This window comes from Globicephala melas, chromosome 2 (assembly GCF_963455315.2).
Source record: "Globicephala melas chromosome 2, mGloMel1.2, whole genome shotgun sequence".
Lineage (NCBI taxonomy): Eukaryota > Metazoa > Chordata > Mammalia > Artiodactyla > Delphinidae > Globicephala > Globicephala melas.
In genome coordinates this window covers 8,698,625-8,821,940 of record NC_083315.2, presented here as the reverse complement: position 1 = coordinate 8,821,940, position 123,316 = coordinate 8,698,625, and the positions used below count along the sequence as shown (strand labels likewise).

Sequence of the window (123,316 nt, the reverse complement as noted above, 5' to 3'; positions counted from 1 at the left end):
CAGTCTCAGATATGCACATCACCATCCATCCAACTATCTGAAATGCAAGTTTTCTTTAACTCTTTTTTTCACCACGGAACTCATTTGCTCACACAGTCCTATCAATTCTCCACTCAGATATCCTTCCGATTTATCAAATTCTCTTCATGTCCACAGGAAGTGTCACAGTTTGGGCCATTGTCTTGACTATTCCAATAGCATTCTGGTCTTTCTGATGTGTGCCTCCCCCGTCTCCTCAACATTGCTGTCATTTTTGTCTTTCTGAAACATAATATTGTTTACATCCTCTAATGGTTTTCTTAGAAGGAATTCAGGGCTGAAATATGCCCCAGATGTGATATTAAAGAGGAACTGGGACAATATGTCGCTCCATCCAGGTTGGCCAGGAGAGGGCTGTGTGTTGCTCTATCAAAACCAGCCAGACAGCTGTGTGTCTCTGTTCAAATCTGGCCAGGAGAAGGCTGTGTATCTCTCCATCAAATCAGCTGGGAGAAGGCTGTGTACCTCTTTACCAAAGCTGGCCAGGAGAGATGGTGTGTCGCTCCCTCCCAGCCAGCAGGCAGATGGCAGCATGTCTCCCTACATTTAAAAAGGCTGGGAGAGAGCTCTATATCTCTCCACCAAAACAGGCAGGGAAAGGGCTGTGCATCACTCTATAAAAACTGGCCTGGAGAGGGCTGTGTATGGGTCCATGAAAATGGACCAGGGGAGTGCACTCTGTTGCTCCAACCAGGCTGGACAGGAGAGGGCTGTGTGTTGCACTTTAAAAATTGGACGGTAGATGGTGGTATATCCCACCATCTCAGTGGTTAAGAATCCTCCTGCCAATGCAGGGGACACGGGTTCAATCCCTGGCCTGGGAAGATCCCACATGCTGTGGAGCAACTAACCCCATGTGCCACAACTACTAAGCCTGTGCTCTAGAGCCTGTGAGCCACAACTACTGAGCCCACGTGCCTAGAGCCCGTGCTCTGCAACAAGAGAAGACACTGCAATGAGAAGCCCGCACACCACAACGAAGAGTGGCCCCCGCTCGCCACAACTAGAGAAAGCCTGTGCGCAGCAACGAAGACCCAATGCAGCGAAAAATAATAAATAAATAAATAATTTCCATTTAAAAAAAAAAAAAAAAGACATGCCTTGAGAGGGGGCTGTCTATGTCTCCATTAAACCAGCTGGGAGAAGACTGTGTATCGCTCTATCAAAACAGGCCGGGAGAGGGCGGTGTGTCATTCTATCAAATACAGATGGGAAAGGATGGTGTGTCACTCTATTTTGGCTGGATGGGAATGGCAGACATGTCGCTCCATCCTGTTTGGCTGAGACGGGGCTATGTTTTGCTGTATCAACACCCGTCGAAGTGTATTGCTGTGTGTTGCTCTAGCAAAACCAGCCAGTAGATGAAGGTATGTCCCTCCATCCAGGCCAGCCAGGAGAGGGCTGAGTTCCCTCCATCCCAGCAAGCCGGGAGAGGGCTGTGTGTCACTATCACAGCAGACAAGGTGAGGGCTGTGTGTCACTCCATTAAAACAGGCCTGGCAAGGTTGTGTTTTGCTCCATCAGAACGTGACCTGAGAGGGCTGTGTATCTCTCCATCAAATTGGCAGGGAGAAGAGTGGGTATCCCTCTATCAAAACAGGCCAGGAGAAGGTGGTGTGTCACTCTAGTGTGGCAGGTAGGGAGAGGGCTGTGTATAGCTCCATCAAATCCAGATGGGAGAGGGTGATGTTTCACCCTATTTTGGCCAGACACAAGAAGCAGGCGTGTCCCTGCATCCCATTTGGCCAGGAGAGGGCTGTGTGTTGTTCTGTCAGAGCTGGCCAGGAGAGGGCTGTGTACCATCCATCAAAACCCTGCTGGGATACAGCTGTGTGTCTCTCCATCAAAACCAGCCTAAGGGGTCTGTTATGGCTCCATCAAAATGGGCCAGGAGAGGGTGGTGTGATGCTCCATTCCATCCACTTGTAAGAGGGCTGAGCGTCGTTCTCTTCCGGCTGGCCAGCCAGGGGCTATGTCAATACATCCAAAAGAGATCAGAGGAGAAATTAATGAAACAGAGACTCAAAAAAGGTCAATGAAACTAAAATCTGGTTCTTTGAAAAGATAAAACTGAGAAACCTTTAGCCAGACTCATCAAGAAAAAAGAGGAGAGGGCCCAAATCAATAAAATCAGAAATGAAAACACTACAACTGATGCTACAGAAATACGAAGGATCATAAGAGACTACTACGAGCAACTATAGGCCAATAAAATGGACAACCTAGAAGTGGACAAATTCTTAGAAAAATACAATCTCCCAATACTGAACCAGGAAGAAAAAGAAAATATGAACAGACCATTTACCAGTACTCTAATGAATCAGTAACACACGAAAGTCCAGCACCAGATGGCTTCACAGGTGAATTCTACCAAACATTTAGAGAAGAGTTAATACCTGTCCTTCTGAAGCTATTCCAAAACTTTGCAAAGGAAGGAATTCTTCTTACCTCATTCTGTAAGGCCACTATCACCATGATACCAAAACCAGACAAAGATATCACAGCAAAAAGAAATTTACAGGCTAGTATCACTGATGAACATAGATGCAAAAATCTTCAACAAAATACTAGCAAACCGAATGCAACAATTCATTGAAAGGATCATATACCATATCAAGTGGCATTTGTCCCAGGGATGCAAGGATTTTTCAATGTCCACAAGTCAATCAGTGTGATACACCACATTAACAAATTGAAGAATAAAAATCATATGATCATCTCAATAGATGCAGAAAAAGCTTTTGATAAAATTCAACATCCATTTATGATAAAAACTCTCTAGAGAGTGGGCATAGAGGGAACATACTTCAACATAATAAAGGTCGTATATGGCAAACCCACAGCTAACATCATACTCAACAGTGAAAAGCTGAAAGCATTTCCTCTAAGATCAGGAGCAAGACAAGGATGTCCACTCTCGCCACTTTTATTCAACATAGTTTTGGAAGTCCTATCCACAGCAGAGAAGAAAAAGAAATAAAAGGAATTCAAATTGGAAAAGAAGAAGTAAAACTGTCACTGTTTGCAGATGACATGATGCTATACATGGAAAATCATAAAGATGCTACCAGAAAACTACTAGAGCTCATTAATGAATTTGGTAAATTTGCTGGATACAAAATTGATATACAGAAAGCGGTTGCATTTCTATACACTAACAACAAAATGTCAGAAAGAGAAATTAAGGAAACAATCCCATTTACCATCACATCAAAAAAGAATAAAATATCTAGGAATAAACCTTCCTAAGGAGGCAAAAGACCTGTACTCTGAAAACTGTAAGACACTAATGAAAAAAATTGAAGATGACACAAACAGATGGAAAGATATACTGTGTTCTTTGATTGGAAGAATCAATATTGTTAAAATGACCATACTCCCCAAGGCAATCTACAGATTCAAAGCAATTCCTATCAAATTACAAATGGCATTTTTCACAGAACTAGAACAAAATTTTTTTAAATTTGTGTGAAAACGCAAAAGACCCTGAATAGCCAAAATACTCTTGAGAAAGAAGAATGGAGCTGGAGGAATCACACTCCCTGACTTCAGATTATACTACAAAGCTACAGTCATCAAAAGAGTATGGCACTGACATAAAAACATATTTAGCTCAATGGATAGAAAGGATAGAAAGCCCAGAAATAAACCCACACACTTATGGTAAATTAATCTTTGACAAAGGAGGCAAGAATATACAATGGAGAAAAGAGAGTCTCTTCAATAAGTGGTGCTGGAAAAACTGGACAGCTACAAGTAAATGAATGAAATTAGAGTTGGCTGAGAGAGGTCTGTGTATCGCTCCATCAAAACAGGCCTGGAGAGGGCTCAGTGTTGTGTTTTATGTTTTGGAAATACTGCTAAATTCAGTGACATCAACAGTTTAAAAGAGATCAAGCAGGATTCAATATTTTCCACCTTCTGCCTTTTTTTTTTCAGTTTTTGAAATAATTATTATAGTATTTTGTTTAATTAATTAATTTTAAATTGATATAGTTGATGTACAATCTTATATAATTTTTTCAAGTCTGCAACATAATGATTCACATTATTTAAAGTTTATACTCCATTTATAGTTATTATTAAATATTGGCTATATTCCCTGTGCTGTACAGTATAGCCTTCCAGCTTATTTATTTTATACATAGTAGTTTGTACCTCTTAATCCCTTACCCCTATATTGCCCCTCCCTACTTCCCTCTCCCCATTGGTAACTACTAGTTTGTTCTCTATATCTGTGAACCTGTTTCTTTTTTCTTGTATTTACTAGTTTGCTTTGTTTTTTAGATTCCACATATAAGTGATATTATACAGTGTTTGTCTTTCTCTGTCTGAGTTATTTCACTTAGCATAATACCCTCCAAGTCCATCCATGTTGTTGCAAATGGCAAAATTTTATTCATTTTTATAGCTGAGTAGTATTCCATTGGTATGCATGTGTGTGTGGGGTGTGTGTGTGTGTGTGTGTGTGTGTGTATATATATATATATATATATACACACACACACACATACCACAAGATATGTGTATGTGTATATATATATATGTGTGTGTGTATGTATATATACATACAACTTCTTGTTTATCCACTCATCTGTTGATGGACACTTAACTTGCTTCCATATCTTTCCAATTGTAAATAATGCTGCTATAAATTCGTGTGCATGTTTCTTTTCAAATTAGTGCTTTGGGTTTTTTGGAGATATACCCAGGAGTAGAATTGCTGGGTTATATGGTAGTCCTTTTTCTTATTACTACATACTGGTGGATGGCTACTTCCTAGTGGTATTAAATATTTTAGCCCCTTTTGCTTTCCTTCCTGGGGGAAAATTTTGTTTGTTGGTGTGTTTCTATTCAAGTTCATTTTCTGAAGTGTCTTCCCAAGTGGAGCCAGTTCCGGGGCACCTTAAGTCAAGCAATCATGAATTATGTATGCATGGTTACCATAAGACTTTGGTATCCTTTTCTTTTTAAATAATATATATTTTATTGAGATATAGTCAACATATTGTATTAGTTTCAGGTATACAACATAATGATTTGGTATATGTATTTATTGCAAGATGAGCACCACAATAAGTTTGGTTAACACACATCACCACACATAGTTACAAAAAATGTTTTATGAGGATGAGAACTTTTAAGATCTACTCTCTCAGCAACTGTCAGATACACAATTCACTATTGTTAACTAGAGTCACCATGCTGTACATTACCTCCCCAGGACTTATTTCCCTTAAACTGGAAGTTTGTACCTTTGGACCATCTTCATCCATTTCACCTACTCTTCTACCCACTGCCATTGGCAACCACCAAACTATTTTCTGTATCTATGAGTTCAGTTTTTGTTTTTTAGATTCCAGATATAAGTGACATCATACAGTATTTGTCTTTCTCTGACTTGTTGACCTAAAACAGGCAGTTATTTTACTAGCAAAATGGTTTATTCAGGAACAGCAAAGAATCGCAATTCAGGAGTTGCAATCTATGGTGAACCACTGGCAAGTCTGGAGAACAAAGGAGAGGAAACTTCTCTTCCAGAGGAAAATGGAGAGTTAGAAGGGGCTGTTATAAACAAAGAGCCCATTGAAGGGAACTGGGAGTTTGGTGAAGTGTAGTGGCTTTTTATTGGCTGATTTGTGACAGTTTATCATCGGCTGGGCGGTACCAGGCAAGGAGAAATTCTTCCTTTCTTTTGCTGTGTAGTAAATTAGTAACCTTCTTCCTGTTGGAGATGAAAATGTACCTCTCTTCTTGTTGGGTCTGCAACTGACATTGAATGGTTAAGTGTAACAGCTCCCCCTTCTGACCCCCAACTCCATTTTAAATGAGGTTTCTGTTTATCAATTTTCACAGACTTATTTCACTTAGCATAATTCCCTCAAGGTCCGTCTATGTTGTCCTGATGGCAGGACCTCCTTCTTTTTCATGGCCATATAATATTCCATTATATATTTATCACATTTTCTTTATCCATTCATCCATCAATGACGCTTATGTCGTTTTCGTATTTTTGCTATTGTAAATAATGCTACAGTGAACATGAGGGTGCAGATGTGTTTTCCAGATAGTGATTTTGTTTCCTCTGGATAAATACCCAGAAGGGGATTACTGAATCATATGGTAGTTCTATTTTTAATTCTTTGAGGAACCTCTTTTCACGGCAGCTGCACCAATTTATATTCCCACCAACAGTGCACAGCAGTTCCCTTTTCTCTACGTTTTCCCAGACACTTGTTGTTTCTAGTCTTTTTGATAATAGCCATTCTAACAGGTATGAGGTGATATTTCATTGTGCTTTTGATTTGCATTTCCCTGATTACTCGTGATGTTGAACACCTTTCCATGTACCTTTCAGCCATTTTGTATGTCTTTTTTTTTTTTTTTTTTTTTGCGGTACGCGGGCCTCTCACTGCTGTGGCCTCTCCCACTGCAGAGCACAGGCTCCAGACGCGCAGGCTCAGCGGCCATGGCTCATGGGCCCAGCCGCTCGGCAGCATGTGGGATCTTCCCGGACCGGGGAACGAACCCGTGTCCCCTGCATCGGCAGGCGGACTCTCAACCACTGCGCCACCAGGGAAGCCCTGTTGTCTAGTTTTGGTATCAAGGTAATGATGGCTTCATAAAATGAGTTTGGAAGAACCCACTTATCTTACATTTTTGGAAAAGTTTGAGAAGGATTGATATTCATTCTTCTTTAAATGTTTGGTAGAATTCACTCATGAAGCCATGTGGTCCTGGACTTTTTGTTGGAGAGTTTTCATTATTAATTCAATCTCTTTACTAGGAATTGATCTGTTCAGATATTCTATTTATTCATGATTCATTCTTTTTAAGTTGTATGTTCATAGGAACTTATCCATATCTGCTAGGTTACAGATTTTTTGGCTTATAATTATTCATAGCAGTCTCCTATGATCCTTTGCTTTTTGCATGATATCACTTGTCCTTCATTTATAATTTTATTTATTTCAGTCCTCTCTTTTTATTGATTAGTCTAGCTAAAGATTTGTCTATTTTGTTTATATTTTTAAAAAACAGCTCTTATTAGTTTCATTGATCTTTTATATTGTGTTTTAGTTTCTATTTCATTTATTTCTAGTCTGCTCTTTATTGCCTTCCTTGTACTAACTTTGGGCTTAGTTTGTTCTCATTTTTCTAGTTCCTTATTAGCTTGTTTATTTGAGATCTTTTTTTTTCTTAATGTAGATTTATTGCTATAAACTTCCCTCTAAGGACTGCCTTTGCTACATTCCATAAGTTTCCATATGTTGTGTTTCCATTTTCATTTGTCCTGAGGTATTTTTTTAATTCTCTTTTGACTTCTCATTTGACCCATTGGTTGTTCAGTCGTATGTTGTTTAATCTTCACATATTTGTGAGTTTCCCAGTTTTCTTCTTGTCACTGATTTGTAGTTTCATACCACTGTGGTCAGAAAAGATGCTTGATGTGATTTCAATCTCAATTTTATTAAGACTTTCTGTGGCTCAACCTGTTATCTCTCCTGGAGAATGTTCCATGTACGGTTGAGAAGAATGTATATTCTGTTGCTGTTTGATGGAATATTCTATAAATATCTCTTAAGTCCATCTGGTCTAAGGTGTCATTTAAGTCCAATGTTTCCTTATAGATTTTCTGTCTGGGTGATCTATCCATTGATGAAAGTGGGGTATTGAAGTGCTCTACCATTATTGTATTGCTGCCTATTTCTCCCTTTATGTCTGTTAATATCTGTTTTATATATTTAAGAACTCCTTGATATTCTTAACATTATTTTTAAAATGCCTTTGGATTCCTTAACATGAGTCAAACAATCAGAATATACTTGGTTCACTGGAATGTGTATAAACATGATATGTTTCCTACCCTTAACAATATCACAGGTCTAACCAAAAAGACAATGTGGAACTACAGGAAAATTGAAACTTTTTGAAGGGTCACATAGGATAGGAGATCTGTCTTGGCAAAATGTTTTTGAAGGATATTGCCACTCATTCCAGACCCATGTTGAGACTTGTCTTCCCTTGCTCTTGTCTTCTTTACCAGGTAGTGTTCATTAACTTTTTTTTTTTTTTTTTGGTTGCTAATAGCTATTGTTTAGCTGCTGAGCTACAAAACCTATCACAGCAGTCATGCCAAAAGGTGAGGGTTTCTTTGGTCTGGCTTTTAGGAAGTTAGTAGAAAAAACTAATGTAGGACGTACTGGAGCAAAACAGGAGCAAAGAGCACTGAAGCCAGGCAGAGGCCACTTATACCTAGTCCCCATATGTAAGATTGCCACCCAGAACTATAGAGAGCAGTGGTGCGCTCTTCTTGAGAAATCCTGAAATCATACCAGAACTGAGTTTTGTAGTGATTTCCTTCAGTCCCTCCAATTTTAACCCAAATGGACAGGTTGAAACTGTTTCCTGAGGCTGTATCAGAACAGCTTTCCTCATGTCACAGAAATTTCCAGAAGTTTGAGATTTAGAAGTAGAACGTGTGGTGGGGCAGTGGTATCAGAGCCCGCTGCAGGAGCACAGGGGAGAGGCTGGCATCCCATCAGCAACCACCTTCATCCTTGATGACACACCGCACACCTTGTTTAGTTGTTGAACAGGTTTCTCTAAATCAGCGGGAAACTCCACACACTATTAGATTATGCAGTGATCCAATCAGTCTCTGCTGAGAGCTGACGATATGGCCACCACTTTGCAGGGTGCAGTGATGTGGGAAGGACTGGGCCCCCATGCTTCCTGTCCTTGTGTCATTTAAGGCCCAGCAGTGTCTGGAGTAATACCTTTCTTGTAAAGGGGCAGAAGCGTGGTTTCGGTGGATTGGACTATCAGAATGGGAGACAGTGCCCTCTGGATTTTTCTGCCCTCTGTTTTCTATATCTGTGTTTTTGCATCAATTTGTCCTGCTAGGACTCCAACTCAGACCAGTTATTTAGTGCACGGGGCCAAGAATCCAGCAGTAGTCTACAAATTCACTGCAGTGTCCATTTTTGTGGGTGAAATAGTATAATCCACTAAATCCCTACAGTTTTGATTCCACTGTGTCATCTGTGGGTGCTCTGTGAACTGAGAATTGAGTACTCACATTAGAAAAAAATGAATTTGAAATCCCAGTGAGGTTGTGCAAGTGTCTGGGTGGTGTGGGTCACATGTGTTCCAAATCCTGTTCTGAGCTATTCCGCTGACTTATTGACATTGAGCCACTGTGTCTTACATCAGCCTGGCCATTGTTAAACCAAGGGGTCCTGGCCAAACGTGTGGTAAACATTCCACTGCAGAATCATGATAGCTCCCTAAGAGGAATGTTAACTTTGGTTTCCATTACTAATTGAGAAGAAAGAATACCAGGTTAAAATGCTGCCTCCAGCATTTACTAGCTGTATGACCCTGAGAACTTGGGCAAGTTAATATAACCTCTCTGAACTATTGCTTTAGTTCATTATGAGTAAAATGGGGCTAATAATATTTACCTTGTAGTGCTGTAGTGGTTAAATGATAAAGTCCCCAGTAGAGTGTTGACATGTACTGTGGGCAGGTGATGGCTGCTCCACGGATGGTAGCTGTGAATGACTTAACGGTTAGTGTTTTAGCGCAGTGAGGAGTCAGAGAGAAAGGGGACCAAGGGGAAGACTTCATATTACTATGGAATGCGAAGGAATTCCTGATAAGGCAGGACAAATGGGAACCATTTCTGAAGGAAGCCATTGAATCTCTTTCTCATTAGATTCTTTAAAATAAGACAATATCCATCCATTGAAAGAATTCACTACAGAGTGGATAACCCTCTGAGGTATACTTTGGGTTCTGGGAAATGTCTGTTAACAGAGGGATTGCTGTTGAAATTTACCCATGAACCCAGACCCTGACCCTTGTTATAAGCTCATCCCTAATCCTTCCCGCTTGGTGATAGACCAACTCACTGGCCTTCCGCAGTTTTGTTTTCAAGTTCGAGGGAAGCAGAGCTGATACTGAAGAGCATTTATAGGTCCTTTTTTTTAAAAAAAAAAAAAAAAAAAAAGCAAAACAAGATTGCCGTGGAAACTGAAGGCAAAATGATAAAACTCCAAGGGGGGCTATCCTTTGTTAATTGCTTATGAAAATATGAGAAGGGAACAGAAAGTTCAAGCCTGGTAAAATGATGGATCTGTTCCAGAGGAGGAAATGAAAGAATAGGTAACAACACCCTTGGGGAGGCCCCAGACAGCACTGTGGAAGCATTTGATTAGAGAGTTTCAGTTACATTGCCTCTCAGATTCATGCTGAGGTTAAAAAAAAAAGCTTGAGTTACATTGACTACTATATGATTAAACTGAGACTCTCTGGGAAGGAAAACAAAATGGTCAGCATACATGCTTCTTGGCTGGATTTTAAATCCCTTTTTAAAAATTACCTGTCATTTCTTCAAGGATTAAATAAGAAGGTAGAGTGTTTCCTAAGTTTCAGTGAATTCAAACACTTGAGGTTTTTTTCTATCTATCTGTAAAAAAGACATAGCCCAGGTATTAAAAGCTAAGTGTAGACTGCACAGCATTATAAAACATAAAGTACTCTTATTCTTTACAGCTTCCTTTAAAACTTAAATGTGTATCAGAGAACGAAATTAAACCTCTATTTAAAAAGTACACCTTTGTTCAAAATGTTCTTTATAAGACTATAGGCCTTTCAGAACTAATTTTTGTAGAACTCTCATACTAAAGCAGTTTGTAAGAGCGGTAGGTTATTAAGGCTTCACAAGGAAAGTACTATTGTATGTAATTTCAAGCCACACCTAGGAATCAGTGCCTAGTTAGAAACTGGTGGAAAAGTGACTATTTAATTCTTCTTTATGAGTAAAGTAAGAAAAGATATGTCAGGATGAGGGGTGATGTTTTGGTGCTATTAGGATGGTGTTATTTCTATGGACCAGCATCACCCAAATTCTGTTTTGGGACTAACAAAAGTATCCTCTGCAAAGTATTCTTGACCTGAGAGTGAGACTGAAAGAATAAAAACTAAACAGGAAACAAAACACAGGATTCTTTATATCTAAGGATAACTAATATTAGAAAAAGGTCACTCAAATGGAACCCACTTAAAGTTAGGACCAAAAACATCATAGTAGACAACATAAAACCTAGAGATTATCATATTAAGTGAAGTAGGTCAGACAAAGACAAATATGTGATATCACTTATATGTGAAATCTTTACAAATGATATAAATGAACTTATTTACAAAACAGAAATAGATTCACAGACATAGTAAACAAAATTATGGTTACCAGAGGGAATAACGGGGGCAGGGGTGAAAGGTAAATTAGGAGTTTCAGATTAACATACACACCCTACTATATTTAAAATAGATAATCAATAAGGACCTACTGTATAGCACAGGAAACTCTAGTCAATATTCTGTAATAACCTAAATGGGAAAAGAATCTGAAAAAGAATAGATATAAGTATACGTAAAACTGAATCACTTTGCTGTACACCTGAAACTAACACAACATTGTAAACCAACTATACTCCAATATAAAATAATATTTTTTAAATAAAAATAATAAAAAAACAGGTTTGATAGGTATGATTTTTGACAAATAAAATGAAAATTTATAAAAATGAGTTTATTTTGTTTTATAATTAACAAAATGATCTTATAATGACAATTGTGCACTAAATCATTTGGCTCAACCAAAAATAAATGGAGTGTTGATTTGAAGGATGTGATGGACTGTCACTTTGGTGGCCCTCAATGAACCATGCTTCTTTTTATCTGTACCCCTGTGAGTTGCTTCACACATTGATTCTGGTCTTGGCCACATGACTAGCTTTGACCAATGGAACATTAGTGATGAAAGAAGTGAAAGACTGGTAAATCCTTGGACCTTGTCTTCTTAGAATGCTTCTTCTTGGAACCCATCCACCACGCTATGAGAAAGCATAAGCAACCATATGGAGAAGCCCACCTGGAGGAGAATCGAGACCCCTAGCCAAGTCCAACTGGGCTCCCAGACTGTAGCCAGTACCAATTTCCATCCCTGCATGAGTCCATTTCTAAAATGAGTCCATTTTAGATCTTCTAGACATCCCGTCTCCAAGCCAACAACATGTGAAGCCCAGTAACCTCCTGGTCAACCCACAGAGTTGTATGAGGTAATAATAAATTGTTAGAAGCCATTAAATTTGGGGTGGTGTGTTATGCTGCAATAGATTAACTAAAGCAGAAACTATTACCTCCAAGTGGGGTCCTGCCATCACTTGTGGCATTGATTTTGAGTCTGGGAGAGGAATGGAGAAATTTGGAGGAATGATGAAGAGACTGTTTGGTGGAGGCCGAAAGATAGTGAGGAATATCTTATTGGAAGCTGAAGGAAAGAGAACTTTCAGCTTCCAATAGGATATAGGCAGAAAAATTAGCAAAACTATTGCAGTATTGCAGAAAAACTAGCAAAACTATTAGCCTGTGGACATATGGGAAATAGAAAGGGTACCTCATGACCTTGTGGATATGGCTAAGGAGAGTTCTGGACAGAATGTTGAAGGTGCCATCTGGCTTCTTTTAGATGCCTACGGTAAAGTCCAGGAGGAGCCTGTTGAGGCAAAGAGGGGACTATTTAGATTTCAAGCAGAATTTAGAAGAACTAAAAAAGCACTAGAACTTGTGGGCTTGATAACAAAATTGCATTCAACCCTAGTCTCTCCAAGAAAACATTTCTCAACGTAAGAAATGGCCTTGGTTTGCAGATGAAATACAGGGTGCTGTTAGTAAAATATGACCTCAGGGTCAACGTCTCTGTTAAGGCATCAGAAAGATTTAAGGAGTATCTCAATCATCCTCTCAGCTACACAAGAGGACGTCTAAGAATCTTAAAGGTGTTTTCCCATAGCTTCCTGATTTGCAGCTCCAAACAGAGAAAGGGTTGTCTTGAAGAGATTTGTGAGTGTGATGATTTATCTAATAGAGTGGATTATAATTTGATACATAGAAAACTACAAAGTTTGTAATGTAATGTAAGCTACAGTAATCAAAACAGTATGGTACTGGCACAAAAACAGAAATATAGATCAATGGAACAGGATAGAAAGCCCGGAAATAAACCCACGCACCTATGATCAATGAATCTATGACAAAGGAGGCAAAAATATACAATGGAGAAAAGATAGTCTCTTCAATAAGTGGTTCTGGGAAAGCTGGACAACTACATGTAAAAGAATAAAATTAGAACATTCTCTAACACCATATACAAAAATAAACTCAAGATGGATGAAAGACCTAAATTTAAGGCCGGACACTATTAATAGCTCATTTTTTAAATTGCTGAATAATACTTCATTTTATATCAGTTTGTTTATCTGTATACTTGTGGATGGACTTTTGGGTTGTTTCCTGTTTGGGGCTATTACAAATAAAGCTGTAATGACATTCATATTCAAGTCTTTGTACGGAATATGTGTTAATTCTCTTGGGTAAATACCTAAGTGAAATGGCTGTATTGTATGTTTTCCTTTTTAAGGAACCATCACATTGTTTTCCAAAGTGGTTGTACAATTTCCCTTCCCACCAGCAGTGTATACGCGTTCCAGTTCCTCCACATTCTCAACAACACTTGATATGATCGGTCTCTTTAACCTTTGCCATTCTAGTAGATGTTTAGGGGTAGCTCACAATGGTTTTAATTTGCATTTCTCTAACGACTAATGATGCACTTAGTTGCCATCCTGATATCTTTTTTGGTGAAGTGTCTGTTCAAGTATTCTGCCCGTTTTTATGTTGGGTTTTTTGTCTTCTTACTGGGTTTTGAGAGTTCTTTGAGTATTCTGGATATACATCCTTTATCAGATATACGCTTTGCAAACATTTCCTTCAAGTCTATGGCTTGACGTTTTATTCTCTTAACAGTGTCTTTTATAGACGGAAGTTTTAAATTTTGATAAAGTGCTATTTTTGTCTAACCCAAGTAAGCAGAGGTTTTCTCCTAAAAGTTTCATGTTTTGTATTTTGAGTTAATTTTTGCCTATGGTGCAAGTTATGGATTGAAGATCTTTTTTTTTTCTTTTGCATATGAATATCAAATTGTTCTATCACCATTTGTTCAAAAAACAATCCATTCTTCAATGAATCGACTCTGCATCTTTATAGAAAAACACTTTATTTATTTACTTCTGCACTCTCTATTCTATTCCATCGGCTCATGTATCTGTGTTTACACCAAAGCACACTATATTGATTACTATAACTTTACAGTAAGTCTTGAAACCAGGTAATGTTAGTCTTCTAAATTTGGTCTTTATTTTTTAAGTTGGTTTGGCTAAGTTCTTTGCATTCCATATGAAATCTGGAATCTGCTTGTCAATTTCTACCAAAAAGTCCACTGAGATTTTGATTGAGATTGCATTAAATTTGTAGATTAGTTTGGTTAACATTGACACCTTAACAACATTCAGTCTCCTGACTGTTAGCAAACTATGTGTGTCCATTTTTCACAGACTTCTTCCGTTTCTCTCAGTAATATTTATAATTTTCAGTGTATAGTCTTTTCAGCTTTATTCCTAAGTATTTTATATATTTTGATACTACTGTGAATGGTATTGCTTTTTAAATTTCAATTACCAAACTTTTGCTGTTATATATAGAATACAATTGATTTTTGTATGTTGATCTTGTATTCCATACTTTGTTAAACTTGCTTATTAGTTCTAGTAGCGTTTTTTTGTGGATTGTATCAGATTTTCTACATAGATGATTATGTCAGCTATAAATAAATAGAATTTGTTTACTAAATGAGTTAAAACATTTCATAATATCACTGTCTTAGTCTGCTCAGGTAAATGGTTTATTTATTAAACCATTTTTATTGAAGTATAGTTAATTTATAATGTGTTAGTTCCAAGTGTACAGCAAAGTGATTCAGTTATATATATGTGTGTGTGCGTATATATGCACACACACATATATATACACGTATATATGCAGATTCTTTTGCATTATATGTTATTACAAAATATTGAATATAGTTCCCTGTGCTATATAGCAGGTCCTTGTTGGTTATCTATTTTATATATAGTAGTATGTATCTGTTAATCCCAAATTCCTAATTTATACCCTCGACTTTCCCTTTTGGTAACCATAAGTTTTCTCGCTCTGCCTGTGTGGACTCTGGAATCTGATGCTGGGGTTTGAATCCTTGCTCAGTCACTTTCTAGCTCTGTGATCTTGGGTAAGTCAATTAACCTCTCTGTACCTAAGTACCTTATCTCTAAAATGAGGACGATACTAATACCTACTTTGAAGTGTGGTTTGGAGAATTACTTAAGATAACATATGCAAAGTCCTTACAACAGTGCTTGGCCTGTAGTATGCAATGTATAAGTGTTAGCAGTTGTTAATATTATAATTTGACAATGCTTGCTCGCTCTACGTCGGCTTGCCAGGAGTATAAACCGTTTCATATCCTCTCTCTTTTTTTCTAGCAACCCTGCAAAACACCTGCTAAATAACTGTTATGGACTGAATTGTGTCGCCCTCCCCCCACTCCCCACCCCCTACCCCCGTCCCGCCACCTTCTCCCTGTCCAAATTCATATATTAAAGCCCTAACCCCCAAGGAGGCTATATTTGGAGACAGGACCTTTAGAGAAGTAATTAAGGTTAAATGAGGTCACAAGGTTGGGTCTTAATCATCTTTATAAGAAGACACACCAGAGAGTTCCCTCTCTCGCTACATATACACAGAAAAAGGCCAAGTGAGGACACAGTAGGAAGGCGGCCATATAGGAGAGAGGAAGAGAGACCACACCAGAAAGCAATCCTGCTGGCACCTTGATCTTGGACTTCCAGCCTCTCACTCTGTGGTATTTTGTTACGACAGCCTGAGCAGACTAAGACAGTGATACTATGAAATGTTTTAACTCATATCTTCCATGAGAGGCAAATAAGCAGTCCTGACATACAACGTCTGATGCCAACCTCGGGTACCATTTCCCCATTGTGGGACAGTCTGGCATCTACCATGGCTGAGGTGGGGGAGTGCTGCAGAGTCATATACCATTGGGACTACTGCCCACTTGCTTCCCTCAGTATAGCTATTTTTCCTACAAAATTTGTTGAAGCCCCAGGCTGACTACTAGCTATACAGGGGTTAGTTATTAACTGCGAGAGCTGTTACTCTTATTTCTTTCTTCTTTCAGGCCCATCACAGAGTCCACTAAGTCGCTGATCAGATTCTGGACTAGTGTGACCTCATGCAGGCTATAGCCTTCCATTCCCTCCCGAGCTGGGCAGGGCTGCGCTGGCTGGAGTCCTGGTCATTCCACTTGTTGGGATTCCCAAAGGCCTCCCGATTTGGGGGTCATGGGAGGTGAGGCCCAGCCTTGGAATTTTCTCTCCTGCTTCTCTATCCTCTTTTCTCTTACCTTTCCTTCCAGAATTCCCTAAGAACTCTTTTCCCTTCAGTACAGAGAAGAATTCAGCTGGGTTCCAGGGCTTAAACTTGCAGACACCCTGGTTAATAAGATGTTTGCAGAACAAAGAGCCTGCCATTTTAAGGCAGTTTTGCTTGTACATTTATTATAAATATATATTATATATAACATGTATGATATATGTACGATGGTATGTATATTATATGCATGATATTATGTATATGTGTGCTATATTGAATATATAAAAGATACATATTTCTAAGTAATATCCTTTATTTTCTTCTTCTTACTACATTAGGAACAATTAAAGAAAACTGGACATAAAAGCAACCTCTGAGTTTAGAAATATAGAACTGTGAGTTCGGGTCTCCTCAGGTTCACTCACTGACTTGTGAAAAGCTGTTTGCAATTTACCTCTGAATTTATTTCTCAGGTGTAGGGTGTTCAGAATACGAAAGCAGTAATTATGTAAATCATGAAGTCAGGTGGCTGTAGGAAAATCAGAGCACTATGGCTTTGGCTTTTCAAATCTTTTATTAAGACTTTCCAAAGACCATCATTAAAAAATAAGCAGAGAGAGAGAGGAGGTCCAGAAAAGTTTATTAGATCACACTTAATTTCCTAGTTAACCTCTGCGAAGGTCAAGTCAGATTGCTATATATTTGACTCCAAATGAACTACATAGAAAATGCAAAAACATATACAGAGTAATCGTGGCAGTTGACAGCGCTTGTTTTAAAGAGGTCGCGGGTCTGCAACAGGCTTTGCGCCTGGAAAGCTTTGACTCAGTCATCTGCGCGCAGGAAGAGGGCTGGGCCGCCGCTCCCAGCACTGGCTTTCTCGCGCGCTGCCCCCAGATACCGCGCCCGCCCCGGGGCGACGCATCCAGCGCAGAGCGTCTGCGGAGCGTCGCGAGCCCCCCACCACCGGCCGGCGTCCCGGCTCCGCCCCTCCCGCCGCGGCCCACGCCCCTGCCCCGGGGGGCGTGAGGAGGCGGCGGCCCGTCCTCCCCGCGCCGCTGTGGGGCGTCACGGGCTGGGACGGGCCGAGTGCGCCTGGCGGCGGAGAGAGCGGCGCGCGGAGCTGAGCGCCCAGGGCTGCGCTTCTCTGGCCGGCGGGGCGGCGCCGTGGGCCGGACGCTCCGGGCTCCCCGACGCCGCCGGCGGCCCAGCTCCGCCCCGGGCCTCCCCGCCCAGCGCCCCGGTAGTGCGCGCCGGGCGCAGCGCCCACCCGGCCGGTCGTAGCCGGCACGCTGCCCTCGGGGCTGCTCGCCGCGCTCTGCCTGGCCGAGCGGCTCGGGGCCGCCTGCGGCTGCCAGCTGCCTTCGAGTGGAGACCCCTGAACGAGGGCTGCGGCGCCCAGTTGACCGAGAGCGTCTCGTACGCCAAGGTGCTGGCGCTGCACCAGGAGGTGCATGGCCTATACAGCTCCTGCCCTGGCAGTACGAGGCTGGCAAGGCGGGGCGCCTCTACCGGGCCGAGGTCAAGCTGCTGTGGACCAGGCGTGGGGCAGCGTGCTCGAGGTGCCCGCGGGCTCCAGGCTCCACCTCAGCGGCCTGGGCTACTTCTCCTGTCACTCCCACACCGTGGTCTAGGATTACGCCTGTTTCTTCTTCCTCAGGTGAGCCTGCCACCTCCCGCCCATACCACCCCCTCGGCCCATTTGCGTGACCAACTGAGGTCGCCTTTATCCGGAGCCGGATCAGGAACTCGCAGGGAGTCCTGTCCGTGCGATGTTAGATGATGCCTTGGGCTCCTTCCCGTGCTCTTCGTTCTTTCCTGCTCCTCCCGTCGTGTCTACAACATCCTGGGTACCTCTGGCCAAGACTGTTGGAAAAACAGGGAGGATTCCTGTGCTTTAAGGACAGAAGAGTGTTTCAGGCAAAAGCTCCAGGTGCTTTCCAGCAACAAGTAGCCAGCCCATTCCAGATAGCAAAGGTTTATGCGCGGGGCTCCGCGGGGAGACCCTGGTCGCAGTGCTTTGAGGAATATAAAGGTAAATCAGGCAGGACCCTCTCTGATTGAGTTCATGCAAGTTGGTCTGTGGTCCAGATGAAACGCTTGTGTGTAAGAATTCAGGTGACGGGTTAGACTAAGGTTTGAAATAACAGCAGGTGGAATCCTAGTATACTTGGAACTCTGTGTTTTAAACTGGATTTGGTGGGAGTAGTTTGGGATGGGTGGTGGTCACACCAAAGCAGAATCCCTTTGAAATCAATTGTTGGAATTCTGGCTCCTCTTTTCCTGTGGGTTTGAGCAAGTTACTGACCTTGTCCAGAATCTCAATAGCCTCACCTTCATAATGTGAGAAACAAGGTTGCTTGAGACTAAAACCCAGTCACTCACACAAAACACCTGGTGCAGGTTAGATGCGGACCAGTCACTATTCTGCACACCTGCTTAAATGCCAAGATGGCGCTGGTGTGGAATGCAGCCCAGCTGGCCTCCCGTTTCACCCGCGTTAGCTCCCATCGGCTGCCGGCAGATCTCAATGCCAGGCTCTAACAAACAAATTTATGGAGGAGGGGCGGGGGGTGGGGTGCTGGGTGGGGTCAGGGCCTTGCGGGGGTCACAGGGCTTTGAAGAATATAGAAGTGAATTAGGCAGGAGGCCCTGTCTGATTGGAGACTCCTGGAATCTTGGGCAGTTTCGTGAAAGTTGGGCTGTGGTCAAGACGAAACACATGTGGATAAGAATTTAGGCAATGGGTTTGACTGAAGTTTAAAGTAAAAAAACTGCAGGTGGAACCCTAAATGCATTGGTTGTCTCCAGTTGAAGGAGGAGACTGAGAGGAACCTCAGAATGGAATCGAATGCATCTATCGAGATAGCGATTGAATCTACAGCTGTGATGGGCGACAGATCCAGTCTTCCCAGTCTGTGGAGTAGGATTAAAGATATTTGGAATGACCATGACCTTGGTCTGCAGACTCACTCTTAGCTCTTTAGATTTCATGTCACTGAGAAACAAGAGTGAGTTCCGCAGAGGGCTGTCCGTAAGCTCATGGCAACATATTTTCCATGCTGAAGCCAGAATATCTAAGATTAGACTATGTGGCGTGCCTTGTGTTGGCTTGGGTGGCTTAGCTAGATTCAGTTGAATTTATTTTTAATTGCTGAACAAGTACAGTTTCTAAATAAACTCGTCAAGGAGTGAGACAGTACCTTCTTGATACAGAGAAAAACTAGACTTTTCATGTCTTTATTTAAGGAAAACACTGGGGACCCAACTACAAAACTATTCAACAATGAAACTTCATTTTCCAAAGAAAAAAACCAGAGTACTTGAGAAGACGTTGTTTTCTTTTCCTATTGTATGATGGATACTGTTTTGTCCACTGGTCTGTGGTCAACCAACTCTTTCATCTTCTCTCTGACATGTTTATAGAACGTTAGGGCAGAAATAGAGTCAAATGGTAGTCTGATAGATTTCTATTTCACAGAGTTATGTTGCGCTGATGTGTGTTAACAGCTGCATACAAAGCATTCCTCCTCTGTTATTCTGGGACCCATTGAGAAGAGAACAGATTCTGGTCAGCGTCACAGGAGAAGGTGGCGCTGGAGACTCCCTGGTGAGCCCCGCATGCCCCCCATGGGCTGGAGAGTAACTCGTGTCTCTCCTTTTCCTTTTGTTTACTTCTTCATCTTGACAACAGGCATTTTTTGCGAGGCTCAATAGAAATGTTAACTAACTTTTATACTGCAGTTACTCTAGCCAGAGACTTTTTTTTTTAATGTAATCCTTATATCACCATCAAAAAGTAAGGTGCTTTTGTCATCCTCTTTTTATAGATTGTAATACTGAAGCTTAGGGAATTTAAGAAATTCGTTTCCTGTCAGACAGAAGTAGTAGTGGTAGGACTTGAACCTCGGTCATTGCAACTGGCCTCCCTTTCACCAAGAAACAAGGAACACACTGTCTATGAGAAGGAAGGCCACCTGGGAGATAACACAGATAGACAAACGCAGACACATGCACACACTCCCTCTGCCCCCAAACTCACCTTTTTCAGAAGCTTAAGGATAGACTCATGAAGTAGGAGGCAGAGAAACAATTAGAAATAATGAGAGCCGATGGAGACTGTCACAGTCTTCTGTTGACTCAAGATTCAAGATGGCGCACCCCATGGCTGTCCAATCTACAGCTCTGCTTTCTTCCTCTTTCTTGTTAGGATGGATGAAAATTATAACCTCTTGCCTCATGGAGTCAGTTTCCAACATGCCATCTTTCCAGACACTCAAGAGAACAGAAGGATGTTTTCCCAGTGGCAGCAATGGTGACTTTTTCCAGTGACCGGGAGATCCAAGAAGACAATTGGTAAGAATTGGTACCCTGTGCCAGAGCAAAATAATAGAATAGCTGCATTTTGACCCAGAGAGTCAAGAGTGCTCTTCCAGAAGCTCAGACCAAAGAGTATTTTCCTCCGTGCCCCCGACCGCCCCTCCCAGCAGTTAACAAACCCTGCTCATAAACCTTCGACTCCTGAGGCTTTACTATTGGGCGTGGAGTTCCTCACAGTCAGGGAACAAGGTGGGATGAAGGTTGGCACGCTGTGCCTCAATTGCCTCTTCTGTAAAATGGAAACAATAGTAGCATCTACGCTATAGGGCTGATGCCATAGGTTTTAACTCTGTAGGAAATGTAGATATGTAAAGCCCTTAGCATAGCGCTTGACAGAGAAAGTACTCAGTACATGTGAGCTGTTATGACTACTACCATTATTATTATTATAATTGATAGCATAAGGCTACTCTGATTGATAGCATAGGGCTCCGAGGAATTTTCCAAGAGGAAAGAAAAGTCCTCAAGAAAATGAAATGAGAGAATTATAGTAGCTAACACTTCTATGATTCTTATCTATAGCTATTAAGACGTAGAGGTACAGGGTGACCAAGGTAGTCGTGGAACGTAAGGGTCAGGATGATTTGGGGCATGAACATATAAAAGGGGTATTCCAGTCTGAGGCATTAGCCAGAGTTGTGGGGACAGTCTGAGGACTGTCACTTTGCCAAAGCAGTGGCATTGACACAGTTGAGCTGGGACGATTGTGGGACCAGGTCAGGAGAGGTGGTGGCCCATGGCTCGCAGTCTCCCATCTGAGATGTTTTTAGGACCACATGACAGACTACTGGAGAGAGTTCTGATGTGGGTGTCCCCCAGGACAAGGACTTTTTTGTGGGTCAAGGAACCAATCTGAACATGTTGGGTGGCTTCCTTCTTTCCACCCGTCTGTGCTGGCCTTGCAAAGAGTGTCTTTCTCTCGTCTGGTGGGTTGGCCTAGGGGGACGGCCTTGTTCTTCCAAACCTCCTTATCTTCTGCCCTAGGCTCCCTGGCACCTGGAGGCCTTCTGCATGTTCTTTGCACAGAACCTGTTCTCACGATGGGCAGGGGTGTCCAGCTAAGGAAAAATGTTGATTCTTGCTTCCTAGACATTATCAAGGGTCCCTTCCTCAGGCGTACCCTACTGACAGATCTAGACTGCTCTGACCCCTCCTCCATGGTTTGCCAGAATTTTCTGAACTCTGCTCCCAGCATGGTTCCAAGCACCTGTTTGTTTTTCTGCTCTTAATCTGTACTGGTACCCACTCCACATTGAGCTGGACCTACCAGGTGTCAGCCTGAGTATCCCTGGCTTGAGTCAGAACTTCGCATGTTCCAAATGAAATCTTTTTGGTCTCCGTCCTTTGCTTCTCCATTTTTATGGGAGTTTGCTTATTTTACTAAATCTTTGGTAACGATAGATTTGTATCAAAAGATAAGATGTTGTTCCAAAAACACCTTATAGCTTAGCCCCCAAACTCTTCAGGTGCATCACTAATTAGCCCTGTGGTCACATAATGAAGCTATTAATATTTCCCTGGAATTAGATATTCCATCATTAGAAAAAAATAGAACAACAGGACCATGGAGAATTGTTTCAAGGTGAAGGCAGTTCTATTTCGGGTGGTCAGATGTTGATCTTGGGGAGAATCTCTTTTCCCTTTCATCACCCTGGTCTCTTAGATAACAAGGGGTGGGTGTGTGCATTGCCCTGAGAGTCAAAAGCTTTGGGGGAAGAAAATTAATTCTTCCAGATTGCTGAGCTGCTGTGTAGCTGAATTTACACGTTGGAACCAATGGACCTTGCACTTTTCAACACCTTAGCTCCCTCCATTTTTATCCCTTGTCCTCTTTGAAAGGTACCACATCAGACCTCAGTTAGCTTGTTAGTTTCAGAATTTAAATTTAAACTAAAAATAAATTGGCTTTTTGGTAAATTTTAGCATTTACATTTTATGATACTCAAGAAATTTTTACTTCCTCTGCAGTGAGTAAAGTAGTTGTAAATGGAAGATCTCAGAGTTAGATGAAGAATTGACAATTACTTGCTCTTTTCTTCCCAAAAAACCCACTAAAACTTCTCTGCCTTTTCCTTTTGAAGGTGAACGTCTTATTTTCTCTCCTACCCAGAATAAATACATCACGTTACATCAGAAGCAGTCTGTTTTTCCTATGGTGGTGGGTCCTCAGTCTTAGGAGGGATCAGAGGAGCTGTTCAGGTCACCTTTTGTTTAAAAATTTATTTTATTGAAGTATAGTTGATTTACAATATTGTGCTATTTTCTGCATAGTAGAGTGATTTCATTATACATATATATACATTCTTTTTCATATTCTTTTCCATTATGGTTTATCACAGGATACTGAATATAGTTCCCTGTGCTATACAGTTGGACCTTGTTGTTTATCCATCCTATAGATAATAGTTTGCCTCTGCTGACCCCAGCCTCCCAACCCACCCCTCCCCCTTCACCCCTCCCCGCCTTGACAACCACAAGTCTGTTCTCTATGTCTGTGAGTCTGTTTAGTAGATAAGTTCATTTGTGTCATATTTTAGATTCCACATATAAGTGATACGGTATTTGTCTCTTTCTGACTTGCTTCACTTAGTGTGATAATCTCTAGGTCCATCTGTGTTGCTGCAAGCAGCGTTATTTCATTCTTTTTTATGGCTGAGTAGTGTTCCATTGTATATATGTACCACATCTTCTTTATCCGTTCATCTGTCAATGGACATTTAGGTTGTTTCCGTGTCTTGCCTGTAGTGAAGAGCGCTGCTGTGAACGTAGGGGCGTGTATATCTTTTTTGTTTTTGCCACTGTTGTTTTGGGCTGCACCGTGCAGCCTGTGGGATCTCAGTTCCCCGACCAGGAGTCAAACCCCTGCCCCCTGCAGTGGAAGCATGGAGTCTTAACCACTGGACACCAGGGAAATCCTAGGAGCGCATGTATCTTTTTGAATTAGAGTTTTGTCTGGATACATGCCCAGGAGTGGGACTGCTGGATCATATGGCAACTCTATTTTTAGTTTTTTGAGGAACCTCCATACTGTTTTCCAGTTTACATTCCCACCAACAGGAGGGAGGGTAGGAGGGTTCCCTTTTCTCCACACCCTCTCCAGCATTTGTTATTTGTAAACTTAATGATGGCCATTCTGCAGGTCAGCTTTTTGTTCCAGTTAGACGTTTGCTAATCAGAGCACGTGAACCTTCCGCATGCTCTGAGGCCTTTATGAATGGCCCTGGACGTTGCACGTTACGCGGCTTCCCTGTATTCCAATCTGTATCGTAGAGGATGATAAATCCTGGAGGAACACTGCCGAGCTCTTGTCCTTTTCACTGCTGCTGCTCTCTAGTCCCCCAGTCAGCCTGATCGGTGGATCTGGGCCTTGGTTGTCAAGAGCGCATTTCATTCTTTTCCCTCAGACGTCTCACTCTCTCAGAGCATCACGTGAATCTGGGACTGCAGTATCAATCCAGAGGTTAAGAAATGGAACCAGAGGACGATCTTATGTAGGGAAGCTTTTTGTGATGCACACCCAGGGTGACATGCAGCTTCGTCCTCAGCAGGCAAATAAATCCTCCCATTCTCTAGTTCCATCCTCAAACATCCCACCCACGCCTCAGTCAGTGGAAACACATTCTTGCTTTCAAAAGTTGCCGGGAAGTCAGCATCATCGTTACTAAGTATTCAGCGTCTCTGGTGCAGTATCGTGGTGTTACTGGGACCTCAGGGGACGTCTGTGGCAGGTCAGAGCATCCATCCCATTTACTGGCAGGGTTCTCTCCACACCAGCCAAGAACGTTTTCCTTCCTCTTCTCTTCTCTGCTGGGTGAGTGTAACACAGAACAGAAGTTGGCTGTTCTCCCCTCTCTGCAAGTCCTGTCCGCTAGGACCAAAACCCAGACTCACCCACACTTACATCAGTCTGTCCTAGAATGTCATGGGGTTGAAACAAAATCTGTGAAAGACCTGCTGCCATTTTTCTTTTCCTCTTTTGGAATCTGGAAGGGTGGTGGGGAAGTTGTCATCCTCCGAACTGCATGGGAAGGAATGTCGACTTTTCATCAGAAGATCGAAATTGACTGTGACATTTCCAGAGGCGTGACCTTGGGAAGGACCCTTTATTTCTCACAACTTCAGTTTTCTCATCCATAAAATGGGGCTAAAACCATGTAAACTGTCTCAGGTTGTTGTAAGGACCTAATTAGAGAATATGTTTGAAAGCACTTAGTAAACCATACAAAGTGATGCAAGGGTTTACGACTAAATTGATGATTAGAGAGTATGGCTTTAAATGTTAAAGAATACGTAGCTTTTGAAAAGCTGCTTCTTCCCAGGACGGTGGCAGAGTGGCGGCAGCAGTGCTGAGGGGGGATGTGTGTTAGAGACGGGAACAGTGATGGCGAAGCTGTCCTGTGAGCTGTAATTCATTCAACAGTTCATTGGGTTCTGGCCAGGGAGCACGTCTTTAAAAATTCATCTGTTCAGTTATAAACATATAACACATTCAGGGGGGTTCCCAAATCTAAGTATAAAATGATAGTAGAGGTTTTTTCCCCCACCTCTGACACCCGTCTACCCAGTTAGTTACACCTACCCTCTAAACAAGTAGCCACTGTTAAGTTTCTCAAACATTCCATGAGTATTTTCACCCAATAAGTAATTCAAATGTGATTTACTGTTGTCTCTGACACCAGCGGTACTTCACTATGCACATGCGCTTTGCTATGCCCTGCTTTATTCACAAGTAGAGCTTGAAGATCTTTCCATATCAGTGCATGTAAATTGCTCTAGATAGTATTCCATTGTATGAATGTCTCACAGTATATTTAATCAAGTCCCCTGTTGATGGGTCGTTACGTTGTTTCCAATCCATTGCTATTATTAAAGAGTGCAGATATGTATGACATTGTACATACCTCATTTTGTGGGATTGTTGATTCCAATCTTTAGCAAATATTGAGTGCCTACCTTGAGGCAGCTACTGTGTTAGATACTAGAGTTTCAGCGTTGGGCAAAATACAAAGTCCCTGATCATGGAGTTTATAGTCCTAGTGTTGGTGGTTGACATGATCAAAAGACCACATTAATGACTTCATAATTTTATTTTTTAATTAATTTTTATTGGAATATAGTTGATTTACAAGGTTTCTGCTGTGCAGCAAAGTGAATCAATTATACATATACATATATCCACTCTTTTTTAGATTCTTTTCCCATATAGGTCATTACAGAGTATTGAGTAGAGTTCTCTGTGCTGTACAGTAGGTCCTTAATAGTATAATTTTAAGTGGAAATAAATACTCCAAGGAAAAGAAAGGAAATCAGGAAGTCTGGTGTAAACTTCAGGGTAAAGAAAACGTTTTCTGCTGAATTGATTCTGGGGCTAAAATCTGATGGAAGAGAGGTATCCTAGTTAATTTTGGGGTAATGGGGTCATGAGAGCAATCCAGAGAAGGAGAAGAATCTGTGCAAAGGCCCTGTGGTAGCAGGGTCCATGGTACCTTTGAGGGAACCAAAGAAAGCCCCTGTAGCTGGAGGAAAGGGAGTGAGTGCGAAGGATGAGGCCAGAGCACAGGGTGGGGCCAGACCATGCAGGGATTGATAGATCCTGGTGAGGATCTGGGCTTTGTTCTAACGGTAACGGGAAACCTTTGATGTTTGGAAAGCAGAGGGTGATGGGACCAAATTCACATTTATAGAAAGACAAAGTGACAAGAGTGGAGAACTGGATTGGAGGGGATCCGGGTGATATAGTAATAAGTAGTGGTGGTTAGAAAGCTACCAGATAGATGTTGGTCTAGGATGGAGGCAGGGAGCATGGAGCGATGTAAGCAAATTTGAGAGATATTTAGGAAATTAAATCAGTAGATGTTAATGACAGGTTGAATTTGGGTGGTAAAGGAGGTGGGAGGGTCAAAGATACGTCCTGTGTTCCTGGCCGATGGCATGCCAGGACCAACACTGATAAATGGGAATAGGACAGGTTTGGTAGGAGATTCATGAGCCCAGTGTTGGACATCTTGAGTTGAGGTGCCCTTGAGCCGTCCATGTGAGATCTTGACTAGGTGGCTGCATCTATAACTTTGCAGCTTTGAGAAGAGCTCTGAGTAGAACTTACACCTTTGGGTCTGAGCCATAACTAGGTGTCAGCTGAAATGGGAAATGGGTGACATTTCCAAGGGAGAGGGCTTAGAGTAAGAGTAGAAGCCCTAAGGTAGGACCGAGTGGTGTAGAACGCTAACACTGGTGGAGAAGGAACAGTCAGACAGATACGAGGAAAACTATGAAAGTCAATGGCACAGAATATCTCTGAAAGGATGAGTGACCGACAGAACCAAAAGCTGTTGAGAAGTAAAGATGAGGACTAAAAAGTAACCAGTCGACTTCGGCAGAGGTGAGGACAGTTCCATGGAGTGAGGGAGTAGAGTCTAGGCTGTGGAGGTGGGAGGAGGGAGTGGGACAGGAGGATATGGAGATGGTGGGGGTGGACGACTCCTTCAGGATGTTTGGCTGTGGAGGGTTGAATACAGGAGGCTGCAGGTACAGGGCGCAGAACAGTTGAGGGAGGGGGTTTTGTTGTATTTAAAGATGGCAGCCATCCTGGTCAAACCATCTTGGTCCCTGTTTTCCTACTTATCAGATGCTGTCTTCCCAAGTAGACTAAACTACTCAAGGGCAGGGATATCTATTTTATTCACTGTTGAATACTGTTGTGCATTTTTATGGTGTCTTACACATTTATTGAATAAATTATCTCTCATCCAGAGAGCTCTGAGGCCTTAGGAAGCAGGGGTCTTCTCTCTCTCCCTCTCTATTTCTGTTTTCTAAATTAATATTCAAAATCCACATACAGTAAAAAATTTTTTAAATATTTATTTATTTATTTATATTTTGGCTGCGTTGGGCCTTCGTTGCTGCACGGATTTCTCTAGCTGCTGTGAGCGGGAGCTACTCTTTGTTGCGGTGTGTGGGCTTCTCATTGCAGTGGCTTCTCTTGTTGCGGCGCATGGGCTCTAGGCGTGCGGACTTCAGTAGTTGCAGCACGTGGGCTCAGTAGTTGTGGCTCTCGGGCTCTAGAGCACAGATTCAGTAGTTGTGGCGCACGGGCTTAGTTGCTCTGCGGCATGTGGGATATTCCCAGACCAGGGATTGAACCTGTGTCCCCTGCATTGGCAGGTGGATTCTTAACCACTGTGCCACCAGGGAAGTCCGTATACAGTAAAATTTGCTTTTTTCACGTATAGTTATGTTTTGGCAAATACACATGGTTGTATAATCACAATTACAGCCACAATATAGAAAAGTTCCATCATTGCCAAAACCCTCCCCTGTGCTGTCGCTATATAGCCAGACCCTTCCCCAACCTCAACTCCTGGGAACCACTGATTGGGAACCTCAGTGTGGACTGTCATCCATAATGACTGTACCAATTTACATTCCCACCAACAGTGTACAAGGGTTCCCTTTTCACCATATCCTCAATAACACATCTTTCAAATTTTGGATAATAGCCATCCTAACATCCCATTATGGTTTTGGTTTGCATTCGGCCATTTGCATGTCTTCTTTGGAGAAATGTCTGTTCGGGTCCTTTGCCCCTTTTAAAATCAGGTTTTGTTGTTTTGCTATTTACTTGTATGCATTCCTTATATATTTTGGATGAGATAGATGGCTTTCAAATATTTTCCCCCTATCCATATGTTGCCCTTTCATTTTAATTGATTGTTTCCTTTGCTGTACAGAAGCTTTTTATTTTGACAGAACTTTTGCTTTTGTTCCTGTGCTTTGCGGGTCATATCTAGAATATTATTGCCCACACCAATGTCAAGAAGCTTTTTTCCTATTTTCTAGTAGTTTTATAGTTTTGGGTCTTACATTTAAGTCTTTATTTTGAGTTAATTTTTGTATATGTGTGTGAGATAAGGGTCCAGTTTCATTCGTCTGCACGTGAATCCAGCTTTCCCAACACAATTTATTAAAGAAACTATTCTTCCCCATTTGTGTTCTTGGCATCTTTACTGAAGCTCAGTTGACTGTAAATCTGTGAATTTGTTTCCGGGCTCTTGATTCTATTCCGTTGGTCTATCTGTTTTTAATGCTTGTACCATACTGTTTTGATTACTGTAGCTCTGTAATATAATTTGAAATCATGAAGTGTGTTGCCTCCAGCTTTGTTCTTTTCACAAAATTGCTTTGGCTATTCAGGAGATTTTGTAGTTCCACACAAATTTTAGAATTGTTTTTTTCCACTTCTGTGAAAAATGCCATTGCAATTTTGATAGTGATTGCTTTGGGTACTATGAACATTTTAACAGTATTCTTCCAATCCATGAACATGGGATATATCTCCATTGATTTTTGTCTTTCTCTCATCAGTGTTTTAAACTTTTCAGTGCATAGGTCTTTCACCTCCTCCATTAAATTTATCCCTAGCTCTTTTGTTCTTTTTGGTGCTATCATAAATGGGATTGTTTTCTTCATTTCCTTTTCAGATAGATTGTTGCTGGTGTGAAGAAATACGACTGGTTTTTTTTGATATGTTGATTTTGTATCCTGCAAATATACTGGATTCATTCATTCTAACCTTTTGTGGTGTCTTCAGGGTTTTCTACATATAGAATTGTGACATCTGCAGACAGAGAATTTTACTACCTTTGTTCTAATTTAGATGCCTTTTATGTCTTTTTCTTGCTAGTACTTCCAGTATTATGTTTAATAGAACTGGGAAGAGGGGGAAAAACTTTCAGTTTTACCAATTGATTATTATGTTAGCTGTGGGCTTTTCATAAATGGCCTCTATTGTTTTGAGGAAGTTCCTTTTATATCTATTTTATTGAGCATCTTTTAGCATGAATGGATGTTGAACTTTGTCAAGTGCTTTTTCTTCATATTGAGATGATCACATCATTCAGATCTTTCATTTTGTTAATGTGCTGTATCACATTGATTGATTTGCATATGTTAAACCAACCTTCCATCCCAAGGGTAAATACCATTTATTCATGGTGTATAATCTTTTTGATGTGTTTTAGTGTGCTAGGATTTTATTGAGGATTTTTGCATCTATGTTTATCAGAGACATTCGTCTGTAGTTTTGTCTAGCTTTGATATCCAGTGAGGCTGGTGTCATAAAATGAGTCTGGAAGTAATCCCTCTACATCTATTTTTTGGAAGAGTTTAAGAAGGATTGGTATTAATTTTTGTTTGAATGTTGGTAGAATTCAACTGTGAATCCATTTGGTCCTAGGCTTTTTGCTTTTGGGAGTTTTTTGATTACTATTTGAATCTCCTTATTTGTTATTGGTGTGTTCAGTTTTACTGTTTCCTCTTGATTCAGTCTTGACAGGTTGTATATTTCTCAGAATTTTTCTATTTCTCCTAGGTTACCAATTTGTTCACATAATTGTTCATAAATAGTCCCTTATGATCCTTTTTACTCCTGATGTATCTATTGTAATGTCTCTTTCGTTTCTGTATTTATTTATTTCAGTCTTTTTTCTTCTCAGTTTAAGTAAGGGTTTATTGATTTTGTTTCTTTCAAAAATTCAACTTAGTTTTTTTCTGTTATTTTCTAGTCTCTATTTATTTCTGCTCTGATCTTTATTTTTTCCCTTCCTGCTGCTAACTTTGGGTTTGTTCTTTTGTAGTTCATTGAGGTGTGTAAAGTTTGGTTGTTTACTAGAGATCTTCTTTTATAATGTAGTCATTTATCACTGTAAACTTTTCTCTTAGTACTGCTTTTACTGTGTCCCATAAGTTTTGGTATGTTGTGTTTTCATTTTCATTTGTTTCAACGTTTTTAAAAATTCCCTTTTAATTTCCTCCTTAACCCATTGGTTATTCAAGAGTGTGTTGTTTAATTTCTGTGTATTTGTGAATTTTCCTCTTTTCCTTCTATTATTGATTATTCCATTGTGTTCAGAAAAAAAATGCTTGGTATAATTTCATTCCTTTTAAACTTGTTAAGACTTGTTTTGTAACCTAACATGTGATATATCCTGGAGAATATCTGTGTGTGCTTGAGAAGAATGTATACTCTTCTGCTGTTGGGTGAAAAGTTTTCTGTATGTCTGTTAGGTTCATTTGGTCTATACTGTTGTTCAAGTCTACTCTTTTATTTTAAATTTATTTATTTATTTGGCTGTGCCAAGTCTTAGTTGTGGCACACAGATCTTCGTTGCAGCGTGCAGGATCTTTAGTTGCGGTGTGTGGGATCTTTTAGTTGCGACATGTGGGCTCTTAGTTGCGGCCCATGAGATCTAGTTCCCTGACCAGGGATCGAACCCAGGCCCTCTGCATTGGGAGCCTGGAGCCTTAACCACTGGACCACCAGGGAAATCCCCTGTTTAAGTCCACTCTTAATTGATTTTCTGTCTAAGTGTTATCTCCATTATGAAAGTGGGATACTGAAGTCTGCTACTATTACTGTATTGCTATCAATTTCTCCTTCAGATCTGTCAATATTTGTTTTATATACTTAGGTGCTCTGATATTGGGTACATATATATTTATAATTATTATATCTTTCTATTGAACTGACCCCTTTATGATTATGTAATGACCTTCTTTATCTCTGGAGACAGTTTTTAAAACCTACTTTGTCTGATATTAGGATAGTCACTCCTGCTTTCTTTTGGTTACCATTCACATGGAATATCCTTTTCCATTCCTTCACTTTCAGTCTCTGTGTCTTTGAATCTAAAGTGAGTTTCTTATAGATATCATACAACTGTATCTTAATTTTTTTGTATCTCTCCAGCTACTCTGTATCTTTTTATTGGGGAGATTAGTCCATTTATGTTTAAAGTGATTATTGATGCAGAAGGATTTACTATTGTCATTTTGTAACTGGTTTTTGTTTGTCTTATAATTCCGTTGTCTGTGTTCTTCTGTCTTGCTATCTTCAACACTTTGTGCTATGGGGTTTTTTTTTTTTTTGATAGGTTTTGATTTCTTTGTGTTTTTTTCTTTTGTGTAACTTCTGTAGGTATTTTCTTTGCGGTTACCAAGGGGCTTACATAATATACTGTATAGTTATAACATTCTGTTTTAGGCTGACAACTACTTAACTTCACTTGCATACAAGAAGTCTTGTCTTTTACCTCTCCTCCTCACTGCATTATATGTTCCTGATGTCACAGTTTACTTTGAGTTTCACATATTCATTAACATTTAGTTGTTTCTAATGCTTTTGTCTTTTATAGTCTAAAGTAATACAGTATGATCTTTGTTTATATATTTACCAACTAGTTTCATGCTTTCTTATGCTCTCATATTTCTGATCAGTGTCTTTCATTTCAACTTGAACTGCCTTTAGCATTTCTTGTAAGGCATGTGATAGACTTTCTTAGGCTTTGTTTGTCTGAGGAAATCTTTATCTACCCTTTGTTTTTGAAGGACAAGTTTGACAGAATTGTGTTCTTGGTTGGCAGTTCTTTTCCTTTTTTTTTTTGACTGTATTGGGTCTTAGTTGTGGCACGCAGGATCTTCATTGAGGCATGCGGGATCTTTCCTTGTGCCGCGCGGGCTTCTCTCTAGTTGTGGCAAGCAGGGGTTTTTTCCCTCTCTAGTTGTGGCATGCAGGGTTTTTTTCCCTCTCTAGTTGTGGCATGCGGGCTTAGTTACCCCACAGCATGTGGGATCTTAGTTCCCCGACCAGGGATCAAAACCGTGTCCCCTGCATTGGAAAGTGGATTCTTTACCACTGGACCATCAGGGAAGTCCCTTCTTTCAGTATTTTAAATACATCATTCCACTCCTTTTGACTGGCAAGAATTCTGTGAAAAATCCTCCGATAGTCTTATTGGAGGGGGTGCAGAGTTCCCGTCTACGTAACAAGTTGCTTTTCTCTTGCTCCTTTCAAAATTCATTCCTTGCCTCTAACTTTTGACGATTTGAATGTAGTGTCTTGGTGTGGGTCTCTTTAGATTCATCTTATTGGTGTTCTCTAGGCATCCTGGATCAGGATGTCTATTTCTTTCCCCAGATTTAGGAAGTTTTCAGCCATTATTTCTTTCAACAAGCTTTTTGCCCCTTTCTCTCTCTTCTCTTTCTGAGTCCCCCATAATGCGTACGTTGGTCCACTTGGTGGTTCCCCATAAGTCTCTTACGGGATCTTCACTCTTTTTCACCTTTTTTTTGCTCCTCTGCTTAGATGATTTCCACTGATCTGTCTTTAAGGGTGTTGGTGCTTTCTCTCGTTTTATCTGGGATGCTGTTGAACTTCTCTGTTGATTTTTTCAGTTCAGTTATTGTATTCTTCGGCTCTATGATTCCTCTCTGGTACATTTTTTATATTTATGTTTTGAGCATACAGATCCTGCCCATATGTTGCTAGATTTATACTTCATTATTTATTTGTATTCTACAATCAATGATACTGCTTTTAATGTTTTTATTTCTAATTATTGATTGCTTGTCTGTGGAAATACAAGATTTTTTTATATTTACTTTGTAACCCGCAATCTTGCTAAACTCACTTATTAGTTCTAAGAGCTTTTCTAGATTCCATGGCTTTTTTTTTTTTCTTTCTTTTTAATGTGGTACGCGGGCCTCTCACTGTTGTGGCCTCTCCCGTTGTGGAGCACAGGCTCCGGACGCGCAGGCTTAGCGGCCATGGCTCACGGGCCCAGCCATTCCACGGCACGTGGGATCTTCCCAGACCAGGGCAGGAACCCGTGTTCCCTGCATTGGCAGATGGACTCTCAACCACTGCGCCACCAGGGAAGCCCTCCATGGCATTTTGTATTAAGTTATTATGTCTTCAATGAAGAGAGAGAGTTTTATTTCTCCCTTTCAAGTCTGTATGCCTTTTTTTCCTATTGCATTGGCTAGGACTTCCTGTATGAGGTTGCATAGGAGTGATGAGCGTGGACAGCCTATTTTAAGTATGCTATTTTTAGTTTTTGGTGTTCATGCCTTTTATCAGGTTAAGGACGTTTTCTTCTATTCCTAGCTTGGTAAGAATTTTAACCATGAATTGAAGTTGAATTTTGTGAGATGCTGTTTCTGCATCTGAGATGATCATGACATCTTTCTTCTTCAGTTTGTGATAAAGTGAACTACATTCATTGTCAAATGATGAACCACCCTTGTATTCTCAGGATAAATCGCATTTTTTATATATTGATGGACTTAATCTGCTAATATTTTGAGAATTTTTTACATTTATGTTCATGAGGAATATTGGTCTGTAGTTTTCTTATAATAAAATAATCAAAAAGTGGGCATCAGGATAATATTGGCCTCACAAAATGAGTTGGGAAGTGTTCTTTCCTCTCCTTTTTTTTTAGATGAGATTGTGTAGAATTGGTATTTTTTTCCACTAAATGTTGGTGTATTAGTCTTCTGTGGAAAACAAAATACCACATAATGGGTGGCTTAAACGAGAGAAATTTATCCTCTGTCAGTTCTGGAGGCCAGCAGTCCCAGATCAGGGTGCTGGCAGGGTTGGGTTCCTCTGGGTCCCTGTCTGCGGCTGGCACAAGGCCACCCTCTTGCTGCCTCTTCACAGGGTCATCCCTCTGTGCGTGAGCATCTTTAGCGTCTCTCCCTTTGTCTTCAGCTCCCCTTCTTATAAGGACACCAGTCTGGTTGGATCAGAGTTATACAGATCTTGAAAATGTTGAGATTTTTATTGTACAATATTAAAAAAAGTCCTTTTCATCAATATCACTGCTGATCTCATCAGGAAAGTCTCAAAGTAATGGAAAAACGTCGAGCACAAAGTTTTCTAAAATTCTAATTTTTGCTTGAAAGCTCACATTTTATCCCTGGCAACAAATACTGCTTGTTTTCCTTGAAATGACAGACTTACTTTATTCATTTTCAAGAAAATGTCTATCACAAAGCGAGAGAGAGGCATGGACATATATACACTACAAAACGTAAGGTAGTTAGTGGGAAGCAGCCGCATAGCACAGGGAGATCAGCTCGGTGCTTTGTGACCGCCTGGAGGGGTGGGATAGGGAGGGTGGGAGGGAGGAAGATGCAAGAGGGAAGAGATATGGGAACATTATGTATATGTATAACTGATTCACTTTGTTATAAATCAGAAACTAACACACCGTTGTAAAGCAATTATACCCCAATAAAGATGTTAAAAAAAAAGAAAATGTCTATCAAACATTCAAATCTATAGTTTGTCATTCATTGTTTCAAGGAAAAATAGTCTTTCACAAGGAAAGCTACTAGTTCAGCTCAGAACGCCATCACCTAAGTGCTTTTCCTTGAGACACGACCATTGTACCTTGATAAGCAGCAGAAGTGCTTTGTGTCAGCTTCTGATTTCTTCACACAGAGTATTAAAAACATGTGTCCTCCAGGGTCAGGATTTAATTAATGATTTTTCACTGATTCATCAAGGACATTCTTAAATTAAACTGCCGCCTTCTTTTCTGCCCACACAAGGCACTGAAAATCGGTCATTCATTTGGCCAGACAGGGCCAGAATATGAAGTAGGTAGGGTTAGGATGGTGGTCTTTTTCATTTATTCAGACCTTCATAGTACACATATTTATTGAATACCTGCTATATGTCAGGCACTGAGAATACAAAAGAAAACAAGCTCCTCCTGCCCTCCTGGAGCTTATACTGTAGTGGGATGAGGGAGAGATAGTCAACACATCAGTCAATACATCAGCCCATTAAAAATGGCAGGTAATGACGTGTTTGGTCAAGAATTGAAAGAGGGTGGTAATTGACAAAGAGGAACTAGTAACTCCTTTAGGTTGAGGAGGTAACCCCTACACTGAAGTCTGAATGACACAGTTCCAGCTGTGCGAAGATCAGGCAGCAAAGCGTTCCAGGGAGAAGAAAAAGCCGGTGCCGTTGTGCAAGACAGACCACGCTTGGCATGCTTGGGGGGTGCAAAGGTTGAAGGGGAGCGATGTTGGGGAAGAACAGAATGAGATGAGTTTGGAGAGGTGAGCAGCAGCTGGACCATCTCGAGCTTTCTAAGCAAGGGTAAGGAGTTTAGATCTTTGTGCTTCGGGGAGCCGTTGAGGGGAGTGATGTGCCCTGAGTGACGGAGTCTGGGCCTAGGGGTGGGCAGGTGCTGGACAGGAATGGCTAAGTTCAGGGGACACTTGGAAGTGGGGTTCCTCCAGTGTTCCCTGATCACAGTCTACTCTTCTATTCCCACTTTTTAGGGCTTTTCCTCTTGTTCCTCTTCCTAAAGAGCCTTGGCCACCCCCAAGGTGTTGGCCTAGTACCCTATTTTGTGCTGCACAATTTACACTTTGTTTTGGGAATATGTGCATCTTAATTTACTAGTAATTTGACTCTTTACAAACAGAGTTTTAAAGTGGCAGTTTGCCTCTCCATAGGGTTTTAGGATGAGCCTTGGGTTCTAACATTGATTCAGTACCAATTGTGACTTTGCATATCACTTAACCACTCTGAACCAAGGTTCCTTACCTGTAACATGGGTCAGATTATACCTCCTATGCTTTATTCATAGCACTGTATAAAAAACAACTGAAACGACATATTTAAAAGTACACAGTCGTGATTACGTGTGAGACGTTGTGTCTTGGCTTTCATGCCCCATGTGTACCCATTCTCCATCACGTAGCTCACAAGAGTGAGAATAAAAGATCTTGAGGCAGGCATGCCTTTATTCCATCAGTAGAGATTTTTGATACTTCCTACATTCCCAGCATTGTGTCGTGTATTATGGAGGATGTGGTACAGGAAGACAACCTGGTGTCTGAACTCAAGCATCTAGTTAGAGAGATACGGTTAACCCACGTGGAAAGATGGATACTGCTGCTGGGCCTAATGACCCAGTGGGAAGGATTTGGATAAGTGGCGAGAAGATGGAGTCAGACAGGGGAGAGCATGGAGGGAAGCCTACAGGTGAGGATGCGTTAGGACAGCAGAGCTGCATTCGGGGGGTTGGAGGGCAAGTGAGGACACTTGTTAGCAGGTCCCCGCTGGGAGTTCTTGATTTGTTATCAAGTATGTGCAGTTCATCTGAAAGGAGGATTCCCTCCAGCATGTTGTAGAGGTGATGGCTTGTGGCTGTACTGCGCGGTCTGTCATTTCCTCTTGACTTCTGCCTTCAACTCTGAGCTTTATTGAAATACTTCCATTACTTTGAAACATTGGCTAATGCTCTGACTGTATAGTTAAAAATTTAAAAAAAGCTCACAAACTTCTTGTTTTGGAATAAATATAGATTCACAGGCAGTTGCAAAGAAATGGAGAGAAGTCTTTGGTACCCCTTGCCCATTCTCTCCAGCTGAACATCTTGTGTAACTAGCGCAACAGCAAAACTCGGTAATGACATTGGAAAATGCACAGAGCTGATTCAGATGCTACCAGTTATACACGCACTTGTTTGTGTGTGTAGCTTCCTGTCACGACCAACAGAGTCAAGATACAGAACCGTCCCATCATCCCAGGCTCCCTCGTGCTACTCCTCACAGCTACACCTTCTCCACTGCCCATCCCCAAACCCTGGCGGCCACTCATCTGTTCTCTATCTCCAGAATTCTATTTCAGGTGTTACATGAGTAGAACCATATAGTTTATGGAACTTTCTGAGATTATCTTCCTTCACTCAGTATAATGTCCCTGAGGTTAATCCAAGTTGTTGTATTTCTTTTTATTTACTGAGTAATAGTCCATGTTATGGATGGACCATTGTTTGGATAACCATACACCCCTCAAGGACATTGGGGAGTTCCCAGTTATGAGCTATAATGAAAAAAAGCTACTCTGAACATTCATGCATAGGATTTTGTGTGGACAGAAGTTTTTATTTCTCTACAGTAAATGCCTAAGAGTGTTGTATGCTGGGTCTTCTGATAAACCCATTTGTCATTTTAAAAGAAACTTGCAAAATATGTTCCAAAGTGGCTGAATCATTTACAATCCCACCAATAACGTATGAGTGGTCCAATTTTTTACATCGTTGCCAGCATTTGCTATTGTCATATTTTTGTTTTAGTCATTCTGATAGGTATGTTCTCACTGTGTTTAAATTTTTTTCAGATATAATTCACATACCATAAAACTCACCCTTTTAAAGTATATCATTTGATGGTTTTTAGTATATTCTCAGATATATGCAACCATCATCATTGTCTGTATTTCCAAAGCATTTTCATCCCTCCAAAAAGAACCCAGTACCCATTACCAGTCACTCCCAATTCAGCCCTCTTCCCAGCCCCCGGCAGCCACTATCCTCTGTCTCTATGGATTTGCCTGTTACAGACAGTTCTTATAAATGAAACCTTATACTATATGGCCCTTTGTGAACGGCTTCTTTCACTTAGCATAATGTTTCCAGGGTTCATCCACGTTGTAATATGAATCTGTACTTCCTTTATATAGCTGGGTAATACTCTATTGTATGAATACACCACATTTTCTTTCCATCAGTTGATGGACATTTGGGTTGTTTCCACATTTGCCTGTTGTGAATAATGTTTCTAACAACATTTATGTACAAGTTCTTGTGCATCTGTGTGTTTTCATTTCTTTGGGGTATTTTCCTAGGAGTTGAATTGCTGGGTCGTAGGGTACTTACATGTTTAGCCTTTGGAGGAGCTGCCAAACTGATTTCCGAAGCAGCTGCACCATTTTCCATTCCCACCAGCAGTGTGTGAGGGTTCCAGTTTCTCTACATCTTTTTCAACACTTGTTATTATCTGTCTGATTGATTCTAGCCATCCTACTGGAAGTGAAGTGGTCTTTCATTGTAATTTTGTTTTTTCATTTCCCTGATGACTGATGATTTGAGCATCTTCTCATGTGCTTACTGGCATTTGTGTAGCTTCTTTGGAGAAATGGCTATTCGTCTTTTGCCCAGTTTTGAATTGGGTTGTCTTTTTATTGTTGTGTTGTCACAGTTCCTTACATATTTTAGAGACTAGACCCTTATCAGATATATGGTTTGCCAGTATTTTCTCTCATTCTGTGGGCTGTCTTTTCACTGTGGTTCCAATTTGTGTTTCCCTGATGACTGGTGACGTTGGTTATCTTTTCACCTGCATGCTTTACCATCTGTATGGCCTCTTTGATGAAATGTGTTCATATCTTTTGCCCATGTTGGTCATTTCTTCCTACTAGAGCTGTGGCTGTAGACATTTTCCTTTAGAGTATATACGTCTTCAAACTCATCTCTGCAGCAGCACTAAGATGGATCAGAGACACAACTGTTAAGCTACGCATCGCTATAGATTTTTTAAATTGTGATTAAAAAAACACGTAACATGGAATCTACCCTCAACAGTTAGGTATACAGTACAAATGTTAACTATATGCGTGTCGTTGTACAGCAGATTTCTAAGACTTCTCCATTTTGCACAAACTGAAACTCTAGACCCGCTGAATAGTAACTCCCCATTCCCCCCACCTCCCGGCTCCTGGCAGCCACCAGTCTGCCTTTTGCCTCTGAGTTTGACTACGTTAGGTGCCGTAAACCAGTGGAATCATGCGTCATTTGTCACTCTGTGAATGCTTTGTTTCACTTCACACAGTGTCCTCCAGGTTCATCCATGCTGTAGCCGGTGACCGTGCTATAGATTTGGATCCATGCGAGGCCAGTTCTCATTTTTAACTCATTAATAATCACGTTCTCTCACCATGACTCAGTTTCTCCATCACGGAAAACTTGGCCGTAACTAAACTCAGAGCTTTGTGAATAATCCGTACTCTCGTCCTGTGGACCGCCTCACAGATGGCAGTTACGCGCGCCTTTGCCAAAGAATCAGAGGTCAGCAGGAGAAAGTTCTCATCCTGGTTTGTTGAAGAGGCTTCACTGAGTGGCCTCATTTCTTCATTAATTTTTCATTTATTGCATAAGGAAGCTCACCCTTTAATCCCCAATCCATTCCAGAGTACCTCAGCACATATATCCTGAAATGCAGAGGGGAGGGCCAACAAGGGGTCTGGTTCTCAGTAAAGGGTCTTCTATGGCCCCAAAGGGAGGATGCTCAAGCTGGCCTCCATCTGGCCCCTTGAGGCACCCGGTTCTCGGGGAGTTGCCATGGAAATGTGCTCCAGTACTAGGAGGAAAGGGAATGAAGCATTCCGAGAGTCTCGCAGGCTAGGCAATGGACGTTCTGACGTCTGTTCCCCAAGTCTCCTGCAGTTGCTTTCTTTGTTGAGTTCTTCATGTTTCACCGTTCGCATGTGGTCACAGAGGCTGAATGTGTTGACTGTCCTTGTAGAGGCTTTACAACGCAGCATGAGAGATGTATAAGATCTCTGCCCATCAAGCTGTGGATTGAAATGAGAAAGGATGAGCGTTTATTGCCATTATCTTGGAAGCTAAAAATCTGCCACCATCTGAGCTCTCCTGTACGCATCTTAGCTCATGCAACCTGGAAAACGTATCTTTGTCTTTATGCTTTTTTCTTCCCCAAACCCCCTCCACCCTGTAGGCCCTTTGCTTCTGCATCATCCCATCCCGGGAGGTGATCAGCAGCTTCAACTCTCCCCCGTCTCAGCACACACTGTGGTTTTGCGCACAGGCGGGGGCCCCTGGGGATGGATCTCGGTGGTCAGAACAAACACCACCTGTGAATTTTGAGCCAGAGGAGATTCCTCCAGTCTCCTCCATACTGCCAGACCCTCAGGGATGCTGTCAGGCTTCAGTTCCCATGGCTGGTTGAAATCAGCTGTGACCCCTGCAAGAGCCACACTTCCCCTGGGGGCCTAGGCAAACCCGGATGCTGCCAGCATGTTCTGGGGTCGGTGTCCCTGGAGCACACTCAAGGCCAGTCCATTTACTCTGCACAGATGCAGAGAGAAGAATGTCGGTGCTAGAAGGGAGCCGAAAAGTCTTCTAGTCAACCCCTTAATGCACCATCACGGAAGAATTTTATAGGAAAACAAAGACCTGCCCCAGAGCTACAGCTCTTAGCAGGTAGCCAAGTGATGCTGTTTTGTTTGTTTGTTTTTTTTGTTTTTTCCGGTACGCGGGCCTCTCACTGTTGTGGCCTCTCCCGTTGCGGATCACAGGCTCCGGACGCACAGGCTCAGCGGCCATGGCTCACGGGCCCAGCCGCTCTGCGGCATGTGGGATCTTCCCGGACCGGGGCACAAACCCGTGTCCTCTGCATCGGCAGGCGGACTCCCAACCACTGCGCCACCAGGGAAGCCCAGTGATGCTGTTTTGACTTTAAATACAATAATCATAATTTCAGTGATAAAACTATTAAAATATTAGTAGAAGCTAGCATAGGGTTCCAAAAGTGTGAAGCCTCTGTCGCAGCTTTGTAGTAAAGCAAATAGTCATAATACAGATCAAAGGAAGTAAACCAATGCATGTGTGCATACGTACATACAGTACATTCATACATACAGTACATTCATACATACGTAAAAAGGAAGGACATTCTTGCACAGTGTCAGCTGGTAACGCTGCAGGTGCTTTCTAAATTATTTCTGTTTATTTATTTGCCCTGAGAAGAGGGTCATTTTTCAATCTCCTTATTCTGTGGCCAGGGAGAAGGGTTGATTTCTCAGTGTTCTGGGAAGTGGTTGTAGTTGTGTCTGGAGACCAGGGTTAGTCTCTGTGCTGTTTGTCTTTTTGTTTCCATCTCTAGGTTCTCCCTGCAGACCCGGGTTGGGCACCTGCCCGGTGCCCTCGGTTCCCACCTTTCTCTTTCTCAGAGTCCCATTCTCTAGGCCCCAGAGATTTCTTCTGCCCCACCTGTCCTTTGCTGATCTGTGTTGTATAGCCACGAGGCTCTGCTAGACAGGTGAAGCTGATCCCATACACTAATTCCAGGTGAAGTGGTAAAGGAGATTAGTGGCATTATTGCCTTTCCATAAACATTTACATTTTAAAGCGTTAGATCCTTTAATTCTAAAAAAAAAGAAAAAAGAGTAGGAGGGGAGAGGGCAGGGACATGATAGGGGAAGGGGATTAAGAGGTATAAATTACTAGGTATAAAATAAGATACAGGGACTTCCCTGGCAGTCCAGTAAAACACTTCGCCTTCCAATGCAGGGGGTGCGGGTTTGATCCCTGGTCAGGGAGCTAAGATCCCACATGCCCTGCGGCCAAAAAACCAAAACAGAAGCAATATTGTAACAAATTCAATAAAGACTTTAAAAATGGTCCACTTAAAAAAAATCTTAAAAAAAAATAAGATACAAGGATGTAATATACAGCACAGGGAATATAGCCAATATTTTATAACTTTAAATGGAATATAATCTATAAAAGTATTGAATCACTGTATTGTAAACCTGAAACTAATATAGTATTGTAAGTCAACTACAACTGAAAAACAGTGAGTGGAACAGGCCACTCAAGCAACAGTGGGAACGCAGCTTTTCTTTTCTGGGCAATGCCTTGGGTCACTCAAACCACATAGTTGATACCACCCAGACACCATCCGTGCACAAGCCCAGGCCCAAGTTTGTTCCTCTGTCCAGTTCTTCCTAAGGAAGATTAAACCTGCTTTACTCCAGGTGTGTCTTTTATGAGTATTTATCTGTCTCTAATCTGGTCCTAAGCTACTAATGAAGAGGGATCCTCTCCTTTGAATCCAATGTATTCCTTAGGATTAGGTTCAGGCCAAGGATCAGAAAACCCAAGAGGCTTAGGTAGAAGTTTGTTTCTCACTCTTGTGAAAGTCAGGTAGGCAGGCCAGGCTTGAAAGGAACACCCTGGGGTCTGGCCCTTCCATCTGGTTACTCCACTGTGCATGGTCTCCATGACTAACTCGACTCATGGCCTAAGATGTCCATTCCAGCTCCAGCCATCACGTCTGCATTCTTGCCAGTAGGAAGGAGAAAATGTTAAGAGAAGGACATGCCTTTTCCCTTCATGAAGCACTTCCCAGAAGTTGTACATTATACTATTCTACCTACCACTTCTACCCACATCCCGTGGTCAGAACTTGTTCACATGGCCACACTTGGCTCAAGGCAGCCGGGATACGTGGGTTCTCACCTGGGCAGTTACAGTTAGTTACAGCCAGTTCTCACAGGACTCTGTTACCGAGGAAAAGAGAGAACCAATATAGAGGGGCCACTGGCAGTGGTGTTTGGCTCTTCTGCTATTTAAATAACCAAATGAGTCTTCCCTCCCAGGGACCCTGAAAATCAAATGTGATGTTGCAGTCCATTCACAGCCCCACTGCTTCCCAGGTGTCCTCATAATGTCGCAAGAGATAAATGAACTGGCCTAAGGACAAGGACTTGAGCTCTGACCAGACTTGTTGGTCGTCAGTTGGTCACCAGGTGTTTATTTAGTGCTCCCAGACTTAGGGCATATAAGGGCAAACACTGTCTGATAATGACCTTCATTCCCATCATTAAGATTAAAGAGAGAGACCAGCTGCTCTAGGAAGAGTCCTGCAAGTACAGAGAGAGAGGGAAGGGGTCTGAGGTGAAGGGGGCCCCTCCCCTCATCGTGTATGTGTGCTGCCTTCCTTCAGCACATCGGATTCTCATCCCCGCCATCCCTTTGACGAGGGAACCACCCTGACCCTAAGGTGACTTCTGCAGACATCTAAGCTCATTCATAACATGGATCTTATTAGCGTAACTCTCCAGGGATCATGTGATTCTGAAGTCCTTGCAGACCATTTCATCGCAGTCTGCTGTGAACCAGTAACATGTGAAATGTAGCAGTTTTCCAAACTGTAAAGTCTTATTCCCAGGAGAAACAGTGTACTGGGGCTTGGCTTGGGGGGGAAAAACTCAGTCACTCTTTTTCCAGATGCCTTGTTTCTCTCTGTGGGTGTTGCTTCTGTAACTGAGATAGTCTGGTGTATTTATGCAATTTTCTTTTCTCTGTAAAACACAGCTGCCAGCAGGGTCCTGTGCTTTGCCAAAAAATCAGCCTGTTTTTAGTTAAGTCTGCTGTGTTTACACAGAAGTAAAACTGGAGATAGGGAAGGTCCTGGAATGGGCACTTAACCCATCCGAGCCAGGTCTATCCTCTCCAAATTTAAAGGCCTCCAGTCTTACTTTGATGAACTGTGCTGGTACATAACAGTCTTTATTTTCAGGAAATGGGGAGTTAGCCAGTTAAGATTTTTACTAAGTCACTGGCTATAAAGTTATTGATTTTGGTCACTCTAGATTGCTCAGGCTTTGATTTCATCATTCTTTTAGGTAATTATCATGATTTGGTTGGAATCTCTAGTGTGTCTCTGTGTGGCCCCGTGTGAGAGAGCTGACCTTCCCAGAGTGTCTAATTTATTCTTTTTATTTTATTTATTTTTTAAAATTTTTATTGGAGTATAGTTGATTTATAATGTTGGGTTAGTTTCTGCTGTACAGCAAAGTGAATCAGTTATACATATATCCACTCTTTTTTAGATTCTTTTCCCATATAGGTCCTTACAGAGTATCGAGTAGAGTTCCCTGTGCTATACAGGAGGTCCTTATTAGTTATCTATTTTATATATAGTAGTGTGTATATGTCAGTCCCAATCTCCCAATCTAATTTATTCTTAGAGACCAGCTGATATCTGGACAGAATCAATCCATTTCTACTGTTTATCACATACTGGTAGTCTGCATTATAAAATATAAAGCTTCCTTCTCCGGCAGCTTAAAAGCTGCAGTTGGATGGGTTGGATGGAAGTTGAGCGCTCGAGTAGGCATTTAGCTTACTCCAAAGAAGGGCAGCTTTTCTGTTGGAATGGGGAGATCAGAAGATGCAGATATGTTTAAGGAATGAGGAAGAAAGTTGAGGAGACTATTCTGCCCCCCCCATCTCTCTCTCTCTCACACACACACACACACACACACACACACACACACACATACATGGAAGTGTTTATTTCTCTATAAAGCAGGAAGCAAAGTCATCTGCCAGGAGTGAAGAAAGGGGCGGTAGGAGAAGGGTTTGCGCAGAGTGCTGAAGGCTGGCATCACAGTTGTGAGCGACAGGAAAGAGTTGACTTGAGACCATAAAGGAAGGGCTGGGCAGGGTTGAAGTTGGAGACGCTGAGTTTGTAGCGGAAGCAGTCAGCATCTGGGAGTAGAAGGAGAGAAGGTAGGTCTTTGGTTAGATCTGGAGCTGCTGTACTGTTGGGGTTTTTATTAAAAGGACAAGAAGGCAGAGGGGTTGCAGGTATGAGAACATAGTTGAAGTTATGGGTCATTGATTCATTCATCCATTAAGCAAATATTTATGAAGCAGCCGTGGGAGACAGGGTGGCTGGCTAGGGAAGGAGGTGAAGTCAGGAGTAAACGGAGAGGTGAGGAGGTAAGAAGCCTCAGGAAGTCAAGGACCAACAGAGGAAGTGAGGGCGTGAGCAATCTGGAAGGATGACAGTGGAAGCCGGTGTGTAAAGAGCTCAGCATGTGTGCCAAGCGTTATTATAGATTTTGGGGTAAATTAACTCATTTAACTCTCACAGTAACTGTATGAGAAAGGACTATTCTTCTTCTTATTTTACAAGCATGGGAAGGTTAAGTAACTTGTCCAAAGTCTCCCCACTATTACAGGGCTGGAATTTGAACCCAGATAGTCTGGCATCAGAAAGCCCAGGCTTTCACACACTGTACTTACACTGCCTCTAGGAAGGTGTGGTCAGAATGGGTGCAGAATGTTAAAGGTGGAGTGGTTCCACGCGATTACCCCATACTGAAGACATCCATAGGAGAAAGGGGCTAAAGCCCGGTATAGACAAACATCCCTGAAGGCAAGATCAAGGTGCGTTATCCGTGTGATTCCTGTGGGGACAGAAGAATGGGCTAAAAGCATTCACGGGTGTAGGCTGGTGATTAGAAGGCCAGTGGATGACAAGTGAAGAAGTGGAGATGGTCATACAATCAGATGGCCTGAGTCTGAAAGAAATCGCCAGGGTTCGCATATGTGAGTAGAGGAGGAATAGTTTGGAAATGCCATTGTCGGGGAAAGAAAAAGCGAATCCCTTCTCCCAGCCCTGCAGCCTGAGGGACTGGGAAGCTGTGTTCTTAGGGACAAGCCAGGCTTCAGCGAAGCAGGCAGATGGAAGGAGGATTGTCCCTGTGAGATGAAGGTGCTTGAGGATTGATTTTCTATACTGCAGAGTTCCAGGGATTTGGGACGGAGGAGGGTGTGGGGAGCCTGGATCAAAGCAAGAGAACACAGAGAAAATTAGAGTGGGAGCAGGGCCAAGGATGGGAGACGGAAGGGGCCAACATTTGGGGTGATGACAGACCTGGACAGATTGTTTGCCTTCAAGGGTCCAGGTAGGGCCCTGGTGTGAAGTTGCATGGGCCTCCATGCAGGCCATGGCCCAGGTCATGATCGTCGTCCAAAGGGCTCGGGTTGGCCTTCCATCTGAGCCAGGCCAGTGAACATGCTTTCCGCAGACCATCAGCTTTCCTTTAGCCGTGGCAACAAGCTGTGAATGGGCTTATTCTGAGGGACACTCTATCCCTGTCCAGCATAGAGCTCCGTGACAGTCTGGTGAAATGTAAGGAGCCCTTTTCAGAGTAATAGTTTAAATGCATAAAATAAGATGCCCAGGGTTACAAAGGCAACCAATTTTATGTACATAGGTGATCAGAATATGAAAAACGAATTTGTGATATAGAAATATACATGCTCTATTATTGACACATTCTAAAATAAGAACTAGCTACAGGTCTAATAAAAATTTCAAAGTAATGATGAGCAAAAGGAATGAAATTGGGTCATTTATAGAGACATGGATGGACCTACAGACTGTCCTACAGAGTGAAGTAAGTCAGAGAAAAACCAATATTGTATATTAATGCATATATGTGGAATCTTAAAAAAATGGTATAGATAATCTTATTTGTAAAGCAGAAATAGAGACACAGATGTAGAGAACAAATGTATGGATACCAAGCGGGGAAGGATGGGGTGGGATGAATTGGGAGATGGGGATTGACATATATACACTATTGATACTATGTATAAAATACATAACTAATGAGAACCCGCTGTAAAGCACAGGGAACTCTACTCAATGCTCTGTGGTGACCTAAATGGGAAGGAAATCCAAAAAAGAGGGGATATACATATAGCTGATTCACTTTGCTGAACAGTAGAAACTAACACAACATTGTAAAGCAACTCTACTCCAATAAAATTTTTTTTAAAAGACATCAAATAAAATATGTAACAATAAAATAAACTGAATTAAAAATAAATGATGAGCATAAATAATTTATTGAGATATAAGGTAAAATGAAGATATCTGTAATTTCTACCAGTGACATAAATGCCAGGTACTGCTAATGCTGCTGTGGCTCGTTGAATGAATGTGTAACAGGGTGAAATGTGATATTTCAGTTAGTGAAAATAAATACGTGATATCTTCCCACCCAAATCCACAGTCTGTGAATTCTACTTACAGACCCTTTGGGGCATGAGGACCCCAGAGTAAGAACCCCATAGAGGAAGCACACACATAGGACCTAATTCTTGATATGCAGACAGTTTAGGACTTCTGGCTTTTCCCATTCTCCTATAGATGCCTAAAAAGTTGAGAACTGTTGCTTTTATGGGTGGACCTCATTCATAAAGGTTTGTGAATACAGTGTACTTGTCAGATCTGTAAATCAGATCTTCAAATCAATTTGTGCCCCCCACTATGTAGAGTCAAGTCTGGACCAGAGCCTGGGACAGACACATGTCATTGGAGTTCCACCGATGCCCCGTCCTTACAAGCCCCTCCTTTACTCTGTGCTCCAGATCTTCTGGAACGGGCTTTCTCAACCTTAGCACTGTTGGCATTTGGGGATGGATACTTCCGTGTTGTGGGGCCTGGCCTGTGCATTGAGAGATGTTTGGCAGCATCCCTGGCCTCTGTCCACTGACGGCAGTAGCATTATCCCTTAAGTCATGACAAAAATGTCTCCAAACACTGTCAAATATCCCCGGGAGGTAAAATCACCCCCAATTTGAGAACTATCCTCCAGAACACGGTTTCAGCTGTTAACCCAATAGTAGTAGCCACTCTCTGCTATGGCCATTGTCAACTGCAGAGGAAGACAGTTCTACTGCACGTGTCAGAACGGCATCCCGTCCCCTTAATGTCACATTAACCTCTTACTAATCATACAGAGCAACGTTCACACATTGAAGGGACTTCTCATTCCAGTCATGGAAAGAGAACCTTTTATTTTCTTAACCATTTTTAAATTGAAGTACAGTTAATTGACAGTATTGTGTTTCAGATTACAGCAAAGTGATTCAGTTATATATAAATATTTTTCAGATATTTTTCCATTATAGGTTATGATATTGAAATGTAGTTAAGATATATTATATCTTATATCTTAATATAAAGATATTGAAATATAGTTCCCTGTACTATATAGTAGGTCCTTGTTTAACTTATATAGTAGTGTACAGATGTTAATCCCAAGCTCCTAATCTGTCTCTCTCCCCATCCCTTTTGGTAACCATATGTTTGTTTTCTATGTCTGTGAGTCTTTCTGTTTTGTAAATATGTTCATTTGTTTCATTTTTTTAGATTCCACATATAAGTGACATCATAGGATATTTGCTTTCTCTGACTTAACTTCACTTACTATGATAATATCTACATCATCAATGTTGCTACAAATGGCATTATTTCATTTGTTTTTATGGCTGAGTAATAATTCCATTGTGTATATATATATCACATCTTCTTTATCCACTCATCTGTCGATGGACGTTTAAGTTGCTTGCATGTCTTGGCTGTTGTGAATAGTGCTGCTATGAACACTGGGGTACATGTATCTTTTTGAATTAGAGTTTTGTCCAGATATATGACCAGGACTGGGATTGCAGGATCATATGGTAACTATTATTAGTTTTTTAAGGAATCTCCATACTGTTTTGCACAGTGCCTGCACCAATTTTCATTCCCACCAACAGTGTAGGAGGGTTCCCTTTTCTCCACACCCTCTGCAGCGCTTATTATTTGTAGACTTTTTGATGATGGACATTCTGACTGGTGTGAGGTGAGACCTTATTGTAGTTTTGATTTGCATTTCTCTAGTAATTAATGATGTTGAGCATTTTCTCATGTGCCTGTTGGCCATCTGTATGTCTTCTTTGGAGAAATGTCTGTTTAGGTCTTCTGCCCATTTTTTCATTGGGTTGTTTATTTTTTGGATATTGAGCTATATGAGCTGTTTGTACATTTGTAAATAAAGCTGTTATCAGTTGCATCATTTGCAAGTATTTTCGGCCAGTCCATAGGTTGTCTTTTCATTTTGTTGATGGTTTCCTTTGCTGTACAAAAGGTCCCATTTGTTTATTTTTGTTTTTATTTCCGTTACTCGAGATGGATCCAAAAAAATATTGCTACAATTTATGTGAAAGAGTGTTCTGCTTATGTTTTTCTCTAGGAGTTTTATAGTGTTCAGTCTTACATTTAGGTCTTTAATCCATTTTGAGTTTATTTTGTATATGGTGTTAGATAATGTTCTAATTTTATTCTTTCACATTAAGCTGTCCAGTTTTCCCAGCACAACTTATTGAAAAGACTGTCTTTTCTGCATTGTATATTCTTGCCTCCTTTGTCAGAGATTAATTGACCATAAGTGCTTTGGTTTATTTCTGGGCTTTCTATCCTGTTCCATTGATCTATATTTCTGTTTTTGTGCCAGTACCATACTGTTTTATTTTAACTATTATTTATTTATTTATTTTACAGTAGGTCCTTGCTAGTTATCTGTCTTAAATATAGCAGTGTGTACATGTCAATCCTAAACTCCCAATCTGTCCTTCCCCGCTGGTAACCATAAGTTCATTCTCTAAGTCTGTGAGTCTGCTTCTGTTTTGTAAATAAGTTCATTTGTATCATTTGGTTTTTTAGAGTCTGCATATGAGTAATATCATATGGTATTTGTCTTTGTCTGACTTACTTCACTTAGTACGATAATCTTCTGGTCCATCCATGTTGCTGCAAGTGGCATTATTTCATTCTTTTTAATGGCTGAGTAATACTCCATTGTATACACGTACCACATCTTTATCCATTCCTGTCAATGGACAGGTTGCTGTCCATTGTCCTTTAGGTTGCTTCCATGTCTTGGCTATACTGTAAATAGTGCTGCAGTGAACATTGGGGTGCATGTATCCTTTCAAACCATGTTTTTCTCTAGATATATGCCCAGGAGTGGGATTGCTGGATCATATGGTACCTCTGTTTTTAGTTTATTAAGGAACGTCCATACTGTTTTCCATAGTGGCTGTATCCATTTACATTCCTACCAGCAGTGTAGGAGGGTTCCCTTTTCTCCACACCCTCTCCAGCATTTGTTCTTTGTAGACTTTTTGATGATGGCCATTCTGACTGGTGTGAGGTGATATCTCATTATAGTTTTGATTTGCATTTCTCTAATAATTGGCGATGTTGAGCATCTTTTCATGTTCCTCTTGGCCATCTGTATGTCTTCTTTAAGTCTTTTGCCCATTTTTTGATTGGGTTATTTGTTTCTTGGATATTGAGTTGCAAGAGCTGTTTGTAAATTATGGAGACTAATTCCTTGTCAGTTGCATTGTTTGCAAATATTTTCTCCCATCCTGTGGGTTGTCTTTTCGTTTTCTTTGTGGTTTCCTTTGTTGTGCAAAAGCTTTTGAGTTTAATTAGGTCTCATTTGTTTATTTTTGTTTTTATTTCCATGACTCTGGGAGATGAATCGAAAAAGGTATTTATTTCTGCAATTTATGTCAAAGAGTGTTCTGCCTGTGTTTTCCTCTAAGAGTTTTATAGTATCCAGTCTTACATCTAGGTCTTTAAATTTTTTTTTAATTTTTTAAAAAATTTATTTATTTTTGGCTGTTTTGGGTCTTTGTTGCTGTGTGTGGGCTTTCTCTATTTGTGGCGAGTGGGGGCTACTCTTTGTTGCGCTGTGCGGGCTTCTCATTGTGGTGACTTCTCTTGTTGAGGAGCACAGGCTCTAGGCACGTGGACTTCAGTAGTTATGGCACATGGGCTCAGTAGTTGTGGCTCAGGGGCTCTAGAGCACAGGCTCAGTAGTTGTGGCACATGGGCTTAGTTGCTCTGAGGCATATGGGATCTTCCTGGACCAGGGCTCGAACCTGTGTCCCCTGCATTGGCAGGTGGATTCTTAACCACTGTGCCACCAGGGAAGCCCACATTTAGTTCTTTAATCCCTTTTTGAGTTTATTTTTGTATATGGGGTTAAGGAATGTTCTAATTTCATTGTTTTACATGTAGCTGTCCAGTTTTTCCAGCACCATTTATTGAAGAGACTGTCTTTTCTCCACTGAATAGTCTTGCCTCCTTTGTTGTAGATAAATTGACCATAAGTGTGTGGGTTTGTTTCTGGGCTTTCTATCCTGCTCCATTTATTTCTATTTCTGTTTTTGTGCCAGTGCCATATGGGTTTGATGACTGTAGCCTTGTAGTGTAGTCTGAAGTCAGGGAGCATGATCCTCCAGCTCCATTCTTTTTCCTCGTTTGTTTTTGCTATTCAGGGTCTTCTGTGTTTTCATACAAGTTAAAAAATTTTTTGTTCTAGTTCTGTGAAAAATGCCATTGGTAATTTGATAGGGATTGCATTGAATCCATACATTGCCTTGGGTAGTATGGTCATTTTAGCAATATTGAGTCTTCCAATCCAAGAATACAGTATATCTTTCCATCTCTTGGTGTTATCTTCAATTTCTTTCATCAGTGTCCTGTATTTTTCAGAGTACAGGTCTCTTGCCTCCTCAGGTAGGTTTATTCCTAGATATCTTCTTATTTTTGATGCAGTGGTTGCATTTGATAGATTGTTAATTTCTCTTTCTGATAGTTTATTGTTAGCATGTAGAAATGCAGTAGATTTCTGTATATTAATTTTGTGTCCATTCATGAGCTGTAGTAGCTTTCTGGTAGTGTTTTTGGGATTTTCTATGTATAGTGTCATGTCATCTGCAGACAGTGACAGTTTTACTTCTTTTCTGATTTAGATTCTTCTTACTACTTTTTCTTCTCTGATTCCTTGGCTAGGACTTCCAAAACTATGTTGAATAAAAGTGGCAAGAGTGGCACCCTTGTCTTGTTCCTGATCTTAGAGGAAATGCTTTCAGCTTTTCACTGTTGAGTGTGATGTTAGCTGTGGGTTTGTCATAAATGGCCTTTATTATGTTGAGGTAGGTTTCCTCTATGCCCACTTTCTGGAGAGTTTTTATTATAAATGGATGTTGAATTTTATCAAAGGCTTTTTCTGCATCTGTTGAAATGGTCATACAGTTTTTATTCTTTAATTTGTTAATCTAGTGCATCACACTGATATGCAGATATTGAAAAATCCTTGCATTCCTGGGATAAATCCCACTTGATCATGGTGTATGATCTTTTTAATGTGCTGTTGGATTCTGTTTGCTGGCATTTTGTTGAGGATTTTTGCATCTATATTCATCAGAGATATTGGCCTGTAGTTTTCTTTTTATGTGACATCTTTGTCTGGTTTTGGTATCAGGGCGATGATGGTCTCATAGAATGAGTCTGGAAGTGTTCCTTCCTCTGCAATTTTTTGGAATAGCTTCAGAAGGATAGGTGTTAAATCTTCTCTGAGTTTGTTAGAATTCACCTGTGAAGCCATCTGGTCCTGGACTTTTGTTTGTTGGGAGTTTTAAATTCACAGTTTCAATTTCAGTACTTGTGATTGGTGTGTTCATATTCTCTATTCTTTCCTGGTTCCATCTTGGGAGATTGTACCTTTCTAAGAATTTTTCCATTCCTTTTCGGTTGTCCATTTTATTGGCATATAGTTGCTCATAGTAGCATCTTAGGATCCTTTGTATTTCTGTGGTCCAAATTGTAACTTCTTTTTCTGATACTGATTTGGGCCCTCTCCCTTTATTTCTTGGTGGGTCTGGCTAAAGGCTTATCAGTTCTGTTTATTTTTTCAAGGAACCAACTTTTGGTTTCATTGATCTTTTTCTATCTTCTTAGTCTCCATTTATTTCTTCTCTGATATTTATGATTTCTTTCTACTAACTCTGGGTTTTGTTTGTTCTTTCTCTAGTTGCTTTAAGTGTAAGGTTAGGTTGTTTCTTTGAGATTTTTCTTGTTTCTTGAGGTAATCTTATATTGCTATAAACTTCCCTCTTAGAACTGCTTTTGCTGCATCCCATAGGTTTTGGATCATCATGTTTTCGTGTTCATTTGTCTCTAGGTCTTTTTTTATTTCCTCTTTGATTTCTTCGGTGATCCATTGGTTGTTTAGTAGCATATTGTTTAGCCTCCACGTGTTTGTATTTTTTGGCAGTTTTTTTTTCTTGTAGTTGATTTCTAGCCTCATAGCATTGTGGTTGGAAAAGAATCTTGATATGATTTCAATTTTTAAAAATTTACTGAGGCTTCCTTTGTGGCCCAGCATGTGATCTATCTTGGAGAATGTTCCATTTTCTCTTGAAAAGAACACATATTCTGTTGCTTTCAGATGGAACACTCTATAAATATCAATTATGTCCATTTGGTCTAATGTGTCATTTAAGCATGTGTTTCCTTATGGATTTTCTGTTGGGATGACCTGTGCATTGATGTAAGTGGGGTGTTAAAGTCCTGCCTACGATTGTGTTACTGTCAGTTTCTCCTATTGTGTCTGTTAACATTTGTCTTATATGCTGAGGTGCTCCTATATTGGGTGCATATACATTTAAAACTGTTGTATCATCTTCTTGGATTGAGCCCTTGGTCCTTGTCTATTGTAACAGTCTTTATTTTAAAGTCCATTTTTTCTGATATGAGAGTATTGCTATTCAGGCTTTCTTTTAATTTCCATTTTCATGGAATACCTTTTTCCATCCCCTCACTTTCAGTCTGTGTGTGTTCCTAGATCTGAAGTGGATCTGTTTTACACAGCATATATATGGGTCTTGTTTTTGTTTCTATTCAGCCAGTCTGTGACTTTCAGTTGGAGCATTTAATCCATTTACATTTGAGGTAATTATCAAAACGTAAATCTTATTGCCATTTTGTTAATCGTTTGGGATTTGCTTTTCTAGGTCTTTTTAGCCCTTCTTTTGTTCTTTTCTCTTCTGAAATGATGACTATCTTTAGTATTATGTTTGGATTCTTTTTCTTTTCTGTGTGTATATCTATTATGGATTTTTGTTTTGTGATTACCATGGGGTTTTGGTATAGCAGTCATGTATACATGATTACTTTAAGCTGCTGATCTCTCAGTTTGAAATGCACTGTAAATACCCTGCATTTATACTCTCCTTCCCTCATTATTACTGGTTTTGTTATCATATTTTATATCTAATTGTTTTGTGCATCCCTTAACTGCTTCTTGTGGATACAGATGATGTTACTACTTTTTTTGGATTCAGGAGAAACATTTATTTGCTGAGGCAGCCTAGTTGTAAAAATAATATATAAAGTACTTAACTACTTGATAAGCTAACTTTTACATTAGAAATTTAAAGTAGTAATGATTCTACAGTATGCTCGGAACATCAGTAATAATTATAAATGATATTCAAACTACATCATCTACACTGGATATACATTTTCTCTAAAAATTGGTACAGCAATTTTCAGCTTGGACAGCTCTTAAAAATAAGTTGGATAATCATTTGCCTCTATAATGTAAAGTAGCACTAAAAGACCACCCTTATCTTTTCCCCAAAGATCTCCCCTGTTTAACAGTCAGTTACCTGGAATTCTATCACTAACGATTTAGTCTTGTTGAAATAGATTGCTAGGCCCAAGATGGAGTCACTCCTGCTCAGGGTGATGCGTCAGTGAACGAAAACTTAGGTATCTTTTGCATCCCTGTAAATACTCCTCCACTTGGCCAGAAATGCAGTATATCCACTCAGCCAGTCACCAAACACCAAGCCAACAATGGCCTCTGTACTTATCTGCTATTCCTTCTTACCCTAATCAAGGACTCAGCCAACATGTTTTCTATGCTTTCTATTTCTGTTTTTCTCTGCCTTGTTCTTTATTCTTTTTTTTAACATCTTTATTGGAGTATAATTGCCTTACAATGGTGTGTTAGTTTCACCTTTATAACAAAGTGAATCAGCTCTACATATACATATATGCCCATATCTCCTCCCTCTTGCGTCTCCCTCCCACCCTCCCTATGCCACCCCTCTAGGTGGTCACAAAGCACAGAGCTGATCTCCCTGTGCTATGCGGCTGCTTCCCACTAGCTATATTACATTTCGTAGTATATATAAGTCCATGCCACTCTGCTTCGTCCCAGCTTATCCTTCCCCTTCCCTGTGTCCGCAAGTCCATTCTCTACATCTACGTCTTTATTCCTGTCTTGCCTCTATGTTCTTCAGAACCGTTTTTTTTTAGATTCCATATATGTGTTAGCATATGGCATTTGCTTTTCTCTTTCTGACTTACTTCACTCTGTATGACAGACTCTAGGTCCATCCACTTCACTACAAATAACTCAATTTCGTTTCTTTTTATGGCTGAGTAATATTCCATTGTATATATGTGCCACATCTTCTTTATCCATTCATCTGTCGATGGTCACTTAGGTTGCTTCCAATACGTCCTGGCTATTGTAACTAAAGCTGCAATAAACATTTTCGTACATGACTCTTTTTGAATTATGGTTTTCTCAGGGTATATGCCCAGCAGTGGGATTGCTGGGGCGTATGGTAGTTCTATTTTTAGTTTATTAAGGAACCTCCATACTGTTCTCCATAGTGGCTGTATCAATTTACATTCCCACCAACAGTGCAAGAGGGTTCCCTTTTCTCCACACCCTCTCCAGCATTTATTGTTTGTAGATTTTTTGATGATGGCCATTCTGACTGGTGTGAGGTGATACCTCATTGTAGTTTTGATTTGCATTTCTCTAATTATTGGTGATGTTGAGCATTCTTTCATGTGTTTGTTGGCCATTTGTATGTCTTTTTTGCAGAAATGACTATTGAGGTCTTCAGCCCATTTTTGGATTGGGTTGTGTATTTTGTTCATATTGAGCTGCATGAGCTGCTTGTTAATTTTGGAGATTAATCCTTTGTCAGTTGCTTCATTTGCAAATATTTTCTCTGATTCTGAGGGTTGTCTTTTTGTCTTGTTTATGTTTTCCTTTGCTGTGCAAGTTTCATTAGGTCCCATTTCTTTATTTTTGTTTTTATTTCCATTTCTCTAGGAGGTGGGTCAAAAATGTTCTTGCTGTGATTTATGTCAAACAGTATTCTGTTTGACATAAACAGAAACAGTGTTCTGCCTATGTTTTCCTCCAAGAGTTTTATAGTGTCTGGCCTTACATTTAGGTCTTTAATCCATTTTGAGTTTATTTTTGTGTATGGTGTTAGGGAGTGTTGTAATTTCCTTCTTTTATATGTAGCTGTTCAGTTTTCCGAGCACCACTTTTCTCCATTGTATATTCTCGCCTCCTTTATCAAAAATAAGGTGACCATATGTGTGTGGGTTTATATCTCGGCTTTCTGTCCTGTTCCATTGATCTATATTTCTGTTTTTGTGCCAGTACCATACTATCTTGATTACTGTAGCTTTGTAGTATAGTCTGAAGTCCAGGAGCCTGATTCCTCCAGCTCCAGTTTTCTTTCTCAAGATTGCTTTGGCTATTTGGGGTCTTTTATGTTTCCATACAAATTGTGAAATATTTTGTTCTAGTTCTGTTGAAAAATGCCATTGGTAGATTGATAGGGATTGCATTGAATCTGTAGATTGCTTTAGGTAGTATAGTCATTTTCACAATGTTGATTCTTTCAATCCAAGAACAGAGTATATCTCTCCCTTTGTTTGTATCATCTTTAATTTCTTTCATCAGTGTCTTATAGTGTTCTGCATACAAGTCTTTTGTCTCCCTAGGTAGGTTTATTCCTAGGTATTTTATTCTTTTTGTTGCAATGGTAAATGGGAATGTTTCCTTAATTTCCCTTTCAGACTTTTCATCATTAGTGTATAGGAATGCAAGAGATTTCTGTGCATGAATATTGTATCCTGCTACTTTACCAGATTCATTGATTAGCTCTAATAGTTTCTGGTAGCATCTTTAGGATTCTCTGTGTATAGTATCATGTCATCTGCAAACAGTGACAGCTTTACTTCTTCTTTTCTGATTTGGATTCCTTTTATTTCTTTTTCTTCTCTGATTGCTGTGGCTAAAACTTCCAAAACTATGTTGAATAATAGTGGTGAGAGTGGGCAACCTTGTCTTGTTCCTGATCTTAGTGGAAATGGTTTCAGTTTTTCACCATTGAGAACGATGTTGGCTGTGGGTCTGTCTTATATGGCCTTTATTATGTTGAGGTAATTTCCCTCTATGCCTACTTTCTGGAGGGTTTTTATCATAAATCGGTGTTGAATTTTGTCAAAAGCTTTTTCTGCATCTATTGAGTTGATCATATGGTTTTTCTCCTTCAATTTGTTAATATGGTGTATCACATTGATTGATTTGCATATATTGAAGAATCCTTGCATTCCTGGGATAAACCCCACTCGATCATGGTGTATGATCCTTTTAATGTGCTGTTGCATTCTGTTTGCTAGTATTTTGTTGAGGATTTTTGCTTCTGTGTTCATCAGTGATATTGGCCTGTAGTTTTCTTTCTTTATGACATACTTGTCTGGTTTTGCTCTCAGGGAGATGGTGCCCTCGTAGAATGAGTTTGGGAGTGTTCCTCCCTCTGCTATATTTTGGAAGAGTTTGAGAAGGATAGGTGTTAGCTCTTCTCTAAATGTTTGATAGAATTCGCCTGTGAAGCCATCTGGTCCTGGGCTTTTGTTTGTTGGAAGATTTTTAATCACAGTCTCAATTTCAGTACTTGTGATTGGTCTGTTTATATTTTCTGCTTCTTCCTGGTTCAGTCTCGGAAGGTTGTGCTTTTCTAAGAATTTGTTCATTTCTTCCAGGTTGTCCGTTTTATTGGCATAGAGTTGCTTGTAGTAGTCTCTTAGGATGCTTTGTATTTCTGCAGTGTCAGTTGTTACTTCTCCTTTTTCATTTCTAATTCTATTGATTTGAGTCTTCTTTTTTGCTTGATGAGTCTGGCTAATGGTTTATCAAATTTGTTTATCTTCTCAAAGAACCAGCTTTTAGTTTTACTGATCTTTGGTACTGTTTCCTTCATTTATTTTTCATTTATTTCTGATCTGATCTTTACGATTTCTTTCCTTCTGCTAACTTTGGGTTTTTTTGTTCTCTCTCTCTTATTGCTTTAGGTGAAAGATTAGGTTGTTTATTTGCGATGCTTCTTGTTTCTTGAGGTAGTATTGTATTGCTATAAACTTCCTGCTTAGAACTGCTTTTGGCATCCCATAGGTTTTGGGTTGTGGTGTTTTCATTGTCATTTGTTTCTAGGTATTTTTTGATTTCCTCTTTGATTTCTTCAGTGATCTCTTGGTTATTAAGTACTGTATTCTTTAGCCTCCACGTGTTTGTATTTTGTAAGATTTTTTCTTGTAATTGATATCTAGTCTCATAGTGTTGTGGTCAGAAAGGATACTTGATACGATTTCAGTTTTCTTAAATTTACCAAGGCTTGATTCATGACCCAAGATATGATCTGTCCTGGATAATCTTCCATGAGCACTTGAGAAGAAAGTTTATTCTGTTGTTTTTGGATGGAATGTCCTATAAATATTAATTAAGTCCATCTTGTTTAATGTATCATTTAAAGCTTGTGTTTCCTTCTTTATTTTCATTTTGGATGATCTGTCCATTGGTGAAAGTGGGGTGTTAAAGTCCCCTACTATGATTGTGTTACCGTCAATTTCCCCTTTTATGGCTGTTAGCATTATGTTTTGAGGTGCTCCTATGTTGGGTGCATAAATGTTTACAATTGTTATATCTTCTTCTTGGATTGATCCCTTGATCATTATGTAGTGTCCTTCCTTGTCTCTTGTAACATTCTTTATTGTAAAGTCTATATTATCGGATATGAGTAGTTACTCCAGCTTTTTTTGATTTCCATTTGCATGGAATATCTTTTTCTGTCCCCTCACTTTCAGTCTGTATGTGTCCCTAGGTCTGAAGTGGGTCTCTTGTAGACAGCCTTTGTATGGGTCTTGTTTTTGTATCCATTCAGCATGTCTGTGTCTTTTGGTTGGAGCATTTAATCCATTTACATTTATGATAATTATTAATATGTATGCTCGTATTACTATTTTCTTAATTGTTTTGGGTTTGTTATTGTAGGTCTTTTCCTTATCTTGTGTTTCCTGCCTAGAGAAGTTCCTTTAGCATTTGTTTTAAAGCTGGTTTGGTAGTGCTGAATTCTCTTAGCTTTTGCTTGTCAGTAAAGGTTTTAATTTCTCCGTCGAATCTGAATGAGATCCTTGCTGGGTAGAGTAATCTTGGTTGTAGGTTCTTCCCTTTCATCACTTTAAATATGTCCTGCCACTGCCTTCTGGCTTGCAGAGTTTCTGCTGAAAGATCAGCTGTTAACCTTATGGGAATTCCCTTGTATTTTATTTGTTCCTTTTCCCTTGCTGCTTTTAATATTTTTTCTTTGTAATTAATTTTTAAGAGTTTGATATGTGTCTTGGCCTGTTTCTCCTTAGATTTATCCTGTATGGGACTCTCTGCACTTCCTGGACTTGATTAACTATTTCTTTTCCCATAGTAGGGAAGTTTTCAACTATAATCTCTTCAAATATTTTCTCAGTCCCTTTCTTTTTCTCTTCTTCTGGGACCCCTATAATTCGAATGTTGGTGTGTTTAATGTTGTCTCAGAGGTCTCTGAGACTGTCCTCAATTCTTTTCATTCTTTTTTCTTTATTCTTTTCTACAGTAGGTATTTCCACTATTTTATGCTCCAGGTCATTTATCCGTTCTTCTTCCTCAGTTATTCTGCTATTGATTCCTTCTAGAGAATTTTTTTTTTTTTTTTTTTTGCGGTACGCGGGTTTCTCACTGCTGTGGCCTCTCCCGTTGCGGAGTACAGGCTTCGGACGCGCAGGCTCAACTGCCATGGCTCACGGGCCCAGCTGCTCCGTGGCACGTGGGATTTTCCCGGGCCGGGGCATGAACCTGTGTCCCCTGCATCGGCAGGCGGACTCTCAACCACTGCACCACCAGGGAAGCCCTAAAGAATTTTTAATTTCGTTTATTGTGTTGTTTATCATTGGTTGCTCTTTAGTTCTTCTAGGTCCTTGTTAAATGTTTCTTGTATTTTCTCCATTCTATTTCCAAGATTTTGGATCATCTTTACTATCATTATTCTGAATTCTTTTTCAGGTAGACTGCCTATTTCCTCTTCATTTGTTTTGTCTGGTGGGTTTTTACCTTGCTCCTTCATCTGCTGTGTATTTCTTTGTCTTCTCATTTTGCTTAACTTACTGTGTTTGGGGTCTCCTTTTCACAGGCTGCAGGTTCGTAGATCCCGTTGTTTTTGGTGTCTGCCCCCAGTGGCTAAGGTTGGTTCAGTGGGTTGTGTAGGCTTCTTGGTGGAGGGGACTAGTGCCTGTGTTCTGGTGGATGAGGCTGGATCTTGTCTTTCTGGTGGGCAAGACCGTGTCTGATGGTGTGTTTGAGGGTGTCTGTGACCTTATTATGATTTTAGGCAGCCTGTCTCCTAATGGGTGGGGTTGTTTTCCTGTCTTGCTAGTTGTTTAGCATAGCATGTCCAGCACTATAGTTTGCTCATCGTTGAGTGGATCTGGGTCTTAGCGTTCAGATGGAGATTTCCGGGAGAGCTTTCATTGTTTGATATTATGTGGAACCAGGAGGTCTCTGGTGGACCAATGTCCTGAACTCAGCTCTCCCACCTCAGAGGCACAGGGCTGACACCCAGCTGGAGCACCAAGACACTGTCAGCCACACAGCTCAGAAGAAAAGGGAGAAAAAAAGAAAGAAAGAAAAAATAAAATAAGGTTATTGAAATAAAAAATAACTAGTAAAAATTTTAAAAAAGTAATAAAAAAGAAAAGAAAGAAAGAAGAGAGCAATGAAACCAAAAAACAAATGCACCAATGCCAACAAGCACTAAAAACTATACTGAAAAACTGACAGAACCCTAGGACAAATAGTAAAAGCAAAGCTATTCAGACAAAATCATACAAAGAAGTATACACACTCACAAAAAGAGAAAAAGGAAATATATATATATAACTATATATGGGAAAAAAAGGAAGAGAGTAACCAAAAATCAACAAATCTACCAATGATAACACCCTAAATACTAAACTAAGATAAACATAAAACCAGAAACAAGTTAGACGTTTGGAGAAAGCAAAACCCAAGTCTACAGTAGCTCCCAAAGTCCACTGCCTCAATTTTGGGATGATGCGCTGTCTTTTCAGGTATTCCACAGATGCAGGTACATCAAGTTGATTGTGGAGATTTAATCCGCTGCTCCTGAGGCCTCTGGGAGAGCTTTCCCTTTCTCTTCTTTGTTCGCACAGCTCCCAAGGCTCAGCTTTGGAGTTGGCCCCGCCTCTGCGTGTAGGTCGCCGGAGGGCGTCTGTTCCCCACCCAGACAGGACGGGGTTAAAGGAGCAGCTGATTAGGGGGCTCTGGCTCACTCAGGCTGGGGGGAGGGAGGGTTACCGAATTAGGGGGCGAGCCTGTGGTGGCAGAGGCCAGCGTGACGTTGCACCAGCCTGAGGTGCACCATGTATTCTCCCGGGGAAGTTGTCACTGGATCCCGGGACCCTGGCAGTGGCGGGCTGCACAGGCTCCCGGGAGGCAGGTGTGGATAGTGACCTGTGCTCGCACACAGGCTTCTTGGTGGCGGCAGCAGCAGCCTTAGCGTTTCATGCCCTTCTCTGTTTTCCGCGCTGATAGCTGTGGCTCGCGCCCGTCTCTGGAGCTTGTTTAGTCCGTGCTCTGAATCCCCTCTCCTCACACACCCCGAAACAATGGTCTCTTGCCTCTTAGGCAGGTCCAGACTCTTTCCTGGACTCCCTCCCAGCTAGCTCTGGCGCACTAGCCCCCTGCAGGCTGTGTTCACGCCGCCAACCCCAGTCCTCTCCCTGGGATCCGACCGAAGTCCGAGCCTCAGCTCCCAGCCCCAACCCGCCTCGGCGGGTGAGCAGACAAGCCTCTCGGGCTGGTGAGTGCTGGTCGGCACCGATCCTCTGTGCGGGAATCTCTCCGCTTTGCCCTCCGCACCCCTGTGGCTGCGCTCTCCTCCGTGGCTCCAAAGCTTCCCCCCTCCGCCACCCCCGTCCCTGCCAGTGAAGGGTCTTCCTTGTGTGTGGAAACCTTTCCTCCTTCACAGCTCCCTCCCACTGGTGCAGGTCCCGTCCCTATTCTTTTGTCTCTGTTTATCCTTTTTTCTTTTGCACTACCCAGGTACGTGGGGAGTTCTTGCCTTTTGGGAGGTCTGAGGTCTTCTGCCAGCATTCAGTAGGTGTTCTGTAGGAGCTGTTCCACATGTAGCTGTATTTCTGATGTATTTGTGGGGAGGAAGGTGATCTCCATGTCTTACTCCTCCACCAATCTTGAAGGTCCCCTGATGTTACCAGTTTCGTCTTTTAACTTCCCTATTAGTTTACGTGTTGGTGATTTCCTACCTTTACTGTATATTAGCCTTTACTGGTGAGCCTTTCTATTTCATAATTTTCTTGTTTCTAGATGTGGCCTTTTTTTCCCACCTAAAGAAGTTGCTTTAGTATTTGTTGTAAAGGTTGTTTGGTGGTGCTGAACTCTTTTAGCTTTTGCTTATCTGTAAAGCTTCTGATGTCTCTATCAAATCTGAATGAGAGTCTTGCTGGGTAGAGTATTCTTGGTTGTAGGTGTTTTCCTTTCATCATTTTAAATATGTCCTGCCACTCCCTTCTGGCCTGCAGAGTTTCTGCTGAAAAAGCAGCTGATAACTTTATTGGAATTCCCTTGTATGTTTTGCTTTTAATACTTTCTCTTTGTCTTTAATTTTTGTCAATTTGATTACTGTGTGCCTGTGTGTGTTCCTCTTTGGGTTAATCCTGTATGGCAGGGGTCCCCAACCCCCAGGCTGCAGACCAGTATCGGTCCGCAGCCTGTTAGGAACCGGGCCACAAGGCAGGAGGTGAGCAGCAGGGGAGTGAGCGGAGCTTCATCTGCTGCTCCCCATCGCTCTCATTACTGCCTGACCATCCCCCACCCTCCCAATCCCATCCGTGGAAAAATTGTCTTCCTCGAAACTGATTCCTGGTGCCAAAAAGGTTGGGAACCGCTGTTGTATGGGACTGTCTGCATCTCCTGGACTTGGGTGACTGTTTCCCTTCCCAGGCTAGGGAAGTTTTCAGCTAGTATCTCTTCAAATATTTTCTCAGGCCCTTTCTCTCTCTCTTCTCCTTCTGGGACCCCTCTAATGTGAATATTAGTGCACTTAATGTCATCCCAGAGGTCTCTTAAACTGACCTCATTTGTTTCATTCTTTTTTCTTTGTTCTGTGGCAGTGATTTCCACTACTCTTTCAGCTCACTGATCCATCTTTCTGCCTCACTTATTCTACTGTTGATTCCTTCTAGCATTCCATTTCAGTTATTATATTCTTCAAGTCTGGTTTTTGTTTATATTTTCTAACTCTTTTAAAAACTTCTGACTTCTTGCTCTGTGCATCCATTCTTCTCCCGAGTTCTTGGATCATCTTTATGATCATTACTCTGAACTCTTTCTCAGGTAGATCACCTATGTCCACATTACTTAGTTCTTCTGTGGTTTTATGTTGTTCCTTCATCTGAAACATATTCCTCTGCTACCTCATTTTGTCTAAATCTCTATTTGTATTTTATGTATGTGGTGGGTTAGTTATGTTTCTCGACCTTGGCGAAGTGGCCTTCTGTAGGGGATGTCCTACGTGTCCCCTCTTGTTACCCAAGGGCCAGGGGCCAGCTGGTCCCAGGGTAGGGTCTGGCCTGTGTTTGCGGACTCCATTCCGTAGGCTTCAGGACTGTAATTTCCTTGCTTCTGGTGTCTGTCCCCTGGTGGGTGAGGCTGCTCTAGAGGCTTGTGCAGGCTTCCTGGTGTGAGGGGCTGGCGCCTGCCCACTGGGGGATGGAGCTGCATCTTGGCCCTCTTGTGGGCAGGGCTGCAGCTAGGGGCATGTCTAGAAGTGGCTGTGGTCTCAGGAAGTCTTTAGGCAGCCTTTCTACTGCTGGGTGGGGCTGTGTTCCTGCCCAGTTAGTTGTTTGGCGTGAGGTGTCCCAGCACTGGAGCCTACAGGTTGTCGGGTGGGGCCAGGTCTTGGTGCTGATGACCCAAGCAAGGTATCATCCTACAGGAGAGCGCATGCACATGAATACTCCCCAGTATGTCTGCCACCAGCTTTTATGTCCCCAGAGAGAGCCATAGCCACCCCCTTCCTCCCCTGGAGACCCTCCAAGACCAGCAGGTATGTCTGTCCCAGGCTCCTATGAAGTTACTGCTTTTGCTTTTGGTCCCATTGAGTGTGACATTTTTGTACACCTTTAACAGTGAAACCTCTGTTTCCCCCAGTCCTGTGGAGCTCCTGAAATTAAGCCCCACTGGTCTTCAAAGCCAAATGCTCTGGGGGCTCCTCTTCCCAGTACCAGACCCCCAGTCTGGGGAGCTGACATGAAGCTCAGAACTCTCACTCCTGTGGGGGAGCCTCTGCACTATATTATTCTCCAGTTTGTGGGTCACCCACCTGGGGGGTATGGCATTTGATAATATCACCAGTGCTATTTTATTGTGGTTTCTCCTTAATGTCTTTAGTTGTAGAAGATTTTCTTTTTCCCGGTAGGTTCCAGTCTTTTTAATGATGGTTGTTTAGCAGTCAGTTGTGATTTTGGTGTGTTCGTGAGAGGAGGTGAACCCAAGGTTCTTCTACTCTGCCATCTTGGTCTAATCCCACTATTGTCGTTTTAGTCTCTATTTCATTTATTCTGCTCCAATCTTTGTTATTTCCTTCCTTCTACTAACTTTGGGCTTCATTTTTTTTCTTTTTCTAGTTCCTTGAGGTGTCAAATTAGGTTTATTCATGATCTTTCTTGTTTCATCATGTAGGCATTTATCACTATGAACTTCCCTCTTACAACAGATTCTATTGCATGCCATAAGTTATGGTATATATTATTTCTTTTTTAATATTTATTTATTTATTACTTATTTTGGCTATGCCGGGTCTTAGTTGCAGCACTTGGGATCTTCGTTGCAGCATGCGGGCTTCTTAGTTGCGGCATGCATGCGGGATCAAGTTCCCCAACCAGGGATTGAACCCAGGCCCCCTGCATTGGGAGTGTGGAGTCTTACCCACTGGACCACCAGGGAAGTCCCTGGTATGCATTACTCCTTGATTTCTCTTTTGACTCCTTGGTTGTTCAGGAGCATATTTATTCTCCATATATGTGTGAATTTTCCAGTTTTCTTCTGTAATTGATTTCTACTTTTATACCATTGTAGTCAGAAAACCTGCTTGACAAGATTTCAGTCTTCTAATTTATTAAGACTTGTTTTGTGACCCAACATATTACCTGTCCTGGAGAATGTTTCCTGTACATTTGAGAGGAATCTATGTTCTGTTGCTTTCAGATGGAATGTTCTATAAATGTTAAACTACATGTTAGACCAGATAGACTTAAGCCCAGTGTTTCCTTATTTTTCTGTCTGTATGATCTCTTCATTGTGGATGGGGGAGTACTGAAATCCCGTAATATTACTGTATTGCTCCCTATTTCTCCCGTCTGTTAATATTTGCTTTAAATATTTAGATGTTCCTATGTTAGGTGCATAAATATTTACAAATGTTATATCCTCTTGATGAATTGATTCTTTATCATTATATAATGACATTTGTTTCTTAAGGTATAAATACAGCTACTCCAGCTTGCTTTTGTTTTCCATTTGTGTGGAATATCTTTTTCCATACCTTGACTTTTAGTCTCTATGCGTCCTTAAAGCTGAAGTGAGTCTCTTATATTTTATATTTTATTCATTTATTTGCCCATGCTGCTTGGCTTGCTTGATCTTAGTTCCCCAACCAGGGATCAAACCCAGGCCCTGGCAGTGAAAGTGCTGAGTCCTAACCACTGGACCATCAGGGAATTCCCCTGAAGTGAATCTCTTTTAGGCAGCATATAGATGGGTCATTTTTTATATCCATTCAGCCAGTCTGTCTTTTAATTGGAAACTTTAGTCCATTTACATTTAATGTAATTACTTATAGGTATGTACTTATTGCCATTTTGTTAGTTTCTTTCTGGTTGTCTTGTAATCCCTCTGTTCCTTTCTTCTCTTGCTCTCTTTACTGTCTGATGATTTTCTGTAGTGGTATGCTTAGTCTTTTCTCTTTATATTTTGTGTATCTACTATAGGTTTTTGCTTTGTAGTTAGCAAAGCCAAACTACTCATTTTATATAAATGAGATATACATAAAACAACTTACAACAGTCCATTTTAAGTTGATAACTTATTTTCCAATGCTTTTGATGTCACAGATACATCTTTTATGTATCCATTAACAAATTATATAGTTATATTTTTACTACTTTTAACCTTCTTACTGGCTTAATAAGTGCTTAACCACCCACTGCCTTTATGAAATTATTCTGAATTTTACTGTATACTTACCTTTACCAGTGAGATTCATAATTTCATGTTTTCTTATTACTAATTATTACGTTTTCTTTTCAGCTTGAATAACTCCCTCTTAACGTTTCTTGTAAGGCTGGTCCAGTGGTGATGAACTTCTTTTGCTTTTGCTTGTCTAGAAAACTCTCTCTCTCTCCTTCAGTTCTGAAGGACAGTTTTCCTGGGTAGAGTATTGTCAGTTGGCAGTTTTTTTCTTTTAGCTCTTTATATATCATGCCACACCCTCTGGGCTGCGAAATTTCTGCTGAAAAATCTGCTCATAGTCCTGTAGGATTCCCTTGTCTATAACAAATTGTATGTTTCTTGTTGCTTTTAAGATTCTCTCCTTGCCTTTAACTTTTGATACTTGAATTGCAATGTATCTTCCTTTGGGTTCATCTTATTTAATAGTCTCTGGGCTTCCTGGATCTGGATCTAGCTTAGGGAAGTTTTCAGCCATTATTTCGTCAAATGAGTTTTCTGCCCCTTTCTTCCTCTTCTGGAATCCCTTTGCTTGATGTTGTTTCATAAGCTGCCTTCATTCACTCTTTTCATTCTTTTTTCTTTTTGCTGTTCTGATTGGATGAGTTCCATTGCCCTGGCTTTGAGTTCAGTGATCCTTTTTTCTGCTTCATCTCGTCTTCTGAACCACCTCTATTGTATAATTTTTCAGATCACTTATTATATTCTTCAGCTCTGTCACTTTTATTTGGTACTTCCTTATATTTTCAGTCTCTGTTGAAATTCTCATTCATGGATTGTTCTCCTGAGATCAGTGAGCATCTTTATCACCATCTTTTGAGCTCTTTATCAGAAAAATTACTTATCTCCATTTCATTAAGGCCTTTGTCTGGGGTTTTATCTTGGTCTTTCCATTGGAACATATTCCTCTGTTTCTTCATTTTCCTTGACTCTCTGTGTTGGTTTATGTACATTAGATAAAACAACTACCTCTCCCAGTCTTGAAGGAGTGGCTTTGTGTAGGAGATTAATCTTATTGTTCAACTCTGCCCTAGCTCTTGGTTGTCTCTCAAACCTTCGGGATTGTCCAAGAAGCCTACTTTATTCTTAACCGGTAGTTGAGTGTGTTCTGACCTGCCAGGGGGAGGATTTCGGTCAGCCCTTAGATTCAGGCTGATTGGAAACCAGACCCACAGGCAGCAGCTTTTATAGCTTTCAAATACATCTCTTTCAGGAGAAGACTGGGAGATGGGCATTTCTGTCTGCTCCTTCTGCTTTTGAACCCTATGATGATAGCCAGTTAAGAACTATTTCTTTGTTTGACACCATCCTGATGAACCCATGAAGACAAGCCCCATTGGCCACAAGAGCCACACCATCAAAGGATGTGCTCTCTGGGTGGCGGACACAAAAGCTAGGGTGTCAGGTATACACCTAAGCCCCTTTCTTGGAGACACCGCGACCTGGAGTGAGCAGAGGGAAAGCACAATGGTGGCACCTGCTGGCCATCGTCTTTGGAGAGCATTGCAGTTGGCCTTTATTTGTGTGTTCAGCTAGAAGTCTGCTCCTCAGGCCAAAGCTTTAAGATAAACAAATTGGGTGCTTTTCAGCTGGCCGCCTCTGCACGGGGCTGTGGTGGTGGGTAGCCAGATGCGTCTGTGTGAGCCCTTTAGGAACTGTTTTTCAGCTCACCCATAGCCTCTGGATCTCATGTACCCAAGCCCTGGTGGCTTTCAAACTTGGAAATTTCAGGGCTCACCTCTCAGGTGCAGGTCTTGAAAGTTAGGGTGCTTGATGTGGGGTTGAACCCCTTTGCTCATCGGGGATGAGCTCCGAGTTGTCAGTTCCCTCTTGATAGCAGGTTGTTGCATTAGGTTTATGATGAGATTGTCTCAGCTTCTCCTACCTCCTACGATGTGGGTTTTTTCTCTGTTGCCTCATATGTAGAAGTCAGCTAGTTTTGGGGTTTCTTTCAGGGGAAGAAGTTCTGTATGTAGCTGTAGATTCGGTGTGTCCATGGCAGGAGGTGAGCTCAGGATCCTCTTAGGTCACCGTCTTGAACTGGGACCCTATCTCTTTATTTTTTTGATGAGAATCATCGTGACAGGTGTGATATCGCATTATGGTTTTTGATTTGTATTTTCCTGATTATTAGTGATGATTAGCACCTTTTCATATATCTGTTGGCCATCTGTATATCTACTTTGGAGAAATACCTGTTGAGGTCCTTTGCCTGAGAGGGGCTGGAGGCAGCTCACAGACCACTGCAGGGTCCACAGCCAGGACTGATGTCTGTCGACATCAATACATGGGTGGGCAAGGCTCCTCTGGGTCCCTTGGTAGACCCCACAGTTCTCTCAAAGTCACTTTCGTTCATGGATAAATGCCAACTTTTTGTTGGTGGACAGGGGCGTGAGGGATATTTTATATGGCCATGATGCTAATGTCATTCCTCAACCTTCTTATTACAGTGTTAGCTGTAATACACACACACACACGCTCACGTGGGAGTATATATATCAGATGAAGTCCCAGAATGACTAGATCAAAGGGTATATGCAGTTTTCATTTTGATACAGTCAAATTTCTCTTTATCAAAGTTTACACTCTACCCCGCAGTATATGCGAATGCCTATTTCCCCAAATCCTAACTCTGATTTTACCAAAGAGTAAAATCAAAATTTGATTTTGTGAAAAGAAAAAAAATTCATTGTGGATCTACTTTGCAATTATTAAGAGTAGGCCTAAGCTTTTCCTCCATTTAAGAGAGATTTACATTCCCCTGCCTGTGGACTCTCCATATTCCCTGTGCATTTTTCTATTTGGGGTTTTGGTCATTTGCTGATTGGGTCACTGGAGCTCTGTCCTTTTGGATAGGGGTGACAAATAGTTAGACTATCTTTTATTTTCTGTTAGAAACCAAGGTGGCTTAGGTAAGAAACAAAAAACTCAATTTTTCAAAAGAGACAGTCACTTCCATCCCATCTCGTGATGACTAGAAAAGGTTCCAGAATCCGGGTATTTGCACCTCAGTGCAGGCAAAGCCCTTTCGTGGAAAGATGCTGAAGGCCCTCTGTGGATCCTGTTTCCCTTCCAGCTGGCTGATCCTCAAGCTTTGGCTTTACTGGAAAATGATTTGGACCCAGATTACAACCTAATAGGCAAAATTGCTAACTGAAAGCAGAAAGTGAAGAGTGACCTGCCCCAACAGGGAATCAACAGTATACAAACGGATAAGCATGTAGGAAGATAAACCATGGAGCATATTTTTTTATTTAATTTTTATTTTACATAGGAGTATAGTTGATTTACAGTTTTGTTAGTTTCAGGTATAGAGCATAGTGGTTTTTATATATAGTAGTGTGTATAGGTTAATCCCAAACTCCTAGTTTATCCCTGCCCCCCCACTACCTTTCCCCTTTGGTAACCGTAAGTTTGTTTTCAAAGTCCCTGAGTCTATTTGTTTTCTAAATAAGTTCATTTGTATCATTTTTTTAGATTCCACTTATAGTGATAGCTTGTGATACTTGTTTTTCTCTGTGAGACTTACTTCACTTAGGATGATAATCTGTAGGTCCACCCATATTGCTGCATTAAATGGGCATTATTTCATTCTTTTTATGGCTGAGTAATACCACATCTTCTTTATCCATTCCTCTGTCGATGGACATTTAGGTTCTTGGCTGTTGTAAATAGTGCTGCCAGGAACATTGGGGTGCATGTATCTTATCGAGTTATGATTCTCTCCAGACAGATGCCCAGAAGTGGGGTTGCTGGACCATATGGTAGTTTTAGTTTTTTAAGGAACCTCCATACTGTTCATAGTGGCTGCACCAATTTACATTCCCATGAACAGTGTAGGAGGGTTCCCTTTTCTGCACATCCTCTCCAGCATTTACTGTTTGTAGACTTTTTGATGATGGCCATTCTGAGTGGTGATACCTCACTGTAGTTTTGCTTTTCATTTCTCTAATAATTAGTGATGTTGAGCATCTTTTCATGTGCTTTTTGGCCATCTGTATGTCTTCTTTGGAGAAATGTCTATTTAGATCTTCTGCCCATTTTTGATTGGGCTGTTTGTTTTGATATTGAGCTACATGAGCTGTTTGTATATTTTGGAGATTAACCCCTTGTTGGTCACTTAGTTTGCAAATATATTTTCCCATTCTGTGGGTTGTCTTTTTGTTTTGTTTATGGCTTCCTTTGCTGTGCAAAAGGTTTTAAGTTTAATTAGGTCCCATTTTTTTACTTTTGTTTTTATTTTCATTACTCTAGGAGGTGGATGCAAAAAGATACTGCTGCAGTTTATGTCAAAGAGTGTTCTGCCTATGTGTTCCTCCAGTATCCAGTAAGTATCCAGTCTTACATTTAAGTCTTTAATCCATCTTGAGTTTATTTTTGTATGTGGTGTTAGATTTACATGTAGTTGTCCAGCTTTCCCAGCACCACTTATTGAAGAGACTTTTCTCCAGAACACTCCCAAACTCATTCTACTAGGCCACCATCATCACCCTGATACCAAAACTAGACAAAGATACCACAAAAAAAGAAAATTATAGACCAATATCACTGATGAACATAGATGCAAAAATCCCCAGCACAGTAATAGCAAACCAAATCCAACAACACATTAAAAGGATCAGACACCATGATCAGGTGGGATTATCCCAGGGAGGCAAGGAGTTTTCAATATCTGCAGATCAGTGTGATACACATTAACAAATTGAAGAATAAAAATATGATCATCTCAATACATGGAGAAAAAGCTTTTGATAAAATGCAACACCAATTTATGATAAAAACTCTCCAGAAAGTGGTGAAAAACTGAAATCATTTCCTTTAAGATCAGGAACAAAACAAGAATGTCCACTCTCACCACTATTATTCAACATAGTCTTGGAAGTCCTAATCTAGGCAATCAGAGAAGAAAAAGGAATCCAAATTGGAAAAGAAGTAAAATTGTCACTGTTTGCAGATGACATGATACTATACATAGAAAATCCTAAAGATGCTACCAGAAAACTACTAGAGCTCGTCAATAATTCAGTAAAGTTGCAGGATACAAAATTAATACACATAAATCTCTTGCATTCCTATACACTAACAACAGAAGATCAGAGAGAGAAATTAAGGAAACAATCCCATTTCCCATCCTATCAGAAAGAATAAAATACCTAGGAATAAACCTACCTAAGGAGGCAAAAGACCTATACTCAGAAAACTAAAAGATACTGATGAAAGAAATAAAAGATGACACAAATAGGGACTTCCCTGGTGGGGCAGTGGTTAAGAATCTACCTAGGGGACACAGGTTCAAGCCCTGGTCTGCGAAGATCCCACATGCTGAGGAGCAACTAAGCCTGTGTGTGACAACTGCTGAGCCTGCGTACCACAACTACTGAAGCCTGCATGCCTAGAGCCCGTGCTCCGCAGCAGGAGAGGCCACCACAATGAGAAGCCTGCGCACCGCAATGAAGAGTAGCCCCCGCTCACCACAACTAGAGAAAGCCTGCGTGCAGCAACAAAGACTCAACGGAGCCAAAATTTTAAATAAATAAATAATTTATTTTTAAAACAAACCTAAGGGGTAAGCTTCTTGGCATCAGTATTGGCAAAGTTTTTTTAGATTTGATCCCAAAAACAAAAGCTAATATAAATAAGTGAGACTACATCAAGCTAAAAATATTTTGCACACAACAAAGGAAGCCATCCGTGAAAATGAAAAGGCACCCAATGGAATGGAAGAAAATATCTGCAAATCACACATCTGATAGTGGGTTAATATCCAAAAAATACAAAGAACTCATACAACTCAATGCAAAAAAAAAAAATCAGATTAACATACGTACAGAGGATCTAAACGTTTTTCCAAAGAAGACATACAAATGGCTGACAGATACATAAAAAGGTACTCAACATCACTATCATCAGAGAAATGCAAATCAAAACCACAAGATATCACCTCACACCTGTTAGAATGACTATTATCAAAAAGATAAAAATAACAAATGTTGGCAAGGATGTGGAGAAAAGGGAACCCTTGTGCACTGTTGGCAGGAGTGTAAATGGGTGCAGCCACTGTAGAAAACAGAAAGGTTCCTCAAAAAATTAAACATAAAACTACCACATAATCCAGCAATCCCCACTTCTGGATATTTATCTGAAAGTAACAACAAAATCGCTATTTTGAAAAGATACCTGCATGCCCGTGTTCATTGCAGCATTGTTTATAACAGCCAAGATATGGGAACAACCAGAGTCCATCAATGGACACATGGATAAAGAATCTGTGTGTGTGTGTGTGTGTGTGTGTATATATATATATATATATATATATGCATATGTATGTATATATACCTTTGTGTGTGTGTGTATACACACACACACACACAATGGAATATTATTCAGCCATTTCAAAAAAGAAGGAAATCTCACTGTCTTGCGATGTGGGTCAACACAGATGGACCTTGAGGGCATTACGCTAAGTGAAATAAATCAGAGAAAGATAAATACCATATGTTATCATTTATATGTTGAATCTAAATTTTAAAAGACAGAGAATAAATTGGTGGCTGCCAAAGGTAGGTGGTGGTTGTAATGGATGAAAGTGGTAAAAGGCACAAAATTCCAGTTGTAAGATAAACAAGTCCTGGGATTGTAATGTACAACATGTGACCTTAGTTAACAATACTATATTGTATATTTGAAAGTCACCAAGAGAGTAGTTCTTAAAAGTTCTCATCACAAGAAAAAAACTGTAACTATGTCTGGTGATGGATGTTGACTAAACTTACTGTTGTAATCCTTTCATTATTTTATATATATATATATATATATATATATGAAATCATGTTGTACACCTAAAACTAATACAGTGTTATATGTCAATTATATCTCAAAAAAAAAAGAATAAAATGCCTAGGAATGTCTTTAACCAAGGAGGCAAAAATCTGTGCACTGAAAACTATAAGACAGTGATGAAAGGAAGACACAAATAAATGGAAATATATTCTGTGCTTTGGGACTGGAAGAATTAATACTGCTCAAATGTCCACACTTCCCAAAGTGACCTATAGATTCAATGCAATTTCTCTCAAAATTCCAGTGGTGTTTTTCACAGAAATAGAACAAACAATCCTAAAATGTATATGAAACCACAAAAGAGCTGAATAGCCAAGGCAATCTTCTGCAAGAACACAAAACTGGAAGCATCACATTGTGTGATTTCAAAGTATATTACAAAGCTATAGTAATCAAAACAGTATGGTATTAGTATAAGAACAGATATTTAGACCAATTGAACAGAATGAGTCCAGAAGTAAATTCATGCATTTACAGTCAACTGATCTTTGACAAAGGTGCCAAGAATACATAATGGGAAAAAGATAGTCTCATCAATAAATGGTGTTGGCAAAAACTGGATAACCACATACAGAAGAATGAAATTGGACCCTTATTTCACACCTGATACAAAATTTAATTCAAAATGGACCAAAGAATTGAACGTAGACCTGAAACCATAAAACTCTTAGAAGAAATTATACGGGAAATTTTTCTTGACATTGTGCAGTACTTTTCATGGTATGATTAAAAGCAAGACAACCAAAGCAAAAATAGACAAATGGGATTGCACGAAACTAAAAAGCTTCTGCACAGTAAGGAAAACAATCTATAGAGTGAGAAGACAGCCAACTGAATGGGAGAAAATATGGACAAACCACATTTCTGATAAGAGGTTAATATCCAAATTTTATATGTAACTCACACTATTCAATAGTTAAAAAAAAAGATTGAAAAATGTGCAGAGGATCTGAATAGATATTTTTCTAAAGAAGATATACAGATGGCCAACAGTTATATGAAAAGAGCTGAACATCAATAATCAGGGAAATGCAAATCAAAACCACAATGAGATGTCACCTCACACCTGTTAGAATGGCTATCATCAAAAAGACAAGAGAGAAAAAGTGTTAGCGAAGAGGAGAGAAGGTAATCTCTGAGCATTGTTGGTGGGAATGCAAATTGGTGCAGCCACTATGGAAAACAGGAGGGAGGTTTGTCAGAAATTTAAAATAGAGCTACCATGTGATCCAGCAATCCCACTTCTGGGTGTATATACAAAGGAAATGAAAACAGGATCTTGAAAAGATATCTGCACTCCCATGTTCATTGCAATATTATTCACAATAGCCAAAATATGCAAACAGTCTAAGTATCTGTCCATGGATGAATGGATTAAGAAGATGTGGTATGTACACACACACACACACACACACACACACACGAATAATAGTCATGAGAAAGAAAGAAATCTGCCATCTGCAACAACATAGATGGACCTTGAGGGCATTATGCTAATTGTGATAAATCAGAGACAGACAGCTACTGTATAATATCACCTATACGTTAAGTCCAAAAATTCAGATTCATAGAAACAGTCTAGGATGGTTGTTACCAGGGGCTGGGAGGGAGGAGGGACTGAATGGAGAAATGTTGGTCAAACAGACAAACTTCCAGTTATAAGATGAGTAAGTTGGGGATCTGAAGTGTACAGCATGGTGATTCCAGATAATACTGTATTATATGTGTGAAAGTTGCTAAAAGATAGAGTATATTTTAAATGTTTTCACCACAAAAATGTAATAGTATATATGTGAAGTGATGGAGGTGTTAGCTAACACCATGGTGGTAATCATTTTGCAATATGTTAAGTGTATCAATTCAACACATTGTACACCTTAAACTTACACAATGTTGTATGTCAGTATATCTCAGTAAAGCTGTGAAAAAAGAAAACGAAAATGAAAAAGTATTTAGCGTCACTGTCCTTAAAACTGAAGCCATCTTCAGAAGGTGAGAGATGAACGTGGGAGATGCCATTGAACTAGTCCTGTGATTTCAGTGTAGAATGGGGTCCTAGGGTGCAAAGTCCATGTCGCGCAGTGCTCATCTTCAAGAGACAAAAATGAGTGTTAAACCAAAAGAAAGCATGACTAAAGAGGCCATCCAAACAACTGATCATGGAGTTCCCAGGACTGAAAAGCTGATGGACCTCCTACTAAATATATACATATAAATATTGGGATTGGCCAAAAAGTTCGTTCGGGGTTTTCCGTAAGATCGTATGGGAAGATAGAGGAACCAAGATGGCGGAGTAGAAGGACGTGCTCTCACTCCCTCTTGCGAGAACACCAGAATCACAACTAGCTGCTAGACAATCATAGACAGGAAGACACTGGAACTCACCAAAAAAGATACCCCACATCCAAAGACAAAGGAGAAGCCACAATGAGATGGTAGGAGGGGCGCAATCACAGTAAAATTAAATCCCATAACTGCTGGGTGGGTGACTCACAGACTGGAGGACACTTATACCACGGAAGTCCACCCACTGGAGTGAAAGATCTGAACCCCACGTCAGCCTTCCCAACCTGGGGGTCCAGCAACAGGAGGAGGAATTCCTAGAGAATCAAACTTTGAAGCATAGTGGGAATTGATTCCAGGACTTTGACAGGACTGGGGGAAAATGAGACACCACTCTTGCAGGGCACACACAAAGTAGTGTGCTCATCAGGACCCAAAGGAAGGAGCAGTGACCCCAGGGGAGACTGAACCAGACCTACCTGCTAATGTTGGAGGGTCTCCTGCAGAGGCAGGGGATGGCTGTGGCTCACCAAGGAGACAAGGACACTGGCAGCAGAAGTGCTGGGAAGTACTCCTTGGTGGGAGCCCTCCCAGAGTCTGTCATTGACCCCATAAAAGAGCCCAGGTAGGCTCCAGTGTTGGGTTGCCTCAGGCCAGACAACCAACAGGGAGGGAACCCAGCCGCACCCATCAACAGTGAAGTGGATTAAAGTTTTACTGAGCTCTGCCCACCAGAGCAACAGTCAGCTCTACACACCACCAGTCCCTCCCATCAAGCCTCTTAGATAGCCTCATCCACCAGAGGGCAGAGAGCAGAAGCAAGAACTACAGTGCTGCAGCCTGTGGAACAAACACCACATTCACAGAAAGACATACAAGCTGAAAAGGCAGAGGGCTATGTACTAGATGAAGGAACAAGATAAAACCCCAGAAAAACTAAATGAAGTGGAGATAGGCAACCTTCCAGAAAAAGAATTCAGAATAATGATAGTGAAGATGACCCAGGACCTCGGAAAAACAATGGAGGCAAAGATCAAGAAGATGCAAGAAATGTTTAACAAAGACCTAGAAGAATTAAAGAAAAAACAGAGATAAACACTACAATAACAAATGAAAACTACACTAGAAAGAATCAATAGCAGTATAACTGAAGCAGAAGAAGGGATAAGTGACCTGGAAAACAGAATGGTGGAATTCACTGCTGCAGAACAGACTAAAGAAAAAAATGAAAAGAAATGAAGATAGCCTAAGAGACCTCCGGGACAACATTAAACACAATGACATTCGCATTATAGGGGTCCCAAAAGGAGAAGAGAGAGAGGAAGGCCCAGAGAAAATATTCGAAGAGATTATAGTCAAAAACTTCCCTAACATAGGAAAGGAAATAGCCACCCAAGCCCAGGAAGCACAGCTAGTCCCATACAGGATAAACCCAAGGAGAAACACACCAAGACACACAGTAATCAAACTGGTAAAAATTACAAACAAAAATTATTGAAAGAGCAAGGGAACTCCCATAAGGTTAACAGCTGATTTCTCAGCAGAAAAGCTACAAGCCAGAAGGGAGTGGCATGATATACTTAAAGTGATGAAAGGGAAGAACCTACAACCAAGATTACTCTACCAGGTAAGGATCTCATTCAGATTCGATGGAGAAATCAAAAGCTTTACAGACAAGCAAAAGCTAAGAGAATTCAGCACCACCAAACCAGCTCTAAAACAAATGCTAAAGGAACTTCTCTAAGTGGGAAACACAAGAGGAGGAAAGGACCTACAAAAACAAACCCATAACAATAAAGAAAATGGTCATAGGAACATACCTATTGATAATTACCTTAAACGTGAATGGATTAAATGCTCCAAACAAAAGACACAGGCTTGCTGAATGGATACAAAAACAAGACCCATCTATATGCTGTCTACAAGAGACCCACTTCAGACCTAGGGACACATACAGACTGAGAGTGAGGAGATGGAAAAAGATATTCCATGCAAATGGAAATCAAGAGAAAGCTGGAGTAGCAATACTCATATCAGATAAAATAGACTTTAAAATAAAGAATGTTACAAGAGACAAGGAAGGACACTACATAATGATCAAGGGAACAATCCAAGAAGAAGATATAACAATTGTAAATATCTATGCACCCAACATAGGAGCACCTCAATACATAAGTCAACTGCTAACAGCTATAAAAGAGGAAATCGACAGTAACACAGTAATAGTGGGGGACTTTTAACACCTCACTTACACCAGTGGACAGATCATCCAAAATGAAAATAAATAAGGAAACAGAAGCTTTAAATGACACAATAGATCAGACAGATTTAATTGATATTTATAGGACATTCCATCCAAACACAGCAGATTACACTTTCTTCTCAAGTGCGCACAGAACATTCTCCAGGATAGATCACATCTTGGGTCACAAATCAAGCCTCAGTAAATTTAAGAAAATTGAAATCATATCAAGCATCTTTTCTGACCACAACACTATGAGATTAGAAATGAATTACAGGGAAAAAAACATTAAAAAACCAAAAACATGGAGGCTAAACAATAGGTTACTAAATAACCAAGAGATCACTGAAGAAATCAAAGAGGAAATCAAAACATACCTAGAGACAAATAACAATGAAAACACGATGATCCAAAACCTATGGGATGCAGCAAAAGCAGTTCTAAGAAGGAAGTTTATAGCTATACAAGCCTACCTCAAGAAACAAGAAGAATCTCAAGTAAACAATCTAACTTTACACCTAAAGGAACTAGAGAAAGAAGAACAAACAAAACCCAAAGGTAGCTGAAGGAAAGAACTCATAAAGATCAGAGCAGAAATAAATGAAACAGAAACAAAGAAAACAATAGCAAAGATCAATAAAACTAAAAGCTGGTTCTCTGAGAAGATAAACAAAATTGATAAACCATTAACCAGACTCATCAAGAAAAAGAGGGAGAGGACTCAAATCAATAAAATTAGAAATGAAAAAGGAGAAGTTAAAACAGACACCGCAGAAATACAAAGCATCCTGAGACTACTACAAGCAACTCTATGCCAATAAAATGGACAACCTGGAAGAAATGGACAAATTCTTAGAAAGGTATAACCTTCCAAGACTGAAACCAGAAAGAAACAGAAAATATGAACAGACCAATCACAAGTAATGAAATTGAAACTGTGATTAAAAATCTTCCAACAAACAAAAGTCCAGGATCAGATGGCTTCACAGGTGAATTCTATCAAACATTTAGAGAAGAGCTAACACCCATCCTTCTCAAACTCTTCCACAACATTGCAGAGGCAGGAACACTCCCAAACTCATTCTATGAGGCCACCATCACCCTGATACCAAAACCAGACAAAGATACTACAAAAAAAGAAAATTACAGACCAATATCACTGAGGCATATAGATGCAAAAATCCTCAACAAAATACTAGCAAACAGAATCCAACAACACACTAAAAGGATCGTACACCATGAGCAAGTGGGATTTATCCCAGGGATGCAGGGATTCTTCAATATACATAAATCAATCAACGTGATACACCATATTAACAAATTGAAGAATAAAAACCATATGATCATCTCAATAGATGCAGAAAAACTTTTGACAAAATTCAACACCCATTTATGATAAAAACTCTCCAGAATGTGGGCATAGAGGGAACCTACCTCCACATAATAAAGGCCATATATGAAAAACCCACAGCAAACATCATTCTTAATGGTGAAAAACGGAAAGCATTTACTCTAAGATCAGGAACAAGACAAGGATGTCCACTCTCACCACTATTATTCAACGTAGTTTTGGAAGGCCTAGCCACGGAAATCAGAGAAGAAAAAGAAATAAAAGGAATCCAAATTGGAAAAGAAGAAGTAAAACTGTCACTGTTTGCAGATGACATGATACTATACACAGAGAATCCTAAAGATGCTACCAGAAAACTGTTAGAGCTAATCAATGAATTTGGTAAAGTAGCAGGATACAAAATTAATGCACAGAAATCTCTTGCATTCCTATACACTAATGATGAAAAATCTGAAAGAGAAATTAAAGAAACACTCCCATTTTACCACTGCAACAAAAAGAATAAAATACCTAGGAATAAACCTACCTAGGGAGACAAAAGACCTGTATGCAGAAAACTATAAGACACTGATGAAAGAAATTAAAGATGATACCAACAGATGGGGAGATATACCATGTTCTTTGATTGGGAGAATCAATATTGTGAAAATGACTACACTACCCAAAGCAATCTACAGAGTCAATGCAATCCCTATCAAATTACCAGTGGCATTTTTTATGGAACTAGAACAAATCATCTTAAAATTTGTATGGAGACACAAAAGACCCCAAATAGCCAAAGCAGTCTTGAGGGAAAAAAATGGAGCTGGAGCTATCAGACTCCCTGACTTCAGACTATACTACAAAGCTACAGTAATCAAGAAAATATGGTACTGGCACAGAAACAGAAATCTAGATCAATGGAACAGGATAGAAAGCCCAGAGATAAACCCACGCACCTATGGTCAACTAATCTGTGACAAAGGAGGTAAGGATATACAATGGAGAAAAGACAGTCTCTTCAATAAGTGGTGCTGGGAAAACTGGACAGCTACATGTAAAAGAATGAAATCAGAACACTCCCTAACACCATACACAAAAATAAACTCAAAATGGATTAAAGACCTAAATGTAAGACTGGAAACTATAAAACTCTTGGAGGAAAACATAGGAAGAACACTCTTTGACAAAAATCACAGCAAGATCTTTTTTGATCCACCTCCTAGAGTAATGGAAATAAAAACAAAAATAAACAAATGGGACCTAATGAAACTTCAAAGCTTTTGCACAGCAAAGGAAACCATAAAGAAGATGAAAAGACAACCATCAGAATGGGAGAAAATATTTGCAAACGAATCAACGGGCAAAGGATTAATCTCCAAAATATATAAACAGCTCATTCAGCTCAATGTTGAAGAAACAAACAACCCAATCCAAAAATGGGCAGAAGACCTAAATAGACATTTCTCCAAAGAAGACATGCAGGTTGCCAACAAACCCATGAAAGGATGCTCAACATCACCATTTATTAGAGAAATGCAAATCAAAACTACACTGAGGTATCACCTCACACCAGTTAGAATGGGCATCATCAGAAAATCTACAAACAACAAATGCTGGAGAGGGTGTGGAGCAAAGGGGGAACCCTCTTGCACTGTTGGTGGGAATAGGAATATATGATCCAGCAATCCCACTACTAGGCATATACCCAGAGAAAACCATAATTCAAAAAGACACATGCACCCCATTGTTCATTGCAGCACTATTTAAAATAGCCAGGTCATGGAAGCAACCTAAATGCCCATTGACAGACGAATGGATAAAGAAGTTGTGGTACATATATACAATGGAATATTACTCAACCATAAAAAGGAACGAAATTGAGTCATTTGTTGAGATGTGGATGGATCTAGAGATTGCCATACAGAGTGAAGTAAGTCAGAAAGAGAAAAACAAATATATATTAACGCATGTATGTGGAACCTAGAAATATGGTACAGATGAACCAGTTTCCAGGGCAGAAGTTAAGACACAGATGTAGAGAACAAACATATGGACACCAAGGGAGGAAAGCCACGGGGGGTGCGGATGGTGGTGTGCTGAATTGGGTGATTGGGATTGACATGTATACACTGATGTATAAAATTGATGACTAATAAGAACCTGCAGTATAAAAAAACAAAGAATACTAAACTTTCTTTGGGTTATGTGTATGGAAATATGTTAATATAAATGTTTCAGACATTACCTGAAATTTCTAAAAATCTTATATGTTCTGGTATAATGTTATAAGTCATAATTCTAGTTATTACTTTAAAATGTATATCTCAGAAATAACTAAATTTTATTGTCAATTGCATTATTATGAACTTTCATCAAATCTTTAACTGTGGTCACTTTTAAGTCTTTTGTCATTTACAGACAGTTCTGGGTGTACTCTGATGCTTTCGCAAAAATGTTCCTATAAAAGGGTTTCATCTTCAAGGAATTCATGGAAAAGACTCAGACAAGTACAGGTTTCTGGTAACTGACTATACCGCTGAACTGAATGAATAAGCATTTTCAGAACTCTAATGGAAAAGTGATGAATTCATAAAAGTGCTAACAAAAGATCAAGATGAAAAAAATTAATTACATGGGACTGAGTGAACTGATGAGGATGATTATAATTTTTGTGACTTTCTGTTTGAATTAAAAAAAAAATCCCACAAGGACTCAGAGGCAAAAAATATACAAATCAATTTTCACTGCAAAGTAAAGGAGCTGTTACCGTGGAGGATTCCTGGACTGAATGTCACTATTATGACATAGTGTGAGTGTGTTTCGTGTTTGGTCATTGCAATCATTGTTGCTTTTGTTGTGGTCATCCGTTTACGATGCTTGGTGTCAGTCTATTTATCTCTTGTAAAAATAAAATACAGTGTGTATGTGAGTTGTGGAAAAAAAAAAGATTGTATATGCCTAAATTACATGTTTTAGACCCTTCAAAGAAAGGATGAATTAATATTTGCTTTTTTTTTTCCTGGTAAAAACTATTCATTGAGCGAACATCTAAAAAAATAATTTCAATATTACCATAAATTTGAAGTGGAAAATGTTTTTCTATAAAGGAGTTTGTATAAATTACTTAAAAAGTAAACTGGAGCTCAACTAAAGAGTGTATTGTAGGAGGGAAAGTGGTCTCTTCATGAACAGAAACTAAATGTTTTCATAAAGTGGTGCAGTTATTGTGACAGCACAAATTGTATTAATAACTAGTTGGGAACTGAAATAAAATGTTACTAAGTTTCAAAAAAAAAAACTATCAAGTAGTCACTATCCACCACACGTTCTTAAATTAGCATGTATAAGAAATCTGGAGGCTGGCCCCAAGGTACAGTGGTATGCCAGGAGTCTGTCTGTCTCACTAAGATTCTGTATTCGATCTCCATTGCTAAAATTTGGGGCAGCAGTCACTTTAGACCTTGTCAAACTTCTAAAAGTGTCACTACTTGATACCTTACTCTGAACATAAGCTAATAAACAGACAAGGATAAATGTGCTGTAAGGTGTTTGGGACACAGGAAATTTAATGTGTGAACAGAGTGGGCCAGGTGTACATAAAGCAGGAAAGTCCAAGATAGATTTTTCTCATGTGACATAACCATGTTAATTCCAATTCTGAAACCCTTTTTCCCTTGAATTTGGAGTATATCTTGGTGAACACAGCTTTCTCTTGTTTCACTTAATAACTGCTGTTAAAAATTTTAGTGACAGAATGAGAAAGCCATTCAGTGGAGACTGTCAAATGTCTAATTACACGATGTTGAAAATCAAAGGAGGAGAATCCAACTGCTAAATATAATAAGCTCAGGCATAAAATCATTTATGAGAAAAGAAAACGGTACCTTCACTTTGTTAAAGTGGGGTACACGTATTAGATATTTCCTGAGATTCTCCGTTGATTAAGTCTATTAGGACCAGTATCGACTGAGTTTCAACTCTACATTGATTTCACATCTGATCCAGAATTACTGTATACTCATTGTACTAGAGAACAAAAAAGGAACTAAACCTGTCTTCCTAAAATTAAAAGAAGTAAAAACCGTAAAAAAACATATAAATAAAATCCACTACCTGAAAATTTTAAACTACTTTTAAACAAAAGACACCTAAACAAAGTTCAAAGACAAGAAACAGATTGTGAAAGATAGTCAACACAAATATGAAAGACAAAATGTTTATATCCAGAATATAAAAAGAACTGCTAAAAATTAGTAAGAAAAAGATGATCCAGTAGGAAAATAAATATAATAGGCAATTCATTGAAGAGGAAATACAAATGGCCAAGAAACAGGACAGTAAGTTTGCCCTCACTAACAACCAGGGAAATACAAATTAAATCACTAGTGGTATTTTACAGTGATCAGATAAGAAGAAATGTTACATTTGAGAATACCATGCATTGGCAAGGTTTTATAGACAGAGGGATCTATTTACCAGTGGCGACCTGGTCAATTAGAACATTCACTTTGCACCACCTGTTAAAATGTAAAACGTTCATACCCATGACCCAGATGTTAAACTTCTAGATATCTACTAATTTAAAAAAAGGGGGGAGGGAATTAAAAAAAAAAGATCGTATGGGGAAAACCCGAACGAACTCCCGAGCGAACTTTCTGGCCATCCCAATATATACATGAAACAGAGGCCTGCCTTGAGTCTCTACTTATACGTTAGTCATGGTCCTTCAACTGATTCCAAGACCTGAGAGAGTTCATAGAGCCCTTGATTAAAGGGGAGATCAGAAACCCTGAAGAAAACCCTGTGGTAACATTACAGGACGTTATAAATCTTCCTTGTGTGTACAGGTGCTCACTCGTGTACATGTGCACCAGAGAAAGGGAAACCCTAGAACCTGAATAGGATCCGATGATGGCACTGAGCTGTCCCTGAGCTAAGAGAGGCGATGCTTATTGAGGGAGGGGGGTGTCACATAGTAAATGGTATTCTGGCCCAAGTCCCTGTCACAGTAAGTCTCATGGGTCTGTGAACCCATTCTGTGTTTACTTTCCCCAGCTCCCAAGTATACAGTTGGAATAGACATTCTTGGCACCTGTCGGACGCCCACATTGGATCCCTGAACCATGCGGTTAAGGCTAGTATGGCAAGGAAGGTCAAGAGGAAACCCTGAAGCTTCTCCTCTTAAGTAATGTGAAAATATATAAAATAGTGAACAAAACAGAATCCATTAGAACAATATCTTACCAGATAGGGAATATCTATAAGCAAAATAAACCACCTTCCCTATGATGATAATATGCAGCAAGAATTGAGAAGTCACTGCTCTGAAGGTAAAATAGGTTATTTATCTTCAGAATAAACACTTTAGGGGTAATTATCTTGGGGAGCCCCCTGGGGAAGAAGATAAACATTGAGGTACCTGGAGCACCTCTGAACATCGGTAAACTGATCCAAATGCAAGTAGTTTAGACTGATACGTTAGCCACCTACTGCTGTGTAACAAAGTACCACACAGTAATAACTGTGTAATTACTAATGACTTAGTAACTAACTGTGAGATAGCACATGCACATTGTTTTATTGCCTCACAGCAAGATGCATTTATTATCTCACATTTTCCATGGATTCTGGGCACGGCTTAGCTGGGTTCTCTGCCTCAGGGACTATCACGAGGCTGCAACTGAGGAGCTGGCCGGGACTGGGGTCTTATCTGAAGGCTCGAATTATTTCCAGGCTCACGTGGTTGTTGGTAAGATTGGTTCCTTGCAGGCTGTTGAACCGAGGCCCTTGGTTCCTAGCTGGCTGTTGGCTGGAGGCTGCCCTCAATTCCTTGCCACGTGGGCTGCTCCAGCATGACTGTTTACTTCAAAGCATACAAACCAGGAGGGCAACAGAGAAAGTCCACAAGTAAGGTGTAAGTTACAGTCTTGTGTAACCTGATCAAGAAAGTCATATCCCATCACCTTTACAGTATTCCATTGGTTAGAATGAAGTCACAAGGTCCTACACACACCCAAAGGGAGGACAACCCAACATAAATACCAGGAGTTGGGGATCTGTGGGAGCCGTCTTAGAATTTTCCTGCCTCAACTTGGGTTCAATAATTCAATTTAATGGTATAAATCATGTCCTGTGGTGAGAAGGGTACATCCCTATGGACACATTTTTCTCCCAGCTTTACTGAGGAATAATTTAAAAATAAAAATTGTATATATTTAGGGTGTACATGATGTTTTCATATATGTATAGATACATCATGAAATGCTTACCACAATCAAGCTAGTTAAGATATTCATCACCTCATATAGTTACCTTTTTTGTTTTGTTAAGAACAATTAAGAACTACTCTCTTAGCAAATTTCAAGTATACAATACAGTATATTTAACTGTAGTTGCTGGGCTGTACATTAGACATCCAGAACTTATTCATCCTGCATATTTTAAGCTTTGTACTCTTTGACCAACATTGTCCCACTTCCCCTACTCTCCAGCCCCTGGTAAACACCATTCTACTCTCTAAGGGTTTGAATATTTCAGATTATTATATATAGGCAACATCATGCAGTATTTGACTTCCTGTGTCTGGCTTATTTCATTGAGCATAATGTCCTCCAGGTTCATCTATGTTATCACAAATGACAAGATTTCCCTTCTCTTTAAGGATAATGTTCCATTGTATAATATGTATATTATATATTATATATATACACACATATATACACCACATCATCTTTATCCATTTATCTGTCAGTGGACCCTTATGTTGTTTCATTGGCTGTTTTATCAATAAATGCTGCAATAAATGTGGGAGTGAAGATCTCTCTTTGAAATACTGATTTCATTTTCTTTGGATATATACCCAGAAGTAGGATTGCTGGATCATATGGTAGTCCTGTTTTTAATTTTTTGAGGACCCTCCATACTGTTTTCCATAATGGTTGTACCAATTTACAATCACACTAACAGTGCACAAGTGTTCCCTTTTCTCCATATCCTTGCCAACACTTAATCTTTTGTCTTTTTTGTGATATCCATTGTGGCATTCACTTGCATTTCCTGATGATTAGTGATGTTGAGTACCTTTTCATATACCTGTTGGTTCTTCGTCTTCTTTTGAGAAATATCTATTCAGGTCCTTTGCCCATTTTAAAACTATGTTTTCTTGCTTTTGAGTTAGTTGAGTTCCTTATATACTTTAGATATTAACCCTTTATCAGACGGCTCTACTCGCAACTCATTTTTACCATTTTGGTTTCATGTTATAGAGATGATTTAGCTTCTCTATACTAGTTTCCCCATTAGTACATTTAAAAACCAATCAATCTATTATCTTTATATCTATATTTGCTTTCCAACATAGCCCTGGAAGATACATGAAGAGGACTGATTTTTTTACATTTGCTCAAGTACGGGATTCTCTTCCAAAGAGTGGTTCTACCTACACCCCCCGACCTTGCGTGTGGGCAGCACTAAAAATGGACTTTCTTCGTTAAGTGTGACTTTGCTTTGGATCCCCCAAGGCAATTTTTTACTTGGAGTTAATAACTCAGACCCAAGTGTTTAGTTTGGAAGACGGAAGTTATTGTCAATCTTGGGTTACCTAATCCAAGGCCAAGTGGAAAGTTTTTCTAAGCAGCAGGTGGAGGGAGGGGCCAGCCCAGCCCTTCCACCGCTCTCCTCCAGGTAACCCCTGTCAATGTCCCAGAGGCATACGCCTTTACACCCACCCGGTCTGCCTGTTTGCCAAGAACTGTACACCACGGGGACTTCTGAGAGGAAAGCAACATGATCAGTTTGAGAGACATGATTTCCTCTAATCTCCATAGATTTTTTGTTTCGATCATAAACATCAGTGATGGGTAGAATATTTGTCCTGCCACCGCTACAGAATGTTTATCCATCCATCATCCACCCCAGCAAGCAGTGTGAGGCTGGGCCTTCAACATCGCTCCCTCATCTGCATGTGGCGACGGATGCCCACCAGGGACATTCAGCAGGGTCACTGATGTGGGGGGAGGCCTACAACTGGCTTTCAGCTACAAAAGAGGAGGAAAGAATGGGAGGATTCTCCCATAGTCCTAACTCCCATCACATAGAACCTATTTCTACTTTTAAAATCATGTCAGTCATGGTTATACATGTTTTCAACCCATGCTATTGGCCATTTTTAAATTTTACTTTTGCACTGGGACTTTGAAGGATTGGATTATTGTCCTTTTTTTTTTTGGAGAGTTGTGGTGGGGAATAAAGGGAACATTATAACCCACAGAGCACAGCACACTGAATGTGACCACACAGCATTTCACAAACAACTACTCTTACATCCCTGAGGAAGAGGCTCTACTCTCAACTCATTTTTACCATTTTGGTGTCAGACACCAAGTGCCAACAAGCCAACAGGTTGCACACATCAAGTGCTTCCCATTTTCCGGCTCTCAGATAATCGAATATCAGGAAGGTTTTGGCTAGGAGGGTCACCAGCTCCTCTTTCCTGGAAACTCAGACTGCAAAGATTTAAGCCCTCCCTTTTCTGATTTTCCCTTTCAAATTACAGTGATTGATATATACAGATGTTTCCAGAACTTTATTACACTGTTTAGTGAGACTTTTCCATCAGACTAAAAAGAGGCATAAACAATATTTCAAAAGAAGAACAAATTCTAACATGCGTAGATCACGATGTGTCTCAAGCTATGAACTCTGACCTCCTCTAGAATAATGGAAATTTTGACAGGTTTTCCCTTTGCCTTCATGCCTCCCTATTGGCTAATTCACATGTATAGATTAATACTCTTAAGAATACCTTTACTTCAGATTAACAAAAGCCTTTACCATTTCATCTTCCCTTTATAATATTTCTGCCACTGTGTATATATCTATGTGTGTATGTGTGTGTGTGTATATTTTTTTCCCCCCATTTTGGCCACAGCATGGTATGCGGGATCTTAGTTCCCAGATCAGGGATCAAACCCGAGCCCCCTGCAGTGGAAGCGCAGAGTCTTAACCACTGGACCACCAGGGAAGTCCCAGTATATTTTCTTAACTGGTCCCGCTGTTCCTTCTTTCTGCCTCTCAGGAGATTTGGAGGGGAGATGTTGCTGGGAAACAGAGAGCTCTGTCATATTTTCAGCTTCCTCCTTAGGAGGAGAGCTAGCACTTAGCTTCTCATTCCAGTCCCTCTCATAGAAGCTGGATACTTGCTGCATTCCCGGAACTCTGCAGTGTGTTGGAATGGAACATAAAAATAGCCTTCTCTCCTGCAGGGGACGCATCTTGATTAGAAATCTTGAAATATTTTTCTCAATTGCATTTTCCATGGAAGGGACTAGATTTCAAACCAGGCAGGTGGCAAACAGTCACATGGTTTTTCAGCTTGCTGGCCCTGACATCTCATGAGAACAACTTAAAATGCTTACAAAAAATCTTTCATTTCAGGAGCTTAGCAGGGTGTTACAGTGGATCCACCCATCTCTGGGCCATAATTCTGCATATGCCATCGTGCTCAGTGATTGAAGCAAACAGCACTCACGGGTCTTGGAATTCCACCATGTTGTTTGCCTCTATGTTCCCTGGTAATTATCCCAGGTGGGGTCTTTAAGATCCAGTTCCTCCCTCCTACACTGTTGGTGGGAATATAAATTGGTACACTCACTATTGAGAACAGTGTGGAGGTTCCGTAGGAAACTAAAAATAGAGTCACCATATGATCCTGCAATCCCACTCCTGGGCGTATATCCAGAGAAAACTCTAATTCGAAAAGATACACGCACCCCTATGTTCATAACAGCACTATTTACAATAACCAGGTCATGGAAGCAACCTAATGTTCACCTACAGATGAATGGATGAAGAAGATGTGGTATAGATACACAATGGAATATTACTCAGCCATAAAAAAGAATGAAATAATGCCATTTGCAGCAACATGGATGAACCTAGAGGTTATCATACTAAGTGAAGTAAGTCAGAAAGAAACAGACAAATATATAATATCACTTATGTATGGAATCTAAGATAGAACACAAGTGGACTTATTTATAAAACAGAAATAGACTCACAGACATAGAAAACAAACTTATGGTTACCAAAGGGAATTGCAGTGGGGGAGGGGCAGGAGGGGGAAGAGATAAATTTGGAGTCAGGGATTAACAAATACACAATATGTGTAAAATAAATAAACAACGAGGACCTACTATATAGCACAGGGAACTATATTCAATGTCTTGTAATAACCTATAATGGAAAAGAATCTGAAAAATAATATATTTGTGTGTGTGTATAACTGAATCACTTTGCTGTATACCTGAAACTAACATGACATTGTAAATTAACTATATATATATTTTTAGAAAGTTAAATAGGGACTTCCCTGGTGGTCCAGTGGCTAAGACTTCATGCTCCAAACGCAGGGGGCCCTGGTTTGATCCCTGGTCAGGGAACTAGATCCCACATGCCGCAACTAAGAGTTCGCATGCCACATGCCACAACTAAAAAAAAGATCCCACATGACACAACAAAGATCCTGCACGTGGCAACGAAGACCTGGTGCAGACAAATAAATAAATAATTTTAAAATACATAAAAATTTAAAAAGGTTAAATAAAATCCAGTTCCTCAGACCTGCTTTATCTTGCATAACTGAAAGTTTATACCCATTGAATAGCAACTTCCCACATCCCCCCCTCACCCTGCCCTGGCAACTACCGTTCTACTCTCTGCTTCTACGAGTTTGACTATTTTGTTAAGAGGGTAGATCCCATGTTAAATGTTCTTATCATAATAGACAAAATAGAGCAAAACCATTCCTTGTCTTGGGCAGAGGGCTTGGTGATCTGGAGTAAGGCTACTCCAGCCCATGCTTAGAGCATCAATTAATCCACTCATGATATCTCAGACAGGGGCAGCTTGTTCACGTCCTCAACAAATATTTATTGTGCACCTACTATGTGCCAGGCACAGTGCTAGTTCTGGCTGACAGTGATGACCACGCAGGCACGTTTCCTTCCATCATAGAGTCTAATTCTCTCTCCAGTGGAGGGGAGAAATAAAAAATATAAACTAATTATTATAAATGAATGATATGAATAAAATTAACAGTGTGCTGGCTGAGGAAATGGTGCAGTAGGGGTGGAAACCAAGCGAGGAGACCTATTTTGCATAGGGAGGCTAGAGAACGTCTTTCTAAGAAGGTGACCTTTAACGTGAGACCTGAAAAACAGGGAGTTAAATGGAGTCTGAAAATACATATGATCCCGCAGGAAAGGGAAATATTCATAGGAATGTGGTGATTGACTATCAGTGTTGAGTGAGAACCATCTCTATGTTTGCCTCCCCTTCCAAAGCCCCTAGACTTTGCTCCCTGTAGGCATCTAGAGACACTGAACTGGACCTTAGGGGGAGACAGGAGAAATGGTGGCCACTGCGATTTCAAGGAGACGTAGTAACAACACACTCTATGTTGCTACAGACATTTCCTTGTATCTTGAGCCTCGATCTTGTCCCTGAGCTCCAAACTATCAGATTCTGTTGTGTGCATGACGTTTCCATATGGCTGTCTAATATACACCTGAAATTTATCAGGTCTAAAACAGAACTCAATTTTCTGCCTGGGATTCCCTTACCTTACATATGACACCAGCATCTACCCGTAGCACAAGCCAAAACAGATAGAGTCATTCTTGATTTTTTTCTTTTTCTCATCTCCTTCGTGAAATACATTAGCAAGACTCTATCACCAGTATATATCCAGAACTATCCACTTCTCTCCTTCTTCAAGACCACCACCATGGTCCAAGGCCACCACCATGGTCCAAGCCCCCAGTGCCTGTACTGCTGCAACAGCCTCCTACAAGTTTCCTTGCTTCTGTAATTGTTTCCTCTACAACTAATTTTCCACAGCATAGACAGAGTGATTACTGTAATGTTAAATCAGGTCTTCTTAATCCCCTTTGTAAACCTTTCAAGGGCTTCCATGGCCTTCATAATCCCTGAAAAGCCATTGATCCATACTTTTCTCAGCTCTATCTCAGACCATTCACCTTGCTCCCGACTCTCAACTTTGCTCACTACTCTCCGGTCATACTGAGCTTTTGTTCTTTACTATTCAGGCTCATTCCAGCCTTTTAGTAGGTGCTCAGCCAATGGTTTTAACATTTTCAACAATACATTAAAATGATCCTACACCATGACCAAGGGGGATTTATTCCAGAGATGCAAGGATGGTTCAATATCTGCAAATCAATGTGATACACCACATTAACAAAATGAAGAATAAATCATATGATCACCTCGATAGATGCAGAAAAAACTACTGACAAAATTCAACATCGATTTATGTTAAAAATCCTCGACAAAATGGGTATAGAGGGAACAAACCTCAACATAATAATGACCATGTACGACAAACCTATAGCCAGCATCATACTCAATGGTGAAAAGCTGAAAGAATTTCCTCTGAGATCAGGAACAAGGATGCCCACTCTCGCCATGTTTATTCAACACAGTATTGGAAGTCCTAGCCACAGTAATCAGACAAGAAATAAAAGGAATCCAAGTTGGAGAGGAAGAAGTAAAACTGTCACTGTTTACAGATGACATGATACCATATATAGAAAATCCTAAAGATGCCACTAAAAAACTATTAGAACTACTAAATGAATTCAGTAAAGTTGCAGGATACAGAATTAATATACAGAAATCTGTTGTGTTGCTATACACTAGCAATGAACTAACAAAGAGAGAAATTAATAGAGCAATCCCAATTACAATTTTATCAAAGAGAATAAAACACCTAAGAATAAATTTAACCAAGGAGGTGAAAGACCTGTGCACTGAAATATATAAGACACTGATGAAAGAACTTAAAGAAGACACAAATAGAAAAATAGTCTGTGCTCTTGGATTGGAAGAATTAATATTGTTAAAATGTCCAACTATCCAAAGCAATCTACAGATTCAGTGCAATCCTTACAACGGCAATTTTCACAGAAATAGAACAATCCTAACATTTGTATGGAACCACAAAGACCCTAAATAGCCAAAGCAATCTTGAAAAAGAATAAAGCTGGAGGCATCATGCTTCCTGATTTCAAAATATATTATAAAACTAAGTAATAAAAACAGTATGGTATTAACATAAAAACAGACACATAGATCAGTGGAACAGAGTAGAAATTCCAGAAACACACACATATTTGGTCAATTAATTTATACCAAAGGAGCCAAGTATATACAGTGGGGAAAGGATGGTCTCTTCAAAATATGGTGTTGGGAAAACTGAACACATACAAAAGAATGAAACTGAATCACTATCTTCTACCATACACAAAAATCAACTCAAAATGGATTAAAGATTTGAATGTAATACCTGAAAGCATAATGCTCCTAGAAGAAATCATAGCGAGTAAGCTCTTTGAAGTTGGTCTTGGCAATAATTTTTGGACTTGGTACCAAAAGCAAAGGCCGCAAAAGCAGAAATTCAAGAGACAACTTCAAACTAAAAAGCTTCTTCGTAACAAAGAAAACCACTAACAAAATGAAAGGCAACCTACTAAATAGGAGAGAATATTTCAAATCATATATCTGATAAGGGGATTAATATCCAAAAGATATAAAGAACACAACTCATTAGGGCAAAAAACGATCCACTTAAAAATGGAACTGAGGCAGGGTGCACATCTGTGATGGCGAGGAGAAGACAACATTTGATGCTGGGACCCTCCTTCTTAGTACACACCATCTAATTTGGAGAGATCAGAAAAATCATGAATGCTGCATGGCCCTTCCTCTTTCCCAAATCGTGTTCATTGAAGAACAGGCAGCTGGAATTGGGAAAAGTGCCCAAATAGTGGTTCATCTTCACCCAGCTCCTTCTAACAAAGAACCTGGCCCATTCCAGAGTAGTAAGAACTCCTACATCAAGCTTTCCTTCAAAGAACACGGCCAGATTGAGTTTTACAGGCATTTATCAGAGGAAGTGACACAGAGAAGGTGGGAGAATATGCCAGTTTCCCAGTCGTTACAAGCAAATACAGGACCCCAGCCAGGAAGAATAAGGGCCGTAGGAATTGTAGGTATTGAAAAGAAACTGGAAGAAAAAAGAAAAGAAACTGACAAACATTTCTGAGGCCTTCAGAGACCTCAGTAAGCTAATGGTCAAGGCTAAGGGAATTGGTGGTGTTATCAAAATCCATCGCTAATAAGATTAAAGAGAAGCAAGGTGACATCACAGATGATGAGACCATCAGGTTTAAATCCTACTTACTGAGCATGGGAATAGCTAACCCGGTTACCAGGGAAACGTACGGCTCAGGCACACAGTACCACATGCAGCTGGCCAAACAGCTGGCTGGAATATTGCAGGCGCCTTTGGAGGAACGAGGGGGAATAAATGTCACTCACAGAGGTGTACTGTTTAGTAAACCAAGCTCGAGGAATAGAATTGCTCTCACCAGAAGATTTAGTGAATGCATGCAAGATGCTGGAAGCCCTGAAATTACCTCTCGGCCTCCATGTGTTTGACAGCGGCATCATGGTAATTGAACTTCAGTCCCACAAGGAGGAGTCAATGGTGGCCTCAGCCTTGGAGACGGTTTCAGAAAAGGGGTCTCTAACATCAGAAGAGTTTGCTAAGCCTGTGGGAATGTCTGTCCTCCTGGCTAAAGAAAGGTTGCTTCTTGCTGAGATGATTCAGTGGAAGGCTTGTAGTTTTACCCAAATTTAATTATGACACAGAGCTAAGAGTTTTGTATTTGAAATAACTTGTTACCGGTATACTTGCCTCATGCAGAAGTTGTATGACATCGAGCTAAGGGTAAACCCTGATACACAGAATTTACTGGAACTTCGCAATATAATATAAAACGCTTTCAATTTCTATGTAAATATTATGATCCAGGAAGCCTATTTAGGATACATATAGTAAAATATAGAAAGATGAATGCCAATATGAATTTGAAATCATGCTACAGTTGTATAGAAACCCTCAGAGTTTAACTTGAAATATGGTGGATTTTAACTTGATCTTCAAATCTGACCATTTTTTAAAGAAGAGGATTTAGTTCATGGGGGAAAAAAGAGAAAAGTTACGTGTTTGAACAGGTTTGATTATTTTGGTGTGATGAAAATTCACCTGAATTATAAATGAGGTTTTTCTCTGCATTTAGTGTGCACATTTTGGGGAATTTTCATGCAACAACTTATACCTACAGTGTAGTTTAAGAACCTGACAACACTGGAGCAAGATATCCAACTGCAGGATATCATCTGAGGCTCTCCCTAAGGGCTTTTAGAAGCAGCCATAGGCTTGTCTTCAGCAGACCAAATAAAGCTCCTTAAAAAGAGAGAGAGGGCTTCCCTGGTGGCACAGTGGTTAAGAATCTGCCTGCCAATGCAGAGGACACGGGTTCAAGCCCTGGTCTGGGAAGGTCCCACATGCTGTGGAGCAACTAAGCCCATGTGCCACAACTACTGAGCCTGTGTACCACAACTACTGAAGCCTGCGTGTCCCAACTACTGAAGCCTGCACGCCTAGCGCAGTTGTGCTCCCCAACAAGAGAAGCCACCACAATGAAGCCCATGCACCGCAAGGAAGAGTAGCCCCCACTTGCCGCAACTAGAGAAAGCCTGCACACAGCAATGAAGGCCCAACGCAGCCATAAATAAATAAATTTTTTTAAAAAAAGATAGAGAGAATTTTATCTGACTTATGTGTATATAATCTGACTAGTTTTTTTTTTTAAGTGATGATTTCATGGCTGGCATTTAAAGAATGCAACTATGTCATTTTGTTTTAAAAATGCTATGGATTTTGAAAGTGAATTAAAGAGCTATATAGACATGCCCAGAGATACGGTTACAGATTTGGGAAGTAGACCCTTCAGGATTTCCCTAGGATTGTTTTGTGGGTAGAGGGACCGGGAGAAACTTTAACACGCTCTACAGGAACCTTGGTGCTCTTGTACCTCAGAGCCAAGGATGGAAAATAGAGAGTGGGAATATAATATGTCTCCTTTCCCTTCCCTAAAGAAGAAGTTTCAGTGCTGAACTTTTTAAATCTTTCTATCATATTCTAGCAATATTTTTTTCCTTTACCCCACACATTATAAGTTGTGTGGAGAAACTATCTCGCTAAAAGGTATTACTGAGATAACAGAAACAGGCTAATATATTGAATCTAGATTGCTTGAGCTTTCCAGTGGACTGCCTGACTTTGTTACTGCCACACAGCGTACGGTACGTTGGCATTACCTCAAACTCAGGGACCCCACAGAGACAGAAGGAGAACCCCTTTCTAAGACTGAGTTGGCAGTGGAAGGTAGTGATGGGTTTTGGCCAAGCCTCTAGAAGGGATAGTACCTGTACCGAGAGAACCTCTGAGACCGGGAGGCGGGGATACCCAGGCTCAGACCCTGGGATCCGTGAGACGTTCTCGCTAAGAGGTGGAGGGCCACTGCCAATGCCCTTTGGGGAAGGTCCAGGGATCCTCAGCTGCAGACCCAGGGAATCCCTCCAAGTGCAGCCAGAGTCAGTCCCTGATCCCTGCGTGAACCCTGTCGCTGCTTCACATCCTCCAGTGTCATGGGAATGTTGTGGCTGAGGCATTCTGCCTTAGTCTTAGTTTTCCGAACCTCTCACGGATTCCACGTTGTGAGCACAGATCCTGTAATTCCCCCATTGCTCAGCCTCAGGTTTGTTTGGGGGGAAATTCGGTGTCTGGCTGCCCAAGTCTTTCAGGCCATTGTGTACAGTTGCTTGTATATCACTCCTCTCTCTGGGATGCAGACACTCTCCCACTGCCCTGGCAAACTTGTATGTGTACAGGCACACACACACACACCCCTCATCTAGCTAAGGATTTTAAAAACTACACAGATAAATAATGTGTTTCAGTAGTTGGAATGAGCTGCAACTAAGATTGTTTGAGCTACTGGGTCTGGCTCCAATGGTCTGGATTCATTATGGCAAACTCCTGTAATTCAGAATATTTATTTACACTAGTGTGACAACACATTAACAAAAATGGGGCAGAGTCTGCATTGTAAAAGTGAACTAAAGAGGAAGAGAAGTGACATGGATGTATTTTGCAAATGTCACATTAGTTAAAAAACAGGTACGATTGATTTTATTGTTTTAAAGTGGGCATTCTTCAGTTTCCAGACCTCAGTGTGTATATTTTTATCCTTTTTTTTTTTCTTTGTTTTTACCAAATAAGGTGTCATTTTGGTCCTTTTTGGTAGAGGTTATGTTTAAATACAACCAATCAGGCCCTAAGTGCAAAAAAGTTCTGTCTTGGTGCTAATCAGTGTTATAGTATTATTTTTGCTTTTCTAACTTTGCTCTTAGGAGCATAAATCTGTTTGTAGCTTTATGGTAATGGAATATTTCTAGTCACATACTGTCAAATTTTTTTTACATTGTACAAGAATGTTCAGTGTTAAATGATTGGTATTAATGTATACCAATCACTTTGCCAATACTGCAAAATTTAAAAATGATTTTTTCTTAAATAGGTGTTCTTTTTAAATACTCTTTGAAAAAATTGATTAAAATGATAACCCTTTAGTCAGAATAAGCCCATGTGTTAAGATTTTTTCTTTTAGATTTTATAATCAGGAGTTGATTATAAATATTTATGACCTCAAGCTCTTACTATTTTAGCTGTTTTAAAACAATGGGAAATGGTTCACGAACTTTTTAAAAATTCTTGACATGAATTCCACTGTTGATTGACTGTGTATGTTTATGTGAATGTACTATCTCTTGTTCCCTGTTACCAGACTAAACCGACAGCCATGGATTTATCATGCTGTCACTCTCATGCTCAAATACTTAAAATGGTTCTCCTTTGCCCAACAGTCTCAGAGTTTCCACTGTGGTACAATACAGTCACAGCTCAGAAGGTGGGTGGGTTTTTAGGGCTGCGCTAAGGATGGAATCGAGCATGCTCAAAATGGTCCTCGGAAATCTCTATATAATCTTACAATTCAAATGCCTGTAGAGTTATACATGGGTATGAATATTTTATGAATATAGTAAGTAGAATATATAATAAAAAACTACATATTAACAGTAGACTTTTGTAGTACCAATAATTAAACTATTTAAATGTGTTTTTTTCACTTTGCTGATAGGTATGGTTGAATTTATGTAAATTTATTGCTAATCCCATCCCTTATGATAGATCTTAAATGTAAGCTCCACAGGAGCAGAGATTTTTATCTGCTTTGTTCACGGATGTGTCCTCAGAGCCTTGAGTAAGGCCTGGCACACAGTAAGCATTCAATAAATGGCTACTGAATGAATGACAAAAAAAAAATGGTTAGATAGCCTCATCCACCAGACGGCAGACAGCAGAAGCAAGAAGAACTACAATCCTGCAGCCTGTGGAACAAAAACCACATTCACAGAAAGATAGACAAGATGAAAAGGCAGAGGGCTAGGTACCAGATGAAAGAACAAGATAAAACCCCAGAAAAACAACTAAATGAAGTGGAGATAGGCAAACTCCAGAAAAAGAATTCAGAATAATGATAGCGAAGATGATCCAGGACCTCGGAAAAAGAATGAAGGCAAAGATCGAGAAGATGCAAGAAATGTTTAACAAAGACCTAGAAGAATTAAGAACAAACAAACAGAGATGAACAATACAATAACTGAAATGAAAACGACACTAGAAGGAATCAACAGCAGAATAACTGAGGCAGAAGAACGGATAAGTGACCTGGAAGACACAATGGTGGAATTCACTGCTGTGGAACAGACTAAAGAAAAAGGAATGAAAATAAATGAAGACAGCCTAAGAGACCTCCAGGACAACATTAAACACAACAACATTCGCATGATAGGGGTCCCAGAAGGAGAAGAGAGAGAGAAAGGACCAGAGAAAATATTCGAAGAGATTATAGTCAAAAATTCCCTAACATGGGAAAGGAAATAGCCACCCAAGTCCAGGAAGTGCAGCGAGTCCCATACAGGATAAACCCAAGGAGAAACACGCCAAGACACATAGTAATCAAATTGGCAAAAATTACAGACAAACAAAAATTATTGAAAGAGCAAGGGAAAAACGACAAATAACATACAAGGGAACTCCCATCAGGTTAACAGCTGATTTCTCAGCAGAAACGCTACAAGCCAGAAGGGAGTGGCATGATATACTTAAAGTGAAGAAAGGGAAGGACCTACAACCAAGATTACTCTACCTGGCAAGGATCTCATTCAGATTCAATGGAGAAATCAAAAGCTATACAGACAAGCAAAAACTAAGAGAATTCAGCACCACCAAACCAGCTCTACAACAAATACTAAAGGAACTTCTCTAAGTGGGAAACACAAGAGAAGAAAAGGACCTACAAAAACAAACCCAAAATAATTAAGAAAATGCTCATAGGAACATACCTCTTGATAATTACCTTAAACGTGAATGGATTAAATGCTCCAAACAAAAGACACAGGCTTGCTGAATGGATACGAAAACAAGACCCATCTATATGCTGTCTACAAGAGACCCACTTCAGACCTAGGGACACATACACACTGAAAGTGAGGGGATGGAAAAAGATATTCCATGCAAATGCAAATCAAAAGAAAGCTGGAGTAGCAATACTCGTATCAGATAAAATAGACTTTAAAATAAAGAATGTTACAAGAGACAAGGAAGGACACTACATAATGATCAAGGGATCATTCCAAGAAGAAGATATAACAATTATAAATATCTATGCACCCAACATAGGAGCACCTCAATACATAAGGCAACTGCTAACAGCTATAAAAGAGGAAATCGACAGTAACACAATAATAGTGGGGGACTTTAACACCTCACTTACACCAATGGACAGATCATCCAAAATGAAAATAAATAAGGAAACAGAAGCTTTAAAATGACACAATAGATCAGACAGATTTAATTGATATTTATAGGACATTCCATCCAAACACAGCAGATTACACTTTCTTCTTAAGTGCGCACGGAACATTCTCCAGGATAGATCACATCTTGGGTCACAAATCAAGCCTCAGTAAATTTAAGAAAATTGAAATCATATCAAGCATCTTTTCTGACCACAACGCTATGAGATTAGAAATGAATTACAGGGGAAAAAACGTAAAAAACAAAACACATGGAGACTAAACAATAGGTTACTAAATAACCAAGAGATCACTGAAGAAATCAAAGAGGAAATCAAAACATACCTAGAGACAAATAACAATGAAAACACGACGATCCAAAACCTATGGGATGCAGCAAAAGCAGTTCTAAGAAGGAAGTTTATAGCCATACAAGCCTACCTCAAGTAACAAGAAAAATCGCAAATAATCAATCAAATACTACACCTAAAGGAACTAGAGAAAGAAGAAAAAACAAAACTCAAAGTTAGCAGCAGGAATGAAATCATTAAGATCAGAGCAGAAATAAATGAAATAGAAACAAAGAAAACAATAGCAAAGATCAATAAAACTAAAAACTGGTTCTTTGAGAAGATAAACAAAATTGATAAACCATTAGCCAGACTCATCAAGAAAAAGAGGGAGAGGACTCAAATCAATAAAATTAGAAATGAAAAAGGAGAAGTTAAAACAGACACCGCAGAAATACAAAGCATCCTAAGAGACTACTACAAGCAACTCTATGCCAATAAAATGGACAACCTGGAAGAAATGGACAAATTCTTAGAAAGGTATAAGCTTCCAAGACTGAACCGGGAAAAAACAGAAAATAAGAACAGACCAATCACAAGTAATGAAATTGAAACTGTGATTAAAAATCTTCCAACAAACAGAAGTCCAGGATCAGATGGCTTCACAGGTGAATTCTATCAAACATTTAGAGAAGAACTAACACCCATTCTTCTCAAACTCTTCCAAAACATTGCAGAGGCAGGAACACTCCCAAACTCATTCTACAAGGACACCATCACCCTGATACCAAAAGCAGACAAAGATACTACAAAAAAAGAAAATTACAGACCAATATCACTGAGGCATATAGATGCAAAAATCCTCAACAAAATACTATCAAACAGAATCCAACAACACATTAAAAGGATCATACACCATGATCAAGTGGGATTTATCCCAGGGATGCAAGGATTCTTCAATGTGATACAAATCAATCAATGTGATACACCATATTAACAAATTGAAGAATAAAAACCATATGATCATCTCAATAGATGCAGAAAAAGCTTTTGACAAAATTCAACACCCATTTATGATAAAAACTCTCCAGAAAGTGGGCACAGAGGGAACCTACCTCAACATAATAATGGCCATATATGACAAACCCATAGCAAACATCATTCTCAATGGTGAAAAACTGAAAGAATTTCCTCTAAGATCAGGAACAAGACAAGGTTGCCCACTCTCACCACTATTATTCAACATAGTTTTGGAAGTCCCAGCCACGGAAATCAGAGAAGAAAAAGAAATAAAAGGAATAAAAATTGGAAAAGAAGTAGTAAAACTGTCACTGTTTGCAGATGACATGATACTAAACATAGAGAATCCTAAAAATGCCACCAGAAAACTACTAGAGCTAATCAATGAATTTGGTAAAGTAGCAGGATACAAAATTAATGCACAGAAATCTCTGGCATTCCTATACACTAATGATGAAAAATCTGAAAGAGAAATTGTGGAAACACTCCCATTTACCATTGCAACAAAAAGAATAAAATACCTAGGAATAAACCTACCTAGGGAGACAAAAGACCTGTATGCAGAAAACTATAAGACACTGATGAAAGAAATTAAAGATGATACAAACAGATGGAGAGATATACCATGTTCTTGGATTGAAAGAATCAATATTGTGAAAATGACTCTACTACCCAAAGCAATCTACAGATTCAATGCAATCCCCATCAAATGACCAAAGCCATTTTTTACGGAACTAGAACAAATCATCTTAAAATTTGTATGGAGACACAAAAGACCCTGAATAGCCAAAGAAGTCTTGAGGGAAAAAAAACAGAGATGGAGGAATCAGACTCCCTGACTTCAGACTATACTACAAAGCTACAGTAATCAAGACAATATGGTACTGGCACAAAAACAGAAATACAGAACAATGGAACAAGATAGAAAGCCCAGAGATAAACCCACACACCTATGGTAAACTAATCTATGACAAAGGAGGCGAAAATATACAATGGAGAAAAGACTGTCTCTTCAATAAGTGGTGCTGGGAAAACTGGACAGATACATGTAAAAGAATGAAATCAGAACACTCCCTAACACCATACACAAAAATAAACTCAAAATGGATTCGAGACCTAAATGTAAGACTGGACACTATAAAACTCTTAGAGGAAAACATAGGAAGAACACTCTTTGATAAAAATCACAGCAAGATCTTTTTTGATCCACCTCCTAGAGTAATGGAAATAAAAACAAAAATAAACAAATGGAACCTAATGAAACTTAAAAGCTTTTGCACAGCAAAGGAAACAATAAACAAGACAAATATACAACCCTCAGAATGGGAGAAAATATTTGCAAACGAATCAATGGACAAAGGATTAATCTGCAAAATATATAAACAGCTCATGCAGCTCAATACTGAAGAAACAAACAACCCAATCCAAAAGTAGGCAGAAGACCTAAATAGACATTTCTCCAAAGAAGACATACAGATGGCCAAGAAGCACACGAAAAGCTGCTCAACATCACTATTAGAGAAATGCAAATCAAAACTACAATGAGGTATCACCTCACACCAGTTAGAATGGGAATCATCAGAAAATCTACAAACAACAAATGCTGGAGATGGTGTGGAGAAAAGGTAACCCTCTTGCACTGTTGGTGGGAATGTAAATTGATACAGCATTATGGAGACCAGTATGGAGGTTCCTTAAAAAACTAAAAATAGAATTACTGTATGATGCAGCAATCCCACTACTGGGCATATACCCAGAGAAAACCATAACTCAAAAAGACACATGCACCCCATTGTTCATTGCAGCACTATTTAAAATAGCCAGGTCATGGAAGCAACCTAAATGCCCATTGACAGATGAATGGATAAAGAAGTTGTGGTACATATATCCAATGGAATATTACTCAGCCATAAAAAGGAACGAAATTGAGTCGTTTGTTGAGACGTGGGTGGATCTAGAGACTGCCATACAGAGTGAAGTCAGTCAGAAAGAGAAAACCAAATATCGTATATTAACGCGTGTATGTGGAACCTATAAAAATGGTACAGATGAACCGGTTTGCAGGGCAGAAGTTGAGACACAGATGTAGAGAACAAACGTATGGACACCAAGGGGGGAAAACCACGGTGGGGTGGGGATGGTGGTGTCCTGAATTGGGCGATTGGGATTGACGTGTATACACTGATGTGTATAAATTTGATGACTAACAAGAACTCGCAATATAAAAAAAGAAAAAAAAAATGGAACTGAATAGACATTCTTCCAAAGAAGACATACAAATGGACAACAGATACATGAAAAAGTGTTCAACATCACTAATAATCAGGAAATGCAAATCAAACCCACAATGAGATGTCACCTCATACCTGTTAGAATAGCTATTATCAAGAAGACAAGAAATAAATACCGGAGAGGATGTGGAGAAAGGAAACACTTGTGCACTGTTGATGGGAATGTAAACTGGTGCAGCCACTATGGAAAACAGTATGGAGTTTCTTCCAAATATTAAAAAGAGAACTACCATGTGATACAGCAGCCCCACTTATGGGAATTTATCCAAAAGAAACAAAATCACTATCTCGAGCGGGTCCCCAAGCAGCTCGGGCAGCAGGAGGAACGGCAGCGGCCAGGCATCCCAGCTTCGCCAAAGGTCAGCTCCGCCACGGGGGCAGCAAACGAGGAGCCCGAGGGGAGATGGGCGAGGTTGTCAGCTACACCCGCTCCTGCAGAAGTGGGAACGAAGCCCAAAACAGGCGGCAGGAAAGGATACATCTTCAGACAAAAAAGTGCAAACAGAAGAGAAAAGGGGAGCAAAGGGAAAACAGGCCGAAGTGGCTAACCAAGAGACTGAAGACGACTTACCTGCGGAAAACAGAGAAACTAAGAACGAGGAGCCCCCAGCCTCTAATGAAGCAGCAGAGAAAGAAGCCAAGTCTGATTAATACCACGCACCCGGTCCTATCAGGGCCCCTGTCTCCCTTCTTGTACCTTCCAGAGGAACATTTTTATCAACTATTTTGTAAATGCAAGTTTTTCAGTAGTTCCAGAAACATTTTTTAAAAGGAGGGATCCTACCTCATCCCATTTTTTAACTGTAAATGCTGCTTTTTATTTTTTTATTTTTTTGGTTCATTTTATTTTTAAGAGGTGAAATCCTTTGCTGGTTGCTTATTTTTTGGTACAACCAGAAAATAGTGGGATATTGAATATGGGAGGCTTTGATTGTCTTGGGTGTGAGCTTCACATTCCATAGATGGGGGGGGGTAGCCTTTCTATCCTATAATACAAAGCACACTAAATGGCAGTTTGGAGTCAGTTGTGCATTTAATGTCCTGAACACTTTAAATTGCTTCTCTTCCCATGTTGTTTCTGGTAGAATTGTTTCCTAAAGCGAACCACTCACTCCTTGATCTTGGCTCTCCTGGTCAGAATTCTGTGCACTCTGTAACATCCTTGGTGGCGGTAGTCCAGTTTTCCTAGTAACTTTGTTAATGTGCTGTGAATGATTGACAATTTGACTATGTAGGGTATGTGATATTAAATTGTGAATTAGTAGGACTTACGATGTAACAACATGCCAATATCTGAAGATGTTGGTACTTGATGTCCTGTTAAGGGAAATTTGCCTCCAAATTTTAAGCTGGAAAGTCACTGCAATGACTGTGTAGAAAAGAATCACAACTACATGATTTTTTAGATTTTTGGTACGTATGTTGAGAATTGTGGACAAATTGAAATGTCTGTGCACTCATCCTCAAAACAACCAATAAAATCTCAATTATGAAAGAAAAAAAATCACTCTCTCGAAAAGCTCTCTGTACCCCCCTGTTCACTGCAGCATTATTTACAATAGACAAGACATGGAAACAATCTAAGTGTCTATCAACAGATGACTGGAAAAAGAAGATACGATGTGTATACAAATACATACATATATATACACAGATACATATGAATATTATTCAACAATAGAAAAGAAGGAAATCCTGCCATTAGGGACAACAAGCAGGGACCTTGAGGATTTTACGCTGAGTGAAATAAGTCAGACAAAGGAAGACAAGTACTGTATCATCTCACTCATAGATAGAATCTAAAAAGAAACTGAACTTATAGATACAAAGAACAGATTGGTGGTTTCCGGAGGCAGGGGGAGGGAGTGGGCAAACTGGATGAAAGTGGGCAAACTGGATGAAGGTGGTCCAAAGGTACAAACTTCTCTTATAAGATAAGTAAGTCCTGGGGATGTAATATACAGCACGGTGACAATAGTTAACAGTGGGATACTACATATTTCAAAATTAAGAGAGTAAATCTTAAAAGTTCTTTTCACAAGAAGAAAAATGAATAGTCTAAATTTACTGTGGTAATCATTTGACAATCTAGGCCTATATCCAATCACTCAGAGAACAAAATGCTTCACTTTCCAAAAGGAAAGGAAAAACTTCTCCAGATATCAGAGAGCTCTCTTCAGTGTAGAACCAGACTAAATGTTTAAAATTTTTAATTTAGGGCAGCTGGCCTTGTTTGATACTGCCAAGTAGTTCTTTCCTTAAAAAGGTTACTGTGAGGCACAGAAAATGAAGGCTAGGCTGTGGGGAGCATGGTTATAAATCCCATGTTATTAAAAAGAAGATGTTCAGCACCACTGAAGAGTTGCGCTCTGAGCGGCACACAGCTATCCTCTGAATACAGAAGTGTGCCTAACGGCTTGTGACGCACATGGAGACGCCTCGCCACTGTGAGGTCTGGAGCTGTTTGTTATTTACTCTGCACCAGACTCTGGGTTAAATGCTTTTTCTCCGTTGTCTCATTGGATCCCCATAACCATCCTGGAGCAAGTATTTTACAAATATAAAATGGAAACTTATTTTACAGATGAGAAAAATAAAGGTCAGAAAGGCTAACTTCCTCCCACTCAGATAGCTAGTAAGTGATGGGCCCTGGCTTGTGAACTTTTAGATATCTGATTCCCAGGGATTCTCTTGGCCCTCAAGTGAATTGCAGAGTAGGAATACTAGTAAGAGCTTCTACTTCAGGAGCCCTCACATGTACTAAGGCATTGCAGTACACACTCTAGGTGGGTGGAGATTCCCACATGTTGGAAGATTGTAGAGCTGAAACATTTCCCTTTGGGAACTGGGCAGGAAAAGGAATATTCCGTTGAGGGGATTCCCTGGTAAGGCTTCACTTCTTAACTATTTTCCTCTTGGACTTTGAGGAAAGTCATATTTAGCACATAATTATAAGGTACTGCGCCCACCCCTAGGATGAAATTCCATTTAATTACCCAAACCCTTCAGTAAAAGGCACAAGGCAGCAGGTGGTAACATGAAGAAATCCATACAGAACTCACTACGGAACTAAAAAGAAATAAGTAACATTGAGTGTTTCATATGTGAGAAACAGATACCTGCCTTGTGGATAGAGCAAACTAAATATATTGCCATAAAGGTAGCCCAGTCACGTTTCTTTGGTTGCAAATGACAGAAAATCCAGCTCAAGCTATGTTAAACAAAAACTGATAACTTTAGCTTTAATTTTTGAATTATTAATACATTCACATGATCCCAAATTCAAAAGGTGGCAAAGGATGTATAAGGAAAAGTCCTACCCAAATACCCCAGCCATCTGGTTTCCTCTCCAGAACCAGCCAAAATTATCAGTTTCTTGTGTATCTTATCACATACACACACATGCACGCGCACACACACGCGCACACACACACACACACAGAGAACACTATTCTGTACTTTACTTATTTAAAAATACATATTGGAGATTGCTCCATGTCAGTACATTAAAAAAAATTCCTCATTCTTAAAGCAGGTAATTTATTGTCCATGGAGGGTTAAGTTTTGAGGTATTTTTTCCGTCAGCTATGGGGGAAGTCTTATTTAGTCATCCTCTTTCATATTGTTAGGTCAAGTGTAATGAAATGGTTTTGTGAAGACTTCAGTCTTGTGTGGTGCTGGTGTGGACCCTAATGTGATGGGGCAGTGAGGGGAATTCTGACTGATTCCTCATCCCTCCTTCCACTGGTACCCAGGGGCAGGGAATGGCACCCTATCAAAAAGGTGCATCCACGCCAGCAGGAAAGTGGGATCCCTGAGGGATGGAACAGCTCTCAGACTCCAGGAGTAATACCAAGAGTCCCCTCAGGAGACACCGAAGCTAACACCTACACCTTTGCCATATGCACTGGAAAGAGGGGAGCCTTGAAAAGAAGGGCGCTGATGCTTGAGTTCAACTTGTAAGTAGAGCTTAGTTTTATAATCGCTCCATTCTCTACCTGAGATTGTAAAACAGCACATTTCCACGTGAGAAAGCCAGCATCGCTCCACTACAGTCCATTGCAGAAGTCAGTGTGTGAGCCCATACCACGCAGGGTCCCTAACTCCTCATTACAAGGTTCTTAGGAAGGTCCACACACAGGAGCTCCAACCCTGGGAACTGCTCAGGGCTGCACTGAGCCACGTGTCTAGGAGTGAAGAAGTTGCTCTTCAGAAGAAGGACCTCCCTAAAAGGCAAGAATACTGTTGGTGTTTTAAGGAAAGGGAGAAAAAAGGGTGAGTTGAAGGGCAATGGGGAGGCTATCCTGATTAAGACAATTTAGTTTCCGTCTTTGATAATCCTAGCCGTGCAAAATCCACTACAACCTTTCTTAGCATTCTATGAAAATACAAAGGAGAAAAGTCATTTGAATGTCCACAGTTTTAAACAACAGCCAGGACTTCCCTGGCGGTCCAGTGGCTAAGCCTCCACGCTCCCAATGCAGGGGACCCGGGTGGAATCCCTGGTCAGGGAACTAGATCCCACATGCATGCTGCAACTAAGAGTCCACATGCCACAACTAAAAAGTGTGCATGACGCAACTAAAGATCCCGCATGCCTCAACAAAGACCCAGCGTGGCCAAAATAAATAAATACATATTTAAACAACAGCCAATTATCACTTCTCATCCTTCAGTTCTTTTGTACTTTGGCTCAAAACCAACTACCAGGTAACTCAATAACAAAAAAACCCCAAACAACCCAATCAAAAAATGGACAGAAGACCTAAATAGACATCTCTCCAAAGAAGACATAAAGATGGGCAACAGGCACACGAAAAGGTGCTCACTATCACTAATTATTAGAGAAATGCAGATCAAAACTGCAATGAGGTACCACCTCACACCGGTCATAATGGCCATCATTTAAAAGTCTACAAACAATGAATGCTGGAGAGGGTGTGGAGAAAAGGGAACTCTGCTATGCTGCTGGTGGGAATGTAAGTTGGTGCAGCCACTGTGGAAAACAGTGTGGAAGTTCCTCAAATAACTAGCGTTGCCATATGATCCAGCAATCCCACTCCTGGGCATATATTCAGACAAAACTATAATTCAAAAAAGATACATGCACCCCAGTGTCCATAGCAGCACTATTTACAATAGCCAAGACATGGAAGCAACCTAAACGTCCATCAACAGATGAATGGATAAAGATGTGGTATATGTGTGTATAAACACACACACACGCACACACACACACACACACACACACACAGTGGAATATTAGCCATAAAAAGGAATGAAATAATGCCATTTGCAGCAACACAGATGCAACTAGAGATTATCATACTAAGTGACGTAAGTCAGAAAGAGAAAGACAAATAACATGATATCACTTATATGTGGCATCTAAAATATGACACAAGTGAACTTATCTACAAAACAGAAACAGACTCACAGACATAGAGAACAGACTTGTGGTTGCCAAGGGGGAGGGGAGTGTGGGAAGGAAGGATTGGGAATTTGGGATTCAACTGGAAGAGTAGCTGTGAAGTAGGAATTTTAGACATAGTAACAGGTTAAGGGCATGTATTTGTAGACAAGTTGGACTTTTAGTTTCTTCCCGAGGGACCACATAGGCAGTAACTACAGATCGTCATTTACAGAGAACATCAGTCAACTCAGAGTGAAAAGAAGCATCACCCTTTCTCCATCTCCTTGCATCCTCTGGCTCTCGACTTCTGTGACGTCTCATTGCAGAAAGTTGCTTGTGGAGCAAGGCTCTCTGATCCCACCAGGGGGCTTTCTCAGTAATGACTGGAATATAACTCACAAGGCACCAAGCGCGTATAAAGAAAATGAATCCGAGGATTAGATCCCTGAAGAAGAAACGTACTTGGATGTTTTGGATGGAGCATTTCTCTGGCCTCCTCTGAAATCACCGTGGCTTCTTATGCAATTTGGGGTGACGAGATGAGGGTGAACACAGAGGCCATGCAATGTGGATGGGGATCAGGGAGAGTGGCCATTTAATTTACTGTCCAAACGTGGACACTTCTGAGACTGAATAGGGACACTCTGACATAATTATGCTAGACAGCAGTTACAAGCTGGGACTCTCCCAGGCAAACCAAGACATAGGTCATAGGCCATCCTACTTCCTCCGTGTTGCCACTATAATGCATTAGGAACCTGCATCCTCAGCACACCACTTTAGCAACTCCAGGCCCCATTTTAACCACTGGAAGGGAGCTGGCAACTGGGAATAGCATGTAAAGTTCAAAATCACCCACTTGGATGTTATAGCAACGTCAACTTGCTAAAAACTTTCTGGATGTTTCCACTATTTTTCTCTTCTCAGAAACCACACTTTGAGTAGCACTGAAGGCTACTCATATAGATTTGAGGGTCCTTATTACGCAAAAGGGAGCCAAAAGCTCTTTTTAGCAGGGATTATAACTGGGAGAAGAGGAGCGAGAGGTGAGCTGAGCCCGGGGCTTTGGGGAGTGACGTGACGCTAATGGGGCAGATACACTGCCTTCAGAATGATGAAAGGATACATAAGAAAAAAGCCACTGAAGCCAAAAACTGAGACAATTTTTAGTGGTCGCACCAGTCAAATGAGACATGGAGTTGGCATGGAAGGAACAAATGGAAATATCCAAAGTGTAAAGGAGGGAAAAGCTATGGATCGGGAGCACAGGTGTGCAGGGGAGGGACTGTCTGAGGACGTTCCCCTCCTCTCGACGTGCCCATCACTCCCCAGAGATGATCACTCTCCTCACACACGACTGTTCACTTCAGGAAGTGATTCCCTTCAAGATCTGTGTCTCCCACTCTAAAATTTTTTGTAATTTAGTTTTATTCTATTTAGGAGGAGATTTATAATTGGAATAGCTCTAAGTCACCTAGAGACATTTTTCAATGGAAATAAAATTATATCTGCCCCCCTCTTGGGAAATTCCCAGAATTGGAAAACTGTGAAAAAATCTGTGAATCAACAGCCATTTTTCTAAGAATTCCCAGAGGACGATCATGCCCCTTGAGTCACTCACCTTCTGCTTCACTCTGGGGCCCAGGGCAGCTCAGCTGTGCTCCTGCAGACAGTTCCAGCCCCCTGTGGTTCACGTCACCCCACACCATCAACCCAGAGCTGCTTCTCTGTCACACAGGCTGAGGTGTGGGGCAGGACTGGCCTCCCTGCCTCTTCTACCTACTCTCTCCTCTGTGTGTCCCTCCCCAAATCCCAGCCTGTCCACGGGGGTCATTCAGCACAATGACGCCCAGCCTGATGCTATGTGAAGGAAACCACCTTGGTAGGTGAGAGGTCTGGGTCTTGAGGGCGCTTGTGCCTGAAGGATCTCGTGATGGATGGACAGTCGTAGCCCTTCTAAGACAGAACCAGGCACAGGTGGCCCAGACTTGGACACAGGAACAGAGGCACATGGGATCCGGGATCAGGTCAGGTGAACAGAAGGGTGTAAAGGAAGGAGAATGAGCAAGTGACCAAGAAAAAGTGGTTTCCAGGAACCCATCTAAGAGGATACTGTGCGTAGAGAAGGACACCTGATGGGGAGCCTTGCACTGTTCTCTGAACCCCCTGTGCGCTGACCATCAGCCTGTCATCTTCCTGGTGGGGGTTCAGCTGCCAGATTACAGCAACCAGCTCAGTCCAGATTCTAGTGGACTTTCAAATGGCAGCTTTCTGCCCCTCGACCTGTTTATTTTGCAAGAAGAGGGACACCTGAGGCAACAAGAGGGCACACAAGGGGTGGGAACCACTCCAGGGTTTTCCCTCATCCCTCAGTAAACCAGCCCCCAATTCACCACCTGTCCCCTTATCCCTTTGTCCCTTCCTGTTGGCAGCAATATCAGGGCATTAGATATGGCCCTGGGCACAAAAACAGTTATATAGATCAATGGAACAGGAAAGTCCAGGGGTAAACCCACGCACATATGGTCAGCTAATCTATGACAAAGGAAGCCAGAAAATATAATAAAGAAAAGACAGTCTCTTCATTAAGTGGTGCTGGGAAAACTGGACAGCTATATGTGAAAGAATGAAATTAGATCATTTTCTAACACCATACACAAAACTAAACTCAAAATGGATTAAAGACCTCAATGTAAGGCCAGATGCTATAAAACTCGTAGAGGAAAACATAAGCAGAACACTCTCTGACATAAATCGCATCAATGTCTTTTTTGATCCACCTCCTTGAGTAATCGAAATAAAACAAAAATGAACAAATGGGACCTTATTAAACTTAAAAGCTTTTGCACAGAAAAGAAACCATAAACAAAATGAAAACACAACCCTCAGAATGGGAGAAAATATTTGCGAAGGATGCGACCGACAAGGGATTAATGTCCAGAATATACAAACAGCTCATGCAGCTCAATATCAAAAAAAAAAAAAATACAACCCAGTCAAAAGGTGGGCAGAAGATCTAAATAGACATTTCTCCAAAGAAGCCATTCAGATGGCCAAAAAGCACACGAAAAGATGCTCAACATCACCAATTATTAGAGAACTGCATATCTCAACTGCAGTGAGGTATGACCTCACTCCGGTCAGAATGACCATCATCAAAAAATCTACAAACAGTAAATGCTGGAGAGGGTGTGGAGAGAAAGGAACCCTCCTACACTGTTGGTGGGAATGTAAGTTGGTACAGCCACTATGGAGAACAGTATGGAGGTTCCTTAAAAAACTAAAAATAGAGCTACCATATGATCCAGCAATCCCACTCCTGGGCATATATCTGGAGAAAACCATAATTTGAAAAGATACATGCACCCCAGTGTTCATTGCAGCACTATTTACAATAGCCAAGACATAGAAGCAACCTAAATGTCCATCAGCAGAGGAATGGATAAAGACGTGGCCTGTACATATAATGGAATATTGGCCATAAAAAAGGACGAAATAATGCCATTTGCATTAATATGGATGGACCTAGAGATTGTTATACTCAGTGAAGTCAGAGAAAGACAAATATCATATGATATCACTTAAATGTGGGATCTAAAAAATGATACAAATGAACTTAGTTACAAAACAGAAACAGACTCACAGACATGGAAAACAAACTTATGGTTACCAGGAGAGGGATAAATTGGGAGATTGGGACTGACATATACACATTACTATGTATAAAATAGATAACTAATAAGGACCTACTGTATAGCACAGGGAACTCGGCTCAATACTCTGTAATGGCCTATATGGGAAAAGAATCTAAAAAAGAGTGGATATATGTATAAGTGACTCACTTCTCTGTACAACATAAAGTAACACAACATTGTAAATCAATTATACTCCAATAGAAAAGTTATAGGAGATAAAAATAGAAAAACTTTTTGAATTTTTATACAGCAGGTTATTATTAGTTATCTATTTTATACATATTAGTGTATACATGTCAATCCCAATCTCCCAATTCATCCCACCACCACTACCACCCCCGCTTTCCCCCCTTGGTGTCCATATGTTTGTTCTCTACATCTGTGTCTCTATTTCTGCCTTGCAAACCAGTTCATCTGTACCATTTTTCTAGATTCCACATAAATGCATTAATATACAATATTTGTTTTTCTCTTTCTGACTTACTTCACTCTGTATGACAGTCTCTAGGTCCTTCCACATCTCTACAAATGACCCAGTTTCGTTCCTTTCTATGGCTGAGTAATATTCCATTGTATATATGTACCACATCTTCTTTATCCATTCGTCTGTCAGTGGGCATTTAGGTTGCTTCCATGACCTGGCCATTGTAAATAGTGCTGCAATGAACATTAGGGTGCGTGTGTCTTTTTGAATTATGGTTTTCTCTGGGTATATGCCCAGGAGTGGGTAAAAATGGAAATTTTTTAAAAAAGATCTGGCCCTGGGGACAAGAGAAGCTGCTCAGAAAAGGGAGCAGAGGGGAAGCTGTGACAGATGTGGCACCTGAAATAGGAATCAGATTCACTGGTGTGCTTTTTACTCCCAGGTGGCTGGATTGTTTCAGAGGATTCTAGTTTCTAGCTCACACCCTAAATGGTCTTTCTGGACGCACAAACATTTCCAGAAGGCTCCTAGGGCGGGGTGACATAGTTCTGAGCGGTCAAAGTTGAAACATAGTCACTGATGGGTCATAGTGACCTTTGTCACCCCATCTATGAGCTTGTGAAGCTGGGTTTGCAAAACATGGGGTATGTGCTCTCTACAATCTACACCAGTGGTTCTCAGCCTTGCTGGTCCCTTGAAGTTCCCTGGGTGACCCTAACATTGAGAACCCATGTTCTATACCTTCTATTGTAGGTGGGCCAGCCCCATTTTCTAGTCTCTCTTCCTTTCCCCCAAGCAGCTTCATTTTCCAAGGCCAAAACCCAAATATCAGAAAAATTAAAACTAGAGTTCTGATGGCTCACCATGCAACCAAAGGATGAAGGCCACAGAACATGATGGGTATAACCTACCTCAAGAGGTCCTTAGGTTTTTCCATGGTTCCGACTTTATAGAGCCTTGGGGGCTCTGATAGAACTTACCTGAGCTATTTCTGAGGGCCTGATATCCAAAGGGCTAGCAGAACCTGAGAAGGAGATAAGAGCAGGTACGGGAAGGGAAGAAGAAAACTTACAGGGGAAAGTGAGACCAGAGGTAGAGGCAGGGTGAGGTGCGTGGTGATCTCTTAATGTCGTCACCAGGCAGCTTGGCTGAGTACCTGTGGAAATACTGTTTCTTGACTCCCAACAGATCTTCCCCCACTTCTTCCTTTCATTACTAGAACCCCTCAAGTTTTAGCCCCCCAGGTAAAGACTACAATTCCCAGCCTTCCTTGCAACTAGGTGTGACCACATGACTAAGTTCTGTCCAATAGGATGAGCACAAGTGATGTATGCAATTATGGTTGGGCACTTACATGGGAGCTGTATGCCCATCACTCATTTTTCCCCCCTTCTCATTGGCTGAGGGTGGTGGTGTTGAGCTCTTCCTGGCCATGCAGGTAGACAGGGCACTAGTGGGATGGTGAAGCAACAGAGTAAGCTTAGTGCTCTGATAAAAGAGACCCCAGAGAGCTCTCTTGCCCCTTGTGCCATGTGAAGACATAGTGAGAAAACATCTGTCTATGAAGTGGGCCCTCACCAGACACTGAAACTGCCAGCACCTTCATCTTGGACTTCCCAGTCTCCAGAACTGTGAGAAATAAATGTCTGTTGTTTAAGCCACCCAGTCCATGAGAGTTTGCTATGGCAGTTTCAAGTGGACTAAGACATATGTCTTTTTATTATATAATAATATTTTGCTTCCTTCTTTCCCTTTACCATTAGCCTTCAGTGGGATCTAGCAGATGCCTAGAAGGGCATTCAAGACTTGCCATCTTCCAGTGCACTGTGTTGGGTTACAGGAAGTTTCCAGCACCCAAGAGAAGGCAATACACTGGCTACCAAGAGTGGGCCCAGGACATTTACAAGTATCTGAGGCTGGAGGGGATAGTACAGGACCCCATATACAACGCATGCAAAATTTCCCCTCTTCTTCCTGCCTCTATAAGCCTCAGAGAAATGGAAAGAATCTCTACACTCCGTCTTTAAATTATAGCTCAGAATGAAGAGGAATAAAGTGATTCCAGAGAGGTTTAAAGGATGTCAAGCAAAATTCATGAGACGATCACAGTAAACATAAAGTCTATACTAAGGCACCCATATTAACCATAAATAAGACTTTTTGTTAATGGCAAAGCAACTATGCTAATAAACTTCAAGGAAGAGATAAGAAAGAAATACAGGGAAGTTTATAGCCTTAGATGTTTATATTAAAATATCAGTATAAAGAAATTTGAAAATCAACAACAAAAAGACAGTAAAAAAAAAATCGGCAAAGGACTTAAGTATTAATACTTTACAAAGAAAACATTCAAATGGGCCAAATAACCTAAGGAAAGGTGCTCAAGCTCACTAGCTATCAGGAAACTGCAACCTAAAACTATAAGGATACAGAAGTATCACATATGTACAATGATACATAAGTATACGAACACTATTTTGGTAAAAATTTAAAAGTCTGGTAGTTCCAAGGACGGCAATAATATTGAGTAACAGGAATTCTCAAAGCTGCTGGGGTTCCATGTAAATGGAAATAATTGGAAAATTTGACATTATTGACTACGATTGAACATGGGCATACCCTATGACCTAGCAACAACTTCCCTCCTGAGGGATAGTCTAGCCTTCAGAAATGTGAGTACCTATGTACCAGGACACAGGTAAGAATATTCATTGGCAAAAACTGGAAACAAACCAAACGTCCATTTACTGTAGAACGGATAAATGCATTACAGTGGATTCAGGGGCATGCTGGAAGATGTTTAACAACAGTGGGGGAAAACCCTGGTTTGTAGCATTTGCCAATTTCTGTGATGTAAATACTCCCATTCATGGCCAATTTCTAGCTCCCAACATGGTATCAACCAGCTTGCAAAAGTCCTGAACATTCAACAGTCAGCTCCTCTGAGCCAGTACAAGCCGGTTCCAGCACATCATCCAGTAGATTCAGACTCTGGAACACTAGACAGCCGTAAAAATGAACGAACTCTAGCTCCGTGCACCAACATGGGTAAATCTCACAAATGTAACATTGAGCAAAGTAAACAAAGGATAGAAGAAGATATAGGGTATGATTCCATTTACATAAAGTTCAAAATAGGCCAAAATAAGTCAGAACGATTAGGGATGTATACCTAGGTGGTAAAAGTATAAAGAATATCATGGGAGAGATCACCATAAAAGGGAGGGTACGGTTAACTCTCACGGGGAAGAAGAGGTTATAAATGGGAAAGGGCATGTGGTAGACATCTGGGGCACTGACAGTGTTCTATTTCCTGACCTTGGTGGAGTTACATGGGTATTCTCTCTAAAAGAATTTGTTAACTTATATGTACAGGTTGTGTGCATCTTTCCATATAGTTAACATCACTGCTGTGCTAGAGTCTGCTGGTCCTGCCTCCTCATACCAACGTGTGCTATTTTATCCCAACTTCCTATTCAGTGATGCGTGTTGACAGCTAGAAATCGGCCATGGTGGGACTATTTACACCACTGTAATTGGCAAACAACATGTCGGGGCTTTTTTAAAAATAGTGCACCACTGGTTAAACATAGTAATAAATTTTTTTAAATATCTCAAAATTGGTTTATTTAGGCAGATATTTTTCCAAGGCCTGACACTCTCAACAATCTCAAGGCAAAATTACATTAAAAAAATAAACCTAAACATGACAAGATCCCTGCAATGAAAAAAGGCTTGAGAGTTAAAGAGAATGAATTGAGAGAACTATAATGTGTTCGGGACTCTTAATTATTTGATGTGTAATAAAAATCATCACACTGATGGTAAAATTAAGGACACTATCTAAGGACCCACCATCTTTCCTCACAGAAAATGTTGATGAATACTTCGCAAGATGGTGAAGATACAGTGGATTGGGAACTTTTTCAGTGTACCATTCAACCCCACTGTCTCAGTAAATTTATACCAAAAGTGGCCCCAAATTTTATACTATACCAAGTCTTTGACACTATTCCGGGCAGCTCTCCTTAGTAATTACCAATCATGACTTGTATAGCAGTGAGAAAACACTGTTATTTTCTACATATTTATGTGAGTCTAGGTTCTTAAATTTTTATAACCCTAATATATGATATCACTTATGTTCATTTCAGCTTTCCTGATAGTTAATGGTTTAAAATCTTATTTTATATTAAAATAAGCCCAGATCTATTATGATGTAGAATAAGAAAAACTTCAGTGGTTTTCAAGGTAAATCATAGGTCTGTGGGGAAATTTGGGGCTTGTGCATGACTTCTTTAGACAATGACTTCAAATCCCTTGGGAGGGTGGAGCATAGAAGCCCTATAGCTGTATTTCGGTGGGAAAGTTTCCATCATTAGGGAAGTAATCTAATGGTTAAAAAAATTAATTATAAAGTATTATTATCATTTCAGTTCAAGTATGAATCTGAAAATAATGGATTTGGTTAGATATTAATATCCTCATGTATAGGACTTCCCTGGTGGTGCAGTAGTTAAGAATCTGCCTGCCAATGCAGGAGACACGGGTTCGAGCCCTGGTCCGGGAAGATCCCACATGCCACGGAGCAACTAAGCCCATGTGCCACAACTACTGAGCCTGCGCTCTAGAGCCCACAAGCCACAACTACTGAAGCCCACGCACCACAACTACTGAAGTCCACGTGCCTAGAGCCCATGCTCCACAACAAGAGAAGCCACCAAAATGAGAAGCCCGCGCACCACAATGAAGAGTAGCTCCCGCGTGCCGCAACTAGAGAAACCCTGCGTGCAGCAACCAAGACCCAACGCGGCCAAAAATAAATAAATTGATTTTAAAAAATACTCATGTATAAACCTGCAATGTGGAAACTTATGTTGACTGGAAAATACTGCTTTTATTTGGGGGAAGGGGTGTCAGGAGCAGGGGTGGGAGAGGCCCCTGACTTCTTGAGTGATTCTGATTCATTTGTTGTCATTTAAAACCTAAGTGTTGGGACCAGATAACCATTGAGTTTACTTATGTTCCCACTGGTTCTAGAGAGGCGTGGTTTACCTTGAGCTGAGTGGGACAGAGATGGAGGAGACCTGGCTGTGGGAAAGCTCTTCTGTGGTTGCCGATAGCTGGGACACTGGAATAAGTTCAGAGTCGCCAGGTGGAATCTACATCACAGGCGAGTCAGAGTCCTGCGTTTTAGGTGTCTCTCATCCACAAGCTGTTACTCACCACTTTCCTTTCCTATTCTGCCAGCCTGGCAACCCCACACTGAGCCCCTCCCACTGCTATTGTTCGACTTCATGCTTCCCAGCTCCCAATTCTTTTTGACATTATTGCGCAGGATTTGATTCTTATTCATTATAACTTGAAGTAAAGCAAACAGAGCATTCCTTCCTCCCCATATTTAATATCCATGTTGCCAGTAGTAGTTCCATCCCCAGACATCATGGGGATCCCTGTCACAACACGTTTTTCAGGAGCCAGAGGAAAAAGAACTTTAAGTCCCACCCTCAAGCTCTGTCAGAACTAAACCTAAGTCATCGGAAGAAGGGAAACCACCTCCCCCAATTAATGAGCCTCTTTTTCTAGAAAGCTCCTTTTGTGCTTGCATGAAAGTACTTCTAAATATAAGACTAGAATTGGTTAGCGACATGCAACTTTATTTGGCTGACGTTTCTACTAAATTATTTCCAACATAATCGTGGCATACCACGTAGTGTGAAGATGTGTTGAAATCAAACCACAGGCTTTGCTGCTCCAGACTTAGTTTTGATATTCAAAGCCACAGGAGAGAATTGTTTCAGAACTATTTTCCGTTGAAGGTGGTTTGTGGGAAGAAGAGAGCAGCTCATCAGAATTATTGGTGGAGCGCTTCAAAAACCAAAAACACATTCCTGTCCAACCCAACATCCCCACCTTCTCCATCACGATTTCCTAAAGCATGAGACAGGCCATTTCGTTTGAACACATTGATTCTGATAGACACTCCCTGATGGAGAGTGTGTTAAATAGAAATGTTGGTTTATGAGAACTGGGGACAGGAGGATAACAGAGCCTTCTTCCCCACCTTTCTAGTAATTTAATACATCCAACAAAGCCCCACGCTGGGCCCAAGGAAAGAAGAGAAGGAAGAATCTCTGCCTTTAAGAAGCCTATGCTCTAGCGGGACAGCCGAGAACTCAAACATGAGCCCCACGAACAGAAAGGTCATGACACAAAGCAGAATGGGGCAACCCCTGCAGCCCTCCCCCTCCCTCTGCAGTGTAAACAGCCAGCCACCCACCCGGCCAGAGGATTTTCAGGTGCCACCTTGGTGAGGTGACCAGGGCACAGTGCAGTCAGAATGTTGTGGATGAGCCATTCAGACATCAGAAGTGGGGGTCTTCAACCATAGCAGATTGAGAGGTTTCCCCCTTTCTGTATAGCCAGAGGGGTACACAGAGCTGGAGGAAGGATGCCCCCAGCAAGGCAGTACTGGCTCTCGAGCCCCACCCCACATGACACACTAAAGACCTTGGTCTCTTCTTCATGCACGAGCCCCCACTGGACGGCAGAGAGGTGAGGTGTGTGTGCTCTCCTGCTAGAAGAGCTGAGCAGCTGTGAAGTTCATTTAGAGACCCTCAGGGGGTCGCCCACTCTTTCTGACCTCACAGCCATCCTAGCTAATTCGGATCCTCCCTTCCTTAGGCAGTGGATGTCACGTTTGGGATGATCAAGGAGTGCATTCCGGGCTTCCCTGGTGGCGCAGTGGTTGAGAGTCCGCCTGCAGGGGACGCGGGTTCGTGCCCCGGTCTGGGAAGATCCCACATGCCGCAGAGCGGCTGGGCCCATGAGCCATGGTCGCTGAGCCTGCGCATCCGGAGCCTGTGCTCTGCAACGGCAGAGGTCACAACAGTGAGAAGCCCGCGTACCGCAAAAAAAAAAAAAAAAAAAAAAAAAAGAAGTGCATTCCCTCTTTGCATGTAGTAGACATACGCGTGCTCAGAATCCTTTCTCTTGGAAAACCGCCCATATTCCCATCTGTTGTAATGCTGATCAGTCCATGTGATGTAGGGGCGGGGGGTGGGGCAGGGAGTAACCACCCCTCCAGCCATAGGGACCGGCATGGGATAAACACAAGAGCAAACCCACTACTCAACTTCCTTGGCCACAGTGGTTCAGGGGTAGATGTGTGGCCTCAAGCCAGAAAAATCAGCCTTGCCCGTTTCTGCAGCACTCAGGAGAGACTTTCTCTTCCACTGGGATCACAAGCTGTTAGGACTAGGCAAGGCCAGAGCCCCCAAAGGCCTTCTTTCCCTCTATTTAGAAAGACCTGGATGGAGAAAAGAGGAGCTAAGAAATATGGCGACAGCTCCCTGGACACATCTAAACACAGCCCCAATAAGCAGGCTTTTCAGTTACAGAAACCCATTAATTAATTTATTTTTTTTTGCTTGAATTAGTTTCAGTTGGGTTTTTGTCATCTGTAACAGAAGAATTCTGAGTACTTTATCTATTACAATCTCCCAATTTTTCAGACAAAAATACAGGATTCCAAGTTGGATTTGAATAATTTCTTAGTATAAGTATATCCCAAATATTACATAGGCTATGCTTATACTAAATAAATTCACTGTTTTCTGAAATTCAAGTTTAACTGGGCATTCTGTATCTTATCTGATATATAACATGTATCAAAAGTGTTTTCAAATCCTTTACTCAAAAGATAAGAGATTGGTCACCTGGTGGATTTAGCCTTAAAGAACGTTTAGCCTTAAAGATAGGAGGGTTTCCAGAGAAGCATCCTAACCCAATCTTTCTTCTCCAAGTCATCTCTTCTTTGTACGAACCAGATGAGGGCAGTAAGGAGTTCCAGTGTCAGGCTATTTAATCCTCATCAGATCTAGAAATGCTTCAGCTGGGCCACTGAGTCCCCGCCTTTTCCCAACACTAGAATCATCAGAGGGAGCTTTAAACATTCCCACTGCAGAGGTCACACCCCAGACCAATTACATCAGAACCAGCGAGACTCATATGGGTGATTTCAACGTGCAGCCACATCCTACAACCACTGAGCCAGGTCCTTAAGCAATTTAGCCAAGACATGGAAACAACCTAAATGTCCATCGACAGGGGAATGGATAAAGAAGTTGTGGTGTGTGTGTGTGTATATATATATATATATATATATATATATACACAATGGAATATTACTCAGCCATAAAAAAGAATGAAATACTGCCATTTGCAGCAACATGGATGCAACTAGAGATTATCATACTAAGTGAAGAAAGTCAGAAAGAGAAAGACAAATACCATATGATATCAGTTATATGTGAAATCTAAAATATGACACAAATGAACTTTTCTATGAAACAGACTCACAGACATAGAGAACAGACTGGTGGTTGCCAAGGGGGAGAGGGGGTGGGGAACGGATGGAGTGGGAATTTGGGTTTAGCAGATGCAAACTGGTATATATAGAATGGATAAAAAACAAGGTCCTACTATATAGCACAGGGAACTATATTCAGTAACCTGTAATAAACCATAATGGAAAAGAATATGAAAAAATGTATATATATATGTATAACAGAATCACTTTGCTGTACAGTAGAAATTAACACATTGTAAATCAACCATACTTCAATAAAATAAATTTTTTTAAAAAAAGAAATTCAGCCAAATTGTAAGAGTTCAAACAAGACATGAGAAAGGTCATCCCGAAGGGTCCCCACCCCCCTCCCCAGACTCCAGCAACCAGGAGTGAGCAAATCACCCCAGGTGAGAATTAGCCAACCGGGGCAGCCTGAAGTCTTGGACGCCATGGGGGGGCCCTACCACAGGGTCTTCATTCCAGGCTGGCCCATGCCTGGCCATGTGGCCAGCCAGTGTTTGGGCCACAGGGAAGCAGACAAGGAGGTCCAAGCTTGCTCACAATCGGCTCCCAAATAAACTAAGCATCTGACGCAGAATGTGAGTTTCCAGCCTGCACACAGCTCAGCGTCTGTTCCCCAAGAGGGAGGGAGGGAGGGGCCAGGCGAGGCAGGGTGGGGGAAGGAACCCTAGATGAGTTTCTGTCATAACCAACAGCAGCCTCTTTCCTGCCCCCGTCGTGTGCAGACAACCCACCCGTCACGTCCAGATCGGCCAGAGCGTGTCCCCGCGCCTCCAGGTCTTAATCCATGACTTTCTCTCCCTGTACCTCATTCTCAGAGGAGCAGAGCCACATACCGGCAACGTCCCCCACCCCCACCAGAGTGAGGCATCCGCTACAACTTATGGACCTACACTGACACGCCATCAGCCTCCAAAGTCCGCAGTCTGCATTAGGGGTCACTCTTGGTGTTTGAACACATATAATGACGTGTATCTACCATTATAGTATCATGCGGAGTATTTCCACTGCCCTGAAGATCCTCTGTTCTCCAGCTGTTCATCCTTTCCACCTGGCCAAGCCCTGGCCACCGCTGCCTAAGCGTGTCTATTGTTGATTAGGTCCTCAGAGCCCCTGGCGTTCTCCTAGGCATCCTGAAGGCGTCACATACACACAGTTGGCCAACTGAAAGGAAACATCTGGAACTGTCTGATTAAATGGACTCGGAACACTGTCCCTTCCAGCTGTTATGAATACTGCTAGAGGGCCAGGCTTGGTTAAAACTGAATAATGGGTGAACATCCATCCTAGTGGTGGGATGACACTAAGCTGACCCTAAGACGACACAGAGATGACACCAGGCAAGGTCCAGGGCAGGTTGGTGACTCGTGTCCCCACTGGCTCCAGGTAGGTTCTGGCCATTTCCCAGAAGCCATCGCGGCCCTGACATGCTAGGTTGGGTTGCTCAGTTCTGAATCAATACCTTTTCCAGTTTAAAAGTCCCTCTGCCTGGGCACAGAGGAAGACGAACAAAGGGGTTAAAAGGACATAGAGGAGGGTTTTGACCTCTACTCCAACTGGGCTTCAAGGCAATGTGGCAAAGCCCTACTTTCTCAAACCCTCCCCTCTGATGGCCCCCGCGAGCAAGTTAGACAGTGGTGCTGGTGACAGCACACCTGGTGAGGGCTCTCAAGCCTCCACCTGCCTGTCCTCTGTAAGCAGGAAAGCAGAGCTAGCGTCCGGGTAGTTTCTAAGAGGGCCCTGAATCTAGCAGGCTAATGAATGGCCAGAGGAAGAGCAGAGCGTAGACAAAGGGAAAATGAACCAGCACAGCTGAGACAGCCAGCGCCCAAACAAGCAGGCTGTAGGTGGGAGAAACCAAGGGGAGCTGCGTGGCGGGACCACGTGCATTCGCCTGGGATATGTAATTGGCAGAGAGGCTGACCTGCCAGTTTCATTAACTAACCCAGTAATTTGGAGATTCATAAATTCGTACAACAAATAGTGCTGACTGGTGTCCTGGGGGTGAGAAGGTGAGCAAAATATTCCTGGCATTTGCCCTCAGTCATTCAGATCCACCCTCCACTACCGCCATTTGTAACGAATAACCAGGGGTCGGTAAGGGAAAGCAAGAGGTTCCTGGAGCTCTTCCTAAGTGGGGAAATCAGCCACGTAGCCTCCCAAAACGATTCACTGGCAAGTCTGCTCAAAGCGTGACTCTGCGGGCAGATGCCTTTAAGGGTATCACAAGCGAATTCACAGTCGCTTTAAGAAACGTTTCAAAAACTGCCTCATTTCCTCTGGGGAAAACAGGGTTGCACACGTTTACCTGGGGGGTTGGGGCACCTTGCTCTGCTTCAACCAAGTCTAACAGCTTTTCTCGCTACTGAGAAAATCTTTTTCCTTTACGTCTTCTCTAGTGAAAGACAACAGCAGTTTCTAGCCACTTCACGGGAGCGCGGGGGCCAGAGTATCGCCTTGAAATCCCAGCGGGCAGCTTCCTTCAGAAAAGGAGAGGAAGAACCACAGGGGTCCCGACCGGAAGAAACGGCTGCCCCTGGGGCTCCTGGTCTTACCTTTGAGGTGTGGGTGCTGGAACCAGTCCTGCCCAGCACGTGAGAGCTGGCTTATTCCCACTGGAGTTGCCTCTCTGCCGGCTCAGGTCACAGGGGGACTTTCCACGAAGAGCTACCCTGGGAGGGCTTTGTGCTAACAGCCCAAGCAGAGATGCAGCCCCACTTCATCTACCCTCAGATATTTTCAGCTGCTCAGCTGCTGCCTCTTCCCCTAAAGAGCATCTTGTCTCCCGCTGGAGTGCCCACCCCTCGGAAAGGATGGGAAGTGGATTTAAAGAAGTTTAACGGGAAGGTGCCATCTGATTGGCTGGAGGTGATACTGAAGGGTAGTTGGCTGGGCTACCCTAGTAACTACCTTCGTTAGTTACTACCTTTAGCTTCTCTGCTTTAGGTAGAGCCCACCAGTGCCAGCCTCTCTTGGAGTCCACACCTGTTGGACTGCTGCCAGCTAGTTGTGACAGGCTCGGGAAAGACTGGACTCCCCTGTCGAAGACACACCGATGGGAGGGTCTCGTCCCTCAAGGTGTGGTCTTGAACCTGCAGCACCTGCGTCTCTTGGGAGCTTGTTAGAAATTTAGAATCTCAGGCCTCATCCCAGG

At 40.8% G+C, this 123,316-nt stretch overlaps 3 pseudogenes; all 3 read left to right on the top strand.

The window, feature by feature from the left end:
- The first annotated feature begins 12,522 nt into the window (after window positions 1-12,522).
- LOC132596731 (coiled-coil domain-containing protein 3-like) lies at window positions 12,523-81,898 on the top strand (annotated as a pseudogene).
- A 10,593-nt stretch (window positions 81,899-92,491) lies between these two features.
- On the top strand, window positions 92,492-93,543 carry LOC115850091 (vacuolar protein-sorting-associated protein 36-like; annotated as a pseudogene).
- Window positions 93,544-93,586: 43 nt separating this feature from the next.
- On the top strand, window positions 93,587-102,907 carry LOC132596730 (non-histone chromosomal protein HMG-14 pseudogene; annotated as a pseudogene).
- The last annotated feature ends 20,409 nt before the right edge of the window (window positions 102,908-123,316 follow it).